At 41.7% G+C, this 121896-nt stretch overlaps 2 protein-coding genes across 4 annotated transcripts; one reads left to right on the top strand and one right to left on the bottom strand.

Annotated features, from left to right (window-relative positions):
- Positions 1-669: 669 nt before the first annotated feature.
- Positions 670-5849, top strand: TAS1R3 (taste 1 receptor member 3). The gene is made up of 5 exons (XM_030017348.2): positions 670-948; positions 1668-2447; positions 2854-3057; positions 3375-3495; positions 4126-5849. The coding sequence occupies exons 1-5, from the start codon at positions 682-684 to the stop codon at positions 5010-5012; spliced, it is 2259 nt and encodes a 752-aa protein (XP_029873208.1). The 5' UTR covers positions 670-681; the 3' UTR covers positions 5013-5849.
- A 6933-nt stretch (positions 5850-12782) lies between these two features.
- On the bottom strand, positions 12783-118437 carry DVL1 (dishevelled segment polarity protein 1). 3 transcript variants are annotated; one of them, XM_030017352.2, is made up of 16 exons: positions 117885-118437; positions 79317-79386; positions 63512-63633; positions 58373-58485; positions 41024-41162; positions 34124-34217; positions 33021-33090; positions 32086-32225; positions 31686-31762; positions 31135-31202; positions 29338-29487; positions 24358-24489; positions 23291-23458; positions 22561-22767; positions 21135-21181; positions 17336-17447 (listed from the first exon to the last, which is right to left on the bottom strand). In XM_030017352.2, the coding sequence occupies exons 1-15, from the start codon at positions 118052-118054 to the stop codon at positions 21171-21173; spliced, it is 1731 nt and encodes a 576-aa protein (XP_029873212.1). In that variant the 5' UTR covers positions 118055-118437; the 3' UTR covers positions 17336-17447; positions 21135-21170. The 3 variants fall into 3 exon arrangements, with proteins under 3 accessions (XP_029873209.1, XP_029873210.1, XP_029873212.1); XM_030017349.2 differs by lacking the exon at positions 21135-21181 and having other exon boundaries at positions 12783-17447; XM_030017350.2 differs by lacking the exon at positions 21135-21181 and having other exon boundaries at positions 12783-17447; positions 29410-29487.
- Between the last annotated feature and the right edge of the window lie 3459 nt (positions 118438-121896).

The raw sequence follows: 121896 nt of genomic DNA, 5'->3' as shown, positions 1-121896 counted from the left end.
TGAGAAGCATGCACTGCACTCTGCAGGCAGATGACACACGTTAAGATGGCGCATTGCCTTTTACAAGGTAAAAGGACACTCGGTACGAAAAGACATGCTAGTGTCCTACCTGCTTCTTCGGCAGCAACAAAGCACGGAAAAGCACGGTCCAGATTCTTTCCATCTTCACAGGTCATGAGGCAGGGAATATGCCCAGTGCACTGGGCTATACAGCGGAGGAAAATCCCAGGAAGAAGGACATCTCTCCTGAATTAGCACGCACAGCACTTTGGTAACCACTGGCTTCATGGCTGAAGTACACAAACCTAAGAGCAGAAGGTCACCTGAACATTGACCCTCCTCACAGCTGAACATACTGGTCTCTCTATACCTCTGTTTCTTCTCCTGTGAAGCACAGAGAATACATTTGCTGACAGACAAGATTAATTAGATTTGAAAGGTGCTCAGCGCCTCTCTACTTACGGTACAAAATTTGCAAAGGCTATGTATAGGTACAGGGATGCTCTGCTGACAGTGCCACGTATATCTGGCTTGGCAACACACAGGATGCTAAGAATGTGGAAGAATGTCAAAGAATGTGGAATAAGCAAATCACCATTGTAACAGCACTGATAGACCACATAATTCCCTGTCTCCTCTTATTACAGGTTATTTGTAGATGGGCTAATATGGGCTCTTGGGATGAAGTTTGCTATTGATCAGATCAACAATTCCACTTCACTTCTCCCGGGAGTAAAGCTGGGCTATGACATGTATGACACCTGCTTTGAGCCAGTGGTGGCCTTACAGCCCAGCTTGCTATTTTTGACCCGAAACGGCACAACAGGCATCGGAGTCCTGTGCAACTACACCGACTACCAGCCTCGTGTGACTGCCGTGATTGGACCACATAAGTCAGATCTCAGCCTGGTAACAGCCAAACTATTCAGCTTCTTCTTGATCCCACAGGTAAAGAAACTCTCTGGAGAAGCAAGAATTCTCCTTTTCGGTGGGGGAAGGGTTTGGATCAACAACGCTCTCTAGGTCTTTGAACCAGGACTGTTAACGTGCAGATTCCAGTCTCTCCTCTGCCACAGACTTCCTGAGTGATCTTGGGCAGGTCATTAAACTTCCCTCCTGGAACACACTCCAGTGTCTAAGTTCCCGGAGAGAAGAGGGATAACTCAGGCTGCTCTGTGATCAATGTAAAATGGGAATAAACAGAGTTCCCAGCATAAACTGCGAGGATCCCATGAACATACATCTGTGACTAAGTACTCAGTTACCACAACAGAGCGCGCTAAAATGGTCAGGTAAATTTAGCCCTGAGCTAAGATATTACTGAATCTTGGGTGTGTCACCCTTTGTAGAAAGTAGCTAATTATCATTGTCATTAACGATAAGGGCTGGTGCTGTGATGATGGACACAAATGGCAGTGGAAGGAGATAGCCACGTGGGACAGTGCTAGCAGAGGCAAATGACGGGCCAGTTTATGGTTCTCTTGGTAAATGCAGCCATGATGGACCTATCCCTTTAGACGAGTTCTTCCTTTCCACTATCCTAACACAGCAGTTTTGAAAATCTAGTGCACTGAGACTAAGCAAAGAAGGTGGAGAGTGATCTGGACCGTGAACACTTCTCTCAGCTTTACTCTTTGCCTCACTTTCTCTCGTCCTCTAACTTGCAGGTCAGCTACGGAGCCAGCAGTGAGAAGCTCAGCAAAACAGAGTTGTACCCATCCTTCTACCGTACTGTTCCCAGTGATAAGAACTTGGTGGAAGCTGTGGTCCTGCTACTGAACCAGTTTGGATGGAACTGGATTGCCATCATTGGAAGCGATGATGAATATGGCCAAGGAGCTCAGAGGCTCTTCTTAAGCATAGCTGGAAATCACAGCATCTGCATTGCGTTCGAGGGACTAATTCCTACAGACCTTGCAGACCCCAAAGCCAAAAACCAACTGGAAGATACCATTAAGTTAATTAACAAGACCAAAGTCAACATCATTGTCCTTTTTGCCTTTAGTCAGTCAGCCCAGGCCCTGCTGGAACACAGCATCAGGATGGGACTGAGCAAGAAAGTCTGGATTGGCACTGAAGCCTGGATGTTGTCTGACATAGCTGCCTCCATCCCAAATATTCAGAGCATTGGGACAGTCTTAGGCTTTATTATGAAAGCAGGCACAGTCCCTGGCTTCCAGAAATATGTTGCCGACCTCTTTACCTCTGTTCAGCAGGATGAATTTTGCCAGGAGTCTAGAAAATTCAACCAGCTCATGAACTCTGACATGCTGGACACACATTGCAAACAGTGTGACCACATCTCACTGCATGACATCTCATCCATGCTAAACCGCCCACAAATACAACCAGTGTACATCGCAGTCTACAGCGTGGCTTATGCACTGCACAGAGCGCTGGGGTGCACCCGCCAAGCGTGTCCCAAAGCATCCATCAGATCTTGGCAGGTGAGTAAAGGTCAGGGGGACAAAAATTTTTCATCCCATCTATGCATCGGAGCTGCACACAGCCAGGGAGGGAGGAGGGTAACATTGCACCGTGCTCCTGCCCTGGTAGGGATACAACCTTGGCAATTCCCTTAGCCAGTCAACCCCTACCCCGGCACACCGCACCTTCTCTGCCGCTGGCTAGGGCTGCATCCCCCTCTCTAGGGCTATGTTTTGGCTCCCACTAGTTGGGCTTGGCACAATAGATAGAGCAGTTGATAATACAGCCAGAAGGCTAATAGTAGCAATCTTAGCCCACGCAAGGGACAATTGATTTCAGCCAGAAATTAGCTTACTGCATTATCATCCTCCAAGCAAGAACATCAACTGTACCAATATTTACTGTTAATTTTCATTTTCTCCTCAGCTGCTGCATTTCATGAATACCCTCCCATTCAAGGTGAATGGCCAAAGTTTCAGCTTTGATCAATTCCACGGCACAAACACTGGCTACAAGCTTATATTCTGGTCCTGGAAAAATGGCACCCTTACGTATCTGCCTGTAGGCAACTATGAAGAGTCCTTGTACATCAATAAGTCCCAGATTCAGTTTCACACTGCAGATCAAAAGGTAAAGATGGTGGGCAAAAGCATAAACAATCACAAAATGAAGTAAACATTTTTGCCGCTTCATCAGGACTGTTCATAAGGAGCTTTTAGCCTGCGTGCTACTCCTACGAGATTTGCGTGGGACCCAGTTCTTGCTCCTCTGCAAACATGTAATCCATCTCCATTGTGCAGAACTAGAAGAAGGTATTCCCAGCACTGTTTAAGATTCAGACACAGGTTTGATCCCAGCACAGCACAGCCAGTTTCTTCTCGTTCGTTTGGTGATACGGTGCTTCTCCTGCAAGTATCTGGCTGACATTCATTCTTCCTTTTATCTAGGAGCCTACATCAGAGTGCTTCAGACATTGTAAACCAGGACAATTCAGACGAATAAAAGGATTCCAGCTCTGCTGCTATGACTGCACAGATTGTCCAGAAAACACCTTCTGGAGCACTAAAGGTGAGGTCTGAGAAATTCAATGGCTTTAACTGCCTGTATTATGTCTACCTACTGCTTAAGGCCACACAGGTTCACAGAACTGGTAACGACCAGTTGCGAGCTCTTCCTCCATGAAGCACTGCCAGTGCAGAGTATTTGCCTCCATTTTGTTCTGCCGTGCATTGCTCAGTCTTGCTCTGCAGATCTTCAGCGGGGACCTTCCTCTGTTGATCCCAAAGGGAATGCATAAGGACAATGCTTATGTTTTACCTCAAGAGGTAGGAGAGAGGGGTATGGTGAAATTCTGGGGTCATAGGTAGAAGAGAAGCATCCGATGAAATTCTGGGATCTTTTGGAAGCTGGTGATCCTTCCTGGGGAAGGGAAACAGAGCCAGGAAATATGTGGATCCTTTTGGGGAGGATGGTGGAGAAGTAGAGGGAAAAAGAGATTGAACTATCACAAGCTTTGGCGATCCAATACACTTAGGACGGGGCGGGGGGGGGGCGGGGGGGGGGGGGGGGAAGTAGGCAAAGCAGCACCCAAACCAGCTACCTAATTCATGACTGTGATCCATCCTCAAGGACTGCCTGCAGCAGGGTAGCAGCGCTCCGCTGCAAGGTGGTCATCAGCTTCTCACTGCTACTTTGCAGACAGCTCTACCTGCACTCCCTGCCTAAAGCATCAGTGGTCCCCTGTCCGGAGCACACAATGTTATGACCGCAATGAGAGATACCTCTTTTGGAATGAGCCGCTCACCATTGCCTTGCTAATGTCGATGGCCGTCACCATATCCCTGACTTGTTTGACAGCAGTGCTCTTTCTAAAGAACCTTGAGACTCCCCTCGTGCAGGCTTCCGGAGGCAAACTGAACCTCTTCGCCTTGTTCGCGCTCACGCTGCTGTGTCTCAGCTGCTGCCTCTATATAGGGAAGCCCAGCAACAACCTTTGTATGATCCAGCAGGTAGTCTATGCCCTGTGCCTCAACGGTTGTTTCTCCACCTTCTTCATCAAATCCCTTGAGATCACCCTTGTGACAGAGTTCCCTCGCTGTGCCCCCACCTTCTTGTACTGGGTGACCCGGAGAAGGGCCTGGCTCCTCGTCGCCTTGTGCCTCCTCACCGAGTGCTTGTTCTGTTTCTGCTACCTTCGCTTGGGCCCTGACTATCTGGTGTCTGACTACAAGTCACTGCCCACCGAAGTTCTGCTTGTGTGTAACACCGAGTCCTGGTTTGCCTTTGCTCTGGTGCACGGCTACAACGGCTGCTTAGCCTTTGTCTGCTTCCTGTGCACGTTCATGGTACAGACTTCTGGTAAGAAGTACAATATTGCCAGGGGGATCACGTTTGCCATCCTAATCTATTTCATCATCTGGATCTTCTTCGTTGCTACTTTTGCCACGCTGAAGACAGCCCTCAGGTCTGTTACTCAGATCGGTACCATTTTGTCAACCAGTCTAGGTATCTTGGGGACCTACTATATCCCTAAATGCTACATCATCTTGCTTAAGCCTGATCTGAACACGGTGGATTATTTCTAGAACTCCATCAAAGAGGAGCCAGAGGAGGACTCGATAAACAGACAATAAACCAGATCCATTGTCACCTGCTCCGCAATAGAAGCTGGCTGTATTTTAATCAGATAATTCTGTTTATGATGAGTCTATAAGCTACGGTCCCCCACACAATCACCACATAAAATACAGTCTTATCCAGTAGGCTGAACGCTAGGAACAGAATTTTTAAGCTGCAAAAGCACAGGGCTCTACTCAATGAGCTAAAGCAAAATGCCCCCGGCAGAGTAGTATCCATCCTCTCTGTGGCTAACCACCCATTTCATCACCCACAAGGAGCCAAAAGCAGGTTTGGTTAAGCAAGCAACCTACAGTACTGATACTTCACATGAATCTCTCAGGTCTGGCAATCTGAGCTCACCCAGGCCACTTTCCTGTAAAGACCACTCATGATTTTTACTTCTTAACAACTAAATAACTGCTCCAGAGCTATAACCATGAATCTTTTCCCAGGCCTTATAAGAACTTTCAAATATATTCAACAGCGCAGAAATAATAACTAGAAAAACAGAAGGGAATCATCTGAAAAGGTATGAGATAGACCACAAATAGAAATCCTTGTGATTGACTAATGATGCTGAGTACCTATCTACACAGGATCCTCTATAAAGACCTTCTAGTGAGCAACATCAGAAAACACAGCTCCTGTGCAGGTCTCCTCCTGTTAGATACAGGAGGTAGATGAAGAGAGGGAGGTAATAGACAAGAGAGAACCAAAGGTACTGCACACTGCTCTGTAACTACGGTCTGTACACATTTATGCGTGTTTGTGCACTTGCTTTATTAAAAGTGGAGTCAATGACATCCTACAGCTCTGGGTCTCTTTTTTAATGGTTACAGTCAATGCAAACTTATCACCGTCTAGGTTGTGAAACTGTATGGTTCTAATAGCCACCAGCATCCTTAAGACAACCCTTCCCCCATTCTCCCTGTAAATAAGATTCTGTGACGGAACGTATTGATCCTCTGGGCTGCCCTCTCTTTCTATTTAAACAGAGGGGCTCCAACTTATCAGCATGGCACCAAGTAAGTTTTGCTCATTTTTGACTGAAATTTAGAGGATACCTGGAAAGGCGTACATGAAGTTAACATAGGCAAAGAGTACACAAAGAAATTGATAGGTCATACACAAACTGAAGTACAAGGAAACAACTGTGTTCAGATCAAGAAGGGCTGACTACTTTGAGTCTTAAATAAAAGACTGAAAGGCTAAGCAAGGCTTCTGATGACCATTGCTCTTCTAGTTCGTAATATCATCAGTACCCTGTTGCAGCATATTAACTGAGAACTGGTCCTTATATATCACTGAGTGTTGAAACAAAACACAAGCAAGAACTTGTATTTCTCAAGAGATTTCACAGTTTCATTCCAAGTCAGAACAACTGTAGTTATTCAAGCCAGAATCTCGGTAAAACTGAGATTTTTTTTTTTCAGATAAATTATACTGTAGAAGTTTAGATATCATAATGGAAATGTTTATCATAATTTCACACTTCTTTTACAATATAAATTTCACTTTTGATATCATTGTTGTGAAACAAAAAGACGAACTTTCCAAAGTCAAAGTTTAAATTTCTGTTAAGTAATGTTTTCTATGGAAAAAATTTCTTTTTTAGTTTTCTTGACTGCTTTGTCACAAAATCCACAGAAACCATTCTGATATGTAAAGGCAGCTGTATGCATGATATAGAGAGTATATTACCCATTCAAATTTCAGTTCACTCATTTGTGTTTCATTAACACGTGTTTGCAAAGAACATGGAAATGACAAGACACATGGAAATGAACAGTGTGCAAATCACACTATCCAAAGTCATAGCAAAAAGTTCCTCCATCTCAAAAAACATGCAAAGATCACCAGAGAGAAACATTTCTTACCCGGTGGGACATTCTGCAAAGGGGACAAAATAAATCAAACACTTTGAGGAATAAGAAATATCTCTAACCTGTATTCATACATGTAACATGGCCCCTGTTTGCAGAACAGCAGGAGAATTCTCATATCCAGAAAGGCTAGCAGTTTGCCCCATTAAGCATCCGATTTACAACAACAGGTAACAGTGACAGTTTCAGAAGGCACGACAAAGAAATACTCACACAAGAAAAACATAGACTAGCTCTCTCACAAAATGTGCCTGCTAACTATAACCAGTTAATATCTAGTTTATATTATGAATATGAAGGTTTACACATAAGTTACTGAACAAATGATGATCCTCTACAGTGCTGAGCGTGGAGGTTCAGTGAAACGTATAGGTCTAACTCTCTGTAAATCCTGCAAGCTCCTTGCCACTAGGGAGTGTTGTATACCAAGAATTTCACAAGCCTATTTTTGCATATGCAAAAATCATCTCTAATTGTCAGTCTACCTGCTTGTATCGGATAGTCTCCCCTCACTGCCTATTAGCCACAGATATACCCTCTAGACAGGACTTTCTGCATAGATGAATTACTAGACTCAAACCCAAACAAAGACAAAAGAAAACACCCCTTATTTCCATTACTGTTCTCTGTAACTACCTTTACATTTCCTAGCAATGGAATTGGCCCTTCCACCCAACACTGGACGTCTCTCTCTTCTTGAAAGTGTCACAAATCAGTTAGGGCCTAAAGGCTGCTTAAAGCCAGGAAAGAGATTCACAATTACAATCCATAGCAGGTACTTTCTGCACTACAGCTGTTACTGACGGTGTCTGGCTAGGCTGTGCGTGACAAAAAAGCATACCCATAGTCCCTCTAGACCATCATGCACATATTGCTGGAGTACTTTCCTCAAACCTACAAAACTCTCCCAAGTTCCTGCCTCAAGTTCAGGCTTGGCTCCTACCTCCACTCCCACATAGAACCTCTCACATGGAGAAAGAACTGAACTGGCCACCAGCTGAACCATGTTAACACTAAGGGGACCAGCAATTCCTGCCAGCTGGACTGCTGGTGGCCTACGTACGACTAACAGCTGACAGTGGTAGCACCATTTAAGACAGCAGCTCACCCCCACACTCTGCGTATTAGGAGCTACTTAGAAAAGTGCTACTTCTAGAATCACTAGGGCAAAAGGCTTGAACTCAACTCCTATTGCTGCCAATAGCAAAACCTCATTTAACTTAAATGTAGGCAACTATCTGACCACCCTTAAAGCAACCAGATAGGCAATGGAGCAAGGAGCTTTGCAGGTGAAGACAAACTTCCACTGAATTGTGTAAGCTGTTACAGAAGCATTCCTAGGTCTGTCTTTACTTGCAAGTCAGTGACTTGGGCATTTGCGCTTGAGTCAGTCTGTTCTTCCGATTAACCTGGACTTCATTTTTGTCATTCCTACCGATCGGATCAACGGCAGAAGGAATGGGTTGCACAGCTTTTAAACCTTGTTCCAAAGGGTTGCCTCTCTACTGAACGCATGCTGTCTAGTTTTAAGCCCAAACAACAGCCAGGTAACATTTAACAGCAGGACTTCTGGTGAGCTACAGCAGAACACCAGTGAGAGTCTGAAGCTACATCTGCTCCCTATCAGGTTCTCACCTCAGGGGAGGAGAGGAAGCATCATGGATGTAAGTGGGAGCTTCCTCCTCTTTCAGGCTGCAGAGGACAAGTAGGAAAGATCCGTTCTCCTCCAGGGCTGTGTTGTTCCCGTAATCCCCCCCATCCTGGACAGCTGCTGCGCGGTCTGGGGCAGGGGGGCTCTCCCAGCAGCCCCTCTCGGAGACCGGGCTTAGTCTTGGCTATGAATTCGTTTGCCGCCTATGATGGAAAGCACAAGACATCTCTGGAGTTCTCTGCGAGGCACTGGGCTCTTTTTTTGCCCTCGATAAAAGTATTTTGATTTTCAGAAGGAAGATCCATTTCCCTGTCTGCCAAGTGCTTTGCTGTTCAGAACTGTGCCTAAAACATCCTGCTATGAAATAAGCAAGTAGTGCTTTCAAATTCCATAGATACATGAAATGCGAGCTCTCTCAAAGTACAGAACGTTAAAGCCTCACAGTAAAAACTCCAGCAGAAGATAGCAGAAGACAAGGAGTAAGTTACTCTGCTGGAAGGACAGAATGGTACCAGATCTGCTGAAGTAAGCTGCTGATAAGAGTGCAGATAACGCAGAAGCAGGACATGACAAGTGTTGCAGAAGCCCGAGTGTGCCAGAAAATGAAACCTATGAGAGCAGAGGCTCAAAGCAGCAGGACTTGCGCATCACTTGCTCCTCAGAAATACAAGAGTGCCAAAGCTACAGACAACTTAAGCACCTGGACACAGGACAAGTAATGGATGAAGGGCAAATGCAGCTGTCAGCATCACACAACCTGGAGATTTTCAGGCCTACTGCTTCATGCATCCACAGGGTATAACAGCTTTCTAAACATGGGAAAACTACAGAAAGCCTTACCCTCCTCCTGCTGGGAGAGTGTGTTTGTACTGAAACATTTTTTATAAGACTAGTTCAACTACAAGTGTTATTCCCGTCTGTTCTTGCAGGCGTGGAAATTCCTCTGTTCTCCAGGTCCACCCTGCGAACTTCAAGGCATTGTAAAACCAACACTGCAGTACACAGAGCACAACAAAGCCGACTCTGCAGCTCTAGAGGTCACCACAAATCTTGAAATCTTCAAAAAAGCAGCTTAGAACTGCAGACCCCAAGCAATCTGAGGGGCAAGGCCTATTCCCTCCTCTGTCCCAGTGCGCCTGCTGTATTTTATTTCTCCTCTTGGCATTTGAGACTCTTGGGTCCGCATAATCAAAGGACTATAATCCAGGACAAAAGAAGGTAAGTTGCTGCTACTACCAGTGTGTCTCCTGCCAGTTACTTTTAGAACACAGATGGCGGTGAAGTAATACAGCTGTGCTTCTCCATGAGCACGTTTATGGATCACGAAGCACTTGTCACCCTCACAATACTGCTGTACAGAAGCTGCTGTTGCTTTGCTTTACTCGTCTGGATTTTCTAGGTCTTTTGAAGTGTTTACTATGGTTTACTAGAGCTAACCTGATGCAGCTGCATACATAGGTGATACAAGCTGATGAACTGGGTCTGCTTTGCTCATCTTCATGACTGCAGGATCGTTACCCCTGCCTAACAGAGTCCCAGCTGCACAATTTCCTCTCTGTCTTGACTATTTTTACAGATGATGAGGATATCTGGCACTTTCGGTCCTTATTATAATACTGTGTTCTACATTATATTTTTTATAATAAATGTGAATCCACATTTATTACACCTATGTACTTTTTGTTACACACCTCTGTACTTCCAAAAGGCTGGAGAGAAACCAGCCAGCCCAGAGCAGACACCTGCGGCAGAGACCAAGCAAGGAAAGACAGACAGTATCTTGAACTACACAGCCTCACAGCAATAATCAACAGTGTCTCAATGTCCACTTATATACCATGAAGGTTGCCATGTGTACTAGTATAATATGAGGTGGCTAATTAGGTATACTGCACTACCAACTATCAGCCAATAGTTGCTATTAAATATTAGCCACTTAGTGCCTCTTTATGTCAAGAAAAGTGGCAGCTACCACTCTGCTGTTACTTTTCCTAACAGTGCAGATGCAATACAGTACAGTGATTTACCTTTTCTCATGCTGTATCATGGAGGAATGATGACAGTGTCTCTCCTTCAGTTCAAAAGCAAAGGCTACAACTTGATCCAACACTTTTTAACCAATGCCATCATACTTATCCTTCATAAACCTGGTAAAAGTACAATCAGACTCTAACGCAATTGTTAAAAAATTGATTTCATGTTACTGAAATTAAGCAACTAGCAAAGAACAAGTACTTTCTCAAAGCAAAACCAGAAATATTTTAGTAAAGGCTGTTCACAGTAATTTTTTTTATCCTTTAAACAATCTTTATTCTGCACTCATTTTGCAAAAAATTGTGTCAGTGTAATGTAGCAAACCATGAAGGGTGACAATGGAAAAACGTCCACATTATTTCACATTACTACCAAACAGTAGCAAGTAAATATCAAGTCAAATCACCAAGATCTTTTCTTTTCCCCACCCACTCTGACAAGCAACTACACTGCTCTTTTATTCCCAACAGTAGACTTAAAGTTTTTCCACCTATCCACTCTGTGGTATTGGCAGTTAACTCATCAATTCAGCTCAAATAAAGAATTTGCAAATTAATCTAAACCAGGGAATATTTTCATTCTTAAAAAAAAGAGCTTTTTGGTGTGCTGCAAAGCTAGCTGTCCTAGATTTCTGTGGTCACCTGCATATAAAATTCTCCCGGCGTACTTGAGGAGAAACGTGAAACATTTGACAAAAGTACCCCTCAGTGTGATTAAAGATAGCAAAAATCTGACCTGAAGACTGGAAGTCCTTGTTTCTCGAGACTGCAGCAAGTCTTCATGAGCGTACTGTCACACCTGAGAATCTCAGCAGTACTCCTCACTTCAGTGCTGTGATTTCATAGTAGAGAAGCATTAAGTAACTTTTGATCCTCATTCCAGAAACAGACAAGGAAAAACATTGATTTACCTCTACTGCTTCTCTCTCTAGCTGCAGAGCTAGAGCCACGATAGACTGATTTTTCTTTTCCTTTAGGGGGAAAGGAAGGGGTGGGGGTAGAGGGAGGAAGGGAAAAGTAGCTGATTAAATTGTTCAACCAGTTCCAGTCACCTGCAGACAATTTATACTAGGTCAGCTGGAGTTCGTCAGGCTCTGCAGTAAAAGGCTGCAAGAGCATGTCCAAAATTCTGATCATTTAATATTCACCTAACTGGGAACATGCTGGCTAGACCATTTTGCACCCCATGTAAACAAATATGGTTTGAAAGGGAGAATATGGGAAACTCTGCAAGACTTTCTCATAGGCTCTTATATACATCTGCTGCAGAATTGTGCCATTTATAACGGGTTCCTCCATAATAACTACTACTTAGTCTCTCCCTTTGCTGCTTGATCTCTACCAGCTAAGAAGAAGGAATCTGCCTCATCGAGCTCTGGTTGTTCTCTGTTTGTGAACCACTCGGACCTTACAGGGAGGTTTGGTGTCTCTTAAGTTGCATGACAAATACACTGTGGTTTAAGGCTTACCAGTTAGTCTGCAAAGTGGTGTCCTAATGATCCTAGCTTGTCTCTGCTGGAGTTTGTGTGCAGAGTCCCAGAAAAGGGAATATTCACATGAAACAGCTGAATACATTGATGGGTGCTACCAGCAGATTCATCTCCTGGGTCTGCAGGCAGGAAAACTTGTTCCAGCTCATGTCTTTGTAACAGCAAGTATCCTCCAGCTGTCTTTTACTTCCACAAACTTTCTTCAGCCTTTCCTGTATACCTACTCCTGCCAAGCTGTGAGAGGGAGAAGCTCAATAATTAAGAGATAGGGCAATTTAAGGGGAAAGCACAATTTCTGCACCAATGTATTAGTCATTAGCTCAAAGCTGCAGCACTTCTGATGAATGGCAGGGTCTTGTGCTTCCAGTCAGATGTCATTAACCTGCACGGAAGAGTCAGGCCTCTGCACTTCAATCATCTGTGACCCAGTTTAGTGGTGAACATTTACAGGGTTCCTGTCATACTTTGAACTGTAAGCACTTCTGAAGCACCATTAAATCACAGAACTCCCAGCTGCCTATCATTAGCTCCTGAACAACCTTCTCCTGTCCAGAGGACAAAACTTCAGTGTGGCAGGGGGAAGAAAAAAGAAAAAGAGTAATATTCAACCAATACTTCATCATTCTTGAATAAAAGATAATGCAGTAGTGCAAAGAACTGAAGACATAGACTGCGGTTATCACATAAAATTAAAAGCTTTTTAGTGTTTAAAATAGCATTTACACATAAGCAGCTATATATTAACTATACAGACACTTGGGTTTTAATACAATATCTACAAAAAAGAATTCAATTATGCAATAGACATTTAACAGGAACAGTGCAGTCCATGCTAGTAAGAGGTCACTCTTTGAGTAGAACCAATTCTAGAATAGGTGATAGTCTGGGTTTTCATTATTTAAAATCATGTAACTTTGTTCCTCTACTGTACATAAAATTCTTTACATGTATTTCTAATCACTGATTAGAATTAATAATTTTAAGTCAATCTTATTACAATCCAGTTAAATGCAAAACAAAAACAATTACATCAACTCATGAGCTGTCAAGTCTCAAGATGGGACTGCCCATTTGAATAGAACAAAAATAATATCAAAAGTCAATGTCTGTGCATCATTGCTTGCCATCCAATATACCTTTGGATAAAGTGTCCAGGGGACTGTTACCTTTGAAAAGTAGATTTATTAACAGGAGGTAAAAGACAACAGCAGTGCTTTTAAGACTATTTGCCAAAAAACTTACTCCTCAGAGTTAACGTACTGGGTGGGTACACTACCCCTACAGATAGTACCTCCTTTGGATAGGAGACGTCATCCCAAACTGTTTTCTTATCATTTTCTATCATCTTCCAAACATACCAGTTAGTCCTTGTTAAAAGCTGCTGGCAGGTATGCATGCACATTAAGCTCAGCTGCAGAGCACAGGCAGATGTTGAGGGTCTCACTTCCAGGATAAAAATGTCAACTACTTAAGGCTCCTGTTACAAGGTTGTTTCAATGCCCTACATAGCAAACCCATAACTTCTCATCGTAGTTAGAGGCATAGGTCATGCATTCTAGAGCCCAGCCAGTGCCGGTTACTTGACATTAACATCAGAGAAAAATTTCAGGCCCTGGTGCGAGAAACAGACAGTTCTGCAGGACTCCAGCCTTCAAACTTTCTTCCACCTGGCACAGTACTTCCTATTGTAAGTAGCTTCGTTGGCATCAGTGGCACTTCTTTCTGCAGGCAGTACTGCACCCACTAGGAGAAACTTGCACAGTTAGGCCCCAAGGCCCCCTTGTTGCAAAGACACATGCACATGCATTGAAAGCCAAGGATGGGATTTGGGAAATCTCCTGTCTTCATTCACTTCTGAAAATTAAGAGCTAGCAATGTTTCCGGCCTAACTTTCCATTCACTCAAACCAGCCTCTCCACTGTACACTACAAGGCGGGGAAATCAAGCTTTTGTTTTACACACAGTGGCCATTATGTATTGCACCGTTCACAGAAGGGTCATTTACATTCTCCTACTGCTGTTCGTAAATAGCAGGTTCTACGTGCTATACAGTATTAACCAACTAGCACATCTGTCAGTACATTCAGAGCACTCATTATTTGCCTGAAATGGATGCCTGTTTGTGGGTGAAGCTAGTTCAGGCTGGATTTAGCAGCCTGATTTCCTCAGCAGACGAACGCTTTCCCACACCGATGTTACGGACTATCAGCCTCATTCCAGAGTTACCCACAAACACGCAAGTATATAACACAGTCGTTTCAACATAGCAGCAAAGACCAGCGAGACACAGAACAGTTTCTGCCAATAGCATAACAACAAGACAAAAAAACCCAGCAGGTGTGTAAACTGCAACTCTTGAAAAGACATAAGGAAATTAAACACATTTCTTCCATGGGTGAAAGCTCAGCCCCCAGCTTTAATCCCTTTTGGAAATATCTTATTAAAATGACAGTCTTTTCCTCCAGCCCTGTAAGTTCTGCCTTAAGACAAAGCGGGCCAGAAAAATTGTAATATATAAGAGACCAGAAAAGTTAAAATTACTTTAAAAGTAGAACCGCTAGTGATTGTCAGTAAAGTCACAGACTCCTTAACAGTGTCTCCTGGAGACATAGCAGAATTACAGAATTCTTTTACCCTGATTTATTTCCTTGCTTTAAATGTCAATCTTTCAAAATAGTTTACTGAGTTTAGTTAGCATCTTTGCTGTGTTACTGGGAGGAGGAAAGGAAAAGAAAGGATACTCTTGCACAGTCAAGCTTTAGGTAGTGCCGTTCTTTTGAAGCCATCACCAACTTTGCAATCTATGCTAGCCCATCAGATGGATTATGATGAAAGCACCGCTTTCAGAAATGTTATGTAGCTTTTGGGGAGATTTTTGTAAAGTAAACTGTCCAAAACCTCTCAGCTAGTTTAGAAGCCCAGTAATTGGAGTACCTAGTCTGAGTGACACACACTTTCCTAAAATGCCTAGCTCCCTTTTGAAAGTGAGACTTAAGCCTCCATTTAACACAGACATTTGAAAACGTTACTCTGACTTTTGTAAAAGGGATGTGTTTACACACACAGACCTGTAATAAGAAAAGAAGTAGTGAAAAATCTATCAGAATGAACAACATACAAAATGGACAGTTCGAAGAGTAATTTTTTCGGGGTGACAAAGGAACATGAAACTACATGTATATAGTGAGAAAGACATGTTCTCTTTTGACATTCATATCAGATATTCACACTGCCCATAAAGCATGGAACATAACAAGAAGAAGCTTCTTACCAGTGAAGAAAATGCTTATATACAGTAAAGACTGATTTTTAAAGCACCTGTCCTAAAACCTGCCAGAAGCAGGTATCTCACAAAAGAGGACTTAACTGAGGCATGGCCCCATGGTCAAATGCCACCAAGTGACTGCAGCTTAACACGTATTTCCCATTAAATGAGCCACCATAACAGAGTGTGGGTGTGCTCTTACCATGCCCTCATTCGGATACTTTAAAAAAGCTTCTTAAACGTCAGTGAAGGTTCCTGAACATCATAGCCTTAGAGCAAAAAATACACAGTAATGAAATCTTGGGGATATACAACAGCAGTTGCTTAAGTCAAAGCTCCTCAGCAGGAGCTCTAGCATGGGTCTCATTCTGTGTCAGGTAGAAAGATTCATTCATTGTACCATTTATGAACTGTTCTCAAAACACTCTCTCACCTCTCTGCTACCAGCTAGCCCCCATCTGTGTTCAGAACATGTTCCCTTGGGTAACACTGCAATTAGGATTAGACATCTCCAGATTTCTATTTCAAAAAAAGAGAAAGATACTGCTCAGAAATTAAGAACAGAAAAAGAGGTGATCAAAATGAATAGCCATATCCCAGTGGGAGCCAGAGTTTACCTACGTCTCTGCTAGAATGGGATAAATATCCCCTTCAAAAGGGAAAAGCTGCAGCTACACTAACAGAATCGCATAGCAGCAATTGCCCTATTTCCGTGGAAACAACTTTGAAAACCTGTAAGCAAGTGCGCATTATAACCAGAAGAAACAGACACATCTGTCACCAGGGATGTGACTGAAATGCCCAGGAACGGACTGCAGCTACAAAGTCACTATCGTGATACTAAATGAAATAACTTTACAAGTTCTGCACAATGAACACGTACAGTAGCAAGACTCTACCACTCCCTTGATAGAATAATATCTAAAAAAAAGAAAAAAGAAAGAAAGATTGATTTATTTATACTCCCTAGTCAGCAGAAGAAGGTAGCCACAACTTTGCCTTCTGCTAGGAATTGGTTTGAGCCTGCTCCTTTCCAAGCATGTGTTGTCTGTACACTTGCGGGTGCCATGTCTGCTTAGAGTGCTGACTGATGCATCCAAGAAACATCATTACAAGGCAGTATCACAGATACTAGCCAACGGTCATTTTTATCTTGTAAGAGAAAAAGCAGGGAAAAATAAAAGTGCTACTATGCATTATTGGAAATTTAGAAGTGAAATATTCACTGTTATGTGAAATAATAGTCCTTGAATCAGCCAAAAAGATACACTAATTGCATTTTAAGTAGGTGCCACAATTACCAAAGCTTATCAAGATGTGAATATACACCAGCCATTCACAACCAAAAACAAGAGGGGAGGGAAAAAAAAAAAAAAAAAAAAGAAAGGATAAAGAAAAGATGCCATCGATTTGCTGATATTTAACAATCCCAGGAGATTTTTTTTGTTGTTGTTCGGGTTTTTTGGGGGGGGGTGCGGGGTGTATTTTTTGTTTCGCTTTGTTGATTTTTCTGCAACGCAATTGCAAACCAGGAAGGTGTGACATGCAAGACAGCAGAGTTTCTTCCGTGAAGTGTTCGACAATGACCAAACTGCTCGCCCACCCCCAAAACAATCCCCTCCCCGGCCCTTCCCCAAGCAGAGTCTGAAGGCACTTCCTCTCACATGATGTCGACGAAGAATTCGCAAGGGTTGCCCATAGCCTTCTGGAAGGACTGCCGGCTCCCCGTCAGCTCCGGAGGAACAGAGCTCAGTTCCCTCACGGGGGGCCCTCCGGGGGGTCCGCTCGTCCCGTAGACTTTGGAGCCCAGCTTGGGGAGATTGTAGAGGGGTGGGACCCCCGGAGGCCCGTAAGAGTGCTGGCTGTGGTGGCTTCTCTCGCTGTGGGCGGCAGAGACGTGGCTTCGGTGGCTGAGCTGGCTGACGGGCCTCTCCCGACGCACGACGCTGGCGCCGCCGCCGCTGCGGGCGGTGTGGTCGGACTCGCTGCCGCTGCCAGCCGACTTGCGGTCCTTCTCTCTGCCAAGAGCTCTCCTGCTGTTCTCGCTGTTGCTTCGGTTCGAGCCGCTGCTTTTGCTCCCTAAAGGCCGCCCGTGAAAAAGGACAGACAGAAAAAAGTCAGGGTTAGCTCACGTCCCGCTGCCGTCTCCCGCATCGGCTCCTACCAAAACCCGCAGATCCGGGTACGACCGTCGTAATGGCAACAACGATGACAAAACCGGGCCCGAGCGTGCTGTTGGTGGCTTATGGGATTTAGCGATGACAACCGGTAGAACAAAGCCGACAAGGTTGTGCCATGCACAGGTACACGTAGACACCTTAGAGCTTGCACAGTGAAAGCAGCAGCTAGCCTACAACTACGGGCCGAAAGCCATCTGCTCTGCTGCTGCCCGACTGACTGGAGGGAGGGGAGGAACAAAAACAGAAGGAAGAAGCAGGCATTTGGGGTTTGACTCAAGCAAACGAGCTTCAGTCGAATTGTAACTGTCTCTGTCTTTGCTATCTTCTATCAGCAAAAACTTTTCAGAAAGAAACTCATTTGCCTTCTCTGTCACCCTTGGTCACACCGGGCGTACTCGCACCCAGGGCCAAATCACCTGAAGTTAACAGATGTCCTTTTGCTGGCTTCAGCGCGTAGATTCTTTTAAAATTCATCACTACAGTGTTCTGGGCTTGGAGAATTCTTCCAAAACCAGTTATTTGTTGAACTGCTCTACGATGATTCAATACCATGCAGGATGTTCCTAGCGGAGGTCACTAAATCAACTTGGAAGAACAAAGGACTACTGCTGGTGCGTAAGCTGAGTCGTTGCTACATACAAGCTTCACTAAACTTCAGAACTGATTTTACATTCGAGTTGAAGGTCATGCTCTGTTACCTATCTGTTACCTCTGAGAGATAGGCTAGGATGATGTCAGCAGACATTTCCAAGTTAATTCTTCTTTAAAAAACCCCAACGAACCAACCCACAGAATATCTCATTAAGTTCATGCCATCTTAGCGCAAGATTGTCTTCCCAAAAAGGATCCCCAGCCAGCAGAATAGGGGACCAGCTTTTGAGTCTGAATGAGCCACCGGGGTCACTGAAATGGGAAAAACAGAATGATTCTGGGCTGCTCCTTTCCTGAACTACAGACGATCATCAACTTCTGTCTGCTCCAGCTGATGTTTAGAGCAGGCAAATAGAAGAGACAGGAAAACTAAACTGACCTGGTGTGTATAGTGGAAAGCCTAGATTCCCCTGCAGAGTGCAAGAAAAGCTGGGGATAAATGGAAAACACAGAATATAAAATCACTGGACTTGAAGTTAGTATTCTGAGCCTGGGACTCTGAAGTGGTGTTTGCCGACTGTAACCCCTATCAGCTCTTCTCTGCTCTGGGAAAAACACTGTCCTGCTTTGTGCCTCAGTTTTCTTCCATCTGTAAATGGAGATATTAACATGGGTTCAGCTGCCTCCATCAAATACTACAAAGATTCATTAAGGTGAGGTTTTTGAAGAGGTAAGGTACTCCCTGAGCTGTCATTTCAAATGTTTCATAACAATCTTGTAAAACCAAGTAAGACGGGAGAAACTACTTGTTAGCAGGTTGACTGTTACAGCCTTTGCTCCAAAGAACATAGAGATTAACTCCAAGAAGCATCTTTGTAAGCTCTCCAGTGTGGCACATTGTTCACAGTGGAAGAAAATTGACACTTTATTTTAACCACAGCTAATATGCCTCTGCCTTTATCTCATGATACATTCTGTTGCTACCCATCCAACCTTCTGTTGCTACCCATCCAAACCCTGCAAACCTTACCAAAGTCATTATTCTTTGATGCAAGCTCCCCATTCACAAGAATTCATTGCCAGTTCCTTAGCTTGTGGCTGAGTAAAGATCATGCAGGGGAGAAAGCAAGCTGCACTGAAAGCATTTATTACTGATCTTGAGAGGTCTTCCACAGTCAGTAGGACTGAGACTGCCTTGTGGCAATCCATCATGTTGCTACTCCAGACTTCAGTGTACCAGGAGTAGCAGGTCTAGCTGATCTGCCAAGACTCCAAGAGGTCAAGCGGTTAATGCAGACTTATCTCAGAAGAACCTGACTTTCTGCAGCTGCACTCCAAGCTGATTACATGGCAGAAAGAAAACAGAGAAACCATCTACCATTACAGCAGTCTTAGCTAAGAATAATCAGCAGCATAGCCGTTCTCCTCTAGTCATGCTGAGGTTCACTCTCTGCCTGACATGCCTTTAAATCTTGTCACAGAACGCACAATCAGAAAGTCCTCCTAAGCCTTGAGTTTAAACGCAAACTAATAAGAGCATCAACTTCTTGGCAGCTGGGGACTGGCCTGTCTTGGAGACGTGCAGCCCAACCTAAGGCTGAGGTGTGAAATGCTGCTAACTTGACACAACCACAGCAGTGTTTGTTTCCATCTAAGACCAACTTTAAACCTAAGTGTCATAAAATGGATTTAAAGAATCTGCATTTCAAATGCCTAGAAAAGCTGAACTCTGCGTTGGCACAACATATTATCAGCCTTCACTCTCTATTACTGCTGGACACCAAACTTCCACCCCCTAAAGCCACAGAGACTCCAGCTGCCTCAATACTTCATTTCATGGGAACAGACGTTTCCACATGAATCCTCCTGGACAGGGGCAGGAGAGCCTCCAGAGACAGTGTAGAGAGGCTCTGAAGACTCTTCTATTGGTCCTGTCTCAACAACTGACATCCTCTGAGCTTGAACAAATCCATCCTTCCCACTTCTTTCATCTCTTCAGACTGTAACCTGATGATCTCTCACTATCCATCTGTATAGCGAGCATCTACCAGAACAGGGACGTGACTTTAACCTAAACACTATGGTAACAGAGATGATGTTTTGCAGAGGAGCTGGTCCTCACACCAGTGCCATTCCCTACAGCAAACCTGTCCAAGCCTTTAAAAATAACCTAAGCCCTGGGTACCACAAGCAGGGACAGATGATGTGGCTCAGATGAAGCAAGCAGCAACCTAAATTGGAACAGAGCCTTGAACAGAACTGCAACATCACATAAAACTTTGCTAGATCTCCCTTCCCATTTGTTGCCTGCCAGAACACGGTCTCAGTCTGTCTCTTGACCCAAATCTCAGGCTTTTGTCTGTAATCATCAGCAAATACACTGCATTCATCTCAAAAACGTGACATTCACTGGGCTCTGGAGCAGTGCTCTTGTTCACCAGATGAATTCAGTTACGATCTAACTTCACACATAAAAGAGACTTCACCAGAAACCCAATTCTAACACTCTATATTGAGAGTGACCAATGCAGCCCTGTGTCCCAGTACTCTTAGCTGCCTGAGACATCTGGACAGTGCTCAAGCGTCTTTCAGTAAATGAGCAGTGGAAGGGCACTGGTAAATAAATCCAATCCATATGGCTGACATCAGACTAATAAATTAGGAGCTGGCATTATTTATTTATTTATTTATTTATTTTATGAAGAACAGTGAAGAGACTGGTGATAGGATTTTCCCATCTGAGCTGACAGTGAGGTATCTGATGCCATTCCCTCTGTAGCTGCTGCAGCACAGTCACACAGGGGCCAGACAGGTTGATATGCTAATGCCACGCTATTGGACTACTGTGCATTGAGACAGGTTGTGTGTCCAGGACAATTAAAAAGAAAAAAAAAAAAAAAAAAAAAAAAAAAAGTACAGCTAAACATTTGGGTCACAAGAGTCTAAATGATCATGCTGTGAATTCATTATTATTATGGAGGCATTTGAAGCTTACCAATCCCCTAGAGTCAGCCATTCCTCTATGAATCCTTCAGTCTAATGCTTGCTCAGAACAAAACAAGGGAATAACAGTTACAAAACAAGAAACAACACAGAAGTGTAGTTTCCAAAAGAAGAACAAGGAAAGTGTGGAAACCCTTCAAAATTAAACACCTTGGCGCCTTTCATAAGGCTCTCTTTAGCCAGTAACACAGGTCGCATGGATAAAATACCATACCTTTCCTATTCCAGCAGCAGAGATCTAATATTCTACTGCCCACAGAACCAGCTGCCAAAAAAAATAATTGCATTCTTTCCAGCACAATCAGCTTTCAGTTCTAAAACCTTTGGATACCACCATGAGCTTCCTCACAGACAGTACTTATTTTGAGATAAGGTGGGAAGCAATAGTGCTAAAATCTGGTGAGCAAGTTCCTGTTATGAAATTCTTTTGTGAAATTTTGCAAAATCTAACTGGCTATGGTAAACAAGAAGTTACATCCAAGTTACTGGATGTTCACCACAAAAACACAGAGAAACCTCACCCTTTCTTTACTGGCAGCATTTCCAAAAGCAAAACTCACTCTGGAAGTGATTAAAAAAAAAAAAAAAAATCTGTACAGCCGAAAGATACATATTTTTTATTTATTAAGGTTTAAAAATTAACCACAAAATTATCCTGGTGCAGGAAAGGAGGAGGTCAGGTTTTTAATCCATGCAGTATTATCTTTTTTTCCCTGTCATATATTACAAAAGAGACTCTCCTCCCTGTGAGCAGTGTTTCAGCCCTGTAAACCATCTGGCTGGCCACCTCGCGCTTGTTTCACACAAGCAAAGAGAGTGCTTTTCCTTTTGTACTGAGCATTGAAGTGAAAGCCAAGAGCACCTTGGTTCTAATCCCTGTTCCATCAGCAACGAAATGGCCTAATTTCTAGCAATATCAAGAGGCTGCAGCCCCACTGTTGGCAATGGCTCTGACCTCTAAAAAGGGGGGCAATAGTTTATCTGTTTTAACAGGGTGGACAACTGAGTCATTAACGTTGGCCTGATCAGCATCATCTAAGCAGTAGTTTACCGTGTGGTGCTGTTGGGTAAGAAAAGTAACGATGCCCATGCCACCATGGACATGACAAACAGCTTGGCTCTAGTTCCCCGCTGGCATTTTGCATGGGGTACAGAACTACAGCATAATGATAAACAGCATGTATTCTATTCTATTCTACTGACTCAGTGAAAACATCGCTGGCAGTTTCAATACAGAGCTGAAAGGCTAACCCACTCCATCACATACACAAACAGTTTTGATTAAGTGCAGTCGCACCAAGTCCATGCAGGTAGCATACAAAACCACAAGACAGGAGCACAGACAGTACAAAGGAACTCAAGCAAATGGTTAGGGATAATGACAGCTATAGAAATAAGTACCAGATTAACCACCTTACCTTCACTTTGCTGGCTCCCTGCACTGCCACTACCATAGCTAAAGCCTGGGTCTTGGTATGCTGGTGGAAAACATGGAGGGGGCAGAGGATACTGATATGGGTATCCTTGGCCTAATGGCCAGGGAGCAGCAGGATGCGGAAGTGGAGCAAGGGTATCCTGATCCGAGGCTCCGCTAGAACCATTGTTAAGGTTCAGTGCAGCCATATCTGGAAAAGAGAGAAAAGGTGAGGACTGTGTTCTTACCTAGCAGCTGACTCCTGCATATTAATAATGGCTGACACAGCACCTAGTGTGGTGAGGGACTAGAGGGACTCCGCCTCCAGAGTTCATTTTAAATACCACACATGGTAGGGCAGACATCAGTATTTACCACTGAGCACCAAGGTACCTTTGCAGAATTCCCATAAGTCAAGGAGGAATCATTCCCATTTTACAGATTGGAAACTGAGTGTGACTGACAAGCAGGAAGTCCGTGGCATCACCAGAAATAAACCCTGCTTTCTTCAGCCTCAGTGCAATGCCTTATTTGATGAGTTCATCCTGCTCTTCCAAGTGGTCTAATTGCTTGGTCTAACAGGAAGCATCAACCACTTGTCATGCAACTTAAGAATAACGGCCTGTTCCGAAATACCCACTTGTGAAATCCTACAGGACTCTCCTCTGTGCATCCTGTGAGCACAGAAGACACAACACACATGCAGCCTTGCCCTTCACAGACGGGGAACTTACTGCCACAGAGGTCTCCAAAGACATAATAGCACTGTTCTGAGAAGGTGATTTTGTTCACAGTGTGCCTGAGGTAGCCGTGTTTTAACATGCTGCTGGCATATTTTCTAGCCTCCCGTCGGTCTTTGAAGCCTTCCACATGTGTGTAAAGCCAGTCAACCACATCTGCTCCTAAAATGAGAACAGGAAGAGGAGACACAGGATCATCCTAGCCAAATTGACCTTTTTTGGTTTTTAATCTTCACATTATCACACAGCCCACTAGTACTACTGTGCTAGGTACTGAATGCAAATATGAATATGTAACAATCTTGCTGCAAAGAGCTCAAAATGTTATTTTCACAACTCAGCCTAACTGCTAAATTAGTTACCACCAAACATCAATAAAGCAAGCAAAGAATTATCTTGCACCCAGTTGAACACTACATTAACAGTGACACCAAATACACACAGAGAAAATTTTATAGTTATACTGTTCAACCCCTTCTGAGTTGCAGTAATGAAAATGACACAGGATTTACAGAACAGAAGTGACTGGGAGAGTCATCTTCGTCAAGGGGCAACCCTTGTCAAAAGACCCGGGTTCCAATCCCTTTCTCAGCAAAAAGTAACTACAACCTAGATTGACTAAATGTTAGCACAGTTGAGGTCACAGGACAGTCAGAATCAAAGGTAGACTAGTTGTGGTAATTTTAAATGTAATTAAGATGCTTTATTAAGGTTGTGTGGCCGTGTGGAACTGGAATTACAAGGATTGTTGCTCTGCTGAACTTGGGCAGATTGCTAGAGCCACAAGTAATTACATGGAAAACCTGAGATATAACAAGTAAGAGTTATGAACCAGCTGTGTGGGGGCATAAGAAACGTGCAGTATTTTTGGCTGTCCAGGCTCAAACAAGAGCTATTAGATATTTCCTGTCACACTTAGAGTTGTTCACAAATACCAAGTCAAGGGACTATAAGAGATAATAGACGGGGGGGGGAAAAAAGCTCATATAAAGATAGTTTCTTCTGCCTATTTCCAAAAAGCCACTGGGTTTTTTTCCTCAGCATCCCTTTGATCTGCTTACCTATCACTGCATTGGAGATGGTAATTTTTAACCACATCCTGTCCCGAATTTCAAGGCCTGAGTCTGGTAGCTGCATAACCTTGACAATAGTAGCCATGTCACTCTTCACAGTTAAGGGAGATTCTTCTAATTCTAAAAGGAAGAAAGGTTACATGCTTCTTTGAAATGAACCGAGTCTGAAAAGGAACTTCTCAGCTCCCAATTTGGATGAAACGTTCCAAGACACAGCTTTACCAACAGATGCAAAAAAAGACACAAAGGTTCCCAAATGCACCCTCATCAATGGCATAAATTACAGCATCCGTACCAATTTTTCAGAGACTGTGCTCAGTGCAACCAGTTTAGTCACTGAGATGCTGAGTCCCTACCAGCACTGCACTCTTTCAATCCACACTGCATTGAGATTTGCAGAAAAGGAAACTCAAGGAGTTCTGCGACCATTGCTTTCCATTTCAATTTGCCATGAACAGCCCCTACCCACCCAACAGTTCAGTGCACTGTATGCAAAACTCTGTAGGACAAGGTTTTTTGGCTTGTTCTTTAACTTTCAGTTTAATTGTCAGGAATAATATCCATCTGCATGGACAAAGATGATGACCATGTCTCAGTCAATGTCCATTTGTTTTTTTAAGATTTGGACATCAGCATAATTGGGGAGAATTGAAATTAGAAAAGCAAGCTTCCATCATCAGGATAAAAGCTGGTGGTTTCCTTAAAAAAAAAAAAAAACAGACAAAACCCCAGAATTTTCCAGGATCCCAATGATGGCGGCCTTACAAGTTAACATCTCATTTAACCCAGCATTACTTTGCCATGCACCTTTCTTGCAGAACACTTAAAAAAAACACTACTCCCAAATGCCTCCGCAGCCATCACTGCTCCATTCATATTTCACACACTCTTATGGGCAGACCTGGCTCACCAGAGGCTTCAAACTTTCCCGATGAATTTTTATAATAAAACCAGAACAACAGGGCTGAGATTCACCCTGCTGAACTGAGGTGCCTACCGTAGTCTAGTTACTTTAGAAACTCCTTCTCTACCGTATATAGAGGCAAAGTGGCATCTAATATTGAAAGCCCAGTGGGGTGAATCTGGGTCCAAGAGTCTACCAGCCTTCTTGTGTTCTGTGCAGAACTCAATCATCCTGTTTATATATAAGAAAACTATATTCTTTGGATACAGCACCCAGTCCTCCTTCCTGCTCCCATCTTCTCAGCCCTAGAAAATTCATGTTGAGCATGTGTGTCCTGTGTTTGTAGTTCAGACCCTTCTCCAGCAGGAATTCAGAAACCCTCCTCCCCTCCCTTCTCCCAGCTCCCCATATCACCCACCTTTCAAAAGCACAAGGGAACCAATTTTGGTTTTTTCCAGCAACCCAAAATTTTGATAAAAGGTACAACAAGCATGAAACAATGAAAACTGAAAATGCTTCTTTCAATACATGCACTGCTAATATGCATGAAAATATCCCAGACCATCTATGCATGCGACTTCAATACTTACAAAGTTTGAATAAACACTGAAATTTTGCTTTTGCTTTAAGTTAGTTTGGTTAGTGGCAAAAAGCAGCATGTTTGTTTGGGGGGGAAAAAAACAACAAACCAATATTCAAGTAAAGTTTGTGGGGAGCAATAAATTGTATTTTCTTGGAGACCTGCGATCTGCGTATAAACAACAACACCGGCCAAATGATGATCAATATTTTCTAAGTCTGCTAGCTGCTGTACAAATAAGAAAAATTCTAAGATGCATCTAAAATGCACTCACTTTGGTCTGAACTCAGTCAACTGTGGGCCTGACTACCTGACCACCTTTACGGGTATGTGCAAATCTGAGGAAGAGCACCGACAGTAAGTCCTTTCTGGGGAACCAGATCTACCACAAAGCTCTTTCTCAGGGCTTTGGTTATCAGTTTTGAGTGGCATTTTCTTCCCATTAGCAGATCCTGGTAATAAAAGAGGTGTATACTCCAGGAAAGCAAAGTCCTACCGCGTGTAATATCACCACTTCCTTGTATCCTTATTTGAGTAAGGAAGTACACATTTGCCCAAACAAAAAGGCCTGCAGTACCTCAGGCTGAATACTATTAAGCAGAAATAGTTTGAAGTCTCAATTCAAAATCCTCTGAAGTCCATGCAAGAGAAAAAGAGAACTTTCCAACAATGTCAGGAGACTGCATTTTGAAACAGCAAGACCTTCGAGAAACATTGAAACACTTGACATTAATCTCATGGAATGGGTCAGCACTACTTTGCAGAAAGGGGTCCTGTAGTGGCAGAAGAGGGGCTGGAAAAATCTACCTTCAGCAGAGTAAACGAGGAGCAGAGTTTGCACTGACTGAGGCAGCAAGTCCAACACTCAGAAACCACTGTGAGAGAATATTCTCCTGCATCAGCCAGAACACCGCTGGAGAACAAGATACTTTTTAAAGCAATAATTACTATGAAGCACCTCAGTCTGCCTTGGTTTGCATAGTCCTGTTTTTGAAGAAATGCACCTGAGAAAATAAAGAGCTAACACAGAATAATTCCTACTGTGTGGTGGTGATTTGTATGGCCCCAAAATCTCAGCTACTTTAATCACTAGCACGGATATGATGGTGGCTGTGCAAATGCTTCAGATATCAGAACTTCACTTTTGATCCAGAGGCTAGAGAGCAAAGGAATGCTAGTCAGAAGGAAAGCAGTTATTCAGTCCATTTACATTATCCTGGCCTTGCTATACAGAGTAAAACAGCAGACAGTCACAATACTTAAAACAAGGAACCATGAAACAGTCTTGTCTAAGATGACTCCATTAATTCACTGCTTCCACTTTCACAGGAGATACTGTAGAACAGATACTATATTCGCTTCAAATACTAGTGACTCTAGCCTCAGAGGAACTGAAACAGAGAATCTTGCACTGGAACATGAAAAGTTAGAAAGCCCCATTTTGCATGAAGCTCTTCTTTCTTTGATATGTCAATGCGCAGTCTCTCCTCGCCTCTCTCCTCCTCCGTTCCTCCCCGACTTTGTCTTTCCTGCCAAAGAGGTTCACACAACAGGTACTCTTCGTACCTCGGGCCCTGAGGTGCTGCCTGCCGTGTTCGGGGAGGGGGGATAACAGGACTCAACTGAAGGAAGGAGTGTTAAGCAGAAGGTCACAAAAAAGGTCAGGGGTACTCCGTGTTTTCTTGCATTCGGGAAACACTGTAAGTCACTGGCATAGAAATGAGAAGCTGTCTCCAGAAACGTGGTTCTGCTCCCAAATAACCTTTATTTTAAAAGTATGATTGAGAGGGCATCTGTGTTCCACACTTCCCAATCACATCACTATATATCAAGGCACACGATACATGAATAGTTCAAGAGGAATGCAGAGTAACAGACTCTTGTTGTTTGACAGCAATCGGCAGATACATTTGATTCCAGCAATCTTAGTACCTGTAAGGCTGAAAACACATCTCAAGATAAAGCAGTCATCAGGTAAGCGGTTCACTTGCTTTCTACTGCAGATGTATTTCCCCTTCAGTGGTGCTGCCTACTATCTAAAAAGGCACTGAGCTATTACACCTACAAAAAGGATAACTGCCCTTTCAATTCAATGTGAGGTGTAATTCCAGGAACTATGTGCTTAAAAAATCTGAGAGAGGGTAGAAGAAAAAGAGGCAGACACCTACGTGGTCTGATAGGACTTAACTGGTCCCTGCAAATGCAACTTTCATGCTTCAGCCATGCATTTCTCCAGGGAAGATTCTGTCACTAGTCACCAACACAGCATTGGTCTTTAAAATCCTCAAAGTGTTGTTTTTCTTGTTTGTTTTGTTGTTTTTTCTAAATGATATCCTCCCTTTCTCTCTGGAAAAATCTTACAAAATGAAAAAAAAGTTATTCAGTCCTAAATTTGGACTCCAGATCTAGCAGACACTTAAGCATCCCTTGTTAACATGTAATATTTATCTGGCTTTCAATAAATGCATAGTGAGGTAGCATTGTTCCACAAATGAGATAATCTCCTCAGAACTTTAAAGCTACTTCAAGATTTCTATGTGTGTATAAACAAATATAATAAATCTCCTTGCTACAGATGAACAAATCTGATAGAAAGATTGCATCTCTAGAGAAATTCTTCCATATTAATATTACAGGAAACAAACACATACTAATGAGGTGTAAAGTACCTCAAAACTTTCACGTCAAGTAAACAGAAGTGCTCTTTTAAATATGAACACTTTCCTGAACCAGGACTTCAGTGGACAGTGTTCTCAGAAACACATGCTCCTCATTTATTTGGCTTGCCTTACTGCCATGTATTTCAAACTAGCTTTTATCCCACGCTTACATCAGAAAGCAAAGGAAGAGTAAAAGAAAGGAAGAGTTTATATTCTTTAAACAAAACTTTCCAAGATAAGGAATCATGACAACTTGTTGGTTACATGGATATGACTAATTTAGAGACTGCCACAGACAGACAAATCAGGAAAGAAGGCTGAACTCTAACCATAATTTCACGTGGGACATTACATCTTTTTTTTTTCCTTGTTCAATAAATTCTAAAAGTATAAAAAAGTATAAAAGAAGGATATGTGAGTATCAGTGGAAGATTTCCTAAACAATACACTAACATTATTATCCAGTGACATCTACCTGAAGTAAATTATTTAAATTTATTAAAAAACAGTCAAGTGCAAGGAGGAAGCTCTCGCATTCATCTGAGGGGATAAAGTTGGGGGCCTGCCTTGTAAATTTAAAAGGGATTAGAAGCCACCTTTTCCTGAATGTGAAACCTGGCAAAACACCACTGCATTAACTTCTGACCTTTGGAAAAAGGTTTTATGCTCCCCATAAGAATTACAAATTTAAGAAAGCATTCAAGAGTTCTGTGGCGGCTGTCGTTTTCATCGTGCTTGTGGCTGGGGTCGGTTTTGCGCACAGCTCTGCACTGCTGGCCCCGAGCAGAAGACGCCTGCCCTGTGCTGGCCGCAGTGTGACTTACTTTCCGAATCGGGAATTGAGCTTGTTAGTGAGGAGCTGGTAGATGTGGTGATGCTCATGGAGGGGCTCATACCGTAACGGGGGTACGCTCCCGTCATGGCTGTGGTATGAGAGATCCACGCTGCAGGGTCAATTGGCCTCACTGGTTCAGCTGCAAAACAACCAGAAAGGGAGAAAAAGACAAATGGAATCACATTTGCAGTAAACACTAAGACCTAGAGAAAGAAGGCATTTTTTAGGGGTGCACAAGTTCTTGCCATTCTGGCAGCACAACTGAGATAGCCACAGCACAAGGGAACAAAAAGCACCTTGCCAGCAGTAGCTGGTTTCCTCTAGCAATTGCCGCACCAGTCTAATAGGATAAAATCATGACACTCCTGTTCCTGTAACTGCAGTAGGAGTGAAATATTTCCCCTTGTGGGAAAGAAGCTACCAGTCCAGTAATAATATTTCACTATCATTCTATACAGTGAGACAGAGATTCTCATTTTGCTATGACGTGAAGTACTACCAAATGCTTTGTCCCAGCCGACAGGAAGATCTCTCCCTACTTCTAAGGGTCCTGGATCCAAAATAACCACTCAGACAGAAGGTGAATCTTCTGCTGAAGGTGAATCAGAACAGTAACTCTAGAGCTCTGTATTTGCAGAGATGAGGCATCATGGAATTCCCCTCTCAGTGTTTTCAGCAGCCATAATGAAACTTTTCAGGACTGGAATAGTCTTGCAAAATAAATAGACAAGACACATAAAGATCATTTGAAGAGACTGGTGTCAGAGAAGAGTGAAAATTACATACACTCAGACCTTAAGAAGAGCCACATAGCACGTAATTTTTAAAGCTGAGAATAAAACTCTATTTTCCCCATAATCTGGATTACTTCTTTCTTCTGAATTATAGTGGCTGTTGTTCCATTGCCTTAAAACCAGAAATTATGTAAAAGAGCTCTGCCTGTGTTAGGTATTTCCATAAAATATCCCACACATTATTGCAACCAGTTTAGCCTACAATAGATACACTGCTGTTTGCCTTGGATAATAATGCATGCACCTTCGCTGAACAAAGGACTAACTGATACACAAGCTCTCCCTGTAGCAAATCTGATGTGATTTGGGGGATTTTTCTTTTCATTATGCTGGTGTTCCTAAGGATTTCACTGAGTGAGCTCCCGAAGTCTGCACGAGTCTGTTGCATTAATTTCAATGGACAATGCTATCCTCATCTTCTTAGAAGGACTGGTAACAAGCTGGTTTCAGTATCAGAAGCATAGTGCTCACCAGTAGGAGGCAGCTGTGTTTGTCACATGAGCACTGATCTTTTATCACTACTGACAGGTTTATTAAATCAGAAGTTTTAAAACTAGGTCATTTTCAAGAGGTTTTATGAATATGAAACAATGTTGTTTGCCTCAAATTTTAAAAATATTCAGTTTCAATTCTTCCAAAGAAGTGTACATGTGACAAAATGAGTCTTTTTAACACTTAAGTATACTTATCCTCCAAACTTTCTACCAATTGAAAGGTCAAGATCACGAGGATATACCCACCAAAAGGTTAAGAGCTTGATCCAAAGCCATGTAAATCAAAAGAAAAACTCCCATGAATTCACTGGGCACTGGAGTCTCAGAAGGAGTATCTTAAACCCCTGCCTCCCAAAACAAAACATAAACAATACAACCAAACTTAAAAGTATCAAACTTGTAGGGAACGGAAATCTGTTAGGTGCCAAAATAGGTGAAAATATTCTAGACCTTGAGGGCTCCACAGGAACCCACCAAAGACCACAAATATGTACTCACCCCTGGGGATGGTGAAATAACTCCTGGGAGTAGGGTCCCAGCATTTGGCTACTGTTAGGCTGATAGGTCTAGGGAGAAAGAAAACAAGTAAGGGTGACTCTTAACCCTCCCTACAGACGTAACTGCTACAATGAACTCTCTGAAACAAACTTATTCCTGTCCGACAGTTGTCAAGTACATCCGAGAATGCTTTTGAGATGCTTGTCAAAGTATTTTCAGTACGAACCAGTATCAGGATGTTTCTGGTTTTGCATAGATCATGAGCACTATTGGTGAAATCTGTCAAATGATCAGCTCTTGAGATGTTAAAACACTCATCGTATAAAAAAATAGTGCTACTGAAACCAGGCAACTCCTAGTTTGTGTTGGCTTTGGCTGGTACATTGGAACCAGTCTCACCTATTCATCATTTACACTGAGCAGTTCAGAGTTGAGATCAGCAGTCATACTGGTTGCTTATTGAGATCAAAATGTTGATTTCTCTGAGGTTTGCCCAATACCAATAACTACATATGGAGGATAAGTAGCAAGAGATTTTGTAATATGCTTACCCTGGTTTGGAGACTATTTCCCGTAAAACCCGTACTGCGTCATCATTGCTCATGTTCTCAAAATTGACATCATTCACCTGAAACATTGCAAAAAGCAGAGGTCAGGCTTTGCAACAGCGAAGTTAAAGACATTTTAATTATTTGTTTCCAAATTTATTTGCCTTATAACTGTTTCCATTCCTTTGAGCGGCTGCAGAAATATTGTTTCTCAGAGCACATCAACTAACCAGCAGAGTTCTCAAAGAATTATAGATTTAAGTGAAAATAATCTTTGTGACACATTTCTCTGAGTGTGAATGAATTCTGTTAACTGATTACTAAGTCCATGGATCTGGTGGGATGACTGAGCTGAGCCACCAATGTACAAGCCAGCAGCATGTATTTTTGGACACGGACCAACCTGCAGAAGCATGTCTCCTGGTTCAATTCGGCCATCTGCTGCCACAGCCCCTCCTTTCATAATAGAGCCAATGTATATGCCACCATCACCCCGGTCATTGCTCTGTCCTACAATGCTGATTCCCAGGAAGTTATACTTTTCTATACAGATAGAAAGTGGAGGGTGGGGGGGGAAAAAAGCAAACAAAGTGATTGGAATAATAGTGAAGAGCTAACACCAGGCTACTTCAGTCTCGAATAATCAGTTCTCTGAACACATCAGCTGGGCCATGTTTGACTTGCAATTATCTCCGGTTACCCTATTGGCGTATGTCTGCCTGGCACGTTCAGGGAAAGGCAGCAGGGAAACACTGCTAAAGACATTCTTTTTTCATACAGGACACTGAAAAGTTACATTGAAAAAATCAGCAAGAGAAACGACATTGAAAAGACTTGTCTACACCTAGAAATTAGGCACCCGATCAGCATTAGGCAATGTTTTTTCCACACATCAGAGTGGCAGGAAGAATCTGGTGCTACTGAAAGCTGCTGAATTGGCAGTCCTGCACATTTCTATCTGGCTAAACAACGAAACGCATGAACAGCAGAAATGCAAACTTCCAGTGCCCTTCTGCTCTTGCTCCTAACAATGTCTGACCCCTTACCATTTCTAGAAATAAGAGCAGAACTCCATATCCTGGAGTTCCAGCTCCTGCCCTGGGCTTCTCAGGAAGAATACTGATCTGCTTGTGCAAACGGCTCAGAACTATCCAGTACTGGACTAGGAATCCAGGCACAGTCAACAGAGTAGCAACTCTCAGCTGCCGTTCCCTTTAGTTCAACTGGCATCCTTTCAAATCAAGGAACTTTCTAATGGCTCCAAAGGCTACTACACCATAAAAAAATACATCTGTATCACTTGAAAGTCATCATAAAAAACATTGCTTAGCCTCTTACCCATGTTGAGTGTGACAGTGATGATATTTAGGGACATGGTAGAATCAGTGATGCTGCTGAACGAAGACGACTGCAAAATACAACAGAAAATTCTCAAGGTTTTAAATGGCTCAGAATAAGACAATAAAAATAACTACTGAGGATTAATTCATTGGGAACTGATTAACAGGTTTCCATTTGGAAGGCATCCAGAAACCATTGTGGCCTCCTCAAAATTATTCTTCATTTAGAATCTGTAAGGAAAAAAAATCTGAACACAATCTGCACTTTCTCCAAAGATTTGTTTACAAAACACACAGACCCAGTTCCTATATTAAGGTTTCTCAACTGACCTTCACATTGAATCCTTTCTGCTTCCTGACTATACGACTGACAGGCAGACATTTAAATACTAAAGTGCCCGGTGTAGCGTGTACTGTGAATTATTACATCCACGGCTCCTCCCTAAAGAGAGGGGCGAACAACACAGGATTCTTCGGGAAGTGAGAAGACAGGCACTCCCTCCCTCCAAAATGAAATACAAATGTGCTTATTGAATATCTTCTAAAACTTTACTCCAGTTCTTGTGATAAAATGTATGCATACTCATTCTTTAATCTGTGAAGACTGATATTTATAAGAGAACACAACGTTTACTTCAAGAAATACGTCATTTGGACCATCCTCATTCTGCCACCATAGGACTAGCACAGAAAGGGCAAGAGAAAAGATTTGCGATTTCCTATAAACGTAGATTTCTCCTTTCAGCAGAATGCAAGTCTCAGCAATTTATACATCAGATGTCTAACACCACAGACACCCCTTGCCCACATCAGCCAGTAGCATAATGGAGGTTCTCCTGCAGAGGCCGGTCTTGAAAGAGACAACAAGAAATGCGATCACTTCACAGTAAAAGGAGAAGGGGAGAGGAGAAAAAGAGTCTTGACTCTAGAGCTGCAGAACTTTAAATGTTAGAGATTTAGTCCATGGTAGATTGGAGCCAAAGGGAGCCTTTCCAATGAATTCAACAGGGCACAGACCTGTACTGGATCCCTTCCTAGTTCACCTGCTACACTCAAAAAATCACAGTTCACCTCCTTGGAAAATTATGATGCCAACCTTACCCTGTCAATCTGTCGCATCCTTTGTTTCCTCCTCCTGCGTTTATGCTTCCGTATGAGCCGGGATGAAGTACTTTGCTCAGTGGAGCTACTCAACCTGAGGGAAATTGAGAGCAAATGTCAACTCTGTAAAGCTGAGCCATTTGCATTTCTCTGCACCCTGCCAAAAAAAGGCTGGTTCCTACAAATGCAGGAGAGAGTAAATCATACAGACACCATCAGCTAGCTTACAACATATCGCTCAGCTTGTTGCTGGATTGCTGCTCAATCCCAGTGTGTGCTGTACCTTAGCCTCTGCCTAGGAGCACAGAGAAGATACCAGCTAAACTACAGCATGGATTAGAGAGTATAATTTACTGGCTTGCTTTCTTTTGGGAGCAAGACTGAGTGCAACCCACATCTCAAAAAGCATATATCACCCTGATTTAACCACCCAAAGGTCAGAAGTAGCCATCTTCCACTACTTTAAAGGTGGTCCTGACTCCAGGCCCATCAAAGAAAAATGCACACTCCAAGAACAATCGTACATTAAACAATGATATTAATCTCTGCTCTGAGAGAACAACAGACAACCCGGAGAATCTCTTAATTTTTTTTTAATTAATCTCATTTTTGTGAGTCTTGTTATGGTCCTGTTATTTTCTTCTCCTGCTATCTACCCTGTTACCAGGAACTTAATGCTGGGGCTTGAATTCAATGAAATAAAGTAGCAATTGATAATAGCTCCTACCAAATAGTGGCAGAGGAATAGTGAATGTGATTTACCTTTACATATTCTGTTAGTTTTATTTTGTTGTGGTTTTTTTTCAGGCTCTTCACACTTGTAGAACCTAAATGTGCCACTCTCTACATATAAATCCTTAAGATCCCCCTAAGAGTTCGGAACGTTAATCATTCTCATTTTACAGATAGTGGACTGAGACACAGAATGGATTTGCCCACATTAATTTCAGAAGCCTGGGACAAAGCCCAGATTTCAGAGATACCAGTGTAACACCACAGAGACATCTCTCCTCTATTTATTATGTTAAGAATGGCAAAAAAAGACAAAGTAATGCTCCATCATTAACCAAGATTAAAAAAAATCCAACCCTATACAAAACAAGTAATTGAACTGGCACTGTCACAAAGAAAACAGTGCCAGTCTTTTTCCCCAGTCTCCATGTCCCCATCTTCAAAGTTCTAGCCACATGCAGGAATGCTAGAATACCTCAAGCAAAACCTGATAGAGTAACTTCAAAAAGGAGCTTGCTGTCATGAGATTACAACCCACCACACTGGGAAACCCATCTTGCATAAAGTAGGTGTGTTTTAGTCAAGCATACTGAGCTGAATATTACAGATGATGGAACTGCTCAGAGGGTGTGAATCTCTTGACATTCTCTTTGAGTTCATGAAACTATTTCAGGCACGTTAACCTCACACACTCCTTTTTTCCCTCCCAGCAAGGCAAATTAATTTAAAGAGCCAAGAGGTGGTATTTTCAAAAGAGATCAAAATTTTGATAATTCTCAATTTGTGGCAACAGCTCACATCACCTGGTTTTCTGAGGCTTTACCTTTACAACATGAAAAATAAAGAGGTGTCTCAGATGCAGGGCTCCCAAAATTGGACTTGTTCAACATTCGCCACTCTTCTTGAAAGTACTAGCAAAGATTGACACAAAAACCTCCTCTTACATTTTACTACCAATATTCTCCCTCTTCCTATTTCCTCTCTGGTTTCATTCTTCTCTTCTCTCTCAGAACATCTCATTGATAGGATTCAGCTAAAACTTTCCACCACACAACAGTTTAGGGAGAATTTGAAGAAAGGCAAGGCATGTTGCTCACATCACAGTGAACCTGCCTGCTCTTTGAGAAGGGCAGCAAAAAGAAAAGAGGCAAAAGACCGGGGGAACTTTTCTGCATATACACAAGTCAAACAACAAGATACCTTCAAAGGCTATGAGAGAGATGTGAGTGCCCTTCTTCCACTGATTAGAATACGAATTCAACACTCCAAGCTGCAAACAAACCCTCTGCTCACAGGCTCTATTCCCTGCTGCAGACAGAACACAACCGTGTTCTGTCAAGCCCTGCTCTTTTGCATGATGAGGCAAGACTTTCCGCTAGTTTTGGATACAGCTGAGCTAGCCCATACCAGAAAGGACAAAACCTTAAAATTTTATCTGTCCTTTTGACTACTATAATCACACTTCCAAGTCATTCACAGCATCCAGGCAATTGATTTTTATTGTTTAGACACATATTTCACCTACTGCTGTTATCATATTTTTTCGCTTTATCCCAGTGTGCAACACTTCAGGAGTATGCAGTACTTCCTGTCACCAACCTTTTTTAGAATGGCATCCTCTAATGGTTACTGTGGATAAAGAGAGTTCATTAAATTCATACACATCATTTCACTTATTCAGTTTCCCATTACTACGTTCCTGAAAGGAGTAATGCCTCTGGCTAACATCGCCTACTGTAAAAAGCAGTTTTAAGTTAGCAATGTTCATATAGCAGAGAAAGAAAATGGAGAGCAAAAACTATACTGAAAGCCACACCTGCCTGCAGCAGGAGACCACGATGGGAATTCACCCAGTAGCAAAGCTCTCCCTCCACTTTCCAGACAATGGGCGTTTTATCTGCATAGCAAGTTATGGAAATGAGGGGTAGGAACAGTAGTTTCAGCAGACAGTTCACTGAATTTCTTTGTCTCAAGCAGTCTTGGCAGTAATCTGGTGCTACTTCATCACACTTTACATCCTAAGAAGTAAGCAACTTAAAAATACCTTCCAATGTATGTTAGTATACTTCCTCTGTCAATATTTTTTCCTGATCACAGACAGCACATAAGGTCTGCTGACTGCCAAGATTGCCTGGCTATGACAATTTCTTCCTCCAGCTCTAGTGCACGTCAATATGGTGTTGCTCAGAAAAACAAAGGATGGTTGTTTCCAGCTTTTAGTCTGATTTTCTAAAATTGGACTGGACAAAAATACCTTTTGCCAGCAATGAATATAGCTAGAAAACAGAAATTGCTCTCTGACTCTGAGTCCTTAGAAGGGATATTTTAATCTACCATCAAGTACAGGACATAAAAATACTTTCATTACTACCTTTAGAGAGATATATCAGGGATGAGTTCAAAAAGATGGACTGGAAAAAAAGAAGAAAAGTCTAAGTAGACCACAGAAAGGCAGACAGAGCACAGCTGAGGTGATGAAGGTGTGAACAATTAGCTTATGTTCATATCAGCACCTTGTTTCTTCTTCGCTTTTGCCCTCCCTATTTACTTTGGCAACTTGGGGGTGAGACTACTTTGGAAAATTTATTCAATTTCAATATATGACCAAAAGTTTACATTCCTCTGTAAGCAGCGAACATTCTGGATTTTTCTTTTAAATCAAACCAGCAAAAACAGAGTATTGGCAAATATCTGAACTTCTGTTCAGATGATAATATGTGAGAAGTGAAGTTCTTTCTGCAGTATCCTTTTCATTCTACTCAGCATTAGACTGGAAGAATGGAAATCGGTTCCTTAGAAAAGCCACAGGTCAGGTTTAGTTCAAGAGGACGGACAGTATTTCAGAGAAGTAACTACTTGAGCTAAAACAGCCTCTCGCATTAGTTGCACAAAACTGACGATCAGAAGGCGCTGCAGAAACATTTTTGTGTGCTTATACATTGGCTTCTATACAGATAAACATTAGAAAATGTTACTTATTACACTGGAAAAACCATACACTGAGAGCTCACTTAACTCAAGTTTTTTCATCCCTTCTTGGGGGAAGCTGGACAATGACTTAAGTTGCCTTAATAAGCCTATGTGTAAGTAGAAGGCAAGACGGCTTGTTTCAGCAAGAATCCCCCACTGTGTGAAAGCGTATTTGTAAACATCAGGTTTCACAGTCTCTGCAATTTCTTAAAAAGGAGTCAAGCCTATATCTATTTTCATGTAGCTATGGTACACTTCATCATGTCTTCTTGTAATTTCTTTCAAATCCATAGCCTTAATGCATCCTTGCTGAATCATTCATAAACACTGCATATCTCATATTCTAGGAGTATCTGGATGCTAAATAGCAGCTCAGACCTATTCTAATGAGGAGTAATATTTTGATCTCTGAAGTATCCCCACAAATGAGTAAAAGTTATTATTACAATTTGATGAGCAAAACAAGATGGTATATTTGAGCTTTTGGGAACAATAAAGTGCAAACATGAAAAACAAATCTGGAATCATAACTACCGATTTCCTGCACTAGCTACTGGCCAAAACCCTGACTGCACTTCTAACAGAAAGGCTAATAAATCCCACAGAAGAGATTTTTTAAAAAGAATAATAATAATTTGTCCAATCTACATTCCCCAAAGGAAGGAAAAAAAGGTACCGATTTGTTAAAGAAAACTTATCCATACAGTTTTAAAAGAACGAAAGTTAATTTCTTAAATTAGAAATAAATGTAATGAATTTTTTTTTGCAGGAATTATTTTAGTTACATTGAACTCAGAATACTAATTGCAAGTTGCTGACAATAATCCTACAGCTAGAGATGTCATATCTGCTAGACCTTTATTTGCTTAACAGAAGACAGAAATAAGGCTCTTACTGTAAAGTTCACCACGAGCTCCCTACATCAATCTGTACTCAAAATACGACCTACCTGCAAATAACATTAATGTTCAATTACATCATACTTTGAAAACAAAGGAAATAAATTATTGCACTCACACTACTTGAAACAAATTAAAAAAAAAAGTGAACAAATTAATTCACTGAAACAAAAAATTATTCTTTCTCTCTAACTAAATGCAATAGAACTTCCTTGGACTGAAAATCAACCAACTCTGCTGCCCTGCTCCTAGTTAAAAATAAAATAAACCGATGTCAAACACACAGTTAGAAAAGCATCCTCAACCTTACAACCTCTTCACTTCCAAGACAGTAACGTCCTTCACACCTGATTTCTCTCAGTGACCTCCTCCACGTACAATCTCCGTTACAATGCAGGTTCTGACACCAGAGTTCACCAGCTGTTATTAAACAAACTTACCCCCTTCAACCTCTTTTTCCCCAGGCCGCTGTCTCCAGCAGATCTGGAGCATGCTGGATTTTCTATTTGGCTGTACTTGCCTCTAAAGAAAACTTCTCCCTGCCAGCACAATCTCTCATCTGCTTGAGAACATCATCACCGTAACACAACAGCATACCTTGGAGCATTCCATTTAGTTGTTCTTCCTGACTAGCTGGCCTGGCAGCTATTCTCCGTGCCAAACGCTTCTGCCCTAGCCTAGAAAGGAAAAGGCCTGTGCAGCAGCTTCGAAGAGTCTCTTTCTTCTCAGGTCAGACGCAGGAAGCTTTACTTTAATATAGAAAGATTTAGCTGGGTCTAGTATAATGTGCTTCAGTGGCCACCCTGACTGTGCTAATCCTGCCCTACTGCATATCTTGCTGCCATGGAAATGATTAATTTATTTACAAGAAACAAAATCAGCTGCAGGGTTGTTGTTGTTTTTGTGGGCTTGATTTTTTAGGGAGGGAAGGAGGGTTGGAAGCCCTAAAGGCTTTAGGAAGGCTTAGAGTACATTCAGGTTAACTACTGATCTTGCCAACCCTTTAAGCACATGAATATCCAGGTGAAGTACAAAGCATCCAGAAGGCTAATTTTCTGTATCTTCAGGTGTTGGCAACTTCACTGCAACTGCAAAATAAGTTCTTGAAACTAATTCAGGACCAAATCTTCAATGTTCATTTAGTTACCCTTTCAACCCTTTGGAAACACCCAGCCTTTAAACAGAATTTGAAGGAACCGCTGCTCTTCAACAGGTTTAAGCTATGATTAACTGCAAGACCTAATAGATCCACTGAGTTCAATAAGCTAATAATCTGTTTGTAAACATAGCACATGTTTAAGGATCTCCAGGACTAGCTGTTCTTTGCTGTTTCCATTCTACCTAAAATTTAAGAATATCACACTGCACCTTATTTATTTCAGCCACAGGTCTCTATAAACCACCAGAGATCTGTAATCTTCTTGTTCTCTGACATTTAATAGAAATCTGTAATGGATTTTCATGGCTTATTTGGATGAGCAACAGCTCTAGAGACAGTGTTCAAAGAATGGTGTCACTGCAGCCGGGAAAGGGAAGAATATTGGTTTTGATTGATTTTACATCTTTAAAAATAGGTATTTTGAATCCAAGAAATGTATTGGCTTATAAAACTTTTACAGAACAACAAAAATATCTTTAGAGATTAACAAGGATGTCTTGAAATGGAGAGCTTTTTTGCAAAGGAATAATTCACATTCTCTCTGTCTGCACAAAAAGAAAAAAATAATTAAGAAGTCATAAATATATGGCATTACAGCCTGCCCTTGCAATAGCATTAACTTTGATGAATCCCTGTACTGCTCATAGGCCTCAGACTATGCAATTACACAGGCATTCCTTTACAATTCAGCTTTAGTGAAGTGCATACTTATTAGGAATCTGTGCTGAAGGTATTTTGTTACAATATTCACAACATTACTTTATAAATAGGTAGACAGTTGCGCATTGCTTTGATCTTAAAATGTGATTCTTCTTGCTATTAAAAGGAAAGAACAGGAACAAAATTTTTCTCTTAATTGGAATAGTGGCTATAGGCAGCTTGGACAGCGAGCCCAATAACTTAAGCTTGTTTCTCAGAGCAGTGATTATAGAGAACATGATGTTACTGATGAATTATCAGTGCTCAAATCATATGTAGCAGGGAAAAAAAAAGAAAAGAAAAGAAAATGAAAAAAAAAAATTAATAAATCTTCTCATCTCACCAGTCAGCATGTTTCAGGAAGGCCAGAAATACAGTCAAGTGGCTGGGAAACAGATACAAACAGCATTTAACAGCTCAGTCACTATGCCAATGCCCTACCTGCTTGTGTTGTCATCGTCATCAGAGTCAATGAAGCTGCTGGATTCCAGCTCACTACTCATCATGGTGGAAGAGCTGTCATAACCAGGAAGATGCTCACGGTGTCTGTCCAGTTTTGGATGGCCATTGATCCGAGGGACTGTAAACAAAATAAATGGAGTATTACTAGTCAAAGAAGAAGAGCAAGGAAGTGGCACTGCGAATAGCATGACATTCACACTGACAGCTGCAGACAACTCTGCAGGGGGATCCTTATGCTGAAACCAAGCTCTTTGCAGAACCTGATTTCATTCAACAGCTGGAAAGCCTACTGCCCCTGGCCAGCCCGCCTGCCTGCCTGCCTACCTACCTTTTTCCTAACTTTTCCATTTTCTATGGCTCAGTTCATGGACAAGCCATAAATGGATCAAGGCAGAGGTAGCAGGCATGAACAAGTACTATAATGGTATCAGAACATCAATTAGAATAGCCATGAGAAGTTGATGTCAATAGGAAGGTACACATGAAGATCTTGGAAAAGCAGCAGATAACACAATTTGAGTTTAGTATGGATAGGTAGATTAACAGAAAACATTAAACAGCATTCCTTAATGAATTCTATTAATATCTCACCCATAAAACCACCTTTTCCTCAACCTGTGCTACGCATTCCTGTCCCCATACCTACACCACCTTGTCTGTGCAGTACAGCTATATCAAAGTCACATTGTCTTGACCATTCCACATGCATAAGATGCTTCAGAACAATTTCTTACTAATCCCTAGCTGTGTGAATGTTGTCAGACACAAACATTCGTGTAGACAATCCCCTCAGTAAGAATGCCATTTACTTGAAAGCAGTAGTGATTCATCTTTTTCTAGAGATATTTTATGGATTTTCCTCTGCAAAGCAAACTCCTCTGCCTGCTTCCTTTCAGGGACTTCTCATTAGAAGACCCATAATCTGTTAAGTGCTCTATTTTTCCAAGAATGTTCCTTTCCCTGAAACAAGAAGGGCTCAGCTTGATAAGGCACCTGGTCAAGAAATAAACATAAGAGGCTTCAAAGACAGACTGGTATTTTAAAACGCACTCTCCAAACTCACAACTCCCTCCCAGGTCCAAGGGATCTGCTCTTCAATTACAGAATAGAAAACCTTCATAAAGGAGGAGAGTCTGCAGTAGGAATTATACATGATGGTGTGCAACTGTACACATTGAAAGTTAGTTGACAGTTCTTGCTAACTATTAAAGTAACATGGTTTGAAAAACCAAGAGCCACCCTAAATACCCGGCTGTGAAAGCCACTGTGGCTAGCCTTCACTCCTCTGTTTCAAATTGCTCAGCAGTGAAATAAAAAAACTGATTAGTTTTCTTCCTGCCTGAGGAATGTGGGCCTAATTATTTATGTCCATAAAGGGTTTTAAGAGATTCAGTAAAAGGTAACAGAGTTATATAAGATCTCATCTCATTTTTTTATACATGTACCTAAACCATTCAAAAAGATTGAAGCATAAGGCTGTAACAAATTCTCCTGCTATGTCACTTCCATATCGCGTTTGATCACCCAGCTTCTAGGCATATCTGTAGGTATACAAAATGACTGTGAAAACACTTAAGCTGGCTACCCAAGAAAAGCAAATTTTCTTTCAAGTCACAGAGCAAAACCAAAGCTCCTTCCCTCCTGCAATAGCACTGAGCTTTGGTTTGAAGTGAAGCTGAACAGTACCAACCCTTCATCACCCTTCTCAGAACTGATACTTGTTTTTCATCCTGCCACATGCTGAAGGGCAGTTGAGATGACACCATTTATTCAAGCCTCTTCTGAAACTAGCACATACTAGTAATAATGAGTCAGGGACTGACTGCTGTCCTCTAGGAGCTGCCTTAAAGTCAAAGGCTGTGTGGTATTAAAAAAACGAAGCTTACCAGGTTTCAATTTCAGGCTCTGTCTCCAGAGCTCCTTACTCCTAGCATTTCCATTTCTCACTCCCTCACGTGTAAAATGGAGACAGAACAGCATTTGCCAGAGCTTTTTAGACTGCACATTCTACAGTATAGAAATCCTCTCCTCCCATAATTTGGTCGTCACAACTACCATAATGTGCTCCCAGTATTGGGTGGTAACACTAGATCTCACTGAAAAACTATTAAACAGTTTGTCAACAGCAACTCGAGACTGCAGACCGACAACTCTTCATAGACACAGTGGGAAGAAAACATTTAAAGGCCTGAACTTTCAGTTCTGTCTGAATAAATGAGCGTTCATCAGTTTCCTCAAAATCTACAGTCTAATATAAACTGGAAACTGTCTATTAATGTGTTTCTTTCAGTACTACAGATGATTAGGTGAAAATAAGTACCTTCAGGAATCCCACATCCACACTCAAATAGTCTCCTAGCTCTGCCTTTAAACTAAACTCTAAGGAGCAGCCAATTACGCTTGCATATGCCAGATGTATACAGCTAAAAAGAAACACAGAGGCTGGCCAAATTTTACTCCTTCTAAGCTGGCACTAACAGCTTAGAGGGAGCATCTCAACCAGACACAAACCGATACAGCTGTCTATGGCATCGTTACTGAGGAGGTGAAGACTATATTGCATCGTTTCTTCTCATCCAGAACAGGCAACTTTGACCTTCGAGAGTCAAGGTCAAGTAATCCATTCTAGAGAATCCCTGAATGTTCAATCCAGGCTTTAAAAAAAACCCAATTTTTCTTTCAAAGTTGCTTTCATCCATAACAAAAATGGGGGGGGGGGGGGGGGGGGGGGGGAAGAAGGGAAAAGACATCCACATTCTAAAGCTGAAAAAACAGCACTTTTCAGCAAATTAATAGGGTTTAGACAGTCAGAATTCTGTCTTTTAAGACTAAGGAGAGCGTCACAGACTTGAACAATTAAAATTCCTCCTTGTGCTACAAATTCATTTTTTAAGTCTTTATATAGTGCAGCCTAGAGTTCAAAATATTCCACTAGATCTGGAAACCTGGATGCTAATCACAGCATTGAACAAATTCAACTCAATCTCTTCAGCCTCAGCTTAAGTATAAAATCAAGTCCAGCCACCTTGTCCATTTATTTTTTGCTTCTACACAGTGAAACATCAGAAACTGTGGAGCAAATTAAAGCCTCTTAATCCAACAGATTGCGTAACCCAAATATGCATTCACTGGAAACAGTACTGCAACAGCCAACAACTGACACTGGCACCACTATCTAGCAGCCAGATAACTTTCAAGGAAGCAAAGCATTCCATGCTCTGATCACATGAACCCCTTCTCTCTCTTCTAAACATACTTCAGCTTTAAACCTGATTTCAGGAGCAATTGTTAGCTTGCAAGAATATCATCACCAAAAATCAGTGTGTTGGACTATCAGAACGCATGCAACACCATCACCCTTACAAGCTCTGCACAGTTTTCCTGAAGAGGGAATAACAATCAAGAAAAGGTGGTGACATACGTATAATGGCTTATGGCAAAGCATTCATGATTCTGAGCTATGATGGACAGAGATTCTCACCAAATGCAAATCCAACACGGTCCCAAGGAACTTTGAGTTGGTTGCTGATTACTCGATAGTCTCGCTTCCACTGATGTTTCCTTTCTGACTTCAATAGGAAGTGACAGCAAATCTCAGATATTTACTAGCTAGCACACAATTTATAACAAATCTATTATCTTTGCCCCTTCTGAGTTTTACGTTTCTATTTTTCATAGAGGAGCAGTATAAAAGCTAGAACGGATAGAAGTCAAAACATCAGCCCTGGAGAAAACTGACTTCCATTTCTCCACTTGAAAAATCCCTTCTTATTTACTACTGTGTTTCTTTTTCCTGCCTTCCTCTGCTATTCATGACTTGCAACTTATAGAAGTAATCACATCAATGTTGGGCGATAATGTTGATTTAATTTAGAGAAGCTGATGTTAAACAGAGCCCTGATATTAAAAACAAGCCCCTTTCAGAAGCAGCTTTCCCAGCTCTGATTGGGTGGGTAGTAGATTACAGAAAACAATGACCTGGATTTTATCCACATTTAACTCGTATAAAGCGGAAGCAAATTTGAGCAGCATGCTTCTCTCATCAGAGATACTTTATTTACATTTGGCTTTGATTATTATTAAGTATACAGCCCAGAAAGAAAGTTGACAGCATGATTTTGTAATCTTTCTCTGCAAAACTAGTCTGTTTATGCAGCTGGGGAGGGAGGGAGGGCGCCTCTGGTCATCAATAGGTGGGTTGTCTCAAGTGCCCACTACAAATCACCAGTCCCGTCTCTCCCACCGCAGGTCATGATTATTAGACAACGCAGATTCTTCGTTTCATGCCAAGTGGGTGGTCTAAAAGCTTTCACTCCTGTGGACCTTTTCTGCTCTAAAACGCCATCCTGCATTCAATTCTCTGCTGAGAATTCTGGATGTCATCAGTTAGGGAACATTAAAGGTAGAAATCTACAGACTGCAATTTCCAAGCTCTCAACCGGACCTTGCACAGCTGGCAGTGAGGATTGCTATGAAACCAGGACATGTTTCAAACAGTCACATCTCATCCTTTGTGGGTTATTTATTGAGAAAATTTTTGTCCTTAAAAACTCTATGAGCAGATAGCTATTTTATTGAATTTGCAATTCAGAGTCATTTGCCTAATACTTTTAATAGATAAAACTCTGTGTGTAATTCAGCTGATTTGTTTTTCATGTCTCTAACCACTGGACACCATGGTCAGCAGTTGCGTGTTTTTTCTCTACTAGTAAGGAATTTCTCAACTCCAGATCTGAATTTGCTTCCTGCTAGCATCCTAAAAGACCACTCATGCCATCTCTAAGCGAGCTTCCTTCAAAATTTATATTTATGCCACTAAAGTAATTCAGCTGTCACCCAGTTCTAATTGCTTAGCATTGGGCTCAAATACAAGCTTTCTGACCCTATTGTATTGTTCTTATCATCATTTCTTATAAGAAATGCTCTTCCTCTCCTGCTTGGCCTAAGATACACAAAGCATTACAGCACAGCAGGCACATACCACAAAGTGTGATTATTTTGCAGTCTATGTAATTATTGACAGGAGCTGAAACCTTTTGGCTTCCCAGAACATTCTGCAGTTTAAATTGTTTCCTGTTGTTTCAGAGACTATAAACTTGAAGCTAGGACTTGTGTTCCTGTCAGATGGAATGGGACTGCTAATCCCATGTCTAATACTGAGTCTCAAACCGCTTCCTCATTCATTATCAGGTGAATAATTTATCCCACACATAAACTTGATCAGTTCACAACCATTATGAAGAATTAATGGCCCACATCTCTCTATGTTCTTTAGTTCTCAGGGGCAATTTTCACACCGAGGACAATTTTAAGATCAGATAGAATTTTTAACCAGCTGAAGGCTGCCTCAAATGTGCTGTGCAAAACCACGCCATTGGAGTGTTTTCTTTAGCACTCCACCTTTCAGTGAAACAGCAGTACCTCTGTAGTACCTCTGTTACACTGCTAGATCACCTGCATTTGGCAGTGAAAACACTGAACTTTCATTCATTTGCTTTTCAACTAAAGTAACAGAGAAACTTTGAGACTAGTGATGCTTAGTGCTTACTAGGGATTTTTCAGCATAGAGAGAACAATCAGGAATACAGAGGAAACCAAAGCGTGGAAATGGCATCCATAGGTATTTTCCCCTCAAGCCTGCACATTTTCTGTGTTAGTTAACAGGACAAAAACTGCAGTTTGATACAGTGCCATGGCCTGTATATGAGGTATGTCTGAACGACTGGCTGGCAGTCCCTGAAGGGATGCACTGTTAACTCTGACAACTCACATGGCTGGAACACTGCTGTAAAGTTCACTTGAGAATCTACAGTACCAACATAGTCCTGAGGGCCTCAGGCAATGGATATGCAAGGTCCCATTTCTGTGCAAAGGTAACAGAGCTTGTGCCCAAGAAATCAAGGACAGAGTCAGTGCTGCAGCCTACAAATCCCAAGGAACGCTCAAGAGCAACAGGTCCAACATGGCAGGATCCACTTTCAGGAGATTGGGGAGCATCCATCTGAGGATTTCATCAATGCTGCAATACATTAGTATGGACATAAACTCCCCCAGCCCAATAATAACCACCCAAACTTTCACATACCCTTTAGATCTGGTGTGCATTATCTCATTTTTATACAGGGTACCTCAGTTTCCCTGCACAAAATAATGGCACTGACTGCTCAGAAACTTCAGTTGAAATGAATGTTAATACCTACAGCGATACATGCGGGGCTGTGCTTCTGGGTAACATCTGACTGGTTCCAATGGCCTCATCAGGTGGTGACACCACTTGTGACAATATCTCCTACTGGGAGTGGGTCTCAGAGGGGAACGCTGCTGTGAGTGGAGCTCCTGTTGCCTCTCCTGCTGTGGCTGGCTCCTACCAAAACACTTCAAAAACGTGGGAGTGACCATTTCCCTGTCCACACTGTGCCCACTTAAGGAAATCCCCAGCGTGCACTGTGACTATCACTCTGTCCAAGTCCAACAAACATATCCAGTACATGGAGCTTCCCACAAGTAGTTATTTTTCACGCACAGTGTGAGAGAAAAAAAAGAGCCAGTTCAGGGCTCCTGCTGGGACACCAGAAAATTCCATTCCTGAAGACTCAAAGATTATGAAATATATATATATATTTTTGCATGCTCTTCCTCCATGACATAATCCCAAGGAAGCCTGTGCCCAAGAGGCAGCGCATCTGGTAGGCAGTGTATCTTGAAGGACTGGGGAAATAGAACAAAAATCATTTGCGTTGACTTTGCCATTTGCCACTCTGCCATTTCCACAACACACTTTGTAATCATATCTGCTGGATACGAGTCCCTCTTTTTCATGGATCAGTTCTGAAAATCCGGATCCTTTTGTAGCCACGTTTTTAATGGGATCCTGTAATATGACATAGGTCTCTTTATCCCAATAAATCACACATAAATAGACCTCCGGAATTTGCATAATTACTTTTGAGAATATAGTCAGGCTACTAGAGATTATACTGATTTGGGGCTTCTTTTAAATTATCTCTTATTTTAATGTATTACAGAAATGTGTCTCAGATCTCAATCCATGGTTTTCCAGTCCCTCATAAAATTTCTCTTTTTTGGAGATAGAGGTGAAGGAGTTTTTCACCCAAGAATAAAATCCCCAAACATATATGTGTGTTTCTCATCATTAAATTCCATATATTTCTGCTAGTGTCTTTACAAAAAGCAAAATGTTTCTCAGCCTTAACCTGATGCAAATGCCAGTGATGGAGCAACTCCACTTGTTCTAGAGAAAGTCTAAGGCAGACGGATTGTTCTGTCAGGACACAGACCACTTAAAGCAGCAACACTGTAAAAGTTTACAAGGCCTAAATACGGGCATCTTCATTAGAAATGGTAACGCAGACAAGTTTCACAACATCAGCTGAAGTTCGGCACATGGCAAACCACAACCACACTATAGAAACAAATGTTGGATCTCATGTGCGTGCATGCTCATGTCTAGTGGAGGTTCACTGAGACTTGCATTTTAAGGTCTTCACTTAGAATCAGGGACAGACCACGCCTTGGTATCAAGCAGAGGCTTCTGTCCATCCTGGTGAAATCTATGCTTGACTGACAACTGATAGAACTTTATTTCACATACCTCAAATACTCTCTCAAACTACATGCCCTGGCATTTCTAGTGTGCACTTCAATACCACAGCACAGAAGCAGTGTTTGCTGAATTATTAACTTCTTACAGAAGGACAAAAACTTCAGAAACTGAGAACATTTGCAGCTTCTGTGCAATTTAATAAGGACTGCAACAGCTCAGCTGCTCTCAAGGTTCAGGCATTCAAACATTTCAGAAACAGTTTTGTGTTCTTTGACTGGGTCTTCAGGGCAAACACAAAACAAATACAATATGGCATTAATTTGTTAAAGATAGGACATTTAAAAAGATGATCCTTCCAAGCGATACTACAATTGTGTCAGAAACCTCTTTCAACTCTCCATTTTCCTGAGAGTTTTTCATTAGCCTTTCTTGCCAGTTGTTCCTCACAAGCCTAAGGAATCGGGACAAATGCAAGATGGTGATACTTTGTGTAAATTAGTGTTTGCTTTTAGTACCATTAACGGCAGCGAGGTTTAATATCACAGCGGTCTCAGCATTCTTGTGCGGAGTTACCACAAGATGCTGCGTTATGGCAGATGCTAGTACCTCAGACGCTAAATTTAAAACAGATTTACCATGTTTGTTCAAGATTTTAACCTGAGCTCTTCAAAAAGTAAATGTTCTCTAACATCATCCAGGTCAGTTTTGTCATCTGACTCGGAGACTGTCCCAGTATTATGGATTACTTGGTTATGAATGAATCCCGTGTTTTTTAACGAGTCTCTATGAAGTTCTAAAGCTTCATAGGGAATAGCGATTTGAAAGTGCACCTTTGCTCCCGGAAAACTTCACCGTCTCTAACGTCGAAGTAATCTTCTTTTCCCCCCGGTCTCTCCCCGAGACTCGGGTCACTTTCAGCCATGCAGAAAACCCCTTGATCCTTTTCCCCCATCGGAACACGTTCTCCCGCCTCCATCCCGGAGCGAAGCCGGCGGCGCGGTCCCTCTCCGGCCCCCACCGCTCCCCCGCACAGCGCAGGGAGCCGCGGACGGTACTCACGGCCCGATCCGGTCACGGAAGGCGGTTGTCCTGCCGGCGGGCTCAGGCTCCGCAATCCCGAGCAAAAGGAGGTCGCCGCGGCCAGAGGAGGACGCGGGGATCGCGTCTGTGGGCTCCCGCGTTACCCCAGCTTGCGTGCGGGCACCGAGCTTAAGAGTTCTTCCATCGAGACTGGAAACCGCTCACAGAAAGTGAAACCCTCCCTGGCAAATGAATGCCTTCGGGGGGGTGGGCAAGCTACGTCTACGCCTTGAATGACTTGGGACAACTGATTCTAGGGGAAGCAAGGCTGTCCTTAAAAATAAACAAAATAAAAAGGACAGTCCTACTGACACGGGATCTGGAGTTGCCGAGTATCACGTTTCCAGCGTACAAAGACAACACAAAGCATGTGTTTTAGGGTTGTCTTGTAGGTTCAGGAGACCCACCAGAAAGAATAAGCAAACAAAAACTTTGTCCCGTCCCATCCCTGTCATCTAATGTGGAAGGAAAGCAAATTTTTCGCACGTAAAGCACTGCCAGGGAAACCAGATGCAGCAGCAGGCATCATACACCACTTAGAAGACAAGACACAGATTTATATGGTATTTTACATGCTCCTCAGATTCTTCACGAGCATTAGGTACAAAGAAAGTGAAAGGCACAGACAAGTTGAGATGGATGAATGATGGCAGTAATGTATATATTTTGTCTGTCTGCCATGACTCAGTCTGACATGGGATTTTGTTGCCTGCAGCAGGGCTGCACCTGGAACACTGCAGTCGGATCCGAATATCAGCAGCAGAAATTCGTTGGCGCCTTTAAGCCCATTCTGAACAGCCAAAGCAACAGCCAAAACGCTGCTAATACAGAGTTACAGAAGGAAATGGAAAAGGACCGTAAACCTGCGCCTTTTGAAACATGGTGTCAGTTTCTAAGTTCTTTTCTGCATGCCACATCCAAGCAAACAAACTCGGTCCCACTACAGAAATGCAAAGGGAAGACCCCAACAAAGGAAAACCCCATATCTAAATGCAGTTTCCCTCCCTTTTCCTCCTTAACTCTCACCTTTTCTGTAGTGACTTAGTTATATCAAATATAAACATATTATTATTATTAAATATATTTATTATACAAAGATATATTTTTAAAGACTTCTGATTAGCAGTGCGTTGGCCTACCTGCATAAATTAAACCTTCAATTTATGGCTTTTCTCGTATCATTCAATATAAACTAAAAATGGAAGTGAATTGTTCTCTGAGCACTGTAAAAGGTTCACTTCACTGTTTCCCTAAAAGCCAGGGCACAGCTGGATTCAGCTGGAACTGGAATGGGTAAACAGAAGTGCGGTAAAGAGAAGGGCTTTTAGTCTCATTTTGCAGATCTGAAGCGGCACTGATAGTTGAGATCAACATCCGTATTTCTAGATATTCCAACTAAAATACACCTGGTTTATATACTAGATCAGAAGAGCTCACTATACTAATAATGCCTTCTGTTTACATTTTTTCCCTTTCCTTTTTCCAGCTATATCTTCTCTGTTAAATTTTAAACAGAAAAAATGTGTTCAACTTCACGTTTCCTGTTTGAACTAGATCTTCTTTTATAGAAAAGCTCCTATACACCCCTCCAATAGATAAAAGTGGCTTTACCAGTATGCAAATACACTTCAATTTTAACCATGTTTTATACCTCCTGAACAGCACCAGGTAGCCTTGAAATCACAGGAAAGGTTTCCTGTGTAATTAAGGTGTGCATTTAAATCCATAAAGTTTTTGTAATCTCTCTACCCAATTAAAATTCCCTTTTCTAAGTTTTTCTAATTAGGCCAGCATTGTCTGGGGGGTGAGGGTCAGAATCCATTACTATAATTGAGTGAGTACTTTCACAAACCATGATTATAAGAGTTTTATTCATACAACACTCCCAGGTATCCAAGTCCTTAGCCTAAGCAAGAATCATTCCCTGCTCTGGTTCAATGCCTCTCCCACTAATAACGAGGGACTTTCTGCCCTGTTGACCCCCTGCTCCTGTTTCTTCATTAGAGGATGACAGAGTTCACTGAGACTGTCTGACAAAAGCCTTTCAATGTGTCACAGAGATGAGAATAAAGCATAGCCTAGGAGGTTAAAGTATGTCCTCCTTGACTTTTATCAACAGCAGAGTAGGCCCTGCCTGAGGGACAAAAGCACATCAAAGTACTAAATCAAATAAGCCTCGAAAGCGGAAAAGAGTAGAGCAGCATCTGCTCAAGGAAGCTGCAAAGAGGGTTCCGTGACACTGCAAGAGAACAAAGGTGAGAGTGTCTCAGGAAGAAGTCATCCCCAAGCTCCCAATTCAGAGGAAAAAACAACAGAGCTTCCAATCCCCACCAATGCAGAAAGTCTTTACCAATTATTAACAGGAAATATTTTATCACTTTTTCAATGAAGACTTGTGACCCCATCTGTGCAGCTCACTTGTGTGCAGGGGTCACAGCCTCTGCTACCTAAGTAGGGAAGAACGGTGAGTATTACATCGTCCGCTCCTGCTTTACGCTTGTACCCATCTGCGTGTTATATCACCCGACTTGTCCCGTGCTTGAAGTTTTTTGGAACCCTTAAACAGCCTCTCCAATGGCTCTACAGTGCTACCAGAAAAAGGCTTCTAGCTGTTTCCATAGGACAGATTATAACCAGTAACAAAGTTCCTGCTCTCACAGGCACACAGTCCTACACTGCCAGTATCCCATGCATGGCCACCCGGTCACTTCAAAACTTCAGGGGCTCACCAACCACCTCATAGTTGTTCATACATGACAGAGTCTTTAAAGAGCAACAATCGCTGAGAACTGTATTTTCAGTTACCGTTGTTAAAGTTCCCATTGCAATTGTTTCGTAGTCCCAGCCCTTTTTGTTCAGATTCCTTGGCACGCACTATGGTGAAGAATGCATAAACTCCAGCAATGACTGGAAATCTGCAACAGCTCCTCTTCCCAAACGTTTGGGGATCTACAAGCGTGCCCACATTAAGAGCTTTTCCAAGCACAGGTCATTATCTGGCATTTTTCAGCTGGCTGGACAATAGTTAAGTTCACTCCACAGCAAACTCAGTGTTGAAGCACTAGTGTCGACAGTTGACATCTGCAGACTTGTCAGAAACCGAGCAGTAGCTATAAAACATTCTCCAATGCCAAAGAAAACTTGTCCCTTAATTACCTCCCTAATTAGAGCGTCCACAGTCCCCTTTCCCACTCCTCCTCAGGAACTTGACATGGGAGCTTTGTTCTAGACACCAAGGGGTCCCAAGAACATGTGCCAGGCAGACCTCCCACATTTCTAATTAAGATCCTCACTCTACTTTCACTTAATAAGACTTTGTCAACTTTCCAAAGCAACAAGGACTTTTGTTGATTTAAGAGAGAAAGTGGAGCTCTGACATACTGACAGCTCAGCTCTTTCAGATTAATTTTATATGAAGCTAATGCCAGGAATAGATTCGCTACTAATTAGTGTGAAAGGTGATCAGGAAAAGACGTATTCCCCAATTCATACAAAAGTCTCTTTGAATACAAAGCCTCTCAAAAAAAAAAAATTTTTTTTTCATTTCTCTGCATATGTAGCTTCCACAATATAACCATCATTATACCTTAAAATACATACACACACAGAGAAGGTAAGTTTGTCCACGCTTACCTCACAGGGCTCATCTTTCTCAGCTAGTTCACTTTATTAACCTCACTGAGAATGCAACAGCAGTATCAGAGCAAAACCTCTTTCTACTTGCACTCTTGGTGTGAAACCTCATGCTTGATGCATAAGAATAATACAGCAAATTTAAACTTAGGCAATTCCCTGGAGAAAAATTACATCTCTACTTGTTGATCCTTCATTGTTTCCCCAGCTTTACTGAGCAATCTGTGGATTAGAATTACCACGTGCTTTGCATATACGACATCATACACCATTCTAGTTCCCATTAGCAGAGAATGGTCAACTAAAAATTACTGAAAAGGAACAGAGTAAGATGAAAAACCGGAGACCCTATAAACTGGTGCTCTTGCTACAGGTAACAGGTCGATGCACAAATAACCAAAGCTCCGGCAGAGGAATGACATAAGTGAAAAGCTTTCCCTAGCCTTGATACGGCTGTAAATGAGGTCTGGGAGAAAAGTCCAGAAAGCAGCTTCTCCTAGCACCTATTAGGCATTCAGTTCAACACAGAATCTTAGCACATACTTTAACTACATAATTGAGGTTGACCAAAATCACTTGGATTTAAGCATACTTCCTGAAAGTTAAGCAGGTGCTTAAGTGATGAAAGGGCCAACAACAAAACCAAGAGCATTCCATGGCTGATGAGACTGGGAGCAGGCTCTGCTGATGTTGTGAGTTTGGACGTCTACAGTAGGTAAGGAAGGAAATGACAGATACATTGATAACTGCCCCTCTGGCTAACCTTCCTCCCATTCTCCATTTAAAAGGAAAACTCATGCTAGGCAGAATTTGTCCAACTGAGTCACTTCTGCTCCCTGATGTCATCAGCTGTACAGTGCCACCAGAGAAAGTCTTCTAGACATTGGCATAGGACAGATTAAAAACAGTAACAAAGTTCCTCCTCTCTCTTAAGTATAGTATGATCCAGGGTGATAATTCTTTAGAAACTACATCCCTTCTCATTTTTCTCCCTATCTCTGGCAGACATTTCACCAATAAAATTATAAATGCACTTTGTTTTCCAGATCAGTTTCTCTTATGATTTTCTTAGTGCTTCTATCCGAAATGTCACATACCTTCAAATGCACATTGACGAATGAAGGCGTTTCATTATGTTCCTCAGCCCATCACATTCTCTTTGTGGGTATATTTTTGAAACCAGAGAAGATATACGCATAGGAGCATCCACAGCTATTCATTGCCTCTGCACTTAAAATAGCAGCATAGTTTAAGGGAAATGGGTGGAAGAGCTTGCAAATGACCTAGCCTGTGTTATTATCAGAGTGAATCTCATCTAGTAAATCACAGCCTCTCTACAGCAAAATCCTTTTGCATTTTCAATGGAAAGAGGTGTCCCACATCTTCTGGCTGCAGTACGCCATCAATATTTATAATGGCCTCTGTATGTATAATTGTCCATTAGCAATTCAGCAGAAATAGTTTTTCTGAGATGAGTAATCCTGCAACAATAAAGTAAAGCATACAGGCTAGAATTGTGAACAATCTGCTCATGATAACACACTTTTAATTATCAGCCATCAGAGAATCTGGTTAGTTTACCGTCACCTAGACTCTTCAAATCAAAACTGAATGCCTCTGTAAGAAACCTGTTGCAGTTCAAGCACAGGCTGTCAGACTGAACTATCCGACAGAGTCTTCCACTCTGCTGTACAAGCAGGAAACAATTTGTGCAAATTAAAATGGACATTAGGACAGAAATGTCAAAGAAACTTTTAACTCTTTAAGCAGTTCTAATCCTTTTTTTTCCCCCCCTAATATCAACAGTAGCTAGAGAGAAAAACTCCCTTTTTCCCATTCCTGTTTTCCCTGCCAGCTTTTGTCTCAGATATTTCCACCATTAGCTTTTCAGGACAAAGCATCTGTCTGTTCTGAGCTCTCCATATAACACTTTGCCCTGAGAGCATTCTGAATAGCTGTCACAGAAAAACAAAGAGGAAACAAGTCGGCAATAAACATTTTTTAATTCATACACTGTCCTCATGCACAGACACACAAAAATGCTTAACCCTTCAAGCTTCCCGCCAACTCATTCTTACCCCTTTCTCACACCGTTACTCCAAATAATTGGTCTGTGCAAGAACTTTTTTTTTAATTTGAGCATTAAACTAGTCTTTTTACGAATTAAAACCTGTGGTTTAAGAAAGACAGGGAAGATTATGCTTTCAGGACTCCACCTCTATGTAGAATGACTGGGCAGCAAAGATAGGTTCGTGGGTCTAACCCTTAATGAGAAGGAATAAAAGGTTGCCTACAACTAACGGTACCTATATTGCTCGTTACTGAGTATTATTTTAATCTTTCTAAAAGATAAAACTTAAATCCATTTGGGAGATTAAGATGAAATTCTCATCTGCTCATGCTGGAGCTGCAGTGGGGGCTGGAGGGCATTTAAGTGAAAAATAGTGGCTAACTTGAAAGGAAGCTTCTGTCATGCTCTGAAAACAGTAGTGGTCCCTAAATGCCAGGCTGACAGGAGAGAGAGATTTCTGCACAGCTCACAGTTAGAATTCTGTTTTTCTACTTACATTTACTTTGGGATATTTTCATTTTACCTACATTCTCAACGGATTTTTGTTTTGCGTCCCTTCTCTTCCCTGCCCTGGGTTTTCCCAAGTCAGAACGAGAACCTCATTCTGTTGAACCTCTCAATTCCACAGTGATCAGGGATCAATGGAATAAGCTTGCTTGACCTGTACAGGTTTTAGCTCAATGTGTCTACATCTATGCAGTTCCCAAATGGCTCATTAGCACCTTTTCTCACTTCGCCTTTTCTGGAATGAAGGCTATAATACACTGTTCATTTTTTCTTGTGGAATGAGTACTTCTTTCCCTTCGCAGAGTATCCAGGGATATCCTCATTGTCAGGGTGGGTATTCTTTGTCATTCACTTTATACCAATAATGAGCTCAAACAGTTACAAACACTACATGGTACATGTTATTGTACAGTTTGGTGAGCTAGCAATACTGTACATATATGTCTTGGCTACTCTGCATAATAATACCTATGGAACAAACCTATGAGTAATGCAGTGCTCCAATGAAGATCCCTCATCCTGCCTCTCTGCGAACTACTAGAGCTGTAATTTTGGTATTATTTAAACAAGTCTCTACAGCACAAGATCAAACGCTCTAACTGAATTTCCTTCTTTCTGCAGGGAAAGGAGGATTTACCACTATTTCATAATGACAAGTGAGCACACAGCTGCTGTCCCTGAAATTGCTGTGAACCAGGTGTCACAACCTTGCTGCCCTTCCTCCACCCTTCACCCCCTTTTTCCTATGACTGCTCCCCCATTTTACATCCAGCTGTGCTCCAGACAAAGAGGACACGAAGACTCAAGAAAAGAATGACTCTGCTAATGTGTGACCCTTGTTATGAATAGGCCTTAAAACCCTTCTCCAGGATAAGTGTATTTCACTTCTTTTAATCTTTTTAAGTGGCAGTTCAGGATATAGTGCTGAACTGTGCATTTTGGAGACATGCTTTCAATTGAAATTAACACGCTGGTGGTTTTGGTTTTTTTAAATAAAATATCATTATGACCACAGAAACACTATGGACATTAAATAATATATTTCATGAGTCCAAAATCATACAGCAGTTGTCCTTGCTTTATGCACGTTAACAAAACTCACATCTTGCTCATGCGTATAGCCTGCTTCAGGTAGGAAGCCTAAATTGTTTTGAGAACAGGTAATGTTTGCATTACTGAGTGACATGTTCTTGCCTCAGCACAGCTTAGACTGACAGGAAAAGGAGGAAATTTTATCCCATTTCTGTCTAAAGGGAAAAGTATGAACTAGTTTCAGACCACCAGAAAGCAGAAACTCCTGTGCTCAAACAATCCCATATGAGCAATCTAGACTATGGTCGTAGATTAGCCATTCAACAACCAGCTCTTTTGCCATGAATGTCCATGGCAAAACATGCACTGGTACTAGTTTAAACTAATGTTAAAAACAAACCACCGTTAACATTCTTCCTGTAACAAGTTTTTAACACAACACTATTACAAGATTCTGCCTCTTTCTGTGATTTCCCAAAGGAATCTGCAGGCAGGATCATGCAAAGACAGCTCTCTGCTCCACCCACTGAGTAACTTTCTTTCACTCTGAGTCAGTTGCAAGTTGGAAGGGTTACATGAACAGGAAGACACCTGCTTCTAACCCACAGTATACATATGACTTCTGGTTTTCTAACTGGAGGCAAATACTTTAGTGGGTGGAGCTGTGAATAAAGCCTGTGATGGCATCTCTTGGGCCCAAGTATTCCATATTCTGGACTGTTTTAAACTCAATGGGTGGCACCTATTAATTCTTAATTAAGCCTGGAAATTCTTGTCTGGCAACAAATGAAAAAAACAAGCTTACTTTGATGTACAGACTAGAGGCAAGAGATGAAGTTCTGTAGTTTATATGTGTACTTTGGGTGTATTTATGTATAAAAGAAGATCTTCAGAGCCAATGTGCTGTAGTTATACCAGCATAAAACACTACCGCTGATCCAAGCCTAGAGAAATCAACAGAAATTATTTCAGAGGATTTTGGCTCAGATCTTGCAATGTTAAAATACTAAGACTCTCAAACTGTCTACACTGCAAACTCCCAATGCATCGTACAGATAACGTGTTCTACCTTTAAATGAGCAAACTTGAATAATGGAGGCAGCCTAGCCATGACGGTATGGAGCTCAGCATTGGGTGGTATTATTCCTCTCCAAGCTAATCATCTTCTAATACTACAGAAAGTTCTGTATATTCTCAAAAACAATCTCTCTGCCACTTTACTGTAGGTTGTCCAGACCTCTTAGAAAATGCTGAGCTTCAGAGAGTTTCAAAGCAATTATCAAATTATTCCATTAAAATAATAATAGTCCCTGAAAGCACGCAAGAATGCAGACACGTTTCTCTTCTGCGGTATTCACATAAGTGTAGTTGTTGCTCTGAAAGATTATCAGAAGAATTGTTCTTTCTAAATGAAAAAGGGGAAAAATGAACTAGGACTCACCATCCTCATGCCCTTCTCTATTTCTCCGTCGATGTCTGTCTCGCCGGTGGCTAATAACTGACTCTGTTCCTGTTTCATTGTCCAGGCCGTCCCGGCTGCTGGCAGCATTTGGGCTGTTAGGGAACAAATAGGAAGAAACAGTGGAGTCATCTCTTTTTTTCTTTTTGATAAAAGCAGTTGTAGTCATGAGCATGTTGGTTTAGAAGCCAGAAAACTACTATGCAGATTAGCTCCAGTCTTGCTGCAGCACCGCAAGCTCCCTCAGACTGCTCTGCTCACCCCAAAACTACCTGAAGGGTGAAAAGACAGTTCAATATCAATGCCCTGAGACACAGCGCTGTTTGCACAAGTAGTATCATGATGCCATTGAAAAAGCTGCCACAAGATTGTTATATGAAACCTCCATAGGAAAAAAAGCCTACTGGTGGGCTAAGAAAAGGGATCATTTTAGCATGCAGCAAGACGACAACTAACTACAAGACAGCTTTAGCTGCTAACACACTTGCAAAGGAAATGGGATTTTAGCACAGTTCCATCATGATAGCTTTAATACCACAAATTTGCAGCATACCTGCCTAACACAAGAACAAACAGATAACACTGGTTTTTGGAAGAACAAAACTTGTTGACCCTAACACTCATCTTGGCTTCCAAAACACCCCAAGTTCCTATGCATCTCTCAAACCCTCCCATGCTCATTCTGAAGATCACAGATCTGAGAAATATATACAAGTATGTATGAGCTCCTCTACTAATGCCAACAGATGACATGCTCTATCAAGGGCTTATTCTCAAGCCCATGAATTCAGTTGCCTTTTCTACAATATCCCAATACATAAATATATTTTTTTAAACCAAACCCAGTGTTTCAGCTCACTTCCTTAAGTGCTTGTTCACCCTGAACAGGTTTGTTTTCCTGACAATAACCCAAGGTAGATATGCGGCATGCTGACAGCCAAAGGGCAGAAGCTATAGCTCACGGTGGCCCCTTTATATTAATATAGAGCGCTGACCTTGAAGGCTGAAGTCTTCCAAGTCACAGCAAAGCTCAAAATAATTAAGTGCATGTCTGTGAAATGTACAAATAGGCCCCAGGTCCTTTCCCCATGTTCTCAACTGTTTGAAAGCTACACTGATATGCCAGCACAATATTAATCTAGTAAGCCCCAGTGAAGGACCGTTATGAGCAAGTGAGCTTTGGGCAAAAAGCAGAAAGATCTTGATGATGATCTCTGTGGCCAGATTTCTTCCGCTCTGCTTTTGTGAGGGCTCTGCTGAGAGTCACTTTCTCACTACTACAATTAACCAGAACAGAAGGTTTCAAAGAGGCAGTAGAGAATTTGTCCCCATGGTTTAGGGCTGCTTTCTGGGATGAATCTAAACAAACAGCAGTGACAGCTCTATACTCTTGAACTTCCAAGCATTGAGAAAGGGCCATTTCTCAGTTCATATAAACCAGGCTGGCTTTCACTTCTAATTCCAATAGACAAGTCAAGTCAGCTAACGAAGAGCAGTGACTGTAATACAGAACACTGAATATGTAAGACTGCTTATTTGCAACCATCTGTTTCAAGACTGTTTTCTTTTCCTCAGCAGAGATCATGTTAAAGCAGAGTTGGCTGGAGCAAAGGGGAAGATGGAGATGCTCTTTTTTCCCCTGCTGAACAGAACTAGCGTAGCTATTTAGTTTTCCCCTCAGGCTCAATCTGTTTTATGTATCTCTGCTATTCTTGCATTTAATAAGCTACCTTGAAGCGCTCACGTGGAAGGAAATAAGAAAAGCCTCTTGGAGCGCTGGCAAAGGCCATAGCTCATTTTAACGGACTAAATTGTGGAAACTGATCTAAAGCTCCTGAAAATACAATAGCACATGATCTGACGTGGGCTAATGCTCTCCTGTAAAAGATTTCCCTTAGAAAGTTACTGGTCATACTCTTCCTCTGTGTCCCATAAATACCACCCATTTAAAAAGGAGTCCAAATTCACATCTGCCTTTTGCACCTGTTATTTATGCCTGACGTGTCCTACTTATGCACACAGAGTGCATAATGGCCATCATTATACTTACACCAACGCATCGGAGTCATTAACGTGTTTCTCCTAGAATTCCATGAGGCTGGAGTACACTGCCATGCACATTTCACACAGGGAATTAAACTATCAACGATCTAACCAACTGGTCCCACGGACTTCTGCGGAAGCTGGACCCAGAATTGGTATATGTGTAAGCACATCTCTATAGTGTTACATTTAAGAGGACTGCTGAAAAGCCTTCTGCACGCCCACACACTTTCTTTGTGTTAATGAAATGTACTGACATGCCCACCACACAAATTAGGAAATCGAGGTTGTTATTCAAGAAAACATTTGACTGCGCATTTTAAGCCCTAATGAAGCTACCAAAATGCAAGTATGTGTTTAAGTGTTGTCACAAGTACGTTTGTATTTCTTGTTTCAGTCCAGTATGACTGAAAAGGGAAAGAGGGTGACAGTTTCCTGAAGTCACCCTGTGAGGCTCTCGGACATCTCAGCACCACCATCTAGTGACTACTGCCGATACTTTCCACTACTAAATCTCTTCCTAGGCTAAACCCGCCTACAAAAGGTGGTTTACCCCCTAACAAAGGGTGCAAAAGGAAGCTCACAGCTGGCTTGTTTCCTCCCTCATTGCTGAGCCAATTAAATTCAATTCAATTTTCAGTGCACATACCCAAGAGCTGTGTAAGAAAGGTAGCTCAGAGGTCACTATTCTCAACTCAGTCATGCACCTCCACCGCTAAACCAGGAGCAGCCTCACCCATTCAGATGAACATGGATTTGGCAACCACTGAACAGAAGCAGTGGAGCATGAAATACAGGATGAACTTCAGAACCATCATCAGGAAGGGAAAAAGTAAATTTTCTTTGGATCTAATCAATGATGAAGCAAAATATCAATGCTGTCGGGCAGCTAGTTGAGATTACCACTTCACCTCTGGTAAGGATCTCATTCCCTTGCATGATATTGCCTGCTGACCTGTCTGCTTCATCTATTTCTTGTATTCTTTGTTGTCCAATTTTTTGTTTGTACAATTATACAACACCTAGCTCAACTGGGGCTTCTTGCATAAATAAGGCCCCAATCAACACTGAAGAAGGAAGACAGGAGATGACAGATCTCTGATAGTTTGAATAGCATTTAAAAAAATCTCAGGAATTTATGAACCAAGAAGGTAAGTCACACTTAGAGAAGGGGAGGTAATACATGAGTATACGGTAATACTGAAGTTACAGTTGTGAAAGTTACAGGGTTGCACTACTGATCTCTTAAATGGAAATACTATTCAAGGAGACAGTGCAGAAATGGCACTGAACACACTATGGTGCAGAATCACCATGCCAAAATCCCAAGAAACATCATTTTCAAAAATTGCTGGAGAATTGTAAGCGATCAGAAGAGAACTACAGTCATGGTTCAAGTTCTGGAAGCCACGCTTTACAATGAAAAACTCGAGCAGCTCAACTTATTTAGTTTATCCAAGAGAAACAAATAATTTCAAAATATAGTGAATTCTTTACCACTTGGAATCTTTGAACCTAGAGTGGGTGTGTTAAAATGAAATTCTAATAGTGAAACAGAATTAAGGGCTTCATTCAGAATAACTGAGTGAAATACTCTGCCTTGTGTTACGGAAATAAACTTAGGTCATCATTAGGCTCTTTTCTGGATTGAAAAAATAAAACACGATAGCAAAAAACACTGCAAAAATGAAGACATTCAATTGTGAAGAGAAGAACCAAAAAAGGCATTAAGGGAGAACAAGTTTTAGTCCAGAAGACCTCCCCACAAGCCAGATTCTCCACTGCAGTTTAAAACATGAAAGCAAAAAGGGGTAGGGGAGAGAGAAAGAAGGAAGGTGATTTATCTAGGAATGAGAACACAAGCCAGAAAGCACGACCTCCCGTGTTGCTACCCCTGACTCAGCATGACCTGTGTAAGTTACTTCACCCTTTTGAGGATTCCCACATTTGCTCTGTAATATGAAGATACCACCACTTGCAGCCCTGTGCTGACTGACAGCATGAAGATACAGACAAGATTTTTAGAATACTATGGAAGACAGCAGGTGCATCAGCAGAGCACAGCTTAAATTTCATCGGTCTGAGTACCTACAGTTATTAGCAGCGTGTGGTTCCACAAACTCAGACTTCTGCCTAACTCACAGTGTATTTTTTTAAATAAAGTTTGATCTTGCAGCTTTACATGTAGGAACAGGTCAGGAAGACAAAGAACTAGTTATATTTGCAGGCCATGTGACTGCACTCATACAGGCCTCTCCCAGTCAACATAAAGCAATTCATGAACGCACGAGGGCAGTAAAGCCCTTGCAAGACACACAGTGTCACGCAGGGTTAGTATTTCCCAAGATTTCTTGTCCCCTCTAGAATGCATTTATCTGTAAAAGACTCATACACAACACTAAGAGCTCTTCCAGGCAATAGGTATCCCAGAAAGCAATGGAAACGCATGACACCAGGCAAACAAGACCACATTTCCTTCTCCGAACATATACTAAGATCACAGCTAGAACCAGGTCCTGCTTTAAATCCTCCTTGTGTAAATTCATAGGGCCTCCCTGAAAATGAAGGTATTCTAAGGATATACATTGGCTATGCACACGTAACAGGAAATAACAAGGATACCATTAAATCAGATGACTCCCAGTCTGGCTATACACAGTTCATGCTGCTAGCCTCTGTATGGACATGGAGGAGGCATTATTCCTTATGTAAATTTTTGCTCTTGGTATCAGTGTTCTGCTGGCTCTGCATACTACATAATTATATGTAACAGAGTAATAAAAAGTTGTCATCCATACACTACGAAAAGCATTTTGGGCTCCCTCGCTACTTAACTCTTCCACAGTGTTTTTCAAAATGAGACATACAGGATATATATTTAATTCTAACAATGATAGGGGTTTTTTATTCCCATCCCCCTTTTAATTCCTCAGTTCTAATAAGTATATTATTTTTCTAACAATAACAATAAATAGCTGGTTTGCAGCAGCAGGGAGAAATGTGGGGAAGAAACAGACAGGAATTGCATTTTTTGGTTTGGAAAAAAAAAAAAAAAAAAAAAAGACAGCTTGCTCTTACTGGAATGATGGAGGCCGGGAGTCTCCAATGCCGCCTGTTCTCTCAATGGGTGGCGGGAGATCTGTGTGGCTCTCGGTGCACTGTGAGCCTGTGTCAGAGTGGGAGCTTTCAGCCAGGACCAGCTGTGAACAGAAAGAAGAGAATTACATACCCTTGTACAGGTTTCTCCACTCTGACATAAGGTGTTCAGCCACTGCTTTGCTAAATATTCTGTGAGATTTAAGGGAAACTAGAGGAAAGGAAGTGCTTAGTGTCTAGTTGCATGGATTCCTGCCAAACTTTCATAAAATCAGGTTACATTCATTCTCAACATGAAAGCATCATCAGCTAGGATACGCACAAAATTCCTGCAAGCACCACAAAATTTTTCTCATCTCAGAACAAACAAGTACACCAGGCAGGGAGTGCACTTTTTCCTCTGACTTGTCATTACCGCATTCTCTGAGTTGCCTAAGCATGTAAGTTGTCAGCATTCCTTGCAAAATGCACGCACATTGTAAGACTGCACTCTCAGTCTAGTTTTGCCTTGACAAAAATAAAAAGCAAAAGCTGAAACTTGACAGTATGACAGCCCAAACGCAGTACAGCTTCTTATACAAAGACCTTCAAAACTCCTCAAAATTCACAATCTGGTCTGGACCAATCACCAAATCTCAGAGTTGCCACCTTCTCTATTAAGAGTCTGAACTAAACCAATATCCACTGAATCTCAACAGCCATATACTTTTGGAGGAGGACCAGACTCCTGATGTTCATCATACTTGTGTCTCTTGTGCCCATTTTGTCTCTTAATGTTCCCTTAAGGCAGAGCAGCAGATAGAAAAAGTCATTTCCCAATCATGCCATGAAAACCAGGATATGCAGTGTGCACTCTTCTATAAATTCATAATGACCTGAAAACTTTTATAATACTACACTGTTGTAACTATCACCTTCAAAACTCCTCTGACACTGACATTTACACTCATGGAAGCTGAAGGTGCCTGGCAACCTGTCAACCAGGGTAGAAGGAAAGGCTGCAGAGCACCCAACACACAGCACTCCCATGGAAATAGGTAATTGAAGATATGCTGCAACAATCTATCTTCTCATTACAAACACCAAGCATCTATATACAGCCTAGTGTGTTTGGGACTTATTATATATTCCAGTCCCGTTACAAGGCAGGGTGTAAATTCTTCATATAACAACTAATGCCAGCACGTATTATTTCGATTTCCTATCAACATCCTCAATCATTAATAGGGATGCGCCTGGATAATGGATCACAGGCATGGTCATGGCACACAAAAGGCTTACTATACTCAACCTTACTTCCAATAAATTCAGGACAGAAAGACCATCTCCATTCAGTATGCCTAGTATGACATCTTTAATCAGCAGATAAACAGACAAGAGAAAGAAGAATGAATCTCTCTTCCTATCCCCACCCTCCTGGTTTGTAGCTCATTGTAATATACTGATTGACAGAGAATCTTCCATTTAACTAAGATCTGATTCTATCCACTTATCTACCAGGCTAGTATCTAATTTTCTGTATTAGACAAAAAAAAACCCAAAAACAACAGACAGTGATGCTTTGTGTTATAGGATCCTTTTGTACACACCTAGGTGAAACCGTTCTTCCACATTAATTTTTTTTTTAATCTTACTAGTGCTGGAAAAAGCTCCTGGCTGAAGTGTACAGCCAGGAACCAGACAGAGAGGGTCCCTTCTCTATCAATGATTCAGTAAATCTTTTATAAGAAAATCAGCATTTGTGCCTCAGTTTCCTAACCCAGAAAGGCAGGAGACTACTGATTTTGCACAACTGAGATTAAAATAATTAACATGCCTAAATGCAACTTAAATCCTAAAGTAGAACCACCATATACTGGGTAAAGCACCACTATAAAAAAAAAACAAACAACGTGCACTGATCCAAGATTCCTTTTAATTTATCTCTGCAAACAGAATGTGGTCGTTCCCAATTAGCAGTTCCAGTTCTAATTCAACTTAACCTGCTAGATTAAGTGGTTACTTTTTATTAAAAAGCGTAACAGTGGATAAAGAGATTCCAGTCCTCTAGTATTCAAACCAGGAAAGCAGATGACCAACATGAGAGGTTTTGCCCAGAATGAAAATAGAATGCCACCAACTGAAAGACTTGGTTAGTATTTTAAATGACCGTACAAAAATTAGTCTCCCATTAAGCTGGGCATCCTGTACAGACAAATCCCACCAAGGACTGCCTGCACTTCAGACAGACCAGATCAAGAAAGAGACAGGGAGGCAGCACTGCCGATACCCCTGTCCTGAGAACAAATCAAGGCAAAATGAAGCAACTTGCTCAGCCTCACATAGGAGGTCTATAGCTGTCCTGAAAGCAAATTCAGACTTTGCACATCCTAATCTAGTTCCATACTTTCCTTACTGTATTTTGAATGTTTTTGCAAGAATGGGGAGAAAAAAAAAACCCTGCCCAATCAGAAAGGAAGCTAAAAACGATTCATATATTTCAACAGTCCACTGATCACACAACACTTTCTGGCCGCTACCAACAGAAGTTAGACTTGAACCAGTAACCTAGAGGTGAAAAGGTTTATATCCTATTACCAATCCCCTGAGCCATCTAATCACTTTGCGGAGTCTCTTTAAACAATATGATTATTGGTCTTTAATTAAATAAATGCTCAAATAATGATCTAGATTATTACCTTTCACTTAGAGGCAACAAGGTCTCTATTTTTAGCTGTGGAAGAACTAGACCTATATAAGAGATTCCAACTATAATTGGTTAATTTATCAAGGACTAATTCTAATATAATCATCAGATAGCTGCTAGCTGTTAAAGAAGGGGATGGAGAAGGAGAGGGAACAGGATAGGAGGGGACTGGCATTCAGGATGCAGTATGTTACTCCTAAGAGCATATACCATAAATATGAGAAGACAGACACACACAGACTGTCAAAAAGGAACTGCCTGAAGACAAAACAGTTCTCCAGCGCCACATGGAGTCAGTTGCATTATTCAAACTCTTATCACCAAAGCAAGAGCAACAGAGGAAACACTGAAGGGAAAAATAACACGAGCTTTCCTAATAACTTGATAATTAAGGTTTCTTTCTTTCAGGTGGGGAAGCTAATGGGAGATGTTTAGAAAGCATGTTGGCATTATGGAGATGCAAGAATGTCTCTGAGCCTGGCTCATCCCCAGAGGAATCTCTCCGCAAGTGCTTTCACTAACAAAGTCAAACCCAGGGATAAAAAGAACAAAAAAAAAAAAAAAAAAAAAAAAAAACGAAACTGGGTGTAGGCAAGATATACATCCCCTCACCCTTCTCACTCTAAATTGTATCAAGCTATGCAGACAAGCATCTGGCTCAAGTTATTCGAAAGCAGCAAAACATATTCCTTCTTTAAGCCTTTCTGCTGATGGCAGCACCCGTCTCAAAGATGAGCTTGATGCAAAAAGAGAGATGAGCCAACAAGACAAATCCTTTCCATATTTCAGGATATTTGTTCTTTAGTACTTCCCTGCTCCTGGAGGAAGAAGTCTTGGCACTGCAGAACCCATTACGAAGGCAAGCCCACTGTACTGATCAAGGTTGCAGATCATCTTGGGAGTGCTGCTGAGCAGAAGCAAAATCCACTGCAGTAAAGCAACTCCTTTGTGAATACTGCCCCTGGGCTGTGATTTACTGAAGGATAAAGCACTGGGTACCCGCTTCTTATTGACCTTCAGCGGGATTAGAGTCACAAACAGCCTCAGACTATGCCATTACCATTATAAAGAGAAGGTGGCTGCAGAAATTACCCATACTAATGTTTCAGCTGCATTCAGGAAATATACCACTTGAAACTTGAATCAGTTCACTACCAGATATAGTGAACTCGAGATACATTCAAACTCAAGAAAATATATTAGCAATATCTCCTGTTTCCAAGTAGCTTGTTAATCCTAGATAAAGTTCTTTCAGATTTCAAGTAGTAAGTCATAAGCACAACAGCTATGATAATGCAGTGGCCAGCGCAGAACTTTTCATGTTTACCTTCCCAAGTTAAGATCCAGGCTGTACTACTAGTTGCAGCCTGACTCAGGCATTTCCACACAAAGTACACTTACTATAATTTAGCCACATCCTTTGGAGTGAAATTTTGCCCCTCAGGAACAATAATAATAAAAAAATAAATAAAAAAAATAAACCCACGAGTGTAACAGTTTAAATAGGTTGCCTAACATGATCTTACTCTTACGATAACCAGGACCTGAGAGCCCCTGCTAGAGGACCTGACCTCAGAGATTTAAGCAAGAGAGCTTGAAGCAATTACATTGTTTAAACAAGACACAGACTGTCCAGATCTATGTCTGGTTACAAGTGAAGCACTCACCCTTCATCAAAGCTTTCATTCACAGTCTCTGTGTTCAAGAGCAGTAGAATATAAATGGATGGCTGCAGACCAAATTAACAAAAACACCACAAAAGAGCATTAGAAAAACATCTGTTGTGCTAGAAAAGAAAATCTGCAGTAGAAGATGGCACATGCAGCAAGATTATTAAGACTACACTGTCTAGCTGATTTTTCCCAAATGTCAAAAGGATCAGAAAGGTAGTATAACACCTAACACAATGGAATAACTGGATTCAGCTGGAACTTCGTAGTGAGTTAGCAGCCCCACCTCCTTCCAGGCACCTTGCAAAATGCCTTCAGTGTGATGAAGGTTTGATGGTGACTGCGGAAGAGGAAGAATTCTGTGGGGGGTGTACACTTGTTGACAGAATTCACACATCACTGCCCTGACTACATGTGTAGGAATTGCTGCTCCCTGCTTTGCCATGCTAGCTAGGAGTTCTTCCTTCCTTCCAACAAGTGACACTCAGTAAATCATTAAGCATCCTATCAGCTTTAAGATAAATTGTGCCCTTTTCTTTGACAAGCTATGGTAGGAATAAAACCCTCCAATATTACATCACTTTGAATGGAGAAGATAATGCACTATTGGACTGCCGCATTATAGACTTCTCACTGTGTTTCTGCAGGAATAGTGGTGTTAACCCCAGCCTCCTGGACAGAAGCCAGCCCTGATAATTATATTTCACCCATCAAGCTTCCCCTGCAGTTTTGACTGGCAGTGGCATTTTAATCCATTTCTTTACTTGCACTGTGTTGGTACTGTGTGCTGTTCAAGAGCATGCCTGTGGGCTGTAAAACAGCTGTTGGGTTCCACCCCAAAGGACTGCATTTCAACGCAAAATGTGGATGTCTTCTGTGTGGTGCACATGGAGGAAGTTAATAAAGAAGTGTGGAACTAATTGCAACTGTTGATTCAGTTCATTCCATCATACTGAATGCTGTTTGTTTTTTCAACTGAGGTCCTACCATCACACTCACTACTAAATCTTTCCCAGGAAGTGGAGAAAGCATATCAAGCATATCAACCCTGGCACGTTAGAAAAGAATCCTATGTTCTTTTGATATCCCTAGTGATTCCCACACGTGCACTTCCAATTCATGACAGTACAAACAACAGTGTGCTGTGCAAGTTAGCTACTCTATGCTGCAGTAACAAAACATGCAGCCTATTCGTGCTGACAAAAAGTGCGTGTTTTCTTCTGCGCTAGAGAAGGTTACCCAGCATTGCTAGGCATCTGCTAAGAAAGTTATCTTGGAACTCATCTGCAGAAATAAGTGTTCAGTTCACACTGAACATTCCTCACTTCAGCAACTTGACTTCCAATCTGAAGCTCTAGTACAGGCACAAAAGCAAACTTCACACCAGTCCATTCTGCATGTTGTAAGCAAATTCAAGTGATGGAAGAGCAATTGGTAGGAAGACGGCCAGGCACTCAAATGCAAGCAAAACTTAAGCTCCCCAGTCAGAGCCAAACAGTGACACCATGCCAGTGAATGTTTACAGTGTCAGGAGAGCCTGTTTTCTTCCCTTTATTGCTACTGACCTCCAGTGAGTCCTTGGATCAATTGCTTCACCTCTCTGTAGCTCAGTTTTGCTTTTTCTCCTCTACAACCACAGTTACTTACGCTTTTCCCTTAATTATGGCAAGGACTGTCTTTTATAGCACTCAGCACTCAGCAGACATCCTAACAAACTCACACAGGCATTAAGCCAGCTCAAGGAATCAGTCTGTTCAACATTCATGGCTGAAGACACCAGACAACAAGAATGAGTCTGGGAAGGGGGAGAGAACAAACATTGGTACACTCTGCTCTCATATTCTCATCTGGCTAAATATTTATTAGTCTATCAGCATGAAAACAACAATATTTAAATTCTCACTGTTAGCGAGAGCAGCAGCAGCTCTTGATATTCCTCTCAGCTCTGGGAGAGGTGAGGGACAGATAACAGTAACTAAAGAAATACCCCAAAAGAGCCATTTGTATTTTTGACAGCAACTTCAGAACAGCCACATTCATCTACAAGTTGAAAGTAATTATTTCCTATAAAGTCACAGACATCTCAAAACCCAAGTCAAAGCTTCAGAGACGTGGCCCATTATCCACACGAAGGCTGCTCCCGAAGGACCAATTGCACAAAAGGACTTACTGATGAGGCCCTTTATTCCACCAGGAATTCTGTCAAAGGCAACAAGACTCCACATTGCTAGAAGGCCTGCAAAAGCCTATCAGGAATGTGATGTTTATTTTAGTAAGAAGAAATTGTCTATGCCGGGTAGATTAGGCTTCCCCCTTTTTTCCTGCTGAAAACTACAGTACATTTGTTTGAGGTTTGCTTCAACCATGGACCACAGATACGCAGAGAACACAGCATCAAGCTTATATACCCTGGAAATCAGAAGCTGTAACAGGCTAAAAACAACAACTTCAAGAAATCTGTGGCTGTCAGGTAAAGGCTGACCTTCTTCAGTGTTCAGAGACAGAAAGATGCAGACTGAGTTTCAAAATAAAATTGTTAATTCTATATGTGATTTCATCATCTGCCACCTTCTATCATTTAAAGAAAATATTATATCTTCATGAAATACAATACCTCAGATTACTCCCAGATTCTGTTAAGCATCTCAGGTGTTTGTTTATGGCACAGTATAGCAGGCTAGCTGTGAAAAAAAATCAGTTTCACTGACACTTTGCAGCAAGTTCTCTTTAAACACAGGATTACCTGCCTCTTGGAGAACACGTGGAGTAAGAACAGGAGGCAAAAAAAGGATCTGCAGTCCTATAATCCTATTTCCATGTCTCACCCTTCCAGATTTTTTCAGCAGGTTGGTGACTTTTTCTGAGAGCTTGCACATTCCTCACCCCAGCTGAAAACAGGTACCTGTGTACATCAGAGCAATGCAGAGACCTGGGTTGAGTGTACCCATGCTCCTGCAAATGACAGCAAGTACTTCTGCCACGTGACTAAGGAAGTTAAGATCTCTTTACAAGCCTTTCCTCCTCCCGGTGCTGATCACAGCTAGAAACAGGACAGCATCTTTCAATTCAAACTTGGATTAAATCTAATTTGAGAATTCTTGTGCATATCAAACCAGAACCACCCAACATTGCTTTAGCAAAGAGAAGACCATAAGATCTTAGAGCTTTGAAGCTTCCTCATTCAGCACATTCTTTCAGTTTTTCTTCAAGTCCCCCATCCTTCATGTTAACCTGTTTGCTTCTTCCCCATCTCTCTCACAGAGATCTAGCACTCCAGCCCCAGCTGCACCTTAGAGGAATTTAATTCTCCTATACTAGGACTCAGATCCTTCCCTAATAACTCATTCAGGTACCTTAAAGCTTAGGAATGTTTTCAGTGATCCCGCCTCCCTTCTTTATAAGCTCTAAACATTATGGAGGAAGATGCAATATTGTGTTAATATACTCTTCACTTTGGGTTAGATTTCATGCACAGCTCTCTATTTTCTACTGTGTGATAATTCAGACTATCAGGAGATGAATGAGGGTATACATAGTCCATGAAGAGAAGAATCGGGTCCTGAAATCGGTTCATTTTATACATAAGAAATCAATGAGAATCTGCTTCTGTGAATTTTCATTCACTGCCTCAGTTCTGTGCCGAAAGGCAACAATGCACGTTGCTAAAGATCATTTAACAATCCTGAAGCTGCTGTGTTGCCTTGTACGGTAGAAGGCTAAATAGTTCTACCCAACAACATTAATTGCAATTGCAAATACAGTGTGTAAAAAGCTTACATACAAACAGGACAAGTATTATCTGTTGGCACCCAGATAATAGACAAGAAAAAAAAAAAAAGACTCACACAAGGCTATGACATCACTGCCAGCCAATAGGAAATAGTGCACATTCCCAGCAGCCAGTCAGGGAATTGTTCCCAGATGTTGCAAAGCCTTCCTAAAAAACACAGATAACAGCCAACCGACTTTGTGCAAACTGCTGGCAGAGGCCACTCAGCTGGCTCCGATCTGGCAGCAACCACAAGCCAATTCTTTCCACATTCCCAGCTTCCACTGGGAGGCTGTCCCTGGGCTGTGCAAAGAGAATAGAAAAACATTTTCAGCTTTTGCAAAAAGCCTGAAGGTAACTTATTCTCTTCCACACAAGCTATTTTTCCAAATTGCCCAGTAAGTACCTGAACCTGAAAAAACAAAAATGCAGTAATAATTTCACTCAGATAAGCGGTCCCAAAGAACTCAAAACAAATTATCCCAAGAAAAACTGTATCCTATGTTTTGTGGGTTTGTGTGTGTGCGCGTGCTAGCAGAACAGGCACATGTATAAGCTATTTCTTGCAGAAGATGTGTTTGTGTAAATGCATTACAGTAATAACTACTAGATAAAGAACTCTGCCATACAATTAATGCTAGTCTCTATATTGTTGAAAAACCTAAAGGTCAACCACTGAAAGGAATCTAGTAGGTAGTAGCCCTCTGTCCCAAATTATTTAGTCTAAAAAAAAACCCAAACCCACCCCAAAAGGACAAGATCTAAGATGCTGAGGACAAAAACAAGCTGGACGCAGGAGGGATGGCAAGGAGGCTTAAATAGCTAATTAGGAGCAGTGATTCTAATTCAATACTAATCTAGCTGTATACTGAGTTCCCAGGGCAGCAAAAGTAAGCAACAACTAAAGACTTGCAGATCCTCCCTTGAACATTTTCCCCTATGGAAATCAGTCCTGCATGTGACACCAAGATCAAAGTTCCTACCTATGACAAATAGAAGGATTCAAATGTTATTAAAAAAGATGAAAATCTCAAATTTCTAAATGTCAGTCATCTTGTAAACTTCAAAGTAGCCACTGTATCAGTCAAGAGGGGAGTTGTAGGGGAAGAGACAGCTAAGCTGTATCGTGTGCACTTAATGTTCCAATTTTAAATATGTCATCTTGATATGAAATACACACATATACATTGCAGTAATTTATAGTGAGGATGACAATTATCACAGATGGTTTTGTGAAAGAATCCCAAGCTGTCTGCTACCAGCTGATGCACATTTTATAACATGGGAGACAAAGAAAGCTCAGGCCTATCATGTTAAAAAGCAGAGAAGGAAATAGCCCTGCCCAAACCACGTTTTTTCCAAAAGGTAAAGACCAACTTTGCTAGCCCTGAAAGATATGTATGCAATTATCTGTTAAGTTCCAGTGAATAGGATATTAAAGGGTTCAAAACTGTGAACAATTAACTTACAGTAAGATTTACATAAAACTCCTCCAGTAATTAGCAGCAAATAGAGGCAGATAAGCACTGCAATTTTATGGGTGTTAGTGTGGAAAAAGTAATTTGCAATTCGTAATGCAGGTCAGACACAGATGTTTCAGCTGATTGTTCAGCAGAGTGAACAAAAGCCCTTGTCAACATCATCTGCAAAAGGTGCACTATATGATCTCTGAGGAGAGCTATAAACTGAATCCAAACTAGTGGGATGTGCATATAAATTTGGAAACAAGCTGATGGGTGGGAAGGGAGGAAGGAGTCTAAGTCTTTTGAAGCAATGTATCTATCCATACTACCTGAAACAATCTGTGCTCATTGTCTCTGCCTCAGCTGAAATAGATGGGTTTATAATGCATTATGTCATTTGCTGCTGAGCAGCAGAGTCTGTGAAGAGCCTACATTGATCTAGCACTCACAAAAGGCTCTACAGTACTACTTCTCTGAAACAATTAAAGCCATGCATCTACGTTTTGCTTTTAGATCTTTGCAACAGCACCTTTCTCACTATTAGAGACTTGGCTACTTAGTCAGACTGAATTGATTCTTCTGTGTTAAGTTCCTGGGTTGGCATTACGAAGAAAAACTATTTCACTTTTTATCATTGAACTGATGTTATTTCACCTAAGGAAGAAAGGCCAATTGAAACTCATTCTCCTCCTAAAGAAAAGACATAAGAAATGAAGGAGGGATTGTGTTCTGACTTGGGAAAACCAAATTTGTCTTTATATTGTCTGTTAAAGGTAGATTACAGACTGCCTTAGTCTTATCATTAAAGAGGATGATGCAAGCATCAGAAAAGCTACAGAAAAAGCAGTGAATCCATTCACAGAATAGTTGACACTAGACAATCTCCAGAGGTCCACTGCAGTCCAACTGCCGTGCTCAAAGTAGGGTCAGCTAGAGCAAGCTGCTAAGGACCCTGTTCAGTCAGGTTTTAGATATCCCCAAGCAAGAAGACTGCACATCTCTGGGCAAGCTGTGGTTCACCACCCTCAGAGTAAAAAAGATTTTTTTATGTTTCAATGGAATTTCCTTTATTTCAATTTGTGCCTATTGTCTCCTGTCCTATCACTAGTGCTGTTGAGAAGAGTCTGACTCAGTCTTCTTTACTTCCCCCCCCCCCCCCATCAGGTATTGATACACATTGATAAGATCTCCCCAAGCCTTCTCTCCTTGAGGTTAAACAGTCCCAGCTCCCTCAGCTGCTCCTTGTATGCCAGATGCTCTTTCCCTTAACTGTCTTCAAGGCGCTTTGCTAGACTTTCTCCGGGGCATCCAGGTCTCCCTTGTTTTGGGTAGCCCAGAACTGGACGCTGCACTTCAGACTTGTCCCCACTAGTGCTGACTAGAGGGGAAGGATTACCTCTGTCAAACTGCTGGCAATGCCCTTCCTGATGCAGCCCAGGATGTTGCCAACCTTCTTTGCTGCAAAGGTCCATTGCTGGCTCACAGTCAACTTGCTGTCCACCAGGACCACCATTAAAGTTTCAAGAAAATAAGACGTTACATTTTCTAAAAAGCTACCCTCAACTTACACTTGCCCATACACTCATTTTAAAAAACTGGCAAGAAGGAAGATTTTAAGATTAAGTAATCAGACTATGAGATATCTGCTGCCAGTTGCGGAAGACTTTCTATATGACCTTGAAGGGAAAGAAAAAACCCACATGAAAAACTTCTGTCTCAGTTCCCACCCTTAACGTAGAAAAAGCTAATAGTTGTGACATACAAATACGAGATTGAGGTCTCTGGATCAGCAACCGCGTCTCCCGCCACGCACATGTACAGTGCACAGCATAAGGAGAAAGAAAGGAGCAGAGACATTGATCTTGGTTGCAGCCTCCAAGCAAAACTGTAACGTAAAAAATAGGAATGGGTGGGAAGATTTGAAACAAGGTACAAATCCTTGGAGCAAGGATTCTGCATTCTTCTACATTTGGAAAGCAGCCAGAAACCTATACTGGAACAGGAATTACAATAAAAGGGATTCACTCTTAAAACGCATTTCAGAAATTGTAACGTTTCTCTGAAATTAAAATAGTAACAGTCACAGAATTAAAACATAACATTTGTATGCGTGTGTGTGTGTATATATTCTTGTTCTGATCTTACTGTTCTTTATATTCTCCTGTTTTTCAGCTGGAAAACAGAAAAGGCACATATTTTCATATTTTATTATTTAAGAAGCTGGGAAAAGAATTCAGCTCTCAACTTGAGATCAAATGCCCTTGGGTTTTTGGTTGGGAGAGGGAAAGAGGAAGAGGTTAAAGAATTGGGATGTAAAGGGGAATGAAATAATCCACATCCTTATTCATGTGGAATAGTTTGGGGTTGGGGGGTTGTTTTTGCTTAAACTCCTAGAACACTGGCCCTTGTTGGAACAACCTGAGTCATATTTTGCTGCACAGAAGAGCCTGGATAGCATATACAGGTTCAGAAAGAATCATCGGTGTACTGAATCACCAATGCAAAAGATACATTCTTTAACTAGACCACATAGATAAAAACAAACACTACCATGCTCCTGAATGCATCGGGAAGAAGAGACCTAGTTTAGGGATGCAGAAAGGAAACCAACTATTCAGCCTGTTGTTTGAATTAATATTTATCAGTTCAGCAGCATGGGAGAAAGGGGAAGAAACAGGGAGGAAATGACCCTGAGGAGCAAATACGGTGCAAATGTAACATACTGAGAAGGAGGAAAGAGGTTCTCAGGATTAATTTGCTCTCCTGATAAGAGCTACTATTCATTTCTACCCCTTTGCTTTTAAAACAGATGCTGCTCTCACACTATGGCAACATAAATGACATTTGATAGTCTTTTTTTATCAGAAGCTTTCAGGATGCTCTCTTCAGCTTGTCAATTACACATGAAATCCCTTTTTGTACAATCATTCCCATACTGTCAGAACACCATGCTATAGCCCACAGTAATCCCTGGACTGAAGACAAAAACAGCACCACCAACATTCATAGCTCAAGCATATCCTGAAAGTAGCATATTCAGCAGCATTGAGCTCTTCCAAGAAAAAAGGACCTCATACCACACTGGTGGCCATTAGCACATATGTTCAGCCATGACTCAGAGAAGTTAACACCATTGTATGTTCAGTTCCCACACAAGAATGGACATAAGCCAACAACCTCATTAAGAAAAAACCTTGTGCTGTCTCCCACAGCACTCTAGGTGGACCATCAGGTCTCAAAGACCACGGCTGTTCATTTGTTTGTTTAAACATTAATTTTATTCTCTAATGCCACTGATTTTTTTCTAGAGAATGAATACTTCTTTTGAGAACCAATTTACTCCTCCATGGAGCACAACACATGAGGATCTTCCCTTCTTTGCGAAGGCAGGTAGACAGGTTCCTGTTGTGTTCATTTCTTTCCCTTGAGCACTGCCCAGCAGCACAGGTTTGTATCAGCATAACTTTGCTTTAAAACACTCATCCGTTTTCAAACCAAGGCATTTAGTTGCCCAACACCCACTGCTGGGTGGAAATATATGGCTAAGTTCTACAAACAGCTTTGAAAGTCACACTGGTTATTAGTCAGCTATTGCTGCTGAGTCAAGAGGTTGGAGCACAAAGGCCAAACACAAGGTACAGAGGTCCTACAAAAAAAAAGTAGCTGTTCCTTCTGAATGGATCTTCCAGTGACAAAACAGCTAACTTTTAAGAGAGTACAGACTGAAGGGAGAACATTCTTCCAATTTTTAAGAACTCAATTTAATACAAAATCTAATAAGTGCTTAATATTCTGTACACATTTGGGTGTGTAGGAAGACTAAGGTTAAGTTCATGCATTAGAAAGCTATGTGCTTTGCTTGCCTAATACTAAGAACCTGTTGGGACTACACAGTCTGAGTGCCTTAAAATTGAAAGCAATCAATAGAGCAGAAAGAAGTGATAATATTGTAGCATACAGCTGAGCTCAATTCATCTGCCAGCCCTTGCCCTCACATGAGCAACGTTTTCAGCTGCTTAGAACCCAGCAGGGGCTGTATTTGATGAACCACAAGGCATCATTACTTAAGAACAATCTCCCAATCAAACTGATGTTTAAAAGATACATTGCACTTTCCTTACACAATAATAGAATGCACACATGCACTCTACTGCAGGCAACAGCATGCAATCGATACTGTATTTGATTTTATAGTGAAAGCACACGTAATCCTGTCTACAAGAAGCCAGGCTTAGAAACTTTATGCTACCCAGCACGATTATATGCAAGGCCCAGAGAGATTTCCTTATCCTGTATAACTTCAGTGACTGGGATACTGAAATATTTTAGCCTTACTGGTTTTAAACATGTGAGCAAAATCTTCAATTCCTAAAATCAGCACAGGACTGGAGAAATAGATGGAGACATGGCAGTTCATTCCAGCTCAGAATCCCAAGTAGCCCTACTTGTCCTAACTGTGCAGTAGGAAAAAACTCTTGTAAACCTACTTAACTACTACTACTTTCTTGCTTACCTTCATCCTACCAGAAATAGGAAGACTGCAAACATATATCCAAACATATATCCAATGCTGAAAGGCTGTCCAACGTTTCTAGTTACTTCAGCAGAGTTCTCATATCATGGCACTATGATTTCTAACTCTACTTGCATCACTTGAAGCCAAGCCCTTAACAAGAAATCATTTCATACTCAAGTCAAACTTGAGTTTTGGGGAAGATGGACAATTCTTCTTGTCCTCTTATAGTGTTCCTGATACCCAAGATTGTAAGGTCAGCTTGAAAGAGGATATTAAAATCACAGACTATGTCCCAAATGCTTTTTTGGTGTTAAAAACTAAAACACTACTGCCCTCTTTTCTGCCTAAAGGTGCACAACCACTTTAATCAACCTTGACAGTGGTAAGCCTCCTATCCCCAGGTGGAGAAATATGTTCATGAAATTGCCAAACACCAAATTTATCTGTGCATTTATATCTGTGCCCCAAACATAATCTGAAGGTGGGAATTACTATATTTCACACAGCAACCCTGGGGAGCAACAGACTTTTATTGCATCTCCATTAAGCAGATCATAACGTAGCTGAAGAACTAGGCTTGTGGAGAAGCGACCAACTATTACAGTAACAGCACAGATTGTATGCTGCTGTTCAGCACTCAGCTCAGCATGGAGTGCAAGTCACCTGTTCATTAAATGAGAAGCAACCCGAAGGGCTGTGTAACACTTAGGAGATAGTAATTAATAACTATAGTTAGGTGACAAACAAATATCATGGCATACTGGAGAAATTAACACATTAAAAACAAACAAGAGAAAGAATAAGGGAGATGTGATCTACTGAGCAGCACAGTAACTGGGATGAACAGCTGGATCAGTGACTTCCTCTACAACTGGACAACTTACAGCACAAATTCCTCTGCCTTGCTTATTTTTCCAAGGCTATAAATTTTTGTGTCTTTTTACTGAACGCATGCACACTGTTTAGGTCACAGATTTAAGCCCCATTTAAACCTTCCAGGCACTACCACAATGCTGATACACTGAAATTAAAATAACATAACCAAAATCCTCTAGAATATCACATTTAGTTGGTTTCGAATAAGTCATTTTGGTTATTTAGTGACAGTGTTACAACTCAATGATTGGGCAGAACTCTGACTATTAACTGTGTAACACAGACAAAAGTGTGCTTCCACTCTCCTACTGACAGCAAGCCTGCTGTTGCATTTAACCTTATGTTGTGGGACAATTTTTAATTTTTTTTAAACAAGGATTAGAGCTTGGCTCTTACTGGTTTCAACATAAGGTAAGCAAGTAAATGTTTTTAGAAGTCTAGCCTTATTTTGTGAGGTTTTACAGCATTATTTCAGAGCCCTCCATCAGATTCAGTAATACTTAGGAGGTGAGAAAGAGAGACAACACTGGGAAGGGAAAGAAAAGAGAACACAACATGTTACTAACATTAAAGGTTTCGTGTTTAAACCACCTTTTCAGCCCTGCACACCTTTGTGGGCTTCAGTCTAATTTTTAAAATAAAATACTTAATAACAGGATGTTGCAGATACAATGAAAAACAGCCTTTGCTTCCATATAATTTGAGATTCAAGACACTTCTAAAAATCAGGATCCATGTACCAACTACCCTGCCACTGTGCCCACTGTATCAAACAACATATGCATACAGACACATGAGCCAACATACCCAGGACACCACTCTTCCATTGAAGCACGGTAGCTTTGCGTTGTCGTCTGAGATCTCCTCCTTTACCACCCTGGAAAAAAAAACAATAGGAAGAAAATCAAGAGTTTGAAATTACATTAGATCCAAAGGGACAGTAGTTTTCTTAAATGGTCCAGGAAAAATACAAATTTTTACTAAAATGTTGGTATCAACAAGTATTCTATGTTTAAAGAATATGTGACTATCAGAACAAAGGAAGCAAGTAAAAATAAAGGGTAGAATAGTACCTTTCCAGACAACCATCCAAAATCAGTAGGCACAAAGTAATTATAAGAACTTTGGAGTCTTCCATCTCACCACAATTTTTAAAGATCTGATGGTGATTAAAATCCCACTGTGCTGTGCAGTCTCTGTGTCAGAGATCAGAGATCACAACTTAAGGCCACTCTGTCAGCAAAGGGCTATTACCTCAATTTCCTAGACTGCATTTGGAGCCAAAACACAGCACCTTCCCTCCAGGGCACTGAAGGGGTTGTGGTCAAGCTTCATATTGAACCTTCCATCTCCTGTACATCAGACAAGCATCTCAACCTTCTTCATTAACTCAAGCTCTCTTCCCACTCTTGCTAGCCACACACCCCTCTTGCTCCCTATACCTCCCTCCCTTCACTCCAAGATGGTTTAAAAATGGTTAGCAAGGCTGAGGCCTGGCCCCGTCAGGGGAAGAGCGGACATGGTCAAATACAGAGGTGCAGCTGTGGCTTTGAGTTGCCTCCCCTAGCCCATTCCTTTTTAAACAGATGCAATGCCAAAACAGCATTCAGCTAGGAGCCATTCTGAAGGCTTCTTGATAAAAAGCTTAATCCAGAACTCAAACCCTTATAATTGAGAAGAATAAAATCAGCAATTTGTTTTACTAGCATAAGGGTTTTCGTAATATTTTAAATTCTGAAGACACTTGCTGTGACTCAGTATCTCAGAATCAGCATTTGTTCCAACAGTTTAAGACTGGTCATAGCCAAATATAAACAGCACAACTACTGAGAAAACAGAAATGCTCCCATTTCATTAGACTTAATTCCAAGCTTCCAATTCAGCAGCAACTGAAGTTACTTCAGACGTTTCTGTTCTTCTAACTATCATGGTAACCAATACGGCCCCCATTTAACAACTTCATATTCTTTAAATTAGCCAGTCATAGCCACATATATATATATTTATAGCTACAAAAAGTTATTCTGAATTCTTCAAACAATTCAGTGCTCATTCATCCTCTTAGAAAGTAAAGTAATCATGTTTTAAGTCAGCAAGACCTTTACCAGGTCTGCTGGAGGCAAAGTGAGCCTCCAGTTCTGCAATTCCTGCACTAAGTAGCCCGCACAGCTGAACACACTCTAGAAGGCCTCTCTAAATCCCACCCAGGATCGGGAAACAATGGTGCTGTTGACTACACCAGAGTCGCTTCCTTTGGATTCATCCAGATGAAAAGAGCAGGTTCAAAACCAACGAGTGGTTCAGTACTACTAGGAGTAATTAGTTACTGCCTTGAAGCACTCTTTGCAACAAGCCCCCAGTGAGCCAGCTTCTAAGTCTACAAACCAATTACAAATGTCATCTCTCAGCAGGGCACTTTAAACCGTATTTTGGGGGACTGCTGCTCTAAGCTGGAGAGTTCCAATTTAAAGCAGCAAAGATTAAGAAAACCCTGCATTTGCATCAGCTTCCTTAACAAACCTCCCTCATTTATACAAGGCCATGATCTCTCAGAAAGTGATTTCTGTCTTTAGAGAAGTAGACATTGCTGGTGGCTTCCGAAGAGACTGTCAAATGAGAAATTTTAAAAGAATCACCATTTCAGAAGCCAGCCTGAGTGGTGCTTCAGTTTCAACATGTGCTTTATTACTTTAAAATCAGAACCATTGGACTCTGCCAATTCTGAAATTCTGACTATAGGATTTGGTAAAACAGCTGGACTGCTTCATTGTTACAGTTCAGTAGTTTCAGTGTAAAATGACACAGTTGTGAATCAGTGCTATGATGGATTCTCTCTTGTCGATGATGATCCACAAGACAGGACAGAAATGGTCCATGTTATCTATTACAACACTTTTGTCTGGTTTATCTCCAGTAAGGAGATACAGATGAAATGCAGGGCAGTTAGCTTCCCATTTGGTTTCTCCGATTAATGGTAAGAATAACATCACTCTTCAAAACAGGAGCCCACAGAGTCACCATTATACAGGACTCCCTTCTCATCCCCTCACTCCCCCAATAGGACATGAATCACTTCTGCCTAGAAAGCAGACCTTAAGGACAAGCTTCCTTTCAAGCCTTTTTTTTTTTTTAATCTGCAAATTGGAGCAAACTCTAAATCCAGCATCTGGCAGAAGCAAGGCAGCCCCAGGCAGGGCAGCATAGAGAATCCCACACTATACCACACACCCTGTACAGCAATTATTGAAACCTGAAGCCCTGCATAAACATCTTTTCAAATGCTACTGCTGCCTTCCTTGTAGCAAGATTCTTGTGGATTCTTCTAATCCTACAAGCAAGGGCTCAAATAGGGCTGCAATGCAAGCATTCAAATGCAGGACTTGTCAAATTCCCGTTTCAGGAAGCCTCGTGTACAGAAATACTCCCGCACAACACAGCAAGCTTGCAGGACATTTCAATCCATTTTAGTCTCTTATTTCAAGAGAGAAGTAGTCCAGGAGAGAGTTTACCTTAATTCACTTAATCCATAGTATTCTCTTTATCAGAGTTGCAGGAATAGCATCAATGTTTACAAGCCCATGGCTTCCTTTAAATGCAGAGCTCTCCTCTTCCACTTCTGCCTAGATCCAAATAAACTAAGGCTTTCCTAGATCCAAATAAACCAAGGCTTTATGACAGCAGAGACCAACAGAGCACTTCTGCTAAATCCTGGGAGTCACTTGTCCAAGAAGGCGTTTGTTTCATGATTCTGAAGAGCTAGGGATATTCACAAAGGTGGCTGCCCAGGTCAGGGAGAACTGGCTGGGTTTTTTGCTGGGTTTGGGGTTTTTTTTAATATACAGCTTGAAGGAACTGAGCTGACTAATAGAAAATCATTCAACTGCAAAAACACCAGGTTTGCTCTTAAATACAAGGCTTTAGTACTACATACTGATGTGAATACTCAAGACATTATTTTTGTTACCTAAGGGCTCCAACCAAAATCGGGAACCTTTTGAACAAGGCATTGTACAAACACACAGGAAAGCTCTTCAGAGTGGGGACTGTCTAAATATGGGCAGAGAGGAGATATAGTGCTATGTTTATATCAAGTCAAACAGTAGATTCGTAGCAGAAATAGATTTCTGGCCTCAAGTCCCTACATAGGAGAACAGGGACAATTTGGTTTTGACAATCCCTAAGCTTTAAAAAAGCCAACCTGAAGTCTAGTCAAACTCAATAAAAATTTGTGGTTCCACAACCACATTTTCCTTTATTTATGTTTTTGTCTTCCTTGTTGCTGTGTAAAAAAACCACAATAGCCACAAAGCAACTGACTATGCATGAAACAGTGTCATATTATGAGGGGGGGAAATGGTTAGGAAGGAGAAGAGAGGAGAGAACAAATGGACAAATGAGTTTCTTTCCACCTTACTTTTAGAAAATTAGGAATAAGTGACACCACCACTAAAACCTGCATTTGCACATTTTAATCCAATTCCTAAAGAAGGAATGAACAATCTCTTCTTTCTCCACATTTATTTGCATTGTTAATGGCTAGCAGTACAATATTAGGCAGTCTTCACCCGTTTTCTATTATTGGAAAGAAAAACATTTGAAAATATTAATTTAACTCCTAATCCATCTGTCCTCCCTTCACCTTTTGGCAACAGGAAAGAGATCATATGATTTCATTATTGTTTTTAGTCATTTATACCTAGACTCTAAAGAGACAATTAAGAATAAACTCCACTGAAAACAACAGATACTCAGTACTTTAAAATCCTTTGACAATTCAATGAAGCTCTCAGACCTGTAATTCTGGAGCTGCAAACCCTGTGTGCAGACAGAGGATTTCAACATTTGCATGGATCTCCAGCCCCAATGGACCAACTCAAATTCAGACATTATCTTTTGTGTTTCAGAGAGTCCTGGAGAGAATACTCACTCAGCAAAGATCCAATTGCAGAATCAGCAAATAAAGATGCTGCAATAATTTTATCTTGACAACTGCATGTTTTAAATGACAGTATCTCACACACACACACACACCCCCCCAATGAAATGCCATTTACTGCATCCCAGAAATCATATGCAATAGTTCTGCATCAAGCTCTAAGATTTAGGCAAAAGTCAAGCACTAAAAACATACTGATTGTGAGGTTCTCTCCAGAGAAAAGGCTTGGAGGTCTTTCTAAAATTGACACATACAGTGGCAGTCAGGATATCCCTGCAATACTGCACAGACTGGTTCAGTTGTCCTCGTGATGAAAAACAAGCACACTGAAGTCACCACTTAAAAACCAACGCACTCTATCACAGCATTAGCCTTCTGCTGCAGCTAAAGGGAACAACTTCCAGATCTGTTGCAACTTGAACTACTAAATATAGCCTTGAGCTATGAGGCAAGAGGATGACAGACTGTAATTCCCAGCTTGCTTTGGGTAGCAATCAACAGTGCCAAGAACATCAAAGACAGCAGCAGCCACTAATTTCAAATATCACTGTTTTACAAATCATTATTTGTAGTAAAGAGGCTGCTCCTTTCAATTCTCAGGAAGGAGAAGCAATGGAGAGAAGGCAAGAAAGGAATATGAATGTTTGCAGCCATATGCTTCAGTCTGAGGACAACTTTGTATTCAAGAAGACGTCTTTTGCTCTACAAGAACATAGAAGCAAGGGCAGAGGGAGACCCATGCCGTTGGCTGCTTTTGGAACACACACAGTTCATTAGGAACTAATATACACAGCAGCTTAAGAGCAGGGTGGATAAGGCCCTAAGTAATGGGTTCACAACCTAGACCCAACCCAAGCTAGCATGGCAAGGAAGAAGTGGTGATGCATTTGATATGCCAAAGACCTCCTACAGAGGTGAAGAAAGGTCTGTTAGTATTGGATGTGGTCCACTGCGGAGATAAGACACCAGTGCTCTCAAGCACAATTGTTAATGGCCTTACTGTTTGGTAACAAGAACAAAGACCATCTGATACCAAGAAACACATCCCCTGCTCTCATAAAAGTTAAAGCTTCCCTTCAGAAGAGTGGATATTTGTTTCCGAGGTCACATCCTGCCTCCTGGCAACACTGTGGCAATGTTGCTGGCAAGGCTGGAATGCATGCAGTCTCTATTCTAGCATGCACAATCTTCCACTTAACCCAGGTTATGAGCCACTCTGGGTCACAGAGAAGACAGCAAATAAACACCTATCCACAAAGCCTTTTACAAAGCTACCACTCAAGGACTGCCAAACGGTAACAGAACAAACCAGTCATTTCCAGATAACTTGGGTCGCAATACCTCCCAGCTGCAGGTCCACCCCATGCTGCCCTGCTGTGTTCCAGCTGTACACGATTCTCCTTTGCAAAGGGGAGGGAGGGGAGAATCTGCCAGCACACCAACAATTTAGCTAGAGATTTTTCTTCGATGTTCAGAGACTTGTAACATTTTCCTCTTCACCATACTCCAGAAAAATCCTGATGCACAATGTATTAGATCCTTTCATTCATCCTTCAAATGCATCTAGCAGGTAAAAGGAAGGTAAAAGAAGAACACAGAGGAACAACTCACCCAAGGTCACACAGTACATCAGTGACTGATCATGAAAAAGACCCCATACTCTTGCATACCCCCAAGCACCTGCTCTACATTGTCAGCAAGCTCCCTACTATCAAATCCCACATCAATACAGTCTTTACTTAGAAAGAGCACGTGCAAAAAAGGGTGTGGATGTGGGGGGGAAGGGGAGGAGGGAATAGTTCTCAGAAGCTCACATCCTCTGCTTTATTTGACTTAGAGGAGATTTAAGAACTAATTACTAAATGAAACAATCACTGCTGGTAACAGCCCCTCCTTCCTCTCACTTCCTGGAATTGTGTCTGGATCCTCTGACTTTGCTACCACCCAACTCTGCACAAATAGGTATTTGTGCATTTACCAAAACCAGTCTTGTTCACCCTCTCACACCTCACCTGTTTCTATGATAGGTTTACACTCCTGGTTACCTCCCCAGTATCCTGACTTCTTGTTTTCGCCCAGAGAGGATTTTAGCCTGAAGACCAAGGATTGTTCAGGCTTACCCTCACTCTCATCCCTCTGCCAAGCGGTTTGCTGCCTGAGAATATATGCTGACTCCATATTAAGAATACTAAGTGAACCCCAGAAACCTCTAATGACTCTCTGATTCATAAGCATTTAGGCAATTGGATATTAAACACTGGGTTTGATAGTGTTGCATACACTTGCATTTTGATTGCATCATGCACGCCTGGGAGAGACTTAATCTCCAGAATTAGCTAGATGATTTTTTCTTTCTACTCAGAAAAATGAGGTTATCAAGGAAATTCTCCTTTGACGGATTCACCAGTTGCAGGCCCAACCCTCCAAGGCCACATACATGGGAAATGCAGGGTTGAGACAGCAGTGTGGCCCCTACAGATACATTCTAGGTTAACATGTACCATGCCACAAAGTGCGCATCCTAATACACTTTAGCACCAGATTAATTCCATCTTGCCACTGCGATCGCAATCAAGTCTTTTCTTAACTCTTTCTTATTGTCCTTTACTGATGGGAGAAGGGGGAGAGAAGCTTCATTCATTACTTTTTATAACTTGGAGATCCTTAGAGAGAAGGCGAAGTAATTAACCCATTTGTTCTATATCTATCTTCGATGACTTCATCACCACAAAGGCAGGTAAGAGATTATTCATATGTTAGTTTTGATTCATAGAATCATGTAGGTTGGAAGAGAAATCCAGGGGTCATCTAGTCCAACCTCCTGCTCGCAGCAGGTTTAGGTTGCTTAGGGCCATGTCAGTCAAGTTTTGAGTATCTCCAAGGATGGAGGTTCCACAAACTCTTCGGGCAACTTGATTCTACTTACGAAGCAGCAGTTTTCCAAAAAGCTGTTTAAATTAGTAAAACCGTAAGTAATCATAAATCCACATCTGCAATGAGTTAATACTAAGAGAAGCTATTCGTAAGATTCTACTAAGTGCTTTGGCAGATTCTAAGCTCACTCAAAAGCAACTTTTGCTTTGGAAGCGCCCAACTTCTAATGTGGTTTGATAGATATTTGCACATTGGACGAGCGGTCAGAACTACAGTAATAGTATTACACTCCACTGATGCTAGCTAGCCGCTTCATAGAAATTCTTTGACTTCGCTAGCCATAAAAAAAAATATTTTTTAAAGCTCTTCAAGCAGAAGCCCTTTCTGAAGAAGGTCCAGAATGGTCAGACTACGCCCTGCATCTTGCCTGGCAATATCAGGCCAATCTTCCATGCAGAATATAAACATCGCTGAAGATCAGACTGTTTACTACAATACAAAAGCAAATGACAGGACAGCCATTTTTAGGGAAACCCAAGTAAAATAAAGACAGACATGCAGTTCCTTTAAGGACAATTTAAATTGCAGAATGCACAGAGCAAACCCAGCAGAAAAGAGCTGACATGCACGGAAAGAAAAAAACCTCTCACCCTTCTGATCACATGACAAATATGCAACTCCTCAACTGGAATCTAAGGCTGCAGCTCTAAAAATAGTCTTTCTGAAGCTGATTAACATGTCAGTTTGAATCTTTAATGCAGAATTAAAACTTTAGGCTTTTTGTAGCTGAGGCCGCAACACAGAGAGTCTTTAGCCTCCCAACTCGGAGAAATTAATGAAAATAAAGCCACATACTGAATTTACAGATGACACTTGGCTAGGATATGTTTATTTTGGAAATAAGAAAGAGGGGAGGAAAAGAGAAATCCTTTTGCCGAGCAGATAAACAGATAAACACCCTAATGCAGTGCAGCATAGAAGGGCTCTGCTCAACACAGAAAGATTCGCAGCCTTCTGTGATGCATGCATGAAAGCCTTAGATCTTGTCTGCACCCCACTGAGCCTGTGAGCAGGAAACAGCGTTGCAGCGTTCTGAAGCAGACTTACAGTGCTTCTCTACGGAAGGCTCATGCCAATCACTCCTCCAAATAGCACAGAGCCAGAATGGAACCAGCCTTCTCCTTTTTAGGTTGTTATTCATAAACAACCCTGACAATGCTTTGCCTTTCCATATATGCACTTTTGTATGCCAACTCCCACACAAACCTGTCAAAAATGAATATGAACGTGCTACCCACGATTATGATGACACGCCCAACTATAGAACAAAACCCTCTTCAAACAAAGATATTTAGCTTCAATGCATGTGAGAGCTTTCCTAACAAAAAAGCTGAGCAGTAGCTCTGCATGATCTGCAGAGGCTCAGCTACTCAAGTTCAACATCCCTTCTGCATAAAGCCATTTACTAAAGTCAGCTCTCGTGACGGCACTCCCCAGCTTGAGGTTAACCTCCTGTCCTTCCACCATGCACTTTAGCTCCTTCTTATAGGTTCTGTAGAAATCATAGCAAGAAACTGTGTGTAATGGGTGTTAGGGAAGTCACCTCTTCCTGCATAGGTGACAAATACATTAAGAAACACTCTCTTTTTCTTCATTTATGTAATTAGCTGCTACCCTCTGTCTCATGTTATCCTTAACACTTTTAAAAAGCTAAACATGCAGTCTTAATGATTCTGTCTGCAATTAATATGAATATATTAACCATGTTTATACATCAGTTATCCTCTGCCACATCTGATCTTCATCACCACAGTAAACACTTTTGCCCACATAACTGCCTCTTCCCTGTTTTCTCCACTCCACCTTTATTCCTGCAGGCACATCCAGCAGTTGGTCATGCCAGCCTTCTAGAACAGTAGGGAAAATTTATCATCTTTCAGGAGAACTGCAGAATACTGGAAAAGTTTTGGCACTTAGGTCCTATACCAGATACTGACCTAAGCTTAAGCACATGAATGAAGTAAGAACTACTGTATTCCCTAATAGAGAATCAGCCTGAATCTGCCCTTCATTTCAAATATAAAGCTTCACTTTTTATAGCAATGTGTTGGGACTCAAGGACAACTAAATTTGTCTAGGCTCCACTCTTGCACCAATCCACTGTATGACCTTGAGGAGGTCATTTGGCCTATTACATTCCCTCTTACTACAAGAAAATTATGGGACCCTCATGTTTAAAAGTTCCTTGATGACTATTTAAGATAGACATTCGAGCAGCAGAAAGCCTCATTACTTGGTTAGAAAAGTACAGAGTTCTGCTTAAGCAAGATCCCTGCACATGAATCCAAAAAGAACAACAGGATCATGTGAGGGAGGGAGGAAAGCAGAGATTACTTGCATTACAGCTGCCTCAACTGTGAACAGGGGAATTCTGATCTACAGCAATCCAGTTTAGCCATCTGCATCACACTCAAAGCACTTCTAAAGGCCTATCAGTCATTACCAAGTGCAACAGTCTGACACAGTGACTCATACTAAAAGGTTCCACGTGTTTCGAACCAACTGGTACTTGGGCTCCCAGCCCAGATCTGTCTCATCCTTCCATTTCAGTCAAGTGCAGCACAGCCCAACTTGTGCTAGGCTATAGACTCTCAGAACTTCTACGCATTATCTTGAAAGGGTCTCCAAATACAGTGCACTTCGTAGCATCCTCAAGGAATGGCTTCCAATTAAGTATTTTAAAATATTTACGACTGACTGTTAAAGAGCAATGGCATAAAGGGAATACTATTTGCTTCTCTATTCCTTAATTAACAATATTTCAGTGGTTGTACAGATGCCCAAGGTGTGAAAATCCCACTAAAACACAAGCATTTATGGCATTATAAGTTGATATCTATAGAAATTAGTCTATTTTGATTTAAGCACTGATAGCCCAAATTGTGCATAGTGTTATCCTCCACTCCATGATCAGCTAACCTAGCAGAAAAAAAGGTTACTCTTAATTATGTGCACAGAGAAGCCAAGCATGTGGTTGACTTTTGGAGTCCTAAGACCTTACCATTTGTTTTCATCAATACCACTTACTCCCTCGGAAAGGGTTTGGAGTAGAACCGGCCAAACTGTCCGTAACAAGCAAAGCATTTTAGCCACACTGACAGTCTTCTGTCTTTTATATTATTTCCCTTTTTCTTCTACCCTTCCCCACCACGTTATTTAGTAAATTATTTATGTGACTATATTATAGTCTCACAGGTGTTAAGGAATCTATTCTTGCAACTGTCCCAAGGGACAGACACATATCATCACCTCTGCTGTAAAGACAAGGAAGTCACAATACAAAGGGACAGGTCAGCATAATTATGACCTGAACCTGGATTTCCAAGTCCCAGTCCAATGTCTTAGTTACAAAACAATAAATATTAACAAGCCCCTATAAAATTAAGTCGTTCTTGAAAACAACCTAGGAAAAACACTGTAAAAGAGAGGTTACTGCCAGCATCAAGTTGGTTGTGGAATGCCCATTTGAAACAGCTGGCTCTGATTTTGCTTTCCCCAGGGTGCAATTATCTTCAAAACTCCAGAGCAGGACACTCTCAAAATAGCACTTAGAGATGACATTCACACAAAGTCAAGGCAGAGATGCAGCCTGTTGAAAATTTAAGCCTCTGCAGGCTGAAGTCACGTCATGACCTTGCACACTGAGAGCTACATACCAATTCATTGAGATGTTGCACTTTCTAATACATAGTCCAAGTGCCATTCTCCAAGCCAGTTCTGAAGCTGAGAATTGAAAGGCAAGGTTCATGATGCTTTTAGCTGATCATCAACAGCTCTCAGCCCCATGATAAACAGCAAGAGAGGCTGCACAACATGTAAGTTTATTGGCCACTCCACCTAGTATATACTACCAATAAAATCTCTATTTTTTGCAAAGGGAACACTAATTTTGGTAATACAGCCTCCCTCAGCACAAACTGACGCTCAGAGTACTACGTCCTTTTAGCTGTGCTTCCAGTCCTTTCAAAGTTACTTGGGAAGCATTAAGAGCTCCATGAATGCCCAAGTTTTCTCATCATCCCTAAGGATATTTTGGGATAACATAACTTTAATTCATCAACATGCAAAAACCATCACTTTGCAGCCACTATTCTTGGACCCCCAGCCAGAAATGTGGATGCCTCAGCTTAAGCCTGAATATCATCTGCTCAATATCAAAATGGACAGAGAAGCCTTTCAAGATACTAAATCCAAGTTAGTTTTAACCAGCTAGCTCAAGCAGTGACAACACCAGTAATGTAGTTACACAAGCTTCATTACAGTCCCTAGATTACACTAGGGACTCTGGTACTTCCTCTGGCTGCCAGACCACACTTAAGCCCATGCTGCCACAAATTATTTCAAGGGCTTCCCACACTAACAGGATTCAAATTAAGACAGATAGGCTCTTTGCTATCACACATCCAAAATGGCATGCGGACACAGCCCCCCTCATCCCATGGCTCATACCTATAGAAAACTCTTCTCTAACAGTCAGGCAGAAAGGGCGGTCTGAATATGGTGAAGGATGAGTGACAGCAGGAGACATGAACTACAGCCAGATGCAGCAGCATACCTCTGTCACTGCCGATGACTGATTTCAGTAGCTTAATTGCAGGCTGGTTACCGGGTCACTCCAAGGAATCGCTGCACCCAGTGCCAATAGCTGCAGAGGTTACACAAGTGTGCAACTCAAGCAGTCACTGAGTAAAAGACACCTGACAAGTTGAGTAGGAGAAAGGACCTGGGTAGAAAGGTAACAATTTCAGAATAAGGATGGAATTACAGGACAATGCACCTACACATCCAGTAGAAAGAGTCCAACCAAAGTGTGTTAGGGCACTGCAGTCCACTCATGGGTCTGATACAATGTGCTTTCTAGCAAATGACATGCTCAAATTCCCAACACTAAGTTTTGAAGGTGAAACTCACTCCTGAGCCAAACACAAGCACAAACACTACGTTTCACCTGACTCGGTCTCACATGACGTATCAGCTTCAGCACAGGGATGGGTCTGGCCTAGGCAGAGCTAACTGACAAAGGAGGATAATTTGGAGCAAGTGCACAGTAAATACTTCAGAAGGATGTTATGAAAACATAATGAGTGATATCCAGACCATTGTGTCATAGGTCCTTTTCCAAAATCCCAGAAGACTACTATGCAACAACCCATTATTCTTATTCAAAATACTGACCACCAATAAGAACTGAGCCCACAGACAGCAGATGGCTCTTATCTTTGTGTATTTGCACACATTTCACAATGGCCAAGTGCCCAGGCAGTTATTTTTGCCTCGAGTTAAGACCTTGATTCATAGCAAGATTAACAGTAAATATGCAACTTGTAAGCTCTTCAGGGACTGAGTATTTTCAGTGGAAAGGCTGACATTTACATACATCACATTGCAGCCACAGAAAGAAGGGACCACAAGAACAGCCGTTGTTTCTCTGCAACTGAAAGAACATGCAGACATGACAACCCCAATACCATCACATACGTGCATCTATAAAAGCAAATAAATGAGGCAACTAATGCTAGACAGCATACTGAGTTTTTGTGCTGAAGCGACCCAAAGTCACATGTTCTTACACTGCCTTCACAATTCAACAGAAAAAACAGCTTCTCAGCAATAGACTATTGCCAGCACACTTTATTTGCATTACTAGATGTCAGGCAATCCATTTTCAAAGGCAATACCACCAATCATGTACTGTAACCTTATGAATCTATTTTCTGTCCTAAAGGGAAAAAAATATACACGTACAGAAACATGTTACTTCCACCTCAGTACAACCCAGGTGCTGTCACTGATAATGCTGGCATGATCACACACAAAGCAGAGCATTACGCTGAACTATCTTTCCACTACAATTATTCTGGCATCAGTGGCACCAGCACAATCTCACAGCACGCGGTAAAAAAACGTGCACAATATTTACCCTTAAAAATGTGACATCGGTTTTTCTTTATCATTTCTTCACCCAAACATCATTTTAAAGATAACTATATTTTCATCTAAAAACGTAGTCTCTGAATATTAATGCATGTTATGACAAAAATCCCAGATACGGTCAGGTCCTCATTTTAGAAAACGATTAACTGTATATACTAATTTTGCAAAATTTAAATGTCCACTTTCAGCATATGCCACATTAAGGAGACAGGTTCCCATTCTGCTGATAGAACAAGGAAGGAGAAGAAGAGATCTTCCTTTAAGATTGTGAAGGACGGGTGCAATGTCAAACTAATGAAGTGATCACCCTGGCTGAGTTGTCCCTTCAAGAATCAACTCCAGAGCAATAAACTCCAGGAACAAGTCAAAGGACTATGCCTGTGACCCTAATCCCCCATATTCCATCAAGTCCACTATTCTCAATATAGAAAGAAGCACCTTTCTGGAGAGGTCCACTAACTACATGCAGTGAAATCACTCTCTGAAAGACAGCAGGAGGAGAATGAGCTGCCTGAAAACATGCCGTCCCTCTCTGCTTTTCAGACAGAATGACTTTCAGTCCTTCACAATGAAAGCAAGAAAGAAACAAGTTCAACATATGGCCTTAGAAAGCAGAGCATTTTTCCTAATCAACTAGAAGTAAAGTGAGCTTATTTCTACCATTCTAAGTAACGGCTGGATATGGTAGCAACTCCAGACCTCTTATTACAACTATTCAATTCGTTTTCAATAAAGGTGTCGCACAACCATGACAGACACGGTGTCAGCTGCCAAACACCACAAAACAAGAAATGCTAAACATACGTGAGAACAGTCAGGTCGAGGGAGGTGATCCTCCCCCTCTACTCCGCTCTTGTGAGACCCCACCTGCAGTACTGTGTTCAGCTCTGGGGCCCCCAACATAGGAGGGACATGGACCTGTTGGAGTGAGTCCAGAGGAGGGCCACGAAGATGATCAGGGGGCTGGAGCACCTCTCCTACAAAGACAGGCTGAGAGAGTTGAGGTTATTCAGCCTGGAGAAGAGAAGGCTCGGGGGAGACCTTATAACAGCCTTCCAGTATCTAAAGGGGGACTACAAGAAAGCTGGAGAGGGACTTTTTACAAGGGCATGTAGTGATAGGACAAGGGGTAATGGCTTTAAACTGGAAGAGGGTAGATTTAGATTAGATGTAGGGAAGAAGTTCTTCACTGTGAGGGTGGTGAGGCACTGGAACAGGTTGCCCAGAGCAGCTGTGGATGCCCCATCCCTGGAGGTGTTCAAGGCCAGGTTGGATGGGGCTTGGAGCAACCTGGTCTCGTGGAAGGTGTCCCTGCCTGTGGCAGGGGGGTTGGAACTAGATGATCTTTAAGGTCGCTTCCAACCCAAACCATTCTATGATTCTATGATAAGATAAGAATCAATTCTTACTCCTCTGTGAGATGTTCGTTTTGTGCTCTCTTAAAAGTACATCACTATAATAATAAAGCTAGGTCAAAAAATAGCCACAAGTGTTAATCAATACCTCACAGAAACATTATTTACAGACAGGTTAAAGTAATGGCTAAAAAAGAGATGAATGCCGATCTAGTTACACAAGAAACCACCATATTATCCAGCAGTGGCTACAGTACTCCAAGACTCCAGATACTTGGGAGAGAAAAGAAGCTATTCATAAATTTATTTAGTATGGTCCTTATGCAGAAACCTCAAACACTTATTATAGATAATATCTCACTCCCCCTAGGTTATTTGTCTAGACATATTTTAATTAAATGACATTATTCTGGTCACTGATGTGGTGAAAATTATTTAGTTTATTTTAATAAGGTCTTTTGCTCTATACTACTGCAGCTTCCAGAATTATAACTCACAGCCCATGACAAGTTAGACATATGTTGTAATGAATGCGATAGTGCCTGTTGCCTCTAGACCTATACAAAACACAGGCACAAAGGTGGGGACTACCATCCCTGTCTATCTTCAAAGCACATGCAAAATGTCAACTTTCCCACAGAATTACACAGAAAACCCTAAAAGACTATGTATCCTTTTTTTTGTGGGAAGCCACCGGAAGCCTTCACTAGTCAGTTCTTTGTACAAGCTTAAGAAGTGTACTGCATCATACACAGAGATCAATTTAATGCACAATTCCCAGAATTGAGTCTCAAAGGCAACCCAGGAGGCGTATAACATGAATCCACTGCATGGCTGTTTCAGCTGTTCAACACATTGCCTGGACAGTCTCTGTGGACAAAGTATTTTGGAATCCAGATCACAAGATAAAGTTGTTCTTGTCTACACCCCTTCGAACTTTAGCCTCCCATGAGGAACAACATGCTACTGGTGTAGGGGAAGCACAGATACAGCCCTCGTAATACTTCCCTGGGATAGCAACACTGCAAGACAAACTTCTAACATAATGAAAAGCTGGGTTCAGACCTCTTGCATTCAGACCTGGTAATAAATTCCACCCACACTTCAACTTCAAAGTATAACTGGACCTACAAGTTTGTTTAGGCATTGAAAGAGAGATCTCCAGCTTGTCACAAAATCCCAAGTCAGATATAAATTAAGAAACAGGTAGTCTTTGGATACATGCCCGTATGTATCCACAGTAAGTCAAAAACTTGTTTTAACCATCAGAAAGGTGTTCCAGCAGAGAAGTGAAACAAGTTCTCGATAGCAAGTGCAACCCCCCAGCCCCATGCTCATGTTTAGACATGAGTTTGCTATCCAAAGCTACACTATAAAGCATTTTACAAAAATGCCTGCTATTTCATTTAGAAAAATAGCAAAGAGTAACAGCACAAATTGCATGGACTGACATATTCAATATCCTTGTAAAACCTAATTAAGAAAGGCGTTGCTTTGAGAAAAGTGAAGTCTTCCAGTAAAAGACAGCTGTCCGTATAAACGTCAGTAAGCCAACCTCCCTCATTTCATGAGTGGCCTCTTTAGTCTAGAACTGGAAGACCCTGGTAAGGGAGAGAGAGATATGGTTGTTTCATTTACTACTATACTCCTGAAGAACTAACTATAAGCAAGAAAAAAGCTGCAGTGCTCAGGGACTCACTTTGGTACCTGACACAGGTTTTTGAGTTCTTTATAAAGAAATATTTGTTCAAGCTATTGTCATTCGGTACATCCTCACCAGAACATATAGCAGTACTGAAGGACACAGATTTTAAAAAAAAAAAAAAAAAAAAAAAAAAAAAAAAGCTACAATGAAAAGAGCCTACAATGCTGTATTTCACCATTTCCCCAGGTGCATCACAGGCTTTCCCATCAGATCACCAAGTCCTTGTTTCTCAGGAATACAGCAAGATTCATTTGCCAACAGCTCTTAAGGCCATCCATTTAAGGAAAATAAAAATTAGATAGGTCTAAAACACTGAACCATTCAGCTAAGGTACCCTTCAAAAGACAGGGAGCAGGCTTGCCAAGAACTGACATGCATGCGCTAAGAAATGGTGCTCCTCCAAATATTGCACTTATGTAACTATTACCTAGCAGCTGGTAAAGCACAAAGGCAGACTGTTCCGGGAGGGGCCCCTATTAACATAGGAGGTACATGCTTTTTACCTGCCTGGCTCTGCCTGTTCGGTTCCCCACCTCCCACTCTTAAAGAGTCATTTCAGCAACCTAAGAGGCTGCTCAGAGAAACAGTTCAGATAAAAGGTGTTCAGATTTTATGCATCACAGGCAGAGAACTGAACCCTTTTCCATATGCAAAGGGAGAGCAAGCAAAATGCAAACCCTTCATTCCACACCTGCGCAAGCCCAAGTACATTTGGCTTCTAAATGAGTATTTGTAGGTTTAAGTACAGAATCCAACAGAACCTCTGCCTTAAATTACCAGTGTATTAGTGCGGAAGAGAGTGGGGAAACACAGGGCCCAATGACTTTTTTTTTTTTTTTTAATTAAGCACCATTTAAAGCCCTCTGAAACAGAAAGCAGACCCTCATTATCCTGGCACCACACAGAATGAGATAAGCCTTCTGCAGGGAAAACTACCATCTAAAACACAAGATTAAAGACTTATTGCATCTTTTCCAGCAGATGGTAAGATGAGGCAGAAAACTGTGTGGCAGGGTTGACAACCAAACTCAGATCTTCCAAGAGCTAGGTAATCACCTTAGCCACAGACAGCCTTCTGAAGAGTCTCTGCCACTCTTACGAACACGGCACTTCACCAGGAACTGAACAAGAAAAAAAATGTAAGCAATGTCCATTCACGTGAAACACATGTTTTCAATTTGTAACAAGTAGTCCCCCTTGCCTTTATTGTCTTAATTTTACAAGCTTCACAGAGAAGATTGCTACAGTATTTGCAAAGTGCACTTTGACAGTCTGTTGGTTCCTTCTGGATTCAGAGCTTCGTTTGTCCAGACTGGAAGATATGCATACATACACCCCTCTGGTTCTGTTTAGTGACTTTTGGTGCTTCCTGTGGCAATGCAGCTCTTGAGGGATCTAACAATGCTCTGAGTTACTATCTACTCTGGCTGTGAAATGCATCACAGGGAAATCTGAATCTCCCACAGGTTTCAGATCGACGAATACCACTCCGGGTAGCCCTATCTTTTAAAGGAAACATCTTGAACCTTGCAGAAGGTTTGTACATATTGACACCAGACAGTATGCCCCAGAGATGGAGCCACAAACAACATAACTGGCAGCCTTTCCACTTTACTAATACAAGGCGCGAGCCAGTATAACCTAACTCCCTAGGGAACTATGTGCATCAGCACTGGAAAGACCCATCTTCTGCATGCAGAGCACAGCTTCTTCACCATGTCCAAATGGTGTCTAGAATCCATTTTGACTAGCTGCATGCACTGTGAAATGACATGCAGCATCGCTAAGGAATGTTCCATGAACACATTCATCACCCCAAGAACGCCGAGTTTGAAATTGGGAAGAAATTATAAGTTCTCCCTATTACTAGAGTTGTTAGAGTTGCATCATCCATCTTTCATCAAAGTCAATATTGTCCTGTCATGGGAACTTCATAAGCCTTTGGGCCTCTGACTACAAAAAGACATGCACTGGTCCCACTTGCATAGCTGAGATTTCTACCCTCTCCCTAGAGAACAGGCAGAGCACCAGGAACAACCTTTACTGAAAAGGCAGACGCAGCCAGACGGTGTATTTGTATTAGGCTGCATAATACTCAGCTTGGGACATACAGCAGGACTGCAAAATATTTCTTCCAAATCCTATTAGAGAAGCAAAAGCTGTTTGCCATATCAAATTCAAACTAATGAGAAGAGCCCAAATTCACATCATAATGTTCACAAGCACCAAAATCATACATGCCAACTGAGCTACAATCCAGAAGTCAAAGCAGTTTTTCACAGGTCAGACTTTCAATTGACTCAACATCAACAGACGATAACACTGGAATGGGTAAACCGTAAAGTTTGATTTTGTTGCTGCTTTTGTTACAAACAACAGTAAAGAGTGGCTGAACAGCTCTAACTCAACCAATGCACACCATAAATCCTGAACAGCTTCTTGAGCTTTCCAAATCCTGTTTTTGCAGAAGGATACCGATAGCATCTCTCAAGAGTGAAACTCCACTTTTGTCATTTCCTAATTCTGATTTCATTGAGACATATATCCTGCTGTTTGGCACAGCCAGATAAGAAGAGACCCAATCCCAGTGGTTTTGTAATCTGTCCATTCTTCTATTACAGCTGTGTTCCTATCTTTACTCATTTTCTGTGAGAGGCTCGGGAAGACCAGCAGCTCTGTAACTGCAGCCAGTTGCCAATGGTTATCCAACCAACCAGAGGCTGATTTCTTAATTAGTGATCCCTGGAGTCTAAAGAGAGAAAAAGAAGCTATTAAAAGGAGACAGCACGGATTGCAGGGCAGGGAGGGACAGTGGGGATGGGAACGAACTGTTGAAACATAGACTAGTTGTTTAAATTTGCCCAAAGACATGGTGAGTACCTTATCCACGGTTAAAGGTCTAGCTGTTGCTTTTAAAACCAGTATCCAATAAGCCACCAAAAATCCTTTTAAAAGTCAGTCTGTCTGGTGGGGAAATCAGAAATACACATTAAGCAACTACCTCTTTTACAGAATGTTAAAGTGGGCTAACAGTTTAAGACACCTTGGCAGTATCTCAGTTATAACTTTTTAAAATAGATATTACCTTCTGACCATGTCCTGAGTCACTATTTTCAAAAGGAAATCTGTCCATAAGAAAACACAGCAACAAAAGGAGGTACTGTCAGATTCTCAAAAATGATAGTTACTTTACTTTGCCCCTGCAGACACTGTTCTCCAGTAGAACTCTGCCTCCACCCCGAGAGACATAGCTTCTTTTGATAACACAGGTTTAATAAAAGTTCAGCTTTTGTATACTGCCTCCACAGAACACTTTTTGGAATGCTATCTGACATCTGCACTTACACTTTAACACTCAGGAGAGTGAATCATTTTAGGAAAGGAGTAATATATTTTCAAGAGCTGTTTTTGCTTTGCATTTACATTTCTATACTTACTATCCTTAGAGAAAAGAATGTTTTAAGAGTTCATGAGCTGACAGATGTGCATGTCTCTATTGCTTTTATTTATTTTACCTGGCTGCTGTAAGTAAAGAGAAAATATTTTAAAGAACAAGTATATATGAATGTGAGAAATCAGCAGTCTTGGCAAGGAAAAGTCAAGGTAGTTCTATGAATACTTAAAATAAGTTTTTAAGAGCTAATGCAATTTTTAAGAGCCAGGTTTCCATGAGCAGCTAGAGAAAGTTGGTAACATTTCGTATTGTGCCTCTAATAGAGTAAAGGTCTCGATTACTTGCCAGCAGCACAGTTGATTTCACAAGCATTTACAATTTATACCCAAATGCCTAAGATTTAAAGAACAAAATAAAATTGTTAAGAAGGAAATATCTGAGGCAAACTCTTAGAATAAGTACTGAAAATCAGAAACACATTTATCCAACACATGCAGCACTGGACACATGTCTGTCTGACGCATCCTTTTTTAGATGCATGGGGGACTGCTAAATTGAGGACAATGTGACATCCAGTGTACTATGAGGACAAAAGAGCAAAGAGGTATTGACTGGAGTGAATGAGAGGAGACTTTTCAGGAAGGAGAAGGAGAAAACTACCAACTCAAAGAAAGTTTAAACAGACTCCTAACCCTGGAGAACGAAAATTTCCACTCGTCCAACAAGCAAGTACAGACGACAGGCTTCAACCCTTCAACCCCCGGAGGAACCTCTCATTGCAAATAGACATGTTTTCAGAGACAGATTCAACCTTTGCCTGTCCATTGAGCCTATCAACAACGGGGCAAAGGACGGTGGTGGTCTGTCTACTACTAAACTCCCAGGCATTGGAAGTTGAACCAACTGCTCAAATAATCCAACATCTACACCATTAGTGTCCAACCTAGAAGTCTCCCCCAAAAGCCACCATCACTTAACCTTACCAGATCCCTGAGGTCATGAAAGTTCACAAAAATTTCCCATTTCTGTAAGGAGTTATAAAGCCATTTCCTGATTTGTATGACATTACTCCAAAGAAATTAAACATATAGACCTCTAATTATGATATTCAATCTGCTGCTGAGAGTTCACAGCACCCCAATTATTAACTGACATACTGTAAAGCTTCTTGTCAGCTTGGAATCCAGAGACAAATCACCACTGCTATTGCTCCTAGAAGCCCTCAGGATAAAAGGAGAAAGGAACAATAAGACCCAAGAGTATCTAGGACTATAAAAAAGAAGAAAGGTTTTATTTTGCTTAATTTGAAGCAACGCATTTTATTGGAATGACAGTGATAGACTCAAGGTTGTCAAAACCAATTGCATCCAGAAGCAATCACTAGAAGCAACCTTTAGTCAGTTTGGCAGGCTTAGCTAGATAATTATACCACGAATTCTTGTATCCATTATATCCCAGGCCACAGTCCCAGACCTTGGGCATGGAAAGTAATTTTAATTTCTACTCACTCATTTTCTATTACTTTCACTTTTATTTCATGTAAAGAAAAAAGCAAGATTCTTCCTTGAAAAGGATAGATCTGTTACACCTTAATGGATTTCTCTCCTTTCTGACATTTTGTTATTTTGTGTGTTTGAGGATGGGACGTATTTCAGTTTAGAACATTAATATTTAGCCAGGTTGCAAAACTTTTAATATTCCAGAGAGGTGACCAAGATATTATCCAGAACCTGGACAATACACTAATCCTACCCTTGCTCCTAAATACATTAGACTGTACTTCAGTCTTGATTCTCTAGACTGTCCTCACCTGGCTGAAAAGCTTCACTAGTGCTCAATCATTATCAATGGAAACAGTAGCACAATGGAACTTGTTTACCCTCTAGATGAAAAAACTAGAGTCTTTACTCCAGCTACTTTATTTACATGCTCACATCTATCACATCTGTGTCGCCATGATAATTACGACACTCTGAAAAAGCTTTTAGTAAATATGAGCCAATTTGCCAAGCATAGGAAGAGGTTCTACCTAACACTTCCCTTCCTCTGTGGCTGTCAGGAGTAGGGACGCAAGCAAAGTATAACAAACAGCTGAACCTGCACAGCTCACAATTTGACAGCTCTGAGTGTGTCTGATTCACAAAGCCTAACGGAGAGATACACCGACCTTACTCTCTTCCTCCTTCTTTGTGCGTGTAAGATATACACACTGCTAAGGCCTCTACAGAAAGAATGAGCCACAGAACTTTGTGGACCCAGAGAGCAGCCACTGTCCTTCTAGCAGAAGGGTCTACCTTGCATAATCCAAATAAAAAAACACAGCTGGAAGGACTGCTACATTTGTAAGTGCTAGTGCTCATGGAGCATGTGCTGGCCACCCCAGAAGCGATTCTTCTAAAGAAAGGTCATGTTATACCACTAGGATAACAGGAATATTCACCCCTTCTTCCCCCTCCTAATGAGAAATCATTTGTGTGCATACAAAATATGCAAAGGTGGGGATCAAACCTCTCTCTTTTCAACAAGTTTTACTTTAAGCCCATTATTTGCTGTACCATGATCCTCTCATTCTAAATATAAACTCCAGTGATGCCTGTCCTTATGTTTGTTTCTTTTTGCTTAGCTGCAATATAAGTTCTTCAGGGTAAGGACTGTTTTCTTACTAGGACCTTACACTATGCCTCACAAAACATGACGCGCATCTTCACAAAGGATCCCTCAACAATGAGTAACCATGCTGTATTTGTCTCTGCTGCCTTTTTACAAATGTAAAGAGCAAGTGCAATTCATGCAGCAACTTACAGGACAAGGCCAAGACAGACAAGCCAAAGATGTCCCCACAAAAAGAACCTGTCAAGGAGATGCCTCCTAAAGCTCAGTCACTACCCTTCAACACCCATGAGCCCCTCCTGTCAGGAATGAAATCCCAGTTCTTTTTGCACTGCCTGGTTTTAGTCACACAAACTAAAGTCAGCTTGGCACTACAAATGCAAAGCTGCCCTGCAGCAAAGGATAATTCACAGTAGCATTATCTTCAATTCACTGGCTTACGGTTAATTTGGTCTGAACAGGAGGGTGGGGGGAGTGTTAGCAAACACAAAAATAAGCAGATGACAAATTTGCTTATTAATCACATTGAATAAGATATGTATTAAAAAACGTAAGGAGGGAGGGGGGATGAAAAGCAGGATATGAAAGAAGCAGGAGCTGGAACAGCACGGATAATGTCAACCATGAAATGCAACCCCTGCTGGGACAATTTGAAAGACAGAAGAGGCAGGCTTTTTCACGTTAACTATTTGATCGCTCTACTTCAGATGCATCTATCTAATATCACATGAAGAACAGGATTTCCATTTACCCTGTAGGTAATTCTTACAAGCTAGAGATCTGAAACAGCACTGAGAACAACAAATAAATTCACTCTGCATTGAAAACTTTGGTTAACTTCACTCAAAGTTGACCAGGACACACTGTTGCAAGAGTCACCTGAAACAAGTAAAACACCAAAGAGCTCTTAACAATTCTCCAGCTGCACATTCACACAGGCTCCAGGGCCATTACTTAGTTTACCTTTATTCCAAATACTCAAAGCTCTTTGGAAGGCACATTCTGTACCATCTCAGCATTAGTTTCTAGTACCATTGAAGCCAGTGAGGATTTCTGCATAGACTGAAATAAGGAACCTGTCAAGCATGTCTACAAGCATTGCACTTGCTCAACAATCTCTAGAGACTAAGTATTCCCACGTTTCCCCATGACACCAGAAATCCAACCTCTCCCTTGAATTCAACAGTTTAACTAGCACCTCTAGTTAGAAACACGGTTGATCCAGAGATTCCTAAATATTCATGTTTTCTGTAGCACCCATATCTTGCCATCACTTGCTACCACTGTGCAGCTTTCTTCCTCAGTAAGAGCAAAATGTAATTAGTGTCAGATGCTTCTTTGCGTATTCTTTTTCAAATAAAGAAAAAGTTTGTCATGCATCCTTACTCCCTCCTCATCTCTGTACCAGGCAAGTCTCTGGGCTCAATTAGTTTTGTTCCATTTACTGTACCTTTTTTCAATTTGGGTCTATAACTAGAATAGGTCATGAATTACAACTGGAAATAAACATATTTAAAAAGCAGCCCCCAGAAGTCTTGCAAACTCACTCTTTTAGTAGTTCCATTCTGTCTGCATTGGCAAATTATTTTTATTTATTTATATAATTTTAAGAATTCAACCACAATAGTAAATTCAATGGAAAATACACGAGTACAAATGGAACAATCACTGAAGCTGGTCATTGCAAAGAACTTCTACTACAATGACTGCCAAAAAAGCAATGGGCAGGGAGGGGAGAAAGAGCCTCTCTGCGACTCAGCAAAACAACAGGAAAGAGAAATCTGATAGGATACCATGCATTTGCACTGGTATACTTCTGCAAGTGCAAACTCTCAGCGTTTGTGCTAGTCTGCAGCAAGCTAGAGCTTTACTCTGATTTAGAAGTTTTTACAAATCAGAACTGAAACCCCAAAATAAAAGCTGCTATTTCCAAGTTTCCTAGCCATGTAATTTTAACATGTTTACAGTCTTCTCCAAAGGCACAACTCATGTACATAAATGAAGCTAGGCAGAAGTTTAACTGGTTGTAATATCAGGGATTAGATCACTTACTCAAGGTCAAATACAGAGTAGCTGGAAGAGGGAAAATTGAACTCACCTCAAATCCCAAACCAGTGCCTCAACCCGCATAGTCATTCTTCTCTTCCCATTCCAGAGGGAAGACAGAGAAAAGTCATTTAAATATCACAGGTGTCAGATAGGATTTCACTAACAAAACGCTTATTTTGAGACAATTTTCCAATCTATCTGTTCCTCTTAAACTTTATGTGATGAATGCTTGGTTTTAACAGCCTAACAGTTGTTAAAACACAAGCTCTTGTCCCAGTTCCCCATAGTAAGACAGCTATTAACAAACAGTATTTGCACACTTACTTACTAAGGATTTTCCAAATGCATCTACTTCTACACCTCAGAACTCAGAAATGCAAAGGCATGTTAAAAATAAATAAATCAAAATCTGGAGGCTCCCTTTTAGGACTGCTCCTCACAAATTGTTGAATGACCTCTATAGACACTTCTTCCAAAATCAGAGATATCTTAACAATAGAATTATGCAAACCTAGCAGCTTTCCAGAGCACTGGATGGACTCCATACCTTAGTCATTACAACTGAGACTGCAAGTTGCTGTGAAAATGCCATCCTTACAAGACTTGAGGGGCCTCAGTATCTACCTTCCGTATCACAGCCCTATCAAGTCAGCCATCAGTCACATTCCAACTGGTAACTTGCTGATTCACCTTCAGCATCACAGTCACCCTCTGCCTGTAGCAGACACACGCACACCCCCCATCCAAATCAGAAATTCTCATACTGAGTAGGCATGCAAGGTCTTCACCCATTATATTATCGCCAAACAAAGCCAAGAATGTAGATCCTCACTCCACCTGCTTGATAAAAAAAGAGCCAGAGTACTCTTCAAAAAGGAGATGTTATCTTCTTCAGAAACGATGAAACAGGTAAAATTAAACCCAATAGCCAAATGATCCCTAGCAAGTCAATGGCGTAAGGTGAAGGGGTTCTCCTACTATCCTCAAGTGTTTCACTCCAATAACCGAATGGAAAATACAATGTTTTGTATGCTTTGAATATCCTCCCAAATTATTTTCATACTTTACCTTACCAAGGCCACTGAAATAACCAGAAATTATCGTTATTCCCTCAGTTACTTACACGTCGCATGGAAATAAGCCACAACAGAATCATAGGGCAACTATTTAGGTCGTTCCTTCCTCAAGCACTGTAAATTCCTCTGTATTTGCTCAGCAGCTTGTCTCAGCTGATTAAACTCTACAGCAAAAATTGGAGGACAAGTCTCCAGTAGTCTTCTCAGAGAACTGGGACCCCAAAACAGCATCAGCAAGATTGCCAGTGACATTCTCCCCCTTCCCCAACATGCTCATTAAACCATGAGTTGGTGCTTAATTACTTTAGAAAATTGCATTCTAGTGGGAGGCCAATCCAAATGTCCTTTGCTAAAAGGCAAGCAGTAATCAGATGGAAAAAGCAGAGCCTATACAGCAAAGCTTTTCCCGCATATATGATGTACACTTAAAATCTTCTCTTAGCTCTGATGCTGAAACAGAGCTGAAGGCTAACAGAAGATCCACAGAACTGTATGCTCATAGCATATCCCCACTGCTCACTACCTCAACAGTGATATTCATTGTGGAAAAACTCACCCATCCACATTAGTGGAGCTGACAGGAGAAAGCTGGCTCAAGCACAGACCTATTTTTTCCTTAAGACAGCAGACAGCGCAACAGGAAGACTGTACTTCTGAAGCGGTGTTTTCAGGACCCAGCTCACTGATCTTTATTGATTCTAAAACTTAGCTCTAAAGAGCCAGCTGCGTCGAACTAGCCATGACCAACCATTCTTCCTTTAAACACATACATTCTCTCAGCATTCCATCCTCTCTCACCAGGCATTTTCTTCTTGCAAAGAAAAGCTTCCAAATCTAGGGTCATTTATATACTATACATATTTATACCCAAACTCTAGGGTCTTAGAGCTTGGAGCATCTCAAACTGTTTTCAGGAGTACTTGCAACCCCACAAAAGGGAACCTATGGAAGCAATTCCATCCAAACAGCTTTTGGTATCCAGCAAAACCTGGACAAATATATTGGTCAGAAGAGTCTGTCCCAAAGCCCATCAGAATTAACTATTAACTATTTCTAAGTACCATTAAGGGGTTTGAATCAGGCCCCTGTTGGGAACTATGAGCAAGACAAACAGTAAAGAACACCTGTGTAAGCACATTACTACATATGAATGGATTTACTTCTGAGATTTAAGTTAAATAATAAGCATTCAAGCGGTTGACTAAATTAGGGTTTAAAAGCTCTGTGTGTCACCAGTTTCCATGTGCTGTATGAACTGATGCTTGGATACCACAGCCTTAGGAACTGCCCCTACTCCCATCCCCTACTTGGCCACAGAGACAATTACTCAGACTTCCAGACCAAAACATCCTGCAAAAATAAGGATGGTTACAGATATCCTTTTCTTCCCTGTAAGAACAAGGATGACTAAAAAATGGCTTATGCATTTTCGTAAGACACTGTATTTCTGCTAGAAAAGACAGTTACCCGTCCACAAACGGATGCAATTTTCAGTCCAAGTAGTATCTTTCACCTCAAGGTTATTATCATGTTTGGGAAAACAAGCAAAATTTAATATCTAAAAGGATCTTCTCAGGAGATAGCTGTATTTGCAGGTTTTCTGGAGAGCAGACATGACCTCTTCATTTTTTCCTCCAGAAGAGGATCATCTATCTGCCAATTTTTGGAGGGTGTGTAAGGAGAGGAATTTTCTTTTTCGTATACTCTCTAAGTAAAAGAGGGTCAGAAAACAGTGGGAGCTGCCATGAACTCAGAGGGGGGAAAAAAAAATAATCAGATGTTACTATCAACAGATGCTGCTTCCTTGAGAATATCTCTTAAGAATTTGCCTTTTTTAACGCATTGATTTTTAGGCCAACTAAAATCAGTATCTTCCAAAATACTTTAACTGGCTATTGATAGACTACATCTGACATAGTTCTGTACCATGTAGAAGATTTCAGCATGTTTGAAGCTAACCTAAGGTAAGCCTCTGTATCATAACATTGTGGCATGCAGAAGTAAAGGCTTACACCTATAATCATGCTAACACAGGGCTCATTCTTTCTCAGTTCTGCTTTTTCACAGGGTCCATTTTATCAGGGAAAGGACCATATCACAACAGTTCCAGAGAGTGCTTACCTGGTACCACTTCATGTCAGTCTCGACAAGACTACTTTGGAAAATACAGATATATGCTTAGAGAACTGAAGACTAAGACAGACTGAGTGTTGTTCTATTGAGAAAGGACATTTTTACAACTTTCATATATTTTATTGCCAGCAACATGCTCTTAAATAGACATTTTGATTCAATTATTATTAGGCTTCCAACTGCAATACTAGCTTTGTGAGCTAAACTAACAATGCAGACCAATTTAAAAGCAACATTGCCTGCATTCACTGCTAAACCTCTGAACAGAAGAAAAATAAGTCAAAAAAAACCCCTGTCTTGGAACTCTTGGACAAGTGAGGCAAGACTGTATTTCTGAACACTAATGGTGAAATTTTCAGGAATGGATTTCCTCTAACTTCATTGGAAGTGGAGTTAGACCTACCCTAAATGACTATGAAAAAACAACACATTTTGCTGGAACAAGAAAAACAGATGAGTTTAATCATCTGTCCGGATTCAGCACCCCAATCAAGTGAATAAAAGCAAGCACAGATTAAACAAACAGTAAAACTGATATTGGAGATTGTCAGGAATGCTTTACTCACCCTTTTAATTTTCCCAATCCACCTACTCAGTGTATCTTGTCTGAAAACAGTCAGTTCTTTGGAACTGGGGTTGCATATACTACATCTTGCAAAATTCTTAACAAATAGCTGCACTTAAACTGAGTTTACATGTGTTTTTCTCATTAGCTACATGTAGAGGGATTTCAAAATGCTGGCTGCTGAAGGCCACAGTACTCTGACATTTACTCAAGACTACCAGAGAAGAGGATGCATTTGCAGATCACACAAGCATCCCTTGCAGGACTATCTTAATTACCACCGTGTAATAACACAATTAGAGCACATAAAGTAGACATTTAGCAAAAGATGAGGCACTTGTTTTCTTTATAAATCACATAGCCAAAGAAAAGATGCCATCCTGGATATTGTAAGTAACTAGCCATTAAACTGCATCAGAAAAGATTTCTGCTCATTACCATGGAGCAGTTTACAGACGTTTGCTTTAGCAAACTACAGGGAAATCCTTATGCAAAAAGAATGCAAACAACAGGGTAAATTGAGAGTAACCACGAGCCACGAGCAAGCTTTTTAAAAAAATAACTACAGGACCAAGTAACATTAATCTGTCTCAGTTCAGTGCCGTGTCCATTTTTATCGGAGGCCATTCACCTCATCTCCATTATTCAGTACAGTCAAGCTACCCAAAACATTCAAACAAAGGATTGGCAACAGCACAGTTTGCTCCTTATACAACAGGCTGAGTCCTGTCAGTACAAGGGCAAAGCTAGATCTCAAGTAACAAAGGATAAATTAAGTCTATCTGTAGCAGCCAGTCACTGACAGGACACTGCCACTTTTTTGAGCCTTCTTCTCAAGTTCTCTTCGGGTGTTTCAGCATGTAGTGTTCCGCACTGCTTCAGTTAGTGTAGATGTCACAGCAAAAGATACACTCAGAACTTAATCACTGACCTCAGGATTATCTGGTGGACACAGAAAGGACAAAGGCTGACTTTACCTCCAGTACTTGCAAAATAGACGGTCAAGTCACACAGAAATACCAAGCCATCCTCCTTTTCCCACATAGACTGAAAACAGGAATAAAACTCTAGTTCTAGATACTGCCTTTATTCAGTAAGTTTAATACTTGTTCACTTTGCTTCCTCTCTCTTAATTTCTTTCCAAAAAAAATCCAGAAATCTCAGCACTTTAAGGAACAAAAAAGCTAGACAGAATAAACTGCAATAATACATCTGTAAAGGGTTGTATTGAGTCAGCATCAATAATTGGAACAATCAGCTGATTCTATTGAATCTTCCCTCCCATAATGTGAGGTACATTAAGAAAGGTACATACCTAAGAAAGGGGATCAGGGTTTAATGGCTTTAAGATACTCGATCTCAACTGACTTTATATAGGACTGGACTCCAACACTGCTGAAAGTTTCAAGGATAACGCTTGGATTCTGCATCTCCACAGCTCCTTTTTAGCTTACCAGAAACACAGGAAAAAAATATCTCCCTCTGTGTTGTAGAAGTTTTAAGTAAATTTAAAATAAAAAAGGCTTGCCACTTTGCAAACGCCAGCTGATATCCCTAAGTTATTTAACACAAAAGGAGGTGGAATAGAAACTTCAACCTTCCCTATTTCAAAGAGGCTCTAAACACAGCTCACTGGTGTAATTGCAAGTAATTGTCCTACACATTTACCCTGGAGATGTTAAAATTGGACCAAGTAGCAATAAAGACAGTGGGCTAGCTATTCAATTCACAGAAATGTTAATAAACTGTGCCCTTGCAAAGAAATTCTAATACCAAATCAGATCCCTACCAATCACAAGGCATTCAAGATTGCAATGGGGAGACTACAATATACTGCAAGTTACTTGAGGCCTAGTATATTCTCAAGGCAAATATCAGCTGCATAAAGACATTGATGGATACCCTTTCTCCGTGTCTATTTACAAGGAAAGAATGACAGTAGCACAGAAAAGAGAGTAAGAATTAGCGTGGACTTAAGGGCAGGAAATAAAATATCACCATTTGAAAGAATTTCACATAGAGATGAAGGCAGAGAATCTACTGTTGATTATATCAAGCACAACAACAACATATCTAATCAGCTAAATATACAGGAACCCCAACTCTTGTGGAAAGAAAGAAAGGAAGTAACTTTAATTATCAAGACATCCAAATTGAAACATGTCATGATTCCTAAAGCAGATAAAGATCAGAAGAACAAGGAGAGAATCCTAGCAGTGACGCCATTTACAGGAAAAATCACTATCTGTGTGTCATAAACACCACCTTGTCAACCTTTCCACCTAACAGCATGGCACAACAGTTGAAATAAATGGTTGGTGCTCCTGAACGATTCTCTGAGAGTACTAATCAGAATGATAATTGACCAGGTTGCACATAGTCACGGTAACACCTATCAGGCTGCATTTAAAGTGGAATCTGAAATGCAAGCATGAACAAGGCTATTTTAAAAAATGCCAGACTCGTGCTTGAAGGTAAGCAGAACCAAGTGAAGGGACCCTGCTTTACTAATCTCAAATATACCATGGAAATCTTTACAGGCTTTAATACTGTATGTAAATTAATTCCTTAATTCAACATTTTAATCTATTCCATAGCTATTTACGGTTGGTTTCAAAGCGCTCAATGTGGATCTCCTCCTGGTGCATCTGGATCTCTTCCTGGTTGCCTGTTCACTCTCCTGTGTCAGGCTAGAATGGTGATAATCTTTCAAAAATTATTAACTAAATCCATTTAATTCAACATACTTCACAGGCAAATTTTAATTAGAGATACAGCAAGTCCATAGATAAGTTGCTGAACTTGAATCCTATAGAGATGGTTAATGTTTCCAAGAGCTGTACAGTCTGAGTGTGTATTCTTAAGCCAAAACAAGTCTACCTGAGCACTGGAAAAAAAGAAAAACAAAACTGTGCATACACTATGTGGAGGTGTTCATTAAATGAACAGTAGTAAACTTGTTTTTCTAACTTGTCCCACTGCAGATCACTAGCCACAGGAAGCAGACCAAACCTGATGTATCCCTTTAGCATGTTTTCATAGCATTAGCTTTTAATAAATATAACATACTCCACCCTCAGAGCGGAGCAGTCCTCAGGTTCCAGCAGAAAAAGTGGTTGTTTTAAATATTTAGATTACATTACAGTTGGGATGTTAAAATAAGCAGTGACTTGTACTGTAGACAGCTATCAGAATCAGCTTGGCAAAATATGTGTAAGCTAACCTAGTGTGGTTAAAAAGTATGAGCTTTGAGGTCTAATAGGCTGGTGTTCTTAGACATATTTTTATTATTTGTACTACAATAGTGCTTTCTGATGTCAGCAAACAGAAAAGCACCACAGTGCTAGATGCTGTATAAACATTAGTAGCAAGATGCACAGTCTCCAGAAAGTTTATAACTTTCAGCAGAGAAAATGAGAAAAAGCTAGGAGAAATAAAGGCTATTCTCATTAGGCAAACAGCTAACACAGGCCTCAATTCAGCACTACACTTCAGTGTGTTCAAGTACTTTGCTGAGTCCAAGCCTAAATCTGTGGCTGAATACGATTTTTTTCAATTTCTGAAGTCTCAGTTCAGTGCTTTAACTATGCAACTATCCATTTTCTTCCACTAGGTAACATTACTTCCACCTTCTGCAGGTATTAATGAACTCTCCCAGTCTTAAGAATTCTCCTTCCCTCTGAAGGCCTCTATGAGGTTGCTGTTGATCCAGATACTCAGGCCTAGGACCTGCTCTTAGTAATCCCTATTTTCAGAATATTATTCCAGATTTATTTGATTGAATCAAGCTGAAACTTGGCCTTCACTTTTGAGCTCCTCCACCAACAGCAGACCAAGACTTCTGCAATGTTTACAGCATTTAAGCGTGCAGCAGACCATGTTGAGTGGAATGAAAGCTAGAAAGAACCATGACCAACCCACTGAACTGTAAAGTCAGAGTCACCATACTCAGTTTTATTAGCTGTCTCAAAGAACTAATAAAAATCCAAGCATCTTCTCAACTTAATCTACTTAACCATCTGTGGGGTTTTTGAGGAAAGCCTTCATTAAAAAGCATTCTCCTCCCACTGCACTCACACAAGTTACACATTCAAACCAGTATCGTTCACGTGACAGAATAGTTCAGCTAGAAACTGGCTCAAAATTCAGTGCATTTCAGAGAAAGAATCTTAGTGACTTCACCAAGCTTTGGATCAGTCCCAAACAGAGCTTCAGTGCTGCCACATATCCTGCTATAGCCTCCCAAAGCAAAGCCAGCAGCAGCAGAAGAGAAGGGTCATGAATCTTAGCCATGGGCTCTAACATGCCTTGCATTCATTTTCTTGGTCAGCCATGCTTGTTTACATCACAGGGAACAGCTGTCCCAGCGTGACCTGAAGACAGCTTTGACTATTACACAATCACCCCTTTCTAGCCTACAGACACACAAACCTGGCCAAAAAGGGTACAGGATTAATAAATAAATAAATAAATAAATAATCTTTAAAAGAAACCCATTTGTTGCTCCATCTGTTCAACCACGCTTGCTATCCAAAAGACATTTTCAGTAAACATGCCATAGGCATTTGCAAAGATCTATACAGTAAATTATGTGACTGCATTACCAGTTGAAGCCCCAACCCTTTTTTAATCTTCTGTCCAAGTAAACTGCTGTCTTTTTCTCAGTCCAACTGTATCTCAGATCTTTGAATATCTACTAACTGACGAAGCAGCCCGAGATAACAGAGAAAATACAGAGGGTTAACACTGAAATGACACAAATCTTCAGGAAGCCTGCTTTCGTTAGTTGTACCCTCATGGAACTACTTACTCATTTGCCCCTCCTAAAAACATCCTGTTCCCTCAATAACGTTGAGGGTAAAAGAGACTAGAGAGGGAGAAGACAAAGATGCACGTGGGAAAACAAGCACACAGAGGGAGATTCTACATGGTTTCTTTGTAAAGATAATCTTGCATGTATTTCAAGGCCCAAAGTTATATGGCACACCTCTTCTTATCTGCTCATCTACCTGCCCATCATTCAGATCAGTAACCTGGACATCATCTTGAATTCTCTGACTGCTCTCTAGACCCTCACGTCCAACCTACATTTAGGTCTTGCAGTCTGTGTAGTATTTCTGAAACTTTCCACTTACACGGCTAAAATTCTTGCCAGAGCTTTGATCATAGTAGTTGCCTCAACATCCCCCTGCCTAGTTCTGACCCATACAGACTCACTCTGTGGGTATCAATCCTCGTCCCAGAGCTGCAAAGATCGTTTTCCTAAACTGTTATTTTTAGCACATGCCCCCTCTGCACATTAGTCTACCAGGTCCGTATTTTCTAATGCAAATATGAATCATTTGCCTTCATTTTATTCTGTTTCAAAAAAGACAAACTCATACCTGTAACTGACCTATATCAGCCTCTGTCACCTGCTTGCTCAGTTTTCAAACAAGTATGGAGGTAGGCATCCTTTCATGTTGCTCTTTAGTCTTGAGAGGATCTCCTTAAAAACACCAGCAAAAATACCTCATTAAAATCTTTGTTGCAATAACTACCAAAAAAAAAACCAAAAACAAAAAACCCACCCAAAACTATGGTCTTACTACTACATAGCACAGCAGAGTCCACCTAAAAGGCAGAATCCTACCTGCAAGGCACTTTTGTCTAGTATGCTGCCTTATCCCTGAATAAGCATGGAAACAGTTTTCCAAGCACAGAAGTCAGTCCAAAAACTTTCTCTTGAGTTCGGCTAGCTCAGAGTCTAGAACTCCATGGCACCTGATTGACAGAGAACAGGCAGAAATAAGGCTTCCACGTTTTTGTCTAATGTTGCTTTGCTTGCTGGATTTTTACAACAGCTTTCACAGTTACATTCAATGAGCGTGGAATTCTGCAAATATAACACCCAAATCAACTTTCTGTTTTCCAAATGATATATGTCCAGTGTCCAAATGGCACTTTAAGCATGAATCGCCTAAACCTCATTGATAAATAGGCAACACCTACTTTCATTTATCCCCATAAAAAATATTTTAAGAGTGTTTTTTTAATATCTTGTCTCTAAAAGCTTTCACAATTATGACATTATTCTGCATCTCCACAGCTAGACATTTGTCAATTAGGGCTCCTGTTTCTCAGTTAGGACTCCTCTAAAGGCAAGGGTGAAAACAGAGATGGGACACTGCCTCCACAAGAAAAGACACAAAACAGTGCTTCTCATGTTCCTCTTCTATTAAAAATTCCCCCATTCAGCTCATAATCCCGATCCCAAACCGGATTCCTACTGCTTTAAATCACAATTGCTTGCTAGTTTTCAACACACCAAGTACCAAGAAAATCAATTTCTGCGCAAGAAACAGCTGCACCTAAAAGTGCAATTTAAAAGGAAGTTCTTTTGCTGATACCAAAGGAATGCCTAAAAAGCCACTCCTCAAAGTACTCCCTAAAGAAGTATAATCAAAAGAGTATTAGTTCACACAATGGAAAGAATGAGGACTTGAACCTCACCCAGAAGGATGGCAGAACAGACATACTCTGGTATTCAACAGATAAAGATTGCAGAGTCTATTTGCTTGCTCTTCCTATCCTGCAGTACTGGAAGACACCTTCAGCAGTTCCTACCCCAGTGACATGTTGACTGAACAGAGCAAAGGAAGCCAGAACAATGCAGGAGAGAGTATATTTATCAGTATGAGCTTTTGTACAGACCACGTATTTAAGATGGTACAGTTCTTCCTCTGAATCTCTCCTGCTGTAATCATGTCACAGCATAGCATTCTATACTGACCAGAGATGAAACGGTAGCATGGAGTCTCAAAGTAGGTTATCGTATAGCAAAATTAAAACACGTAGCTTATGAGAATGCCTCGATCATAAACATTTATAATTTTGTCTTTTTGGAAGTTAGTGATAGTGTTTCACAAGTAAAGCTCTGGAAATACCAAATATTTAAGAACAGACAGGTAGGAATTCCTCTTATAAGATCTGTCACACAGATTCATTATGAATCATTTGGATCTGACATAGTTTATGCAGCTGTCAGAGTTTCAGTCACGAGAGCCCAGGCATCGCAAACTATAGCTTTATTTTCAGATGTATTCATTATCTGTCATTTTTCAATTATCAAAGAATCAACAAAATTGCATTATACATTATTGCAAGGATGTGTGTGGCTGTAACCTTAGAATCAACAATTTCAGTGATCGGAAGTGACCTCTGAGCTCTTCCCCTGAGAGGAAAGAATCAGTCGCTGTAAGCGACTAAGCAAGCTGATGACACAGCTCCTTGTCTATAAAACACGTATCACAAATATCACCTTCTCTAAATTTCATTGCTGGTGGATACTATCACATTAATGAGTCTGATCCTGTAATGTCCCTGCTTAATTTCCCACCGACTAGAATAAAAATAGAAGCTACAAAGCATTTCCAAGGGTTGAGTCTTAAAGTCAGAACATAGTTAGACATCCTGCATCTTAAAAACAACATCATATCTACAGATGGAGTCACTCGGAAAGCCCGGGCTTTCAGGATAAAGACAAGTCCATCCCATCAAGAGTTAGTGCAGAAGTCACCCTTGAGAATTAAACAGGTGGGAAAAATGTTTGTATGTCAAAGTAAGGCTGGCAGGAAAACAAGATGAAGGTTCCACATTGTATCTATTTTCCACAGCTTTACTGATAGCGTAACATTAAGACTGAAAGGCAGAGTAGTAAATTAAACTGTAACCGAAGTTCAGAAGGAAATACGCCATGCCTACACCTTTCTTCCATACCTTCCCAGAAGGAAAGCTGAAAGCAGGCTGGTAACTCAGCACAGGTACGCAAAACATGTTAAGTGCTTAATTTCATAACACAGCTTGATATGGCTCCACGTCCCCAACCCAACTCCATTCCAATCCTTAGCAACTCTATCTTTCACAGTTGGAACCAATTCAACACATCCACTGTTTCTGAACACAATTATTTATTACATTATTTCAGGATCCAGGAAAGGCTGTGCCTTAATTACAACAACATGTGCAGTATTGCGAAGTCAGTTCCCGATCACTGGCTTCTCAAGGAGGCTCCACTTCTCCAGGAAAACATTTGCTTTCCTAACACAAGAAGTACTTTTCACTCCACATTGGGATTTACAAACCGCCCTGCCAAGTGGCAGCCCCCATGCCAAATCATAGCTCCGCACAGCCATCGAGCAGCAATGTGAAGAACAGAAGGCTAGAACTGTAGAACACTACATTTAAAACCAAAATGTTACTGTAGTTTAAGCCTAAGTACCACTTACAGAACACACAGAAAAGAATTTCTTTGGAGGACATTTTCAGGCACATAAGGTAGAAATTAGATACACAGTTTTGTTACGGTTAGTGGCAACCGCATCTATAATTACCTATTTGCGACAACAATTTTAAAAAGTCAGTTTGAAGACAAGATGATGAAAAAAAGCACATATTTACTATTAACACTTGCTAAGACAGCGAAGATTCATGTAAGTTTTCTTCTAATTCCCTATTTTTCATAAGTATTTAGGATTCAGAGAGGAACAAAAATCTGGTTGACAAACAAAACAAAAGCAAACAAAAATCTGGCTGACAGCTTATTGGTTTGCAAGAGTCACTATCTATAGAGTTACTTCTAGCTGTCTCAAGACAACAGATTGCCACCCCCACGCGTTCAATAGTTATATGTGAGACTACTGTTTAACTGAGAGAGACAGAATTTACAGGTCCTAACCCTTATCACCCACTTGCAGCCCATCATCTCCATTTCCAAGACAATGGAAGAATAACAGACATTTTTCACCCCAGTTTCGAGACTAGTAAGAGAATCCACTGTAGGTTTACGTTACTAACTCTGTTACCTGGTCAAAGATCAAGAAGAGCCCAAACACGTTAAGAGATCTTCCTAGTATGTTCAACGTGCCTCAGCACAGTTTATGTTTTCTAGGACTAAACTTCCGTAGCAGTGGGAATGAATGCATATGCTGTCTCAACAAACCCAACATCCTTTATTGAGGTTGCACCACAAAAACTTAGAGCTTGAATATATACGATAACTGCGGGGTACCTGTCCCTGTCACTTGAGGGTGAAGGAGAAAAATTTATGAATAGACAATTTCAAAGACCTTCTTTTGAAAACAAACAGTTTGTATAGTTGTTTCCCAGAAAAACGTTTTCAGAATCCAGAAAGACAAGAAGTCAATACACGAACGCTCCTACAGTAACACACCAATAGTAACAACTCACCACATAAGAAACACCTGTCAACAAACAATATCCACATTCCACCATGGATAAAAACACAATTAACATTAAAGGCTTCAGGTCTCAAGGATAAGAGAGAGGCTACACAATACGTAAAAGGATGCTTGGGATGATATATCTCACCAAACCTAAAATTCGCACCTCAACCACGGTGTTATTTTAGCGTCAGGTCCATACTAGTTTTCCACAAACCTGCTCTCTTTTTTACTGGCAAGGCATTTAAATACGTAAAACTGTCCTGCCAGTGACAGACGTGAGTACAAAGAGAAGTCGTTTGCTACAAAAGGACTAATACATTTTGAAAGTTACCGTCTGGCAAACAGTCAAACGGAATTTTATTGGTTTATTTTATTACAGCTGTAAATAAGCCCGGTGGCACGCAACCCACATTTGTGCGCGGAGACTAGAACGACGTCAAATATCCAGAAATCTGGCCTACGCGACCACAAAGGTCGTTCGAGAGCCTGGCCCTTGCCTCCTGGTCCGCAGAACGCGTTACCACCGGCGAGGAGGGAGCGCACCCTCCCAAGCAGCAGCCGTTTTCGACCACCGACCCCGTTCGACACCCGCCCGTGCCAACGCACACCCAGAAGAGCAAACCCCATTTTACAGAGCGGCATTTCTATTCCTACGCTCGCACCGGGCTTCACCCTTTCAACAACATTTCAGCCTGACCCTGCTTGGCTCTTCAGAAAACCCCGCTCCTGCCACAAGCCTCGACACGGTGACAGCTGCCAGTCACCCCCACCACACACACACCGCCCCGACCGGCGTCAGGGCTCCGGCCCGGCCGGCAGCGAACGGGCGGGGAGCGGCTGAGGGAGCCCGGCCCGCCCCGGTCATCGCCCAGCGAGCCGGAGGAGGAAGGAGGCGCCGGGGGGGGGGGGGGGGGGGGGGAAATTACTGAAACACAAGCCGAGAGGCCTCTTCGCCTCAGGGGAAGGGGGTTTGGTCCGGCCGGGGCTATCAGGGGTCCCGCCGACCGACCGCGGGGTGAGGGCGACGGCAGCAGCAGCGACACCGACCCCCGCACCCGCCGCTCGCTCGCCGGGCCGGGCCGCCATGTTAGCGGCGGCGGAGGCGGCACTCGCGGCTTCTTTCCCTCAGGTACCGGCGGCTCGCCGCCGGGGCCTAGCGCCGAGCGGGCGCCGCAGTGCGCGGCGGGCAGGGCCGCACCCGGTGGCGGGCCCGGGCCGCGTAACCGAGAGCACCGGCCCGGCCCGTAGAGAGGCGGGGGCCGCAACCGGGCGCCCGCCGCCGCCGCCAGCGAAGCAGGTGTCTGCCGCTCGGGGCCGAGGGAAGCTTAAAGACCTCCCCTCGGCTGTCAGCGGGAAGGGGCGCGGGGAGGAGAAGGAGGGGCAGGGACCGCCGCCCGCTGCCTTCCCCCACCCCGGCCCCCGCTCCGGCAGGCGGCCCCCGCCGGCCCGGAGCCGCTCACCCGAAATCCTGGTCCATGGACTTGAAGAAGAACTTGTAGCTGTGCACGGGCCGGTTGCTGAGGACATTTTTGAAATCGGCCAGAGTGACTTTTTCCGGCGGGACGGGCAGCTTCACCAAATAAGGGGTCTCCTCTTCGTCTATGTGGTAGATGATTTTAGTCTCCGCCATGGGAGAGGAGGGGAGCCGGCCCGGGCCTCCGCCGCCGCTCGGCTCCTCTCACGGCCTCCGGCCCAGAGCCGCCCCCGACAGGAAGGGAGCTCCCAGCGCCCGGCCGCCGCCGCCGCGCAGGGGCTCCTCGGCCGGGATTTCGCTCCCTGCACTGCTCTCTAGCTGCCCGACCCGGGAACGGCAGCCCGCCGCCGCCCGCCCCGCCTGCATCCTCCGGCCGCCTCCCCCCCCCCGCCGCCGCCGCCGCCAAACTCGGCAACGGACCGCCGCGGTCCCGTCCCCTGAACCGGCGGGCGGGGGCTGGAGGCGGGGAAGGGCAGCGGGGACGCGGGGCGGCCGGGCCAACCGCCCTTCTTCTTCCTCCTCCTCCTCCTCCTCCTGCCGCCGCCGCCGCCGCGCTCCCTCTGCCGGCCCGGCGGCAGCACAGGCCGGTCACGGCCGCGGGGAGCGGGACGGAGCCGGTCCTTCCCCACCCGCGGACGCTGCCTCCGTCCCGGGCGAAGGTGCTACTTCTGTGGGTATTTTTTTTTTTTTTTTTGGGGGGGGGGGGGGCTGGCAGGGATTTATCCCAGCGCAACACACGCAAGGTGTTCTCTTTGCGTAAGCGTCGCAGTCTTTGGCCGAAGAGAAACACTTGGCCTCCCAGTAAACGCTCCCAAAGGGTGATAGGAACAACACTGTTAGCCCCCTCGCAGCTCTCTCCTTATTTTCTCCTTCTAGGAATTAGTAAACGCTTCCCAGGTACAGACCCCTAGGCATTGTAGCCTTATTCACGTGAGAGCAGGAAAAGGGAGGTACGTTACTATAGGTGTACTCGGTTAGTAAAGCCTTCTATTCTAACTCAGCAGTCTTTACAAGATGCAAGATACGCTCTCCCCAATTTATTTGTATGAGAGATGGGCAGGGCAGAGAACTGCATTACTCACAGCTCTGTAATGGCAGGTAGGCTACTGTATTTCAGGTATCTCAAAAATTCGGACTGCCCTCCCCCAGCAGACCCCCTGCCCTTTGTGTTTCATGAGAACTGAGATGGGTTCTCTTTAAGCAATGAGCTCACGGATTCTCTGCAGATCATGAAATTTTCCACAGTGCAGGTGGCTTCTCCACAGCTTATGCTAATAGGAGAGCAGAGACACATTTGTCGCTCAGAAGAAATTGCTTTTAATAGCTGCTTCAGTGGAAGCCTGTTGGGCACAGAGCCCATTGAGGTGCTTTGGCACAGAGCAAGCTTTGGGCCTATCATCTCTTGAATTTCACAGAACAGCAAGAGTCACTGTTCAATGCTGCCAGGTGAGATAGGTAAGTTTGGGAACACACAGCCCTGAGAAAAATCTTTGGAGAGCCGTGTTTTGCAGGTGATGTATTTGGGAAGAGTTCACCTTTCTTTCTAGAAATCCCCCAAAACGACAGCCAGAAAATGAAGATTTCAGAACAGTGTGCTCAGGTCTCAAGGAATCTTTTGTTCATTAAAAAATACTTCTTCAGGAAAATCCCAAGCTAATGACGTTCTCTCTTTTTCCCTTTCAAAGAAAGAGGACATTCAATTCTCAGAATATTCAGCTGCTTTCTGTGAAGGGGTAAATCACAGCCCAGTGACTGAATTACTTGTGGCACTGGAATGATTTTTCTAGCAGCATGAAACAGAGGAGCCAACTGCATTAGCGGCTGCCAAAAGGTCTGTTAACATTATTGCTGTTTATTATTTTCAATTTTCTGAAAGTCTAACCATCACCAGTCCCCAGATCCTACCAGCACACTACCACGAGAACGCTGCGATACCTCTTCCAGAGCCAAATTCTCCTACGCAGAGCCAGATCTGGGTACCCCTCTACCAATGGCACGGTTAATCCACAACTCAACAAGATTTAACAATATTGAGAAACCAAAACATCAACGACTATCTGCTTTCATTTCTGGTATAGTGAAGCCATTACAAAGTCACATTCACTGGGGTTCTCCAACTCCAGTGATTTGCTGATCTGCTGACACTCGTACCACTCATCACTGCTAAACTTGAATGCTTGTATGATCATCAAACAAGAAAGATAATCAGCAAAGTAAAGGTACGGCCTTAGTCTTCATCATGTAACTAGTGATTTGGTACTGTTTTAAGTCAGGAATGATCAACTTAGTACACTTCAAAGAGTACTTTCCAGGAGCGGTAGCCACTAATGGTTAGTCATTTCTCACTCTTTCAATTTTGGAATTCTGACAGAGTAAGACATAAAGCACTGAAGATTTCTGTAAAACTATGCATTCAACTTTCTGTCCTGCATATGTGCACAGACACATGCTATGGTTCTGCAAGCACCTGAGAGTACTCTTGGTACAGAAAGTATACCATGAATCCATCAATTCTACCACACACAAGAATCTTGGAGCAAGAATGGAGGCAGCTTCCTCTGGCAGGACTATAACTCTAGTACAAGCTGTATTTTCTGTGATACTGAGCTTTATGTAGTTTTTGCAGTATGAAACTCAGACAAAATATTAACATCCAACCCTTTGGTCTCTTCAGTTGATACTTAATGACCTCCTAAATTCCCCAGAGACCTAGGTGATATCCACACAAAGACTAAATCTGCAAAGAGCTCTGTTCTTGCTCTATTAGCTCTGCTTTTACTTTTGACAACTGAAAATATAATGAGTTGTATAATTGTCAGATGACTACCTTGGAACAGACATGATAAGACTGTATCTATGACTCACAAAAAGCTTTCTGTGTCCCCATAAAGCACAGAAGAGAGAAGATAACCCACTTTCACGTTACAGTCAAACCACAAGCTAATCCAATTAAAGAACGGAGGACATAGGAATGCAGAATACACCACCTTAGCAAACCTCTGGTCCATCAGGGCTGATATCTTGCTTCTTGCAGAGTTCAGGCCTTAACACTTCAGTGGAAAATAAATATAAGGCATAAAATCTCTTGCTATTAGTGTTGTGCTCTCGGTGATAGAGCAAATAGTCTTGCTGACCCCTGCAGGGAGCAGATAGTGCCCTGAGGCATAAAAGCCGCTCACCCTTTTCTTCATTTATATAGCAGTGCACTTCATTACCACACAGAGAATAAGCAAGCCCTTTTAAAAAGCCATCCTTTGAATTATAGTGATGGTTGTTGCTTGTCTCAGTGAATTCAAAAAGCTCATCACACTCTGGGTGCTTAGCAAATAAGTATTTGTTTAAAGAGATATGACAAAAAGAAAACCAAAGCTGTGACTTGGGACCCACTCTGAGATTTCATGGGTATTTTTTATCCACCCGTAAGAATTTATTTGTAAAAGAACAAAATCACCTTTCACTTGGAGAATTATTTCTTCTCAAAAGCCAGTCGCTGGCAGTTTTGCCACTCATGTCAGTGAAATCGGGTTTGACTATGAGTACTTTCATTTGGATAGTCTACCCTGGGAAATGAAGCAGCTATCCATGCCACTTGTAGGACTGATGGTACCTACAAGGAGGCCAGTAGCACGGATGTATTACAAAACTAAACTGATGACACCCATTAGCCAAGGAAGATTCCTTCCAGAAAGGAATCACAGTAGTGACCTAGAGACACAAAACCTGGGTTGCCAAAGTATTGAGTCCCACTGGGAGGACTAATCCTTATATTCCTGCGCTTAAGTATTTTCTCCAAAATCACCAGTTTAAAAATAAAAGGAGAAATGGATTTTGGACTTCTATCGTTGAAGGGATGTATCAGAAACTGGTGTCTGAATGAACCACACAGGAACTGTTAGCCAACCTATTCCTCCTCTTCAGCTATCCTAAGTTTCCCCCCACGGAGCACTATGTGAAGACTTTCAGCACATTCTAAAAGGCAAGTTATGCAGCTACTCTTC

Source organism: Aquila chrysaetos, chromosome 6 (genome assembly GCF_900496995.4).
Source record: "Aquila chrysaetos chrysaetos chromosome 6, bAquChr1.4, whole genome shotgun sequence".
Taxonomy (NCBI): domain Eukaryota; kingdom Metazoa; phylum Chordata; class Aves; order Accipitriformes; family Accipitridae; genus Aquila; species Aquila chrysaetos.
Note: the sequence above shows the minus strand (reverse complement) of the source record. Positions and strands in the feature narration are given on the sequence as shown.

Bases quoted from the DNA above. Each gene is read 5' to 3' on its own strand.
- DVL1 (XM_030017349.2), bottom strand. From the start codon at position 118,054: ATGGCGGAGACTAAAATCATCTACCACATAGACGAAGAGGAGACCCCT. The intron at 33,091-34,123 runs GTAAGGTTGGCA...TGTATTTTGCAG, and splicing joins GGATGCGACAGATTGACAGG to TCGTCTTCGTTCAGCAGCAT. The intron at 17,448-22,560 runs GTAAGGTGGTTA...GGCGGCCTTTAG, and splicing joins AGGGAGCCAGCAAAGTGAAG to GGAGCAAAAGCAGCGGCTCG.
- TAS1R3 (XM_030017348.2), top strand. From the start codon at position 682: ATGAAGTTTGCTATTGATCAGATCAACAATTCCACTTCACTTCTCCCG. The intron at 2,448-2,853 runs GTGAGTAAAGGT...TTTTCTCCTCAG, and splicing joins CATCCATCAGATCTTGGCAG to CTGCTGCATTTCATGAATAC. The intron at 3,496-4,125 runs GTGAGGTCTGAG...GCTACTTTGCAG, and splicing joins CACCTTCTGGAGCACTAAAG to ACAGCTCTACCTGCACTCCC.